At 40.6% G+C, this 111,823-nt stretch overlaps 4 protein-coding genes across 5 annotated transcripts in view; 2 read left to right on the top strand and 2 right to left on the bottom strand.

The window, feature by feature from the left end:
- Window positions 1-35,667: 35,667 nt before the first annotated feature.
- Window positions 35,668-44,812, top strand: SNRPF (small nuclear ribonucleoprotein polypeptide F). Of its 2 annotated transcripts, none has more exons than XM_024754382.1 (4): window positions 35,668-35,792; window positions 38,447-38,572; window positions 44,001-44,065; window positions 44,678-44,812. In XM_024754382.1, exons 1-4 carry the CDS (start codon window positions 35,790-35,792, stop codon window positions 44,742-44,744), a joined length of 261 nt encoding a protein of 86 aa, XP_024610150.1. In that variant the 5' UTR covers window positions 35,668-35,789; the 3' UTR covers window positions 44,745-44,812. The 2 variants fall into 2 exon arrangements, with proteins under 2 accessions (XP_024610150.1, XP_024610149.1); XM_024754381.1 differs by lacking the exon at window positions 35,668-35,792 and adding an exon at window positions 36,640-36,797.
- Window positions 44,813-45,730: 918 nt separating this feature from the next.
- On the bottom strand, window positions 45,731-86,361 carry CCDC38 (coiled-coil domain containing 38). Its single transcript, XM_024754376.1, has 14 exons — window positions 86,209-86,361; window positions 78,668-78,833; window positions 77,169-77,233; window positions 74,682-74,845; window positions 74,492-74,572; window positions 63,270-63,427; window positions 60,691-60,748; window positions 58,985-59,057; window positions 58,142-58,252; window positions 56,457-56,608; window positions 55,034-55,169; window positions 50,293-50,498; window positions 48,085-48,178; window positions 45,731-45,993 (listed from the first exon to the last, which is right to left on the bottom strand). The coding sequence occupies exons 1-14, from the start codon at window positions 86,251-86,253 to the stop codon at window positions 45,880-45,882; spliced, it is 1,623 nt and encodes a 540-aa protein (XP_024610144.1). The 5' UTR covers window positions 86,254-86,361; the 3' UTR covers window positions 45,731-45,879.
- On the top strand, window positions 86,260-103,880 carry AMDHD1 (amidohydrolase domain containing 1). Its single transcript, XM_024754399.1, has 9 exons — window positions 86,260-86,656; window positions 88,412-88,518; window positions 89,896-89,960; window positions 91,938-92,215; window positions 94,315-94,540; window positions 95,524-95,648; window positions 100,789-100,882; window positions 101,488-101,648; window positions 102,975-103,880. The coding sequence occupies exons 1-9, from the start codon at window positions 86,520-86,522 to the stop codon at window positions 103,060-103,062; spliced, it is 1,281 nt and encodes a 426-aa protein (XP_024610167.1). The 5' UTR covers window positions 86,260-86,519; the 3' UTR covers window positions 103,063-103,880.
- A 4,375-nt stretch (window positions 103,881-108,255) lies between these two features.
- The window catches only part of HAL (histidine ammonia-lyase), a 24,051-nt gene continuing 20,483 nt past the window's right edge, over window positions 108,256-111,823 (bottom strand). The window contains exon 20 of the mRNA XM_024754367.1: window positions 108,256-109,921. Coding sequence (XP_024610135.1) covers window positions 109,781-109,921 — 141 coding nt within the window. The 3' untranslated portion in view covers window positions 108,256-109,780. The remainder of the gene's footprint in view (window positions 109,922-111,823) is intronic.

Below are 111,823 nucleotides of genomic sequence, written 5' to 3'. Positions count from 1 at the left end.
TTTTTTTTGCGGTACGCGGGCCTCTCACTGTTGTGGCCTCTCCCGTTGCGGAGCACAGGCTCCCGACGCACAGGCTCAGCGGCCATGGCTCACGGGCCCAGCCGCTCCACGGCACGTGGGATCCTCCTGGACCGGGGCACGAACCCGTGTCCCCTGCATCGGCAGGCAGACTCTCAACCACAGCGCCACCAGGGAAGCCCCGTATTTATGTTTTTAGGAAATTGAATTTACATTTTTATGGGTATGGTATAACTCTCCATGTATTTAAGTCCTCTTTAAGGCATTTCAATAGAGTTTTTTTTTTTTTTTTTTTTTTTTTTTTTTTTTTTTCAATAGAGTTTTATACTTTTCTTCATAAAAATCTTGTCAATCTTTAATCAGACATTCCTAGACACTATTTTTGGTTATTTTTATAAATACCTTTTTAAAAATAATATTTTAAAAATCGTTGTTGGTATATTGGTACATAACTGATTTTTTGTGTATTGATCTTATATCTAGCAACCTTACTAAATTCATAGTTCTGATATTTTTACTTTTTGGATTTTTCTGTATAAACAATCATATCGTATGTGTATACACATGGTTTACTTCCAATCCTTAAAACTTTTGTTTTTCTTTGCTAACTACGCTGGCTAGAACACTTAGTACATTTTGAATAGTCACAATACTGGAAGACTGGTGATTTCCCTTATTATTTTGTGAGGTAAGCAATGTGTTTAAAAGATTTTTTTTTAACCCAGCACTAGGTGTTTTGTACAGAGAGAAATCAAGTTGTCTAATCTGCCCTATTGCTAGAGTCATACCCTACCTTAGTCATTTCCCATACCCTTACCTTCTTTTTCTACTAGGTGAATTGCTCTTTATACACTTTCTAAGTCCATGTTTTAAAATCACTTTTCTCATTTCCAATGGTGTATTTTTTTGAAATTGAATATTGATTGTGAAATCAATACCCTATTGAGAAATTATCTTTCTCTTTACATTCAAATTACCTCTTAATATTCATGGCTTCCAGGAAAAGCTTAATTAAAAAATGAAAGTACTTTCAATGGCAATGAGATGACCATGGGTCTGCCTAGCACATTAATGAAGCATTCTTTATATCTTCCTACAATATTTCCAGTACTTCCAAATGTGCAGCTTGCTTTGTTGCACAACATCAGAGGCACCATTCACATCATTGTCTCTGTGAATGGCGTTTCCTGAAATTTTCAGTGCACAACCTGCAAGGCTGATGTAGTGGCCTTGCCTGTGTGTTTCATTTTTCTGTCTAATTAGGACTGTGGGTTCTCTCTCAAGCAAGTAGTGATAATCTGCAAATGTCTGGCTCCAAAAATAACCCTAAATGTGTTTCAAAAAGATTCTTTGGCTGCAAGCAGAAAAATAGTATGTCTAGGAGATGGGTTACTATAATACAGCTTTAGTAGGGTAGCCTCTTCTTCCACCCCAAATCAGTGTTGATTCAGTGTTCTTTAACTTTAGTATTATGTAATTAAGTAAATTGTCACTTCCGTTTATATAAACACACAATTAGGATGAGGTAAAAAAATGGAAAGTCGGGACTTCCCTGGTGGCGCAGTGGTTGAGAGTCTGCCTGCTGATGCAGGGGACACGGGTTCGTGCCCCGGTCCGCGAAGATCCCACATGCCGCGGAGCGGCTGGGCCCGTGAGCCATGGCCGCTGAGCCTGCGCGTCTGGAGCCTGTGCTCCGCAACGGGAGAGGCCACAACAGTGAGAGGCCCGCGTACCGCACACACACACACAAAAAAACACAAGGAAAGTTGGGTGAATTGCTTGGGGGAAGAGTCAACATAAAACTAATAAATTACAAATCTCACTAGTAGTAATAATAATATTTGTGATTAGATAATGGTAAGGTGGTAATGATAATAATGAATCGTAGTTGTTTGGCTTAGTTCCCTTTTTTTTATTGAAGTTATAGTTGACTTACAATGCTGTGCCAATCTCTGCTGTACAGCAAAGTGACTCAGTCATGCACATATAGATACTTATTTTCATATTCTTATCCATTATGGTTGATCACAGGATATTGAATATAGTTCCCTGTGCTATACAGTAGGACCTTGTTGTTTATCCATCCTATATATAATAGTTTACATCTGCTAATCCCAAACTCCCAGTCTTTCCCTCCCCCAACCCCCAGCCCCCTTGGCAACCACACATCTGTTCTCTGTGTCTGTGAGTCTGTTCCTCTTTTGTAGGTAGGTTCATTTGTGCCATATTTTAGATTCCACATATAAGTGATATTATATGGTATTTGTCTTTCTCTTTCTGACTTACTTCACTTAGTATGATAATCTCTAGTTGCATCCATGTTGCTGCAAATGGCATTATTTTGTTCTTTTTCATGACTGAGTAGTATTCCATTGTATATACGTACCACATCTTCTTTATCCATTTATCTGTCGATGGACATTTAGGTTGTTCCCATGTTGTGGCTATTGTGAATAGTGCTGATATGAACATGGGGTGCATGTATCTTTTTGAATTATAGTTTTTTTCAGGTCTGTGCCTAGGAGTGGGATTGCTAGATCATATGGTAATTCTATTTTTAGTTTTCTGGGGAACATCCACACTGTTTTCCATAGTGGCTGCACTGACTTACATTCCCACCAACAGTGTAGGAGGGTTCCCTTTTCTCCACACCCTCTCCAGCATTTGTTATTTGTAGACTTTGGCTTAGTTCCAAATTTAAACTGCATTGTGGCTTAGTTTCTGCCATAAAATGTTCTTGAGAGACAGAGAAAGAGAGAGGATTATATATAGCATAGCTGCTACTTTCTCACTAAGAAATGTCAGTGTTAATGATGTATGCCAAACATACAATAATACCAGATTCTCAACTGTTTGAACTATCATCTCATGCCCAAGCAATGTCAAAGTTAATTTTATCTGACTGAACCCATAAAGTTCTCTTTAGAAAGGCAGGTCTTTAGTTATAGACTAAAAAGGGCAAAGATTATAGCCAATTCATCTTTATAGCTGTACATCCGCAGTTTTAAGTTATATATATATTTCACTCGCTCATTCATTCAGTATTGGATAGCACAGTTTTAGACCTCACAGGGGGTAATACCACAAAGGGAATAACATGTACTGGGTGCAAAGTAAGCGCATGCAACCAGCTTGCGCTATCAGAAAAAAAGCACTGGATGGAGCCAAAAGAGGAGTGTAGATCAATCATGACCTTGATAGAAAAGGATAAAGTTTGGATGCTTGGACACATTTGCAAATAATGATGCTACCATAGAAGCTAAGCAGAAGGCTAAAATAGAGACCACAGGTTATACGAGAAAGTTATGAATAGTCAAGAGTTCGAAAGCAACTTAAATGAAAAAAATAAAAACAGTCTGCCCTGGCAATGTGTAAGGTATATTAGGCTTGTCACTAATATGAGGTGGCTAGGGACATCAACTGTATTACTTCATCCTTATATCACCAGTGCCAGGCACAGAATAAGTTCTCAATAAATACTTGTTGAAAATGGAAGAAGGATGATCAATTAGATACCTATGTGACCTAATTTAAAATATTCTGGGACTTCCCTGGTGGTGCAGTGGTTAAGAATCTGCCTGCCAATCCAGGGGACACAGGTTCAAGCCCTAGTCCGGGAAGATCCCACATGCTGCAGAGCACGCACCACAACTACCAAGACTGTGCTCTAGAGCCCTCAAGCCACAACTACTGAGCCTGCATACCACAACTACTAAAGCCTGTGCGCCTAGAGCCCGTGCTCTACAACAAGAGAAGCCACCATAATGAGAAGCCAGGGCACCGCAACAAAGAGCAGCCCCTGCTCGCCACAACTAGAGAAAGCCCACGCCCAGCAACAAAGGCCAATGCAGCCAAAAATTAATAAATTAATAAAATAAAATAAAATATCCCAACTCACAAATGTCACATGTGGCTAAAGAAAATCTGTTTCTGAGTTGTTTTTATAGGTGTGGTTCAGCCAGCATTGGTGACACATCAGGAAAGATGGCAAACAGACTGAGAACAAGCTGCAAAAAAGTGATCTCACTGTAAGCAGCATGGGTGGGCCTGGTAGGTCAGTTCTCATACAAGCACATTCATTCTAGAAAGTTCTCATATGACTAAGAAGACGCTAACAGAAATTGAACAGATTTCATCATTAAATAAATAGGAAACATCAAATAGGTAATGGAAAATGTTGAATGATGATGGGAGGAGACATTTCTAGATAATTTATAACCTCCTTCCTTTCATTCCCTTTTACATGTTGACTTCTATTCCCCTTGACCTCTTCCATCCCTACCCTATGAGGCAGGGATGTTTCCCTGTAATCCACTCAAGAGCACTATCTTTGGAAGTTAAGTAACTTGCCCAAGATCACCTAAGAAGAGACAGAGCCAGGATTTGAAAAATTGGACTCCAGAGCCTGTGGCTATTACCATTCTGCTAAACTAGATTATGCAGTAGTTACATGGCAGGTAGAAAGCAAAATGCCTTAAAGTTCTCATGGGTTTTTTCCCTATTCTGTCATTAAGCAGCATTATCCTTCAACTCAATCAATGATTCCAACCTTCCTCACCAGAAAAAGCCACCTAAACATTTCTAATTACCTAACAATATAAAACAAGAGAACACCAAAGATCCAGAAATCTCCAGGAATAAAGAATAGAGGTGGGAGGGGACAGTGAGCATTTTACTGCCCACTTAACCTCATTCATAACATGGGAGTAATAATAACATGTATTTTGTAGGTTTCCATAGGATTGAATAAGTGACTTAAAGCACTGAGAATAATGCTTGGCACATAGGAAGCATTTAATAAGAGTTAACTATTATTTATTTTTTTCCTATCAGGGGCAGTGGATTGTTTTTTCTACAAAAAAAATTACAATATCACTACATATTTTCAGTTCCTGTAGCCCAAGAATGTGATTTCTAGCATGTACTCATATTTCTTAAAATCCTATAGAACTTATTTGGATATTCCATGTTGTAATACAACATACCTTAACTTACTAGTTTAGCCAGGAATTCATATTGCTTTAACAAAAATGAATTAAAAGATTATTGATCATGTTGCAAAGGCAGAATAGTGAGATGCTTAGAGACCAGACTCTGGCATTCTAACTCTAGAAGAATCCCAGATCTTCCACTCATTAGCAGAGTGACTTTGGGCAAATTATCTACGCTATGTATACCTCAGTTTCCTCATCTGTAAATTAGGATAGTAATAGTATCTACGTCATAGACTTGTTATGAGGATTAAATGAGTCATTACAAGTAAAGTTCTAGGAATATGCCTTGCACATAGTCTGCACTTACATGAGTTATTATTTCTTTTATACTTTTTCCATATAGTTGAAAAATGTATTTTGTCAATTGATTTTTAAAAATTTATCAGCAAAATGTCCATAGGAAAACATTCAAATTCCCCTACTCTAAATGCCTAAAATTTATTTAATATGTGGTTGAAATTCAAGCTTTCTATCTGTCTAATTTTAGTATATTGTAATTATTGTTTTAATTCTATTTTAATCCTCAGATACTTAATTCGGAGTAGTTGCCTTTTACTGTCTCAGCCTGTTACTTTTCCTAAAATCCATGCGTAGGTTTAAACTTGTTTATATGTTTGATAGGGATTGCATTGAATCTGTAGATAGCTTTGGGTAGTAGAGTCATTTTCAGAATGTTGATTCTTCCAGTCCAAGAATATGGTATATCTCTCCATTGTTTGTATCATCTTAATTTCTTTCATCAGTGTCTTATAGTTTTCTGCCTACAGATCTTTTGTCTCCTCAGGTAGTTTTATTGCTAGGTATTTTATTTTTTTTGCTGCAATGGTAAATGGGAGTGTTTCTTTAATTTCTCTTTCAGATTTTTCATCATCAGTGTATAGATATGCAAGAGGTTTCTGTGCATTAATTTTGTATCCTGCTACTTTACCAAATTCATTGATTAGCTCTAGTAGTTTTCTGGTAGTATCTTTAGGATTCTTTATGTATAGTATCATATCAGCTGCAAACAGTGACAACTTTACTTCTTCCTTTCCGATTTGGATTCCTTTTATTTCCTTTTCTTCTCTGATGCTGTGGCTAAAACTTACAAAACTATGTTGAATAATAGCGGTGAGAGTGGGCATCATTGTCTTGTTCCTGATCTTAGTGGAAATGGTTTCAGTTTTTCACCATTGAGGATGATGTTGGCCTTGGGTTTGTCATATACGGCCTTTATTATGTTGAGATAAGTTTCCTCTATGCCTACTTTCTGCAGGGTTTTTATCATTAATGGGTGTTGAATTTTGTCAAAAGCTTTTTCTGCATCTATTCAGATGATTATATGGTTTTTATCCTTCAATTTGTTAATATTATTTATCACATTGATTGATTTGCATATATTGAAGAATCCTTTCCTTCCTGGGATAAACCCCACTTGATGTGCTGTTGGATTCTGTTTGCTAGTATTTTGTTGAGGATTTCTGCATCTATGTTCATCAGTGATATTGGCCTATAGTTTTCTTTCTTTGTGACATCTTTGTCTGGTTTTGGTATCGGGGTGTTGGTGGCCTCATAGAATGAGTTGGGGAGTGTTCCTCCCTCTGCTCTATTTTGGAAGAGTTTGAGAAGAATTGGTATTAGTTCTCCTCTAAATGTTTGATAGAATTCGCCTGTGAAGCCATCTGGTCCTGGGCTTTTGTTTGTTGGAAGATTTTTAATCACAGTTTCAATTTCAGTGCTTCTGATTGGCCTGTTCATATTTTCTATTTCTTCCTGGTTCCATCTCGGAAGGTTGTGGTTTTCTAAGAATTTGTCCATTTCTTCCAGGTTGTCCATTTTATTGGCATATAGGTGCTTGTAGTAATCTCTCATGATCCTTTGTATTTCTTCATTGTCAGTTGTTACTTCTCCTTTTTCATTTCTAATTCTATTGATTTGAGTCTTCTCCCTTTTTTTCTTGATGAGTCTGGCTGATGGTTTATAAATTTCGTTTATCTTCTCAAAGAACCAGCTTTTAGTTTTATTGATCTTTGTTATTGTTTCCTTTATTTCTTTTCCATTTATTTATGATCTGATCTTTATGATCTCTTTCCTTCTGCTAACTTTGGGTTTTTTTAATTCTTCTTTCTCTAATTGCTTTAAGTGTAAGGTTAGGTTGTTTATTTGAGATTAAACTTGTTCATATAATTTTATAACAATTTCCCTTACTAACAAAGCAAACTGTTAAGATATAGTGAATGTGATAAGTACTTAGAATATTTTATATTTTGTACAGACTCTGCTAAACGTCGTAAGTCTTAGAGCTCAAAAATTAAGCAAAATAGGGCTTCCCTGGTGGCGCAGTGGTTGAGAGTCTGCCTGCCAGTGCAGCGGACACGGGTTCAAGCCCTGGTCTGGGAAGATCCCACATGCCACGGAGCAACTAGGTCTGTGAGCCACAACTACTGAGCCTGCACGTCTGGAGCTTGTACTCTGCAACAAGAGAGGCCGCGACAGTGAGAGGCCCGTGCACCGCGATGAAGAGTGGCCCCCGCTCGCCGCAACTAGAGAAAGCCCACGCACAGAAATGAAGACCCAACACAGCCAATAAATAAATAAAATTTAAAAAAAAAAAAAAAAATTAAGCAAAATACATGTACTTTTTTGTACATATTTTAAAATTTTATGCTTAAGTACTGTTAATGAGTATTGAAATTAACAACAGGCTCAAATCAAGAAGAGAAATATGCCAGTGACATCACATTTTTTAAAAAATAAATAAATTTATTTATTTTTGGCTGCGTTGTGTTTTTGTTGCTGCGTGCGGGCTTTCTCTAGTTGCGGAGAGTGAGGGCTACTCTTCCTTGCGGTGTGTGGTCTTCTCATTGCGGTCCCTTCTCTTGTTGCAGAGCTCGGGCTCCAGTAGTTGTGGTGCACAGGCTTAGTTGCTCCGCGGCATGTGGGATCTTCCCGCACCAGGGCTGAAACCCGTGTCCCCTGCATTAGCAGGTGGATTCTTAACCACTGCGCCACCAGGGAAGCCCCGCATCCCACTTTAATGCTGCTTAATTTTTAGGCTCCCTGTGTGAATTAGCTAAGAGATACAGCAATTTAAATAATAATGATGAAAACCTTTTCTATTTCCTGCTTAATTTCTTTCTAAAGGAAAGTATTGTTTTGAAATATTTCTCAGGCATTCTCTATAAAAAGAAAACCAGGAAATTAGAATTCTCTTAACAGGCATATCTTCTAGAGCTAAGAATTTCGGATGAAGGAGAAAGTGAATAGAGAAAAAGTATTTTTATGAGTTTAGAAAGGATAGGTCTACGTAGATCTAGAGTTTAAAAAGTCAGTCTAGGGCTTCCCTGGTGGCGCAGTGGTTGGGAGTCCGCCTGCCGATGCGGAGGACGTGGGTTCGTGCCCCGGTCTGAGAGGATCCCACATGCCGCGGAGCGGCTGGGCCCGTGAGCCATGGCCGCTGGGCCTGCGCGTCGGGAGCCTGTGCTCCGCAACGGGAGAGGCCACGGCAGTGAGAGGCCCGCGTAACACACACACACAAAAAAAAGTCAGTCTAGTGTTGTCTGTGTCATGTTAATAGAATATTATTTTGTGAATTCTCCAGTCTTGTCCCAATGTCTGGCATCATTCACATACCTGCATACCAGGTATAGGTGGCATGAAGGGAGCACACACTGATAATCTCCCCTTGGAAAAAAGATGAATAAAGAATATTTGCCATTTGGTTCACTCCTCAGAAAATATCAGAGGCATAATAGGAAAAAGAATTAAAACTACAAAAAAAATTAAAAGAAAATTAACTTATAAAGATGTCAGAGTGATCAGCTTTCATATTTATAATTATGGAAAACAATTTACTCACATTACTAACGGTATAGATAAGACTTTCTTTAACTACAGATATGTCCTTTCATAGAACTGAAGATTTTAAAATATAATTACAAAATTTAAAACCTCTACTTATCCAAAATCAATTGAGTATTCAAAAACTTGTGTCTTCCTCTGCTTCCATTTCATGATTAACAAGGAATTAGTTTCAGCACTCTTTTTAGAGCATAGGTTGAAAAGGCATTTTAATTTCCATCTCAGGGTAATTTTAAAACCACATCAATTATTTTTCATGTGCAGCTGTTTTTTATCCACAAATTATTGCTCTAGGCATTTTTACTTTACCACACATTTCAGAAGAGAAGGAATGAAGGGAAACCAGCTAATCTACAAATGTTTCACCAACAGTAGATCAGACCACAAAAAAGTGAAGGAGGAGTTATGAACCAACATTTCTTTAGGAATAAGAACTGCTTATTGGATATATATATTATATATATATATAATATATAATATAAACACTGGATATATAATCCACTTTAATTGCATTTAATTATCACTAAAGAATTGATTTCTGATTTGCTTTCCCCCTACCATTTATTCATTTAATGCATATTTATTTATGTGCTGGGAAACATAAGTGAAGCGTAAGACTGTTCTCAAGAGGCTTACATCTGATTAAGAATACAATAATTGCACGTAAAACAAACAGAGAATGATATAAAGCAATAAAACACACCAGAGACTGGTATGCCAAGAAGAGGAAGGAGAAGGGTGAAGGAAGAAGGGAGAAGGGGAAGAGGAGGAAGAGGAAGGGGAAGGAGAAGGAGATGGAGAAGAAGGAGAAGGAGAAGAAGAAGAAGAAGAAGAAGAAGAAGGGCAGCTAAGATTTGGATAAGCTAAAGAAGGGCAGGGAAGACATTCTCCAAAGGCAGGAGTGAAGGTTTAAAGTGAATAAGGAATGTTTGGGATACACTGGGTAGGCATGTCATAGGAGCAGGGTACACAGAGGTGAGTAGAATAATAGAATTTAGCCTAGAAGGGAGCTTAGATGTCATCTTTCTGAACGTGCAAAAATCTCTTTTATAACATCTCTGAATGATAGCCATTTAACATCTACTGTTACACGTTTCTTGTTTGTTTAGCAAAACACTAATTATGCTCCAGGTACTGCTCTGAAGAGTTCACAGACATTAACTAAAGTGGTCTCATAACAGCCCTATGACCAAGGTATGTTCATCATCCCTGCTTTACAGATGAGGAAGTGAGGCAAGGAGAAGATAGGTGATTCGCCTCAGGTCACGTTGCTGGTAAGTGGCTTGATCCAGGATCCTCATACAGATGGTCTGGCTGCAGAGTCCACACTCTAGCCAGGTGTTTACCCTTTTCCAGGGTAGATGACCCTTCCACTGTTGGCCAGCTCAAATGATTAGACATGAGATTGAGAAGCTTCTAAAATTTTTCTTATATTTCAGCATTATTTGTGATATAGATTCGCCTCATAAAAATTCAGATTTCAACCAAAGAACACTGTGGAACTCTAAGGATTTGAGTGCAGATCTTCCTTGACTTACGATGGGATTGTAGTCTTATAAACCCATTGTAAATTGAAGGTATCATAAGTTGAAAATGCATTTAACCTACCGAACATCATAGTATAGCCCAGCCTACATTAAACGTGCTCAGGACTTCCCTGGTGGCGCAGTGGTTGAGAGTCCGCCTGCCGATGATGTGGGTCCGTGCCCCGGTCCAGGAAGATCCCACATGCCGTGGAGTGGCTGGGCCCGTGAGCCATGGCCTCTGAGCCTGTGCTCCGCAACGGGAGAGGTCACAACAGTGAGAGGCCCGCGTACCACACAGAAAAAAAAGTGCTCAGAACACTTCCATTAGCCTACAGTTAGGCAAAATCATCTAACACAAAGCCTATTTTATAATTAAGTGTTGAATATTTCATGTACTTTACTGAATACTTGCTGAAAGTGAAAAACAGGATGGTTGTAAGTGTGTCAGTTGTTTACCCGCATTATTGTGTGGCTGACTGGGAACTGCAGCTCACTGCCACTGCTCAGCATCATGAGAAATTGTACCACATGTCACTAGCCCAGGAAAAGATCAAAATTCAAAGTACAGTTTCTACTGTATGTGAATCGCTTTTGCACTGTTGTAATGTCAAAAAATCGTAGGTCCAGCCATCATAAACCGGGGACCTTCCATACATGTGAGTTAAAGTGGTCACAAACGTTACCTAGTATTTGTTTGATACCAAAACCAATGGTGTCTATGATTTTAAAAAAGTTCTCTTAAAATATATAAAATGAATCTAATTTGACAAAATCTAGTGATTCTGTATGCAAAAATAAATGTAGTTGATTTATTAACTTGTGAAAGTCTTTAAACAACCTAGTGACTCAGGATACCAGAAAATATAAAAAGACCATTTTATCATGATCACTTCAGAGGTAGAACTTTCTCTGTGAATGGGTGTTTTTTGTTTTTGTTTTTTTTTTTTGCAGAACGCGGGCCTCTCACTGTTGTGGCCTCTCCCGTTGCAGAGCACAGGCTCCGGACACGCAGGTTCAGCGGCCATGGTTCACAGGCCCAGCCGCTCTGCGGCATGTGGGATCTTCCCGGACCGGGACACGAACCCGTGTCCCCTGCAGCGGCAGGCGGACTCCCAACCACTGCGCCACCAGGGAAGCCCTTTCTCTGTGAATTTAAAGAATGTTTAAAATTAAGAATTCTTCTTGGTAATCTTTAAAAATCATGATGGTACTTGGCGAGTGGAGACTGTGAGAACTGAGACAGGCTTCTTCTCCCAAAGCCAGAGTCACACAATCCTGAACACTGGATTCGCTCACTCATTCATTCAGTCAATACTGACAGTCCTCTCGATGTGCCGGGCATTCTTTCAGGCACTGGGGATTCTGTGGGAAATAACACAGACTAGGTTTCTGCTCTTGTGACGTTTAACATTCTTTGGGGGTGAGGGATACAGGTGGGATTTAATCAGGAGTGTAACATATTTTCTGTTTGGCCAAAATTATACTTTATTGGATTCCCATCTGTCCCCAATTACTTCTATTATGTTAATAAGAAGGAGAAAAGACTGTAAGACCTTGAGATACACTTACAATGCAAGGAAAAGGAGACATAACTTGAAACAGAAAGAAAGTCTATTTTTCCAAGGAGCAGCATGAGGAAGGAGGTGGAGCCAGCTTTTAGGAACGCCTGGGTCTGATGCTATCTCCCAACAGTCCTCACTGAACTCCCCAAACTGAGAAATTCTAAACCTTAAAACATGCTAATAATTTTTAAAGTGTCAATAATGATGGTAAACACTTAAATTTAGCACATGGTATTATCATATAAAAGCAAAATATTTTATCACAGAACCAGAAATTGACAGAATTATCAAATGTTATTCCAAGATTTTGGCTATAGAACTGGAAATACGAGTCTATTGATTAAGCCATGGCTCATATAGATGATTTCCTCCAAGGAAAATGTTGGTCTTTCAATTAAGCACTTATGCTAATAGTTTTTATGAAGATCAAATGTTTCTAAATTCTAAGGCCAGAGAGAAATAGTTAAATCAATAACTGAAAATTTAGAGATTTTATTGGGTAAATGATTAAATATTTAGCTGTGAAAATATGTTTTTCTCCATAGAGTTAAAAAGTTTATATTGATCATTTTCTTTAAGAAAACATCCTAGGGGCATTGTCAATTATAAATAAGGATCAGAATACAGGTCTTTGCTTTAAGGAAACAGAGCTCTTAATTTTTAATTGCCCAAATAAAACAGCTGCAATGCAGCCTTTTATACCTCTGATAAAGGCCATATGTTCTTTTCTATCTATTAGGATTGTGAAAGTTTTTGGTGGACAAATAATGAGAACCCAAGACAGATTCTGTTCTCTTATAGCAGGTTCCATTTTCTACATGTAATTTCACAATGGGTGCTATAACTGGATAGTTCTATACAGAGTCATTGCACCAAATCAGGACTCTAAAATACTCTTAGTTTATTTTACCATGGCCTTACACATGTAGTAGGGTTGCATAATAGGAGAAAAATAAAGTCTGGTGCAATTCTCACAGCATTAACATAATCTATTGAGTAAAACTACAATTTAAAAAAACTGGCCCAATATATCTACTGTTAACTATGGCCTAAGTTGTTTAAATAAAAAGAATTGTCATGTTAAAGAAGAATCCTGTTTGTCTTTCAACACCTGCTATTGGTAGATTGAGAATGACTAACAGAACTGAGAGTTTCTAGAAAGAGGAGAGGCCTTTTGAATAAGGGAAGAATTTGAAACAAAGAAGATAAAGAGGTTTCAGACTTATTTGAGTATCTTTACACTATATAGTGAAATTTCATTAACTTGAATTCATAAAATCAACTACTATCACCTAGTTTGGTGCTAAAGATTACTTTTGAACTATTTATTATGCAAGAAAATTAATAATAAAAAATTAAAATAGTTCATTCCATTTAGAATGCATAAAATGAAAAGAGTTGGACAAGGGGGCACAGGAAATATTTTTAATTTGTGGAGCAATTCCTGGGATTTAGTTTGCTCCACAGGGAAGAATAATCTTTCAATAAATATCTTAGCAAATAAATATATTATTACATTTTTTTCTTTTCTTAAATATTTTGATAGGAAAAAACATATATATATGTAAATACTTTGATTTGTATCTATAAGCCAGATATTTCCAAAGTAGATATTGCCCATGATTGGTTAATACCTGAATTTACGGGGTTTGTTTCTATGCCTTTCATTCACACGATCAAATCGTTAAGCCCCCATCATGTGTGCAGGCCTCAGATGCACATTCTGGTTATTGCCAGAGTGAAAGCAGCGTTTAAGAGGCTCGGGAAGAGCACCTAGGCAAGTGCTTTTGCCTATCTCAAGCAGGGGATCTCAGTCTGGGGCCCCTGCATGAGCTTTAATGAGCCGAGGTCTTCAAATCTGCAGAAACTGCATGAAAAATTTTTATGTGTTTATATGAAATTTTTCAGAGAGTGCCTTTTTTGTTTTGTTTTGTTTTGTTTGCGGTACACGGGCCTCTCACTGTTGTGGCCTCTCCCGTTGCGGAGCACAGGCTCCGGACGCACAGGCTCAGCGGCCATGGCTCACGGGCCCAGCTGCGCTGCTGCATGTGGGATCTTCCAGGACCAGGGAACGAACCCGTGTCCCCTGCATCGGCAGGCGGATTCTCAACCACTGCGCCACCAGGGAAGCCCCTCCATGATTTTCATGGTTTTCAAAGGTCATTATCCCCCTAAAAAGGTAACAATTATTGATTTATTTTTTCAGAGAGTGCCTTTTTTGTTTTGTTTTGTTTTGTTTGCGGTACACGGGCCTCTCACTGTTGTGGCCTCTCCCGTTGCGGAGCACAGGCTCCGGACGCACAGGCTCAGCGGCCATGGCTCACGGGCCCAGCTGCTCTGCTGCATGTGGGATCTTCCAGGACCAGGGAACGAACCCGTGTCCCCTGCATCGGCAGGCGGATTCTCAACCACTGCGCCACCAGGGAAGCCCCTCCATGTTTTTCATGATTATCAAAGGTCATTATCCCCCTAAAAAGGTAACAATTATTGATTTAGGGAGTCTTTGTTCATGGAAGATCCAGTGCTCCAATAAAATGCAATACAAGATTGGGATTGACATATAATCATTACTATGTATAAATAGATAACTAATGAGAACCTACTGTATAGCACAGGGAACTCTTCTCAGTGCTCTGTGGTGACCTAAATGGGAAGGAAATCTAAAAAAGAGGGATATATGTATATGTATAACTGATTCACTTTGCTGTACAGCAGAAAGTAACACAACATTGTAAAGCCATTATACTCCAATAAAAATTAATTTAAAAAAACCAAACAACAACAAAAAAACAAAACAAAAAAGCAATACAACTTCATATTAAAAGATCTGAAATGAGAATTCCCTGATGGTCCAGTGGTTAGGGCTCGGCGCTTTCACTGCCAGGGCCCAGGTTCAATCCCTGGTCAGGGAACTATGATCCTGCAAGCCTCAGGACATGGCTAAAAAAAAAGAGAAAGATTTGAAATGATGTCCCATCCCCGCTGACCACAAACTTTCCCTGGAAAACCCTTCAAATACCTAGCTACCATTTGCAAGAAAAACTGTTCTAAATGTAATGTTATAGATTTTGGTAATATTAAACATTTCTTCTGTTTAAGTCTCATATCCTTTGTTCAGTTAACAATATTTTTGCAAATGTATTATGTGCAGATGTTGAGGATAAAAACGATGAACCAAAGCAGACATATCCCTCACCTTCCAGGATGGATATATAGCAGAAGACACTCTCAGTTTTCCTTGTTCTTTATATCAACTGGAGGAAAAAAATGTATAAGACATACTCAAGTTCATCTAATTTCAGCTAAAAGCGCTCACATTAAACTAAATGAATGAAGTAAAGTGACATCTAGTGTTGGTTAAGTGGCAGTGAAATATGTATAAAGACACTGTAGCTTTAACTTATTCTTTGGAAATAATGTTAAACTTGGCTTGACCAACACTTAAAAGCATAGTTTGTTTTCATTCTTTTTTACATTTTAGAGTAATTTTGAAATAATCTGAATTTAAATGTCGATAACCTTGTTTTTACTTTCATAAAAAAAATCTCAAAGCACAGAGAGAAGTATTGCATAGAGAATAAAATAACACTCATGGATCTATCACCCAGTTTTGGCATTTTGCTGTATTTGCTTCAGATAGCTTAAAAGTAAGACATAATAAACACATTTGATGCCCTGTGAACTCTCTCCTGGTTCATTTTCATCTTTTTCTCCTCAGAAGTAACCACTATCTGGTTTACGATTTCTGTGACTTTTTAAATATTTTTTATTACATATTTATGTACCTGTAAAATTTATAATATTGCACTTTTTATGCTTGATATAAATAACACCATACTGTATAAGTCCTTGCAGCTTGCTCTTTCTGTTTCAATATTATGCTTTTCAGATTTATTCATATGGATCATTAGCTCTAGTCATTTATTTTAACTGCTGTGTGGCAGTAATCCATTGACTAAATTATAGCACAATTTATGTTACAATTGATGGACATTTGGGTTGTTTCCAGTGTCTTGCTCTTTTAAACCATGCTACAGTGAACACTCATCTTCACTCACAACACCCTTGTGCACACGTTTGAGAGTTTCTGTAGTCTGAATGCCAAGGAAGTAGTGCTTACATATATATAGATAGATATATATATATATTTTTTTTATTTTTGCAGTACGCGGGCCTCTCACTGTTGTGGCCTCTCCCATTGTGGAGCACAGGCTCCGGACGCGCAGGCTCAGTGGCCATGGCTCACGGGCCCAGCCGCTCCACGGCATGTGGGATCCTCCCGGACCGGGGCACGAACCCGTGTCCCCTGCATCGGCAGGCGGACTCTCAACCACTGCGCCACCAGGGAAGCCCTCAGGTATATACTTTTATATTCAATTTGCATCTCCCTGATTAGTAGTAAAACTGAGCTTCTTAAAAAATATGTTTTTACCACCCAAGTTTCTACTGTGAATTGCCTATACCTCACATGTGTCTATTGGATTGCTAGCACTTTCCTTACCGAATTCTTGGGGTTCTTTACATACTCTTGATATGAGTACTTTGTAGGTTTAATGCACTGCAAATATTGTTCCCCAGTTTATGGTTCGGCTTTTCACTATGTTCATAGGATCCTTTCTTTTTAATGTAATCAACTTTATCTTTCCCTTTTTATAGCTTAAGAAATCCTTTCGCAAGCTTTTCTCCTTTATTTTCTTCTCGAATGTTTAAAGTTTTGATTTACATATTTAGGCTTCCATGTTGCTAACTTTTGTGTATTGTGTGAGGTTGCGAATTTGTTTTCTTTTTTCTTATAGATAATAATTGTTCCAGCATTATTCATCGAAGAGACTATCTCTTCTTTATTGTTCACTGTAGAAATTAGTTGTGTTAAATTTCTCTTGTATGGCGCTACTTGAATAGGACCTTGAGTTTCCCTCAATTGAGTCAAGTGTATCTACTGACACATTCCACCTGTGGGCTTTTCCCTACTCACATGCTGAGCCTGATTTGCCATCTGCCTGAGAAATATTGGTCAATCTCAGCACCATTCTTCCTAATGTTCCCAGACTGTGTCTGTGTTCTCACCACTGTTTCTTTTCTTGCAGTCCATACCCTTGCCGTTTGCACTCCTATTCTGGATTCTGAGTTAGGGTGACCAACCATGCCAGTTTGCCCAGGACTGAAGGGTTTTCCCAAAACAGGACTTTAAGTGCAAAAACTGGGACAGTTCTTGGCAAACTGGAATGGGACAGTAGGTCACTTTTGTTTTTACCTCCAGTTTCATCTTCCTCCTATATTGACCCCTTGACTCTTTAATTTGGCGTTATCTCTGTGCTCACCAATCATCTTTACATTGAACTTATATTTGTTGAGCACCTACTATATCAGAGGCTGTATGAAGCATTTTCACATACAGTATCTCACTGAACACTTACAACAGCTCTGTATGTCTTCCTTTTATACACGAGGAGAGTTGCATATAACTGGCAAGGATCACAAAATTAGTGACACAAAAGATTGAAACCCAAGTCTCTTGACTAAAAGTATTTTATTTCTACTAAACTTGCTATCATTCTAGGCTGAGGAAAGCACAGTTGTAGTTGCATGCATGGGGTCCACCTCTGTACTAACTGAACTTCTGGGTGGAACCTCATTACGCCTAGCCTCTTGCTGTTCATACCTTTTTGGTTGAATGTTATTCCTGGTACATTTGACAGTGTATGAAGTCAACTTCATATATTATAAAGCAAAAGTCACAATTCCATTTGTTTTGCAACAGTACAAACATCTCAAATGTTTCATTAGGATAAAAACTAAGAATAAAGAGAAACATGAATATTATAGCATGGCACATCACACTGCCACATCAGATTGTATCCCTCCAGTCAAAACATCACTGCAGGGCTTCCCTGGTGGCGCAGTGGTTGAGAATCTGCCTGCTAATGCAGGGGACACGGGTTCGAGCCCTGGTCTGGGAGGATCCCACATGCTGCGGAGCAACTAAGCCCGTGAGCCACAACTACTGAGCCTGCGCGTCTGGAGCCTGTGCTACTCAACAAGAGAGGCTGCGATAGTGAGAGGCCCGCGCACCGTGATGAAGAGTGGCCCCAGCTTGCCACAACTGGAGATAGCCCTCGCACAGAAACGAAGACCCAACACAGCAAAAATAAATAAATTAATTAATAAACTCCTACCCCCAAAAAAAAAAAAAACATCACTGCATGGATGTGGGATCTTTTCATTTTATTGCATCTACTTTATCAATTGTTCCCTTTTTATAGCTTATTTAAGAAATCTTTCATTAAGTTTTCTCCTTTACTTTCTCCAAATCCCAACTTTTATTTGTAGATTATTAATACAAAATATTGTTTGTGTAAATATTAGTTCCCCAAATATCAACAGGAGTTAGGTAGGGGAAAAAATAATCCAATTAGTGTGGGAAACAAATTTCTTTATTATAGAACTTCTCAGTCTTTATTTTGTTAGTTTGCATTGTTATTTCCCCATACAGAGATAGTATAGTATCTTCCAAATGATTTGACCATGAAACCTTTTTGTTTTCTTTTTTCATAACTTTTCCCATTCTTTGGAATATACATAGGGAAATTCTGTTTTCATCTGTCACAGCAGAATACCCTCTAGAGGGCAGCAGATTCCCTTGGCATATGGCCAATCACCTGGTTGACAAGGGTCCTGGGACATGTTCTATTATTATTCAGTTCATGGATGTAAAATTTCTAGTTCCTATAGCGGGAATAGGCATTGAAATTTAGCTTAAGCCTGTTAATAAAATAAGTGTGTGGCACTAAGATAAATACTCAAAAATCAACTGAGTCTCTGATTGATCACAATTACATCATTGTATTATAAAGTTCAGATAACAGATCATATCTTTTCCTTCTTCCTTTTTATCTTCAATCAAACTACAAATATTAACCAAATGTTCTATAAGGAATAAAATGAAGTATTACAAACAGTTCCTTTCCCAAGGAGCTACTAAAAGATTGGGGAGATGTTTAGATAAAGCAACACATTACCTCAGTGACTGTCACACCTGCCTGTAATTTTGAATCACCTAGAGGCACTTTTAAACAATAACAATGCCCAGGTCCCACCTCAGAACAATTAAATTTGAATCCCTATGTTTGGTCTCAGGCATGTCATTAAAATAAATATTTTCAGATGACCTGATGAGCAGCCAGGGTTGAGGACCACTGTTTTATAATGATCAAATAATGTTTTAGGGAAGTAGTGTCTGACCTTTTCAAAGAGGAGCAGACATTTAGGCTTCTTATCCTAGAGGAAGTGTTTTAAATGTGGAAGAAACGAAAAGAAAATAGTCATTCTTACATCCTCTGTCCAAAGTTAACATGTGTCAACATCTTTATTCTTTCTTAGCCATCAGGATTGCATACAACAGAATCAAACAAAAACCCCACATCTTAGAGTTCCTAAACTTAAATTCAGAAAACATTTCCTAGTCTTACAGCAAAAGACATCATGTTTTTGCCTCCAAAATTTCATTATAGCTCACCTTAGTTAACAAATAGCCTGGCACATTCCAAGTAGATCCACTGGACCCATGAGGGCCTCATCTGACAAAAATAAATTCTATTCAGTTGCTACTTGAATAGAGCTAAGAGGTTTATTTGTACAAAAACTAACTGGTGAGACAGAGGAGGAGAGAGCAAGAGATCAAGAAAATATGAATGACTATATATCTTTCAGTTGCAAAGAGATATGGAACAAGAACCTGCCTGGATGGCTGGAATGAGAAGTGTAGGCTGTAATTATGGATTGGAAGTTTTCTTTATGCAAAATTAACTGGTTTACAGTGGGAAGTGAATGCATGGAAACGTGTCTCGTTAACATCACATTCTTTTTTAAAATTAATTAATTTTATTTTATTTTGGCTGTGCCGGGTTTTAGTTGCGACACGCAGGATCTTCATTGCGGGGCATGTGGGATTTTTTTTTTGGTTGCGGCATGCGGACTCTTATTTGTGGCACGTATGCAGGATCTAGTTCCCTGACCAGGGATCGAACCCGAGCCCCCTGCATTGGGAACGCAGAACCTTATCCACTGGACCGCCAGGGAAGTCCCAAAATCATGCATTTACCACGAGCTCAGTTAGTGTCAATAACCTGATAGGACAGCTGTTTTTAGGGCATCATAGAACTGGAGACCTCCTGAAGACAATGACAAGTCTTTGAACTAAAAGATAGTATTTGAAAATAAAATACAGGCAGAAATAATGGGTGCAGTTCTTCTGAGAGCTGATAGATATTTTAAGCAAAGAACCAGATCCATCTTTTGCAAAAGGCTTTAGAAATCAAACTAAAAATGCTTAGCTAGGTCTAATGAAGTGTGCTTTGAATGATCCAGGGGAAATATTATTATCCCTATTTTATCGATGAAGTATCTAAAATCAGAGAAATTAAATAACTTTCCCAGGCCTGCAAGCAAATAAGAAGCTGACTGGCTTCAAAGTCTTCATGCTTGACTACTACACTGTATTGCCTCAGAACTTACAGAAAAAACGTTCACGTTGCAATAAACACATGTATGTACGCATCACACAAATTACCTGTTCTAAGGCACATCTTTCAACATCTCTAAAATTGGGATATTACCAACCCTCAGTAGGGTCTACAATTATAATTGACACCTATATTGATACATAAATGATACCTATAATTATAACTGAAACATAACTGGTACATAAAACAAAGGTATGTCTTTGAAGTATAGTAAAATAAATCTCACAGGCACTTGCAGTTGTTCCTGCCCATAGGAAGGTGTTCGTAAAATCAGAAATCCTTTTCTTTTTTAAGAAAAGTGATGAAATAAATACAAATTTCTGTGAATGAAAGTTCATTCACTCTTTTAACTAATTTCTTGAGTTTGGTGATCAAAGTAGCAAAAACTCTGGAATCAGATGGACCTGTGTCAAATTCTGCCCAAACTATTTCCAAGTTATGTGACCTTGAATAAGGTACCTAATCTCTCTAAACCTCAGTCAAATGAAGATGTTAACAGTAACTCACAGAGTTATCATGAGGATTCAATGTAATAATTCACTGAAGGGACCAGCACAATGTTTGGCACATTTGATACATATTATCCACTATTATCACTATTAGTTTAAAAAAGTCTGTTACATACCTCCATTGTGTCACACAGAGGTCTAAGGTTTGGTAATGACCTTAAAACAATGAAATAAGGAAAAGATTTTGCTCTCATAACGCTTATATACATCCTAGGAGAAAAGGACACAATTAGTATTGTATTTACTATGTGCCCAGCACCAGGCCAATCACTTTGAGTTAAAAGGGGAGTTAAGATGACTCGCCTCTCCTTGAGTGATTTACAGTGTAGTAGCCTAGTTAACTAATATTTAAAATCTAATTGTAGAAAGCCTCTTTGAAAGTAGTTATGTCCCTAACAAGGTAATTAAGACATTTCTATTGGAGGTCTAGTAAGAGATTCAAACTAGATAATCCAAAAATATTTGTCGAATCAGATTGGGATGCATATCTCTTCTTTCTAGTTCGCTGTGAGTTGGGAAACCAAATGGGGCCTTCCCCCAGACAGTTTTTTAAAAACCAGTTTTCCTTTAAAACTCTTACTATAGAATCACAGGAAATTCAAAAACATTAAATAAATAGCATCCACCTTGCAATTACACATTCAGATGTTTCGCTCATTGCCACATGTATTATCCTCACATATTAACTAAGTTGTCCTTTATCACTACAGTGATGATCTTCTATGATAACGATGTGCTGAGTCACCAGAAAATTCAATCCACCACACAAGGTGAGTCAGGCCCCAGCGATAATTCTTCGTGATATTTTACCCACCTCTAACAAACTTCACATTTATATAAGATGAGAACAAGAGGAAGTGAGATGGTTTCGTGGCTCATCTTCTTTATATCAGATGAGAACTAGAGAAACCATGGTGGTTTCATGACTCTTATCTCATGGCTCAGGAAAAAGTAGCTGAGCCAGCAGCAATCTAAGACCATGTTCCACTTAAGTGATATTCCTGGTCTCAGTTTTCTTATTTGGAAATACAGGAATTGAAAGAGTTTTTTTCTTTAAGTATTTTTTGCAAATATGTAAGTAACATATATACGGATTTCTGAATATTTGGAAAAAACAGAAAAATATAAAAACAACCTATAATATCACCCAGAGAGAGCCAAATATTAACATTTTGACATATTTTCGAGCCACAAGTAGAGAAAGCCTGCACACAGCAACAAAGACCCAACACAGCCAAATATAAATAAAATAAATTTATTTAAAAAAAAAAAAATTAGGAATGGGATATGACCAAATGCATAGGTGAAATCAACAGACTACTTATTACGTTATGAAAGTAAATAAAAACAAGATATGAATGATTCTCAGGAAAATATAAATTACATTAATTGACTCAAGAATAGTAGAAAACCCGAATAGATCTATAACTATGAAGAAAACTGAAAACACTTGCAGAACCATACTTCCACGAGGTAGGTACCATTACAACCCCCATTTTATAGAATGAAGAGGCTACATGTCAAAGAATTAGCAGAGCTGGGACTTGTCAGTGGTTTCCATGATCGCAATCACCATACTCTAAGTAGGTCTGGACCACAATGAGAAAAGACTCATCCTATGGTAGGCAAGTTATTTAACAATCAGTAACCCAGCACCTTCTCTGTGCATTGTTCTGGGTGCCAGGGATGCAAAGATGAATAAGTATGCCATGGTCCCTGTGTTCAAGAAGCTTCTGGTTGACTCAAGACAGACAAAGAATTATACAGACTATATTGCAACATGTTAATTGCTATAACAGAGGTAGAAAAAAGAAGCATTGCCAGATCCCAGAGGAAGGAGTGATGCCATGGGGGACAGGGAAGGGATCATACTGAATGTACCATTTGGGCTGGCTCTGGAAAGGTCAGCAGAGAAGGGAGAGAAAGGCATTCCATGAAGAGGGATGTGAGGGATGTGCTGAGGCAAAATGCTATAGATAATCGATACGTTGATGTGTCATTAAATCTCTCTTTAAAAACAGTGCAAAGAGACATTATGCTGCTTTTGACAGAAGGCAGCAGTTGTCAGCAGCATCTTTTCCTTCTTCCATCATGACAAAAACTGCTGTTAGTTCACATTAAAATGGTAGTGATATTTGGCAGAAATCTACTGTATTCTTCCTTAATGAGTTGTCTGAGATTCTGCCATGCCATTTGTCTTCTAAACAAGTTATTATGAAGGCTGTCAGTAAAGAGTAAAGATGAGGATAAGCAATATATTCACCAGTCAGCAGGGGGTTGAGAGTCTGTTCAGTCAGAATCAGCAGGGGGCTGTGGGAAAATGTCTGTTCTTTAAGCAAGCCTATGAAGGACTACCATTCAAAAGAGAGGGTAGGTTTGTAAGAAGCTAAGAAAGTCTTCCTCTAATTTAAACTCCCAGGAGCTTTCTGTGGGCACTCTATCTGCTTACGGACAGAGAATGAAATAAAGAATAGCAGACATTCGGATATAAGAGTGATCTTAATTTTGACCACTCACCAAAACCTAATTTGGAGGCTGACAGATGAATCTGATACTATACAGAAGGTCATGTGTATGGGTAATTAAGTGGACGATCACATATGTCAAAATAATTCACACTCAGTCTGCAGTATAGAAATTTCGCTCTTACTTAGGCTATTAATTACATGCGGAATTCAGGATTAAGATTGATTGTGTGTGTTTGTTTTCCCTGAGTTTCTTACACTTTGGATTAGAAGTGCTAAGGAGCAAAGTTAGGAGAAAGATCCTGGCTCTGAGGCTTATTCCTTGTGGGACTTTGTGCAAATTATTTAGCAACTCTAGCTAATAATAACTGCTTAACAGAATTGCTGTAAGGATTAAATGAGATAATATATGTAAAGTGTAGGCACATAAGTGCTCAATAAATGGCAGTCATAATGATGCTGCTGCTGGCTTAAATATTATTATTATACAGATCCAAGAACAGTCTAGGATTTCCTCCAAGCATAATAAGTTCCTGTAAGGAGAAGAAAATTTTTATTGTCTAAATAATTATGGATAAGTAAATTATATTATGAATAAAAATATTTTCTGCTGACAAATTTAATATTTTGTCAGTAATAAAATCTAATTTGTTATCTATGATTGGATAGAAACAGAATCAGTTTCAGTTCCCTTTCTTAAATTATTACATTTCTGATTGCTCTATTATACGTTGAGAATCAAGATACAGATGTTAACAGCATCACTGCAAAATCTCACTTTACAGTGTATGGCTTTAAAAGAATTATATTTTACTGCCTAACATTCTCAACATACATGGAAAACTGAAAGATTTAAGCTATGAGACACTTACTGAAAAGCTATTCTTTCTTTGGGAGGATGAAGGGTTAATCTCCTGTAATTGAAGCCATAGTTACAACTCAAGGGATATTCTTTATTTTACTCTTCAGTTCATTCCAGCTATTAATTTAAACTATCAGAGAATAATAGTATATTAAAGGTGGAAAAGTCCTTAAGATGATCTATTTCAATCCCTTAATTTGACTAATGCAAAACTAAGGCCTACAGAAGTCAAGGGACTTCACGAAATATCAATGGGACCAAGGGTAATATTAAAAATTTTTTTGTTTTCAGAATTGCAGCAGCTATAAATAATATAACCTGATAATTGCTAGAAGTAAATAATAGAACTAACTTGGTATGGAATAAATCTGACTTTTTAAATCTTAACTGGTTCTCACACCTGGGGTTAAATATCAGCTATTTGGGACACTGTGAATAACATTAGGTGCTTCATTTCTACAGCTCCTTGAATAACAGCCAACACATGCACATGTTTTTCAGGGCCTTAGAAGTTAAAGTGCTAGGGCTTCCCTGGTGGCGCAGTGGTTGAGACTCTGCCTGCCGATTTAGAGGACACGGGTTCGAGGACACGGGTTCGTGCCCCAGTCCAGGAAAATCCCACATGCTGCGGAGCGGCTGGGCCCATAAGCCGTGGCCGTTGAGCTTCCGCGTCCGGAGCCTGTGCTCCGCAACGGGAGAGGCCACAGCAGTGAGAGGCCTACGTACCGCAAAAAACAAAACAAAACAAAAGTTAAAGTGCTACTCAAAGTCCATCATTTTAGACATTGGATAGAAAAGGATATAGAATCGTATTGGCTTTGGGAGATTTCACAGTTCTTGGGATATATTACTATATCACTCAAATATTTGTCTGTATTGTCTTGTTCACTGTAACTCTACTATATATTGGCTAACAAGATCAAATAAAATAATTTTTTAACAAAGATATTCTTTGTGTTTGAGAATAACACAGAATGGCTATTTTCCTGTAAGCCAGTTGATGTCACTCTATAAAATAGGCAGTAATTATGATAAAAAACTAAAATAGACTTCTTAACCTTACACTTCAACAATTTCACTCATGCATGTTCAGTCATGCATGTAAAGCTGTCATTTCAAATCTAGACTATTGCTGATTAGTCTTAGCTATTCTGAAGCAATGCCAATCAGAGTGATTATGTTATCACTCTTGTGGCGATTAAATGCTCTATTTGTTTACTACTGAAAGCATGACTGATCTGATACATAGTCAAGTTACAAATAGTTCTGTGTCTGATATTAATGAATGCCCATAATGCATTTTTCCAAAGTTATTTCTTCACAGTTAAAATGACACAATTTACAATGAAAATTTTTCCTCTTTAAATCAGTGGTTCTCAACTAGGGGCAACTTTGCCTCCTGGGGACATTTGGCAATGTCTAGGGACATTTTTATTTATTTTTATTTTTATTTATTTTTATTTTTTTTATTTTTGCGGTGTGTGGGCCTCTCACTGTTGTGGCCTCTCCCGTTGCGGAGCACAGGCTCCGGACACGCAGGCTCAGTGGCTGTGGCTCACGGGCCTAGCCACTCCGTGGCATGTGGGATCTTCCTGGACCGGGGCACGAACCCGTGTCCCCTGCATCGGCAGGCAGACTCTCAACAACTGCGCCACCAGGGAAGCCCTAGGGACATTTTTGATTGTCAAGACTCAGGGGGAGGAGGGATGCTACTGGCATCTAATGGGTAGAGGCCAAGGATGCTACTAAACATCCTGCAATATATAGGACAGACACCCCCCTTCAACCCCAACAAAGACTTATTTGATCCAGAATGTCAGTAGTGAAAAAGTTCTGGAGATTGATGGTGGTGATGGTTGTACAACAATGTGACTGTACTTAGTGCCAATAAACTATACACTTAAAAATAGTTAATGTGGTAAATTCTATGTTATGTATATTTTACCACAATAAAAAGAAATCAGTAGTGCTGAGACTGAGAGCTTTAAATCACTGAGAGTCCTTTTGTAAGGAATGTATTTCAGTACTTCTAGGAAGGCTAAAAGACTCTGCATCTGATAAAGTGACATGAATAAAGCAAACAACTTTACTTTCTTCTATTAAATCATATTTTGTTCTCTCTTGACTTGCTTCCAAGTTTCTTTTATCCACTAGTGAATGATTCCAAACAATTAGTTTCCTCACCAACATGCATACTGCTGCAACAAAAATGAAAACAGAAACTATAATTAGGGTTTTTGTTTGTTTGTTTGTTTTTGCTTAGGCTAGTTTGACCTAGGTTTCAGTTACATGCAACCAAAAGTCTTGACAAATATAATGGGCAGCAAAGAAACTTGGACACAGAAACACAGAAAATAAGAAAATTTGACACATGGGCTGTATGGAGAAGAAAGAACAAAACAATATGGAGCAACATGCTCCAAAAAACACTAAAGATAGAAGTGAAGATTTATTTTCTTTTTCTGGTGTTAGTCACAAAGGAAGCTAAATGCAGGCGTCCACTCAATAGTGTCCCATTAAGCAAGTTTATCAAGTGTAGGCTCCAGCCTCAACCTATGCTTCTTCAAATCTACCTTCCCACTACTTTAAATATCTTCCCTGTGTTCAGAGTTGAACCCAGTAGTAATTAGTCATTTCACTTTATACTATTTCAGCTCTGCAAATATTTTATCAGTATTCCCTCTTCCCCAATTTAGTCAATGGTAATTAAAACATTTCTTATTGGGACAATACATATTTTTTTTGGCGGGGGGGGGCGTTACACAGGCCTCTCACTGTTGTGGCCTCTCCCATTGTGGAGCACAGGCTCCGGACACGCAGGCTCAGCGGCCATGGCTCACGGGCCCAGCCGCTCTGCGGCATGTGAGATCTTCCCGGACCGGGGCACGAACCGGCGTCCCCTGCATCGGCAGGCGGACTCTCAACCACTGCGCCACCAGGGAAGCCCAATACATATTATTAATAGCTCTTGCTGAAGCTGGATTAGAGTATATCAGCAAAGCCATAGCCCTTCAAAAGTTTTGATATTAACACAAATGAAAATGAAGCTCTAAAACTGAAACACAACGATTAGAATCAAAAGTTTTCTCACCTATAACATAGCCACATCATAAAAATAAATATCTTATGCAACTTTTACTAAAATTACTCTTAGTTCTATAACAGCACATTAGAAAAAAGATGCTGATAATCTGTCAAAATAACAATTTTAGTCATATATGTAGAGAAATTCTTGTCACAAAATTTTAATTTACGAAAGAGATGGGGAGAAGAAAATATAGGGAAATATTTTAGTGACTTTGGGTAAAGAAAAAAAGTAAACCAAATGAAAAGCAGAAACTATAAAGAAAATGATTAGTGAACTGAAAACATTAAAATCAAAATTTTCTGTGTGGCAGAAGATACCATAGGCAAAATCAAAGTTCAGGCGACAGTCTGGGACAGTGTTTCTCAGAAGCACATAGTCACCACCTGGGGAGCTTTTAAAAGTACTGATTCATAGGTCCCATTCCCAGAGATTCTGATTTTATGTGGATGAAGATACAGCTGAGGTGCCTAGGGTTTTAAAAGCTCCCCAAGTGACTAAAATCTACAGCCAAGATGAAGAAAGTTGCAATGCATATAACCTATAAGGTATTTCTAACCAGAATTATAAAAGAATCTTATACGTCAATGAGAAAAAGTCAAAGAACCAGTGTAAAATTGGACAAGGGATTTAAACAGGCAAATAATGAAAGAGAAAACTCAGATCAGTAAACGTACAAAAGACGCTCAGTTTTCTAGTAGTCGGGGAAATCCAAATTAATACGAGATGCCTGTTCACACTAGGCAGGTTGGCAAAATTAGAAGGGTTTGTAATGCTGTGAAGCAACAAGAACTCTCAAACAGTGCTGGTAGGAGTGTAAATTGGTACAACCCTGTGATCGTTAATTTGATGTGTCATCTTGGCTAGGTTATGGTGTCTGTTTGCTTGGTCAGACAGCAGTCCAGATGTTGCTATGAAGGTATATTTTTAGATGTGATTAACCTTTAAATCAGTAGAGCTTGAGTAAAGCAGATTGCCCTCCATGATGTGGGTGGGCTTCACCCAATCAGTTGAAGGACTTAAGAGCAAAGACTGAGGTTTCTTGAAAAAAACAATTCTGCCCCAAGACTGCCCAGCCTAAAATTTCAGTTGCTGAGCTGCCCTGCAGATTTCAGGCTCAAGCCTGTAACATCAACTCTTACCTGAATCTCTAGCCTGCTGGCCTGCCCCACAAATTTTGGACTTGTCTGCCCTCACAATCTTGTGAGCCAATTCAGTAAAATCTGTCTGTCTCTGTCTGTCTCTCTCTCCACGTTATACGTATATGATATAATCTGTGTGTGTGTGTCTGTGTTTTTGTGTGTCTTGTGTCCGTGTGTGTATACACAGAACCTCCTGATCCTGTTTCTCTGAAGAACCCTAAATAATACAAATTCACTTTGAAGAACAGTTTGGCAATTTCTGGAAAAGCTGAAGTTGAACAATAGAAAAGCTAAAGATGGGCGTGGTCAATTTCAGATCTAGGTACGCAGCCTGCAGTCCCTCTCCAAGGGGCAGTACTGGCATTGTGGTCGGGAGCTGTAAAATGAGATGAAGGGATGGAACTTCTCTACGTTAAAGAGTGTGGGGTGGCGTGGGAGACAAATATGGCAAAATGTTAGAATGTGCTAAATCAGAGATGGAGTGTGTTTCATGTTGCCACGTTATTTTCTGCACTTTTTCTGTACGTTTGACATAGTCTGAAACTTTAATAAAAACAATTTTAAAGCAACTTCTGTTAAGCATGATGGCAATGGAAGTGGCCCTGACTGGTAGGCCAAATGCACTTAATCAAGCTCAAAGTAGAAAAGACAGTCTCAGCAGAGAGTAGGGATGGATGAGGAGAGGGTTGAAGGAGAAAGCAAATAACTCAAGGACCCCAAAACTTTCAGAAGTCCCTTCGCGCACAGAACTTCCTTTGGTTTCAAAGATGGTTCATTCATTGTTAACCGGCGAAGGAGAGCATACATATTTGGCAGATTAAATGAGATCCACAGACATCACTGGTCATGTTGACCTTCATTACTTAGTTAAGGCAGTGTTTGCCCAGTTTCCCTGCTGTAAAGGTACAATTTTCTCTTTTCCTAGAAGTTTTTGAGGATCATCTTGGAAAATATGATAAAATAAATGGTTAACTTGCTGTAATATCAGTAGAACCCTTTGATGATTATTGCAACTGGGATTTATGAGAAGCTGGGAGAAGACAGCACACACCAAGGAAAAACTGTATAAGGATTTGAGTAGGACCGAGGTAGGAAAAAATAAAAGATGTTGCTTAGTCCCTTGTAGTTCACTATTTTTCTACTCTGCCTTCCTTTCCTTGCCTTGAAAGTGTTTTTTCTTCTTCCTTTTGTTAACTGGGTCCAGTTAGTTCCACATGGGCAGGAACCAAGCCTCTATTTGTTAATCTTTGTATCCCCAGAGCCTGTAATAGAGTCAGTGATAAATAGATGCTTACTGAAGAAAAGGAATGAAAGGGGAGAGAAGAAAAGGGAAGAGAAAAGATGGGAATAAAAGAGGAAATAACTGACCATAAAAGATTATCAATGTATTCTTTAATATTTATTTTATGTTCCATACACAATTAATTTATTATAGGTGGAAGCAAAAGAAAAAAGAAAAACAAAGCCACATACCATTGGCGAGGTTTTCCTTCTCTGAAAGCATCAACCTAAATTAAGACTAGAAAGAGCAGCGATACCTTATGCTTAACAAATGTAGCATCTTCAGCGGAGCTCCCTGTTTGGGAGAAGAGAAACAAGCATTAAGACTGCAGTTTCAAGGCTTTATTGCTTTCCTCACCTATACTTATACTGTAGTATGCCTGTGGGATCATCTAGATCAGAGCTGAGTCTGGTCATCATTTTCTTCCATGTGTTCATTCATTCACTCAGTATCGGCAAAGTGAAACACTGCCTTGGGTGTTATCCAATTGAGTGAAGGCCAAGGTCAAACACTGCAGGCAGGAATCTGCAGGCAGAAGGGTCAGCAGCCTGTTTGGCATCCCATGGACAGATATGTGTGGGCTTGGCATGGCTAGATACTTCAAGGGTTGTGCTCCAGAAAAGCAAACTTGCCTGCCCCCTCCTTGTGAGAACAGCCTTGCATGTAGAGGAAAACTGGTCTTCGAGCTTGGTTGCCAGCTGCTCAGGGTTGTTCCATACCAGTGCTGGGAACACTAGTGGCCTAGCAGTGCTAGCACCTGGAACCCTTGCAGAGAGAGGGCAAGGAGCCACCAAGCCCAGCAGGCTTACTACCAGGCAACCCAGAGGCAGCCACAGGGATGGCCCAGCAGACACTTTTGTTTGTCTCACCACACTCAGTCCTCATTTAGCAGTAACCAAACACTGAATTTTTGTTTACCTTGCACTTAAGGAACTTATGGTAGGATGTCAAATACATGTACACGAATACCACAATACAGAACGATCTATAATATGTACTATGTGAGTAGTCCAATTATTACAAATAGAGGAGTTTTTATGCCTTCTCATATTTTTGGCCTCAGGTTAAATATCACCTCCTCAGAAAAGCCTTCTCTGACTTCCAGAAGGAAGTCAATTCACTAAACGCACAGTTGCTGAATTACTGATTGCTTTTGAAATTTTCATTACATGCAGTCATTTTGCTACAGCTGTTTTCCTCCAAGGATTTATGGGTTCAGCTCAGTTGATTATCAATTTTGCGTGCATTTCATCTGAGGATGCCTAGCACTCTTTGAGGGTAAACTTTCCATCAGAAAGGTTTTGCTGTCTTCTCTATTTTTGTAAACCGGAGCTTTGCCTCTACCCTGGCCACTCACTGACAGTGAAACCATTGCAGGGAACATTCTGAACAACCTGTTTTAGATATTTAGCAATTTTTGGCATATTCGTCATTTGGCAGACTGGTCTTTAGACAAATTTAGGCAAAATAGAACTTCCTTATCTGAGTTGGTTTCACTTTCCACCATACCGTTTCTCTATCTCCCCGCCCAGTTCACTTCCTTTCAGCACATAAGAGTTGTAATTATTTCTTTGCTTTCTGGTTGAGTTTCTCCCACAGATTGTTCCTTCCTTTTGGAACAGTTGCATCCACAGCCCCTAGAATAATGATCAGCACGTTGTGACACAATATTTATTTGCTGAATAAATGAATGAAAGTTTCAAGAAGGAAAGGATCTCTTTTAATTATTAACTAATTTAGTCATCCCAAACCTCAGGAGGTAGAGACTACCGTTGGCCCCACTATACAAATGAAGAACTCAAAGTCAGAAGGCCCATGAAGGAACTTGAACTCAAGCAGTGCCTATTCCAGAGTCCACACACTTTGCGCTAAACTACCTCTAGTAGCACAGAGGCACCCATGTTACAGAAAGACTTGTACAGAGATACATGGACATAAAGGAAAGAAATATACATACAGGGCTTCCCTGGTGGCGCAGTGGTTGAGAGTCTGCCTGCCAATGCAGGGGACGTGGGTTCGTGCCCCGTCGAAAAAAAAAAAAAAAAAAAAGAAATATACATACATAAATAGAATATTCCTAGATTGATATTTTATATAGTAACAAATCAAGAAACAACTTAAATCCCAACAATTAGGGTATATCTATATAGATGATAAATATTATGCAGCCATTAAAAATATTGACACTAAAACATTCCTAAGAAAGAGAAATTATTTTTACTATAATGTTAAGTAAAATAGGATAAAAATTTTTATATTATTCCAACTATATCAAAATACATACACTTATACATAGAGAAAACATAGAGATGATAACAAAATTTAACAGTAGTTATTTCAGCATTGGAATTATAGTTGATAAATACCCCAGGACAATGAAAGGTGATAATGAAGCTGGATAACATATTGATATACAGCCTAAAATGGAATGAGTGTAAACAGGTGGCATATAAGAGGTTAGGTAAAATTGTAAAAAGTAACCTAATTGTTAGAGTAGAATTTCTGAGGGTGGCAGAGACCACTCTGTGTTCACGTTGCCTTTTTCCTCCTGTGCACTGACAAAGCACATTTCCCAGCCTCCATTGGACTTAGGTGAGGTCATGTGACTGTGTTCTAGCCAACAGAATGTGGAAAATGATATGCATTGCATTAGGGAACGAAATGTAACAGCAACAAATGAGTTAATGGACAAAATCTTTTTTTCTCTAAAATAGAGGGTAGCTGGTGTTAAAACAGGATAGATGGTGTAGAACCATGTGACAGAATAACTAATGGCCTGGGGAAGTTTAAGAGAAGTCTTCAGACCTAAAGTGCCCATTTGAATTGGATCATGGAGATAAGAATTTTCCAGGCAAAGCAAACAGGAGAAAGGATTTCTAGATGGAGAGAGTATCATGTGTAAGTACATGGAGTTGTAAAAAAAAAACAACAAAAAAAAAACATGGCCTGTGATTCAAAGGCCAGGCTTGTGGTTTGTGGGACAGAACGGAAAGACATAAAGCTGGAAAGAAACTTTGGGAAGGAACTTGTTTTAGGCCGCTGGTACATGGGAACCAAAAAAAGGTAGCAGAGTAGTATGTCCAGATTTTCATTTTATTTTGGAGGAGGGGAGGTTAGAGATACTTCTAGCAACAAGGTGGGTAACAGATGAAAAGTAGAATAACAAGCTTATTTTTAAAAATTTGATTCACTGGAAACATTTGACGGATGAGGGGGATGGGGACTATACAGCACAGGAGACTGTGGGAGAAGTTCTATGTGGTTTTGTTCTGTTTCGTTTCTGTGGTTTTTTTTTTTACATCTTTATTGGAGTATAATTGCTTTACAATGGTGTGTTAGTTTCTGCTTTATAACAAAGTGAATCAGTAATACATATACATATGTTCCCATATCTCTTCCCTCTTGCGTCTCTCTCCCTCCCACCCTCCCTATCCCACCCCTCTAGGTGGCCACAAAGCACAAAGCTGATCTCCCTGTGCTATGCGGCTGCTTCCCACTAGCTATCTATTTTACGTTTGGTAGTGTATATATGTCCATGCCACTCTCTCACTTTGTCACAGCTTACCCTTCCCCCTCCCCATACCCCCAAGTCCATTCTCTAGTAGGTCTGTGTCTTTATTCCTGTCTTACCCCTAGGTTCTTCATGACATTTTTTTTTCTTAAATTCCATATATATGTGTTAGCATACGGTATTTGTCTTTCTCTTTCTGACTTACTTCACTCTGTATGACAGACTCTAGGTCCATCCACCTCATTACAAATAACGCAATTTCGTTTCATTTTATGGCTGAGTAATATTCCATTGTACATATGTGCCACACATCTTCTTTATCCATTCATCCAATGATGGACACTTAGGTTGTTTCCATCTCCGGGCTATTGTAAATAGAGCTGCAGTGAACATTTTGGTACATGACTCTTTTTGAATTATGGTTTTCTCAAGGTATATGCCCAGTAGTGGGTCGTTTGTGTTTTGAGAACAGTGAAGTCCCCTTTTGAACAGATTAACTTCCAAGTGCCTGTATGATTAGAAATTTTACTCAAAACTCACCACTGCCACCTTGTGGAAGTACGGCAAAGAACCGAACTGTGTTTAAAGTCAGTATTTAACACTGGTCAGCTAGCTGAGGGGTTCCCAGCTTTTTACCCGCAAAGAGTTTTATTATCTACCCTCCCCCCAAACTGAATCTATGATTTATGAAACTAAAAAACATCATTTATTGCCAATTTGCTTTCCCATTTTTATAAATGTCAATCAGAGCTTCTGATCCATGATTATCAACTAGTATTTGTATTTCGAGTTGATTTCATTCTAATCAAAAGCAGAGAAGCATCAGGTTTTCATCATTCTTATACAGTCCCTGTTAAATAAATGTACGATGTGTTAGTTGTTTTGTTTATTTTTTAATAATACAAATAGTTTGCAAAGCCTCAATACTACCTGCAAAGTGATCCAAGTCTGTGGCCTGTGTTTACAAATCATGGATCTAATCCAGTGGTTTTCAACAGGGGACGACTGTGCCCTCCAGAAGACACTGGGCAATGTCTGGAGACATTTTGGTTGTCACAACTTGGAGGGAGGGCGTCGCAACTGGCATCTACTTGGTAAAGTCTGGGGATACTGCTACAATACATCCGTTCTACAATACAAAGGGCAGTCCCCACAACAAGAATTGTCTGGCCCCAAATATCACTAGTATTGAGGTTGAAAACCCCGATCGAGTCCAATCCCTTCATTGTTATCAGCGAAGAAACTGAGACCCAGAATGGTCACATGACTTTTCAAATTAGGCAATACATTCAAGGGTTCCAGAAATAGAACATATAAAAAAGGCATACAGGACTTGAACAGACATTTCTCCAAAGATATACAAATGGCCAATAAGCACATGAAAAGTTGTTCCACATCATTAGTCATTAGGGAAATACAAATCAAACCCACAATGAGACGGCTTATTATTATTAGGATTACTAGGATGACTATGATAATATTTTTTAATGGTAAATAAGTGTTGATGAGAATGTGGGGAAATTAGAAATCTCATACATTGCTAGTGGGAATGTAAAATGGTGCAGGCATTGTGGAAAGCAGTTTGGTAGCTCCTCAAAAAGTCAAGTACAGAATTACTGTATGACCCAACAATTCCACTCTTATATTAGAAGGATCAATCCGTGATAGCGTAAACATCCTCCACCTTCTGCTATAAGTGCAGTATAAAGACTGTAGCGGGCCTCTGCTCACAACGCAAAAGAAACAGATGGAGTGGGAGCCCACCACACCATGTTCTAGACTCCATGTAACCTCATCTGAAATATATTCTGTACTTGACTTACTTCGGTGCGTTTCACGTCCCTTAGCCTATCTAGTCTTGCTTCTCCCACTTCCCCTGAAGTGGGTTGACATGAGCATTGAGCATTACAGAACAGAGAGAAGGGGACCGTGTCAGAGGAGACCTCCCAGCACAGATTCTGTGGGAAAGTGAGGAGGAAACCCGAGAGCCCCAAATTCGTTCTCCCAAGTGTACGAGGACAAAGGAACCCCCCACTAGCCAAGTTGGCAAGACATCACGTCCACTCTACAGGGTACACAGTGCATCCTCGAGTTAGGTGAGCAAACGAGAAACCAGAGCCGCCTCACGGCATTTGCAGCCTCGCAGGTATCCTCCCGTTGGCTTGGAGCAGCCGGTTTCCCGGAGGCCCGCGCACTGCCATGGACGCGCGCACTCACTCGGCGCAGCTGGTTGCTAGGAGACATGCCCAGCCACCTCCTCCAATCAGCACGCACCTCTTTGCGTCCAATCACAGAAGCCAGAAGAGTGGTAGTCGGAGGTGAAAGGTCACGCTGCTATTTGGCGGCCATTTCTCTGGAAGCTACGCGGCTGGCGTCCCTGCTGTGGCTACTCCAGTCACGAGGGTCAGACGACAGCTGGGTCGGCGGCGAGTAGCCTGCAGCGTTTGCCCACTACTGCAGCAGTAGTCGCGATGGTAAGGAGAAAGAGAGCGGCAAGTGTCCCGTGAGAGAGAGAGGGCGGGTGACCAGCCTTGCCGGGCCTGGTGGTTGGTTCGCGCGTTTCCCATTCATCCGCGTGAGGCGCGGCGCGCCGGGTGGCCAGCCCCTTTCTCCCTGCTCTGGGTGTCTGAGGCGCGCCCTCCTTCCGAAGCACTCCCCTTCCCAGGAGTGCCCCTGACCCCTTCCCCGTCTTCGTTTTGTTTCCGAGTCTGAGGTGTCCTTGCTGCCTGGGGCCACAGGGCTGGGGTAAAAATGCAGCGGTTTTTCACGTCCCACTTATCACACTCCACAATCCGCTTTCGTCCCGTGATGTTGGGGGGCCCTGCAGCCCTTTGGAATACAGAGCCCAGGCTTTGAGCATTCTCCTGTTCGTTTAGCAAAGCTTTACTGAGCGCCTGCCACCTGCCAGGGCCCGGTAACGTTCTAGGTGCTAAGAATATAGGATAAAAAATACTGATGCGAACCCTGCTCTAGGTTAACTCAGACATTAATCAAACAACGATAAATACATAATTTTGAATAACGTTAACTGCTAAGAAGGGAGCAAACGGTGCTGTGAGGGGGCGCCGTGGTACGTTAGAAGAGTGGTTACAGGTGGCATCCCTTGGAGGAGGGATTGAACCTGAAATCTAAGAGATATGGAATGCAGCCCCGTGAAGAGCAGGAGGAAGCGTGTGTACCTCAAGCTCAGGGAACAGGAGCACAGGCTGTGAGGCCGGAAGGAACACCTGACTAGCTGGAGGAATTGAGAGAAAGCCACAGCCGCCTGCAAGGATAGTGGTCATGAGATAGGGTCGGGCAAGACCTCTGAGTGGTAGTCGGAGGTGAAAGGTCACGCTGCTATTTGGCGGCCATTTCTCTGGAAGCTACGCGGCTGGCGTCCCTGCTGTGGCTACTCCAGTCACGAGGGTCAGACGACAGCTGGGTCGGCGGCGAGTAGCCTGCAGCGTTTGCCCACTACTGCAGCAGTAGTCGCGATGGTAAGGAGAAAGAGAGCGGCAAGTGTCCCGTGAGAGAGAGAGGGCGGGTGACCAGCCTTGCCGGGCCTGGTGGTTGGTTCGCGCGTTTCCCATTCATCCGCGTGAGGCGCGGCGCGCCGGGTGGCCAGCCCCTTTCTCCCTGCTCTGGGTGTCTGAGGCGCGCCCTCCTTCCGAAGCACTCCCCTTCCCAGGAGTGCCCCTGACCCCTTCCCCGTCTTCGTTTTGTTTCCGAGTCTGAGGTGTCCTTGCTGCCTGGGGCCACAGGGCTGGGGTAAAAATGCAGCGGTTTTTCACGTCCCACTTATCACACTCCACAATCCGCTTTCGTCCCGTGATGTTGGGGGGCCCTGCAGCCCTTTGGAATACAGAGCCCAGGCTTTGAGCATTCTCCTGTTCGTTTAGCAAAGCTTTACTGAGCGCCTGCCACCTGCCAGGGCCCGGTAACGTTCTAGGTGCTAAGAATATAGGATAAAAAATACTGATGCGAACCCTGCTCTAGGTTAACTCAGACATTAATCAAACAACGATAAATACATAAATTTGAATAACGTTAACTGCTAAGAAGGGAGCAAACGGTGCTGTGAGATAGGGTCGGGCAAGACCTCTTAGGCCGTTTTAGGAGGTCTGGGTTCCACTCCAAGTGCAGTTGGAAGCCATCGAAGCATTTTAAGCAGAGACATGGTATGATAAAAATAATACTTGCCATGTGGCTAATACGTTGGAGAAAGATGAGTGAAAACTGGAGATCCATTTGAGATCACTGTGAATGTGCTTATTCTAGAGGGTTTAGTAGCCAAGTTTCTTGGTTTTCTTTCTTTGGCCGATGAGTGAGCAGATGAGGAAAGGAAGAAAAGTCTGAATTCACTGGGGGTACTACCGGTTAGCTGAATAAACAAACATTAAGTGACTGCCCATATGTAGGAGGCACTGCAAAGTCAAAGAAGACCTAGTCCTAGCTCCTGGAATTCAGTTGAAGATCGTGGAGCATGATCTGTCCCTGCCTCCTTCTGTAGCCTCATACAAAACTAATTTGTGTGTCCCTGAGATCCCTTGTTCACTCTTCCCTCCTTTTACATAGGTACCCCCACCCCCACCCCACCAGATCAGCCCTTTTCCCTCTGGAAATACCTCTCATTCTTTAAAACAGAGGCATTACTTATTTCAGGCAACTCTTCCTTTTCTTTTAACCTGGATTGTTTGGTACCCTTGTACACAGCATATCTCCTCTTACTACATTGCAAAATAATTGTCTATTTGCATGTGTTTTGGCCCTCCCCCCTCCCACTGTGGGCCTGAGGACAGGGACTGTTATCTGCTTTTTTTTTTTTTCTTTTTTCTGCCTTTACCTTTGTTTCTTTATGGCCTTGGAACAGTGAGTGATGCATATTAGGTGTTCAGTGTTTCTTAAGTGAACAATGAATACTTCTACAAGTCTTGATGGATTGAAGGTGAAATTGGCTAACTGGGTATTTAAGTTTCTCTGATGTTCTTCAACAAAAGTGAAAATTATGTAATAATGTGAGGAAACAAGAGTTTTGCTTCATTTGGATACTATAAAATATTGGTGATTTGATAGAGAAGAGAGTAGGTAATGGAAGCCAAACTAAGGAAAAATAATCAATTGGGTTCTTTTTTTGTTCTTTGTGCAGAGTTTGCCCCTCAATCCCAAACCTTTCCTCAATGGATTAACAGGAAAGCCAGTAATGGTGAAGCTTAAGTGGGGAATGGAGTACAAAGGCTACCTGGTGTCTGTAGATGGCTATATGAACATGCAGGTAAGCTGAAGAGTTACAAAGATCATTAAATTGTATTTATTTTTCTTCACCTGACTCCTCAAAGGTTTAGTGTGACTTACAAAGATGTAATTAATTTAATTGACAAACACAGAGCAAAATTCAGGAATAAAGTCAAGGCCAAGGAGGGTGTTGTAACTGTGATAACTATGTATGAGACATATTAAACCAAAATTCAAGCACGGATTTGACTCCTAGCGGTTAAAAGTAAGAAGAGCTCAGACATTTGATTCACAATGCCATAAGACAAATACACTAGAGTTCGCAGAAAAAGCAAAACTTTTCCCAGCACTTAGCTCTGAGAGAAACTTTTCCAGTGAAACTCTTAAGTCTTTTGATGAATGCTAAATGTACAACATCAAAGTAATTTGATAAAAGCAATTCTTTTTTTTTTTTTTTTTTTTTGCGGTACTCGGGCCTCTCACTGTTGTGGCCTCTTCCATTGTGGAGCACAGGCTCCGGACGCGCAGGCTTAGCGGCCATGGCTCACGGGCCCAGCCGCTCCGCGGCATGTGGGATCTTCCTGGACCGGGGCACGAACCCGTGTCCCCTGCATCGGCAGGCGGACCCTCAACCACTGCACCACTAGGGAAGCCCGATAAAAGCAATTCTTGAGGGAGAAGACAGACTGACCAAAAGAATTAATGAACTGGCTACTTGTCTATTAAACTAGCTTCTGTAAATGTTTCAGCCACGTTTTGTTTTTTGTTTTTAATTGAGGTAAAATATATATAGCACAAAATTTACCACTTTAACCATTTTCAAGTGTGCAACTCAGTGGCATTAACTGCATTCACATGGTTGTGCATCCATCACCATTATCCATTTCAAGAACTTTTTCATCATCCCGAAGGGAAACTCTGTACTCATTAAACAATAACTCCCCATTCCCTTTGCCTCCTGGTAAACAATGTTCTTTTTGTCTTTATTGTAGGAACCTCATATAAGTGGAATCCTACAATATTTGTCCTTGTGTGTCTGACTTATTTCATTCAGCATGGTGTTTTCAGGGTTCATCCATGTTGTAGCATGTATCAGAATTTCATTCCTTTTTATGGTTGAAATATTCCATTGTGTGAGCGGTCCCTCAGTATCCTTGGGGGATTGGTTCCAGGACCTGCCTGGTATACTGAAATCCACAGATGCTTGAGTCCATACTTGGCCCTCCGTATCCGTGGTTCTGCATCAGCTTGTTCATGCAGTCTCAAACCTGTGTTGTTCAAGGGTCAACTCCACCTCATTTTTTTTTTTTTTTTTTTTTTTTTTTTAATTATTGATTTATTTATTGGCTGTGTTGGGTCTTCATTGCTGCGTGTGGGCTTTCTCTAGTTGCGGAGAGCGGGTGCTACTCTTCGTTGCGGTGCGTGGGCTTCTCAGAGCGCAGTCTCAGTAGTTGTGGCACACGGGCTTAGTTGCTCCGCGGCATGTGGGATCCTCCGGGACCAGGGCTCAAACCCGTGTCCCCTGCATTGGCAGGCGGGTTCTTAACCACTGTGCCACCAGGGAAGTCCCTCCACCTCATTTTAATCGTTCTTCTGTTGGTGAATATTTGAATTGTTTCCACCTTTTGACTGTTGTGAATAGTTCAGTGAACATAGGTGTACAAATATCAGTTAGAGTCTCTACTTTCATTTCTTTTGAGTCTGTATTCAGAAGTGGAATTGCTGTATCATACAGTAATTCTTTGTTTAATTTTTTGAGGAAGTGCCAGACTGTTTTCCACAGCAGCTGCACCATTTTACATTTCACCAACAATGTACAAGGGATCCAGTTTCTTAACATCCTCACCAACACTTGTTATTTTCTGGTTTTTTTTTTTAATAGTCATCCTAATGAGTGTGAAGTGGTATCTCATTGTTTCGATTTGCATTTACTTAATGATTAGTGATGTTAAGATCTTTTTATGTGCTTATTGGTCATTTACATATCTTTGGAGAAATGTCTGTTCATGTCCTTCGTGTCCTTTGTCCATTTTTAAATTGGGGTGTTTGGTTTTTTTGTTGTTTAATTCAATAGTTTTCAGCCAGGTTTTTGAAGAAAGAGTTTGAGGTTATATTTTCCTGAAGCGCAGGTATTTATGTGACTGATTAATGGCTGATGAGTGAACTTTAAAGGGTACCTAGATAGGTGGTCAAACCAATCATGACTCCAAGTATTCCAAACTGATAGTGCAGTAGACACAGTACTAATAGGAGCACTTGTAGGCCCAAAGCTGACATTTTCCTTAATTTAAGAGTTTACCACCTGAACAGACAATGCTCAGGTCCCCAAAGTTCTTATAGAGCATGGTTTTGGCCTGGAAAATTCCCTAAGCAGGAATCATTTACCAAGGCCATAGAGAAATTTGAAGACTATATCCATTGTGCTGAAAATGTTCCAGACTTAGATAGTGGTGATAATTACATAACTTTATGAATATACTAAAAACCACTGACTTGTATACTTTAAAAGAGAATTTTATAAAGAACTATATCTCATTAAAAGAAAGGAATAAAGAATACCCACCAAATATTCGATTTTAGAAGTAATATGGCTTCCTAGTGAACCTGCCAGAGTTATGAAATGTATCTCTGAGTAACTAACCGCATTGGTGATGCTTTTGAGTTTGTTCACTCAGTGAATATTTACTGCGAGCCCCTATGTGCCTGGCACTGTGAATACACCAGTGAACAAAAACAAAGTCCCTATCCTCAAGAAGTTTGTGTTTTAGTGATGGGAGATGGTAATATAATGTGATATGGTATCAGGTAATGATAGATGCTATGGAGAAAAAGAAAGCAGAAATGGAAGAGGGTGACAAGAGTGTACAGTATTAGATAGGATAGCCAGGGAAAGCCTCTCTGAGGAAGTAAATTTAGACAGAGACCAGAATTGAGTGAGCAGCTGAAGAGAGTGTTTGGGGAAGGAGCATCCCAATCTGAGGGAACAGCAAGTTGCAAAGGCTTTGCGGCAGAAACATGCTTTTTCTTTTCAAGGCACAACAAGAAGGTGAGGGCAGAGTGAGTTACAGGAAGTATGATAGAAAGATTGGAATGGTAGTCATGGAAGACCTTTTAAGGGATTGTAAGAATTTTGGATTTTATTTAAAATGTGATAATATACAAACAGCTCATACAACTCAATATCAAAAAAACAAAACAAAACCAAACAACCCAATCAAGAAATGGGCAGAAGACCTAAGTAGACATTTCTCCAAAGAAGACATACAGATGGCCAAAAGTCACATGAAAAGATGCTTAACATCACTAATTATTAGAAAAATGCAAACCAAAACTACAATGAGGTATCACCTCACACTGGTCAGAATGGCCATCATCAAAAAATCTACACACAATAAATGCTGGAGAGGGTGTGGAGAAACGGGACCCCTCCTACACTGTTGGGGGGAATGTAAATTGGTGGAGCCACTATGGAGAACAGTATGGGGGGAGTTCCTTAAAAAACTAAAAAATAGGGCTTCCCTGGTGGCGCAGTGGTTGAGAGTCCGCCTGCTGATGCAGGGGACACGGGTTCGTTACCTGGTCTGGGAAGATCCCACGTGCCGCGGAGCAGCTGGGCCCGTGAGCCATGGCTGCTGAGCCTGCGCGTCCGGAGCCACGGCCACTGAGCCTGCGCGTCCGGAGCCTGCGCGTCCAGAGCCTGTGCTCCGCAACACGAGAGGCCACAACAGTGAGAGGCCCGCGTACCGCAAAAACAAACAAAAAATAGAGTTACCATATGACCCAGCAATCCCACTCCTGGGCATATATCTGGAGAAAACACTAATTCAAAAAGATACATGCACCCCAGTGTTCATAGCAGTACTGTTTATAATAGCCAAGACGTGGATGGAAGTAACCTAAATGTCCATCGACAGATGAGTGAATAAAGAAGATGTGGTACATATGTATCACACACACACAATGGAATATTACTCAGCCATAAAAAGAATGCAGTAATGCCATTTGCAGCAACATGGATGGACCTAAAGATGATCATACTAAGTGAAGGAAGTCAGACAGAAAATGGCAAATATCATATGATATCACTTAAATGTGAAATCTAAAAAATGATACAAATGAACTTATTTATGAAACAGAAACAGACTCGGAGACAGAAAACAAACCTGTGGTTACCAAAGGGGAAGGAGTGAGGGGAGAGATAAATTAGGAGCTTGGGATTAACAGATACACACTGCTGTGTATAAAATAGATAAACAACAAGGACCCACTGTATAAAACAGGGAACTATATATTCAATATCTTATAATAACCTATAATGGAAAAGAATCTGAAAAACGGGGTAACTGAATTACTTTGCTGTGCACCTGAAACTAACACAGTATTGTAAATCAGCTATAGTTCAATTTTTTTAAAGTGTGGTAGAAGGCCTTTGGAGCATTATTATAATTTAGAAACGAGTTTAAATGTTGGTGAACATCTGCTGGAAATAATCGCTTTAAAAAAAAATTAGTTGATGTTAATACATTATTTCTGAGAGCTATTGCATACAAAACTAATTGTTGGCAACAATTTCAGACAAAACCATATCCCCTGAGTATAAGAGGTTATTTTTTGTTCTCTATAGGAGAAGGAATAATATCCAGTAGCATTATTAATTCATTAACATGTTTTAAATGCCTTACGTTATATCCTCTCTAAGACCTATTTTTCTTTCCCTTTGCCCACTTGCCTAGTTAATGAAGGAAACTTCCCTGTTTCCTTTCTATCTTGTTCATTTCTTTTGTGAGTCCCAGTAGCACTGATTGTAATTTTTTTTAATTATAAGTAAAGTTTATCTTTATGTAAAAGGAAAGCTAAACATTTTGATGTAAAATTAGAAATAATAGAGTTCTCTAAAGTAACGATAAAGGTCACTCTTAATTAAACCTCCTCTTAAGAACTTATTTTTTTCCTGTTTATTAGCACATAATTTTTAAAAATTCTTATTCAGTTCTTTAGTTTGGTTGTTGACTAATATAAGAGTACTTGGTATTTTAGCCATAGCTTTTGTACCCATTGGGTTCCTCAATATGATATAATGCTATTACTCTGAGAAAAGTTAACGTCTGTTTCTTTAGACCTGAATTATTCACAGCTTATTCATAAATTGGAGACTGTCTTCCTTGACATGTTGTTTTAATGTTTAATAGAAAGAAATAGTACATTATTGAGATATTTAAAAAATTGTGTTGAAACGAGCTTTATTATATATCAGTTCTATATCCATCAATGTTAACTTTACTGAATGTTTATATGAAACCAAAAAGTACTACAGTAGTAATAGAAAGCTAATCTTCTAATTATTGTAGGTAAATGTGAGTCATTGGTACCGAAAGGTCTCTGTTAATAAGTTCCCTCACCAATATTAGGTGTATAATACTATTTTCCTCTTGTGTGATTATACTAATATATTTTCTTTTTATTTAAAGCTTGCAAACACAGAAGAATACATAGATGGAGCATTATCTGGACATCTGGGTGAAGTTTTAATAAGGTAACAAAACATCAGTAGTTTATATTAGGAGTTACTGGTGAGCAGTAAAAATACCTGTTTAAATAAACTATTAGTGCCCCAATCTCAGAAATCCTTTTTTTTAATCACTATTAATTTTAACATAACATTCTACAACTAGACTTCAAGATTCTTGAAATTGTTAAACTTGTCAAAGCAGATTTAAATATTTGGGAATTGTTCATTCTTAAGGTTTTTCTAGTGTTGATATTAAACTTTCTAGCTCTTAACTGTACCTTTTTCAGTGGTTTTAGTTGCAAGAGCTTGGTTTTGAATTTTAGGTGGGTCTGGCTGCTGTTAGGGATTCGTATTACACTTATTTTCTAGAACTAGCTTCACATCTGCAAATTCTAGTCATTATTCCCTTTGGAAGATCATAAAGATACCATTTTTTAACAACCGCATGGTATAAAAATGAGTGTCATGTGCTCTTTAACAAACCAAAGGTAAATTTTTTTAAAAAAGAGAAAGAAATGATGTATTATAATTTTAGCATTAATATTTTTGTAATGAAAAAATCTAATAAACGTAGTAATTCAGATCTTATATGGTTTCTTGTTGGAACAACAAAATGGACTGTTTTTCTGTTTACAGGTGTAATAATGTCCTTTATATCAGGGGTGTTGAAGAAGAAGAAGAAGATGGGGAAATGAGAGAATAGCATCTTTTGGGGGGAATTTTTTTATATATATTTGTAGACAATAAAGATTTGTTTGTTTTTCAACTTGACTGTGAGCTATTCATATTCAGATATTTACATGCAGAGCTCAAATGTTGAAACAGTTGAAAAATTATTCACAGAACTAATGCTTTAAAAGCCACCCAACTTTATTCAAGTTGGTTTTCATGTAAGCCCAATGCTGTATTTTTTTTTCTATAAGGGAAATTTATTTATATGCTCTGTAAGTGTTTATGAAAGTCAATTTTAGCCCTCGTAATTGTATATTAACTGAGACCTTTTAAAAGCAACTGTTTCTTTTAGAGTTATTTTTGAGCCACTTTGGACACATATAAAGTTAAATATTTTCTTAGAGTTAATATAGACTGTATTATTTTACTTAGTAGTCAATAAATTACATGTTAATTCTATATCAATGTGAGCTAAATGATATGCACATTACAGCTAAAATTGAAACGTCACCTGAAAATTAAGATGGTTTTGAGTATAGAACACAACAGAAATTATGAACTGACATGTAGGCTGAAGACATATGGTTTGTTCACTTAAGAGAATTAAGTTTTCTGAACAGAACCCCTTAATGTGAATTAAAAATCAGTCTCATGGTTGGTTATGTCTCATTATGTTCTCATGAGAACATAATCTAGTAGTTTTCATTTAAGTTTTAAACTCCTGAAATCAGTATTTTAGAGTTGCACATTGTTAAAATGTATACTCCACAATGATAAAATTTACACTATGAACTTTCCTGTGGACTGGTTGAAAAAAAAAAGATTATTTAAAGTCTTAGGTTGTCAGAATGCCATTATTGCACTTAAATGGTCATTCACCATACAGTTACATCAGTAAGGTCACTTTGGATGTGTATCCCCACCTGGGACAACAGAAAGTATAAATGTTTAGCTGTATGGAATACTGGTTAGGATGTGGATAATAAAGGTCTTCAACAAAGGAAAATAACTCCCATTTCCAATCCTAAGAGCCTTTTAGAGTAAGGACCTGTCTTCCTGAAATTGGTTAGGCCTGTGTGTGGGGCAGAATATTGCCATTACTGAAAAGCAAAAATCTACAAAATATGCCTAAAGCATTCTGGTTATAAATGTCTTACTGCTCCTATTCAAGTGAAAAAATATTCTTGCTCCAGTGATTTTGTTCTTGTATCCTTGACTAAAAGTAGTTCACGTTTGTTACCAGATGGAGGTTTTGAGCGGTAGATAAGTTGTCTTCCCAGCTGAAACAAAAGAAAAAGTACTTAATATTTTCATATAACCATTTTCTATTGAAGTGTAACTAAAATCCTAATATTAACTTGATTTTTCTGTAGAATAATATAGTTTAAAATAGTAAATAATAATCCCAATTACAAAGGGATTGATAACCTAATGGATGTCCAAATGCAGGCAAAGTTAAGTAACGAATGGAGCACCATGGTATGCAGAAGACAGGGCAGTTAGGTTTTATGGGCAAGTGGGAGGATTTAGATAAAGTCATCAGATAGCTTGTGTTTCAGGTATGCTAAGCTTAGAGAAACTCCATGTTTGAGGCCAACACTTCATTTCTCAGTAATTGCCATAGCTAATTTCTACTCCATTGGTTCGAAGAGACCACTTTCCTCTGCTAAGCAACAGCTGACTGGCATTTAAAAATCCTGTTAAACAAAACCTTGAGAAAACCATGTACTATTTTCTTAGGCACTAGAAATCCTGTTGGCTCTTGGTCCCACCAGGAGAGGCTTAGGGATACCCCAGTTCATACCTATTTATTCTCTCTGGAGCATATACTCAAGTATATCATACTAATCTTTCTCTTTGAGTCTTTTCTCCTCCTTCTTATTCATTCATTTATTTTTTGTTTTGCCTTTATATCTGAATTTGTATAAATTAAATGGATAAGAAAACTGTTCTGTTAGACATGAAATTTGATGGGACATTTCCATTGTGCCTCAAAAGGGGCACCAACCCTGTGTGTGACTGTCCCCTGCATTGTAGAATGTTTGACATTCCTGACTCCAGAGAACTAAATAGCACTAGCAGTCCTCCCCTCATTATAACAACAAAAATATCCTTAGAGGACTGGAATCCTTGAATTCCTTTCCTAATGTCATATTTTTTCCCTCACTGGTGATGATCTCCTTTGATAACCTTTGTTATTAATTTCTGTCTGAGAAAATTGCCAGTGATGAAATGTCCTCTGAAAGAGTAAAATCTTCTTTCAGAGGTCTTCATACATTGTTGACTTATCAACATTCTTTCTCCAATTTTCTTCCAGATTTAGTTTTCATTCTCATTTTTAGTCTGTTAATTCAGTAAGCATTTATTGAGTGTCCACTATGTGCCAGGCATTGGGGATACAAAGGTCATAAAACTCATTCATGGTCTAAAAGGAAAGATGGATATATTAAAAAATAATCACTTTAATTTGGTGAGTTTAGTAAATAATAGTATATACATGTAGCAGGGTGATGAATGATTAATTCTCTCTTAGAAGAAGAGAAGTTAGAGTTGAACTTCTCAAGAGAAGCAGAGTTGAACTAGATAAGTACAGACCCTTTTAAAGATGAAATGCTTATTTAAATAAAATTAATTATCACTTTTTGACATAGTACATATTAACAGTTACCATACTTCAGAACTTTAAGTACTTACCTCAAAGGCTGGTTGTGAGGCACAGAAGCATTCACTATAGGTTAGCTGTGACTATGGTGAGAATCAATGTCCATATTAGCTTTGCAGTTAACTATGAGATTGCCTTCCTGGAATATACTTCAGACTCTAGCTCAGAGGAGGGAGAGTGGCATATAGAAACAAAAGGCCCTTCACACCTAGGGGGAGTCATAGACCACATGCACTCTGTGACTGCCCAATTCTAAACTTATTGAACAGGTAGTCTTGAAATATGAAGAACCTTGGCTTCTGGTCAGATTCTGCTGCTAAATCTGAAGTGACTCTGGGTAAATTATTTTAACTTCAACTATAAGTCTCATTATTTTTACAGTGTGAGGATTAAAAGACCCTTCCAGTAATATGTAATTCACTTACTATTATTTTTTTAATTCTCTAGTTTCATGGCACCTGAAGCTAAAGAAAAAGAGGAGAGGGGAGAGGTTTCTTTTACCAAAAAGTTAGTCTAATGGAGAACTGTAGAACCAGTAATTTGAATCATTCTAAAAGTAGCAAGGAACCAGAGAGAGATCAATTTAAGCTGTTAGCAATCTTACTGAAGTTTAACCTGGATAAATTAGATGAGTTAGGTATTTTGTTTTTGCACCACAGAAGCCCTCACACATTGATGTAGTGGAACCTATCAATAACAAAACACAAACCTTTTTCTTTGGTTGTGCTCCTGCTCTTTCCAGAGCAGTTTTTAGCCTTTCCTCCTGGTGTTTTTGTTTTTCTTTCACTTTCTCTTCACGCAACCTGTCAAGAGGGGAAGACATTGTTCTAACTATAAATCACAGAAAGTAAAAAAGACCTACATCATTACTATTTGGTAAAGAATTATCTAAATATTATAAAGTTTCCTTTAAGGTTAAATGAAAATAATACTTCATCTTCACCCAAATCTATGGGTTTTGAATATTCAGGTGAAATTTCAACAACAAATCCTGTTTGTGTTGAAATAGGAAGAAAATGCATGTCACCATTTTGGAAGAAGTAAAATCTATCCAAATCTTGGTCTAAAACAAGCACCTCAGCAAAGCTTTCTCATCACTCCATTTACAGTTCGGTACTTCGCAGTTAATCCGTGTGGCAGCCACTTGAATTAATTTCCAGCTATTTCCCCCTCTTTTTAAACCTTTTTACTGAAGTATAATGTGGAGAAAAGTACACAGATCACAAGTGTATATAGTTCAATGGATAACCACAAAAACATACTTTCCAGTAAATCTTTTTGAATGTTATCCTCAAATTAAGGCCAAGAAATAGTATTTGTCTTTGTTCTCTTTAGGGTTGTTATGAAGATAAAATTAAATGAGCTGACTTACGCAAACTGTCTAGTCCAATGCCTGGTACAGAATAACCACTGGACAAGTGATAGCTTTTGTATGGATGTATATAATTATCAATGTAACATTCACTGAACATTTTTATGCAAAATTAGGTGTTATGTTAGGTGCCTCCAAACTATGGGAAAAATCCAGTAAAATTCTCCTTTTGATAAGAATGATAAGTAATTGGAATTAGGTTCATGTATCACTACTGGAAATAGTAGTAATTACAAGATGCAAATGCTCTTAGTATAATTAGTCAAAGGTCATCTTCTGGAAGGAGTGATTTTCATTTATGATTTCTTAAAAAAATTGCTTCATATTCAATAAAATCCCATCAGGATCACCTTAATATATTCTGGACTTTGTTTTTATATGGAGGAAACCATATCCCCCCCAGCCCAGTAATGTAAGCAGTAACAAAGTATCTAATATTAATGGCTACTCTTTGAGTACTTACTATATGCCAAGCATGCTTTAGCGCTTTTACATAGCTTATTTAATTTAATCCTCACAACAACCCTGTGAGATAAGTTCCATTATTACTGCCATTTTACAGATAAGGAAACTGAAACTTAAGAGAGGTTGTGTGGCCTGCCTAAGGTCACAAAAGTTGTAAATGGCAGAACCTGGATTGAACCCAGGCAGGTCAGCTCTAATGCCCATGCTCATAGCCATAGTTCTAGTATGCCTGCCAACATGTTTTTTTGCTATAACAAGAACATTATTCCACCTATAAGCATTCTCTATATGCTACATTATACTAGGGATCATATTATATTTATAATAGTCATTGCCTCAAAGGTAGTATGTACATAAAATCCTTATTTAACTTGGTATGGAAATTTCTAAATCAGTGGATTCTCCGGGAAAGGCCCCAAGCTAGGCAAAGATGTGGGGACATGGGGGCTGGGCAGGGGTGGAGGTGAGGGTGGTGGTATGTGTTCCAGGGATGACAATCTTCATGAGATTATCTTGAGGAATAAATGAGTTAATGAGTAAATGTGATGTATTTAAGTGTTGGCAGTTAGGAACTGAGGAAAACCCTCATTACATGGCTCTAACTTTCAAACAATTCCTTCATTGATTGAGTCTCCCTGTAGTTTTCCAATGAAAGGCTCCTAATTCTAGTCTTGGGCCCTTCACCACAAGTATAGTTCTCCTTCTACATTTATAGCCCTTTGAAAATTTTCATGTAAGTAGTGAATATTCACTCTGAAAATTCACTTTTTCAGGCTAGAAGGACCCCTTGCCCATCCGAAACTATGTCATTTGCCCCTGATGAACTCTTTCCTTCACAGTGCTCGTTTTACCATTGATAACGAGATATTTATTTCGTAAGAATATGGATGTTATATGTCTCCACACTAAATAATAGCTCCATGAGGAGGGCAGGGCTGGGTTTGATTCCACTGTGTCTCTATATGGCGTATAATAGAGACTTGCCATATAATAGACTTCCTTAATGTGTGTGGAATCCAAGCAACAACAGCTTCTCATTAAGTCTTTCACTACATTTACATCATAAGACAGTGACTGTACTTTTGCCGTCGTTCTTTCTGTTTCATCCTTTCAATTGCCTCCACGTTTTCTTTGGGAATGGATTCAATGAGATCACTCAGTTCCACCAGGCGAGACTCTACTCTTACCAGCTTTTGAACTGAGTTGAGGCTGCCAACCTCAGCATCTCCAATGCAGACTTTGTATACTTGATTAATTTTTTTACTAAGAGAGTCTATCAGTTTTTCCTGAGGTTGAGAAGAAAAGGAGAGCAGAAAACATAAAATTTCATTACTATTTTATTGTTCATTCAATAAACGTAAAATTCCCTTTTACTATATTATAATGAAAAAGGCTTTTATGTTCTTCTAAGTATTTCCTTTTTTAAAAGAAAAACTTTAAAACAACATAGAACAGTAAGAAAATGCAGCATTGAATTTATGTTATAATTTATAGTCAGATCATTACTATAGTAACACCTTGGATTATTTTCTTTAAAAATATTTCAGTCTAGGTATAAAAAGTAACTTAATAGGACAGATTGTCTTTTTGCTTGAATGTTTTCTGTATCATTCCCATTCAAGTAGACACTACATAAACATTTTAAATCCTTTTTTTCCCCACTCTAACGCATTTCCTAGCAGCACAGTGTGTGAGCTCCCTTTTTTGCCCTTACTATTCTAATTTGCTAAAACTATAATCCTGTATGATAGTTATTTGCATACATGCCTTATCTCCCCTCCTAGACTGTAAGCACCTGGAAGGCAGGAGCTATTTCTTATTTTTACACTTATATCTAAAGCAGCACCTTGCACATAACTGTGCACTTAATAAATGTTTGCTGAATAAATGAATGCATTCTCTAAGGAAAAAAAAAGTTACAAGCAAACAGATTCCTAAGCTGGCCTATAAAATCTTTTGAGGAGTTTTTTCATTCTCTCCACTGGGAAGCCATTCTAGTACTCCAGTCTAAGCAGAGGCTTAGGCCAAACCTTGCTGATCCCTGTACCTGGCCACTGTGCCATTTTAACTGTTGGTAGAGATGCTCAAGCTTGTAGGTAACATGTTTCGGGACCGTAAGGAAACTTTTTGTCTCTCCACTGTGTACCCGGCATTCGCAGATAAAAGGATCTCAATAAACTGGGCAAAGTAAATCGTTCTCCAGGTAGCATCCTGCCCCCATTCCTGCTTCTGCTCAGGAAGATGAGAATCACCATAAAGCCAAGGACAAATAATCCTCAAGACAGGTGTAGCTCCAGGAGCCATGGGAGACCCCTCCTGAAACCACAGACTCATTACAGAGCCACCAACACTTAATTACAAGTCAAGATCTGTTACCAATAGTTTACTTCAAACAGCTTGTCTGTCCCACCTAGTTTAACAAGCTTTCTGATGGTCCTGTTTGCCATAAAGTCCCCCGTTTTTCTTCTAAAGTAACACTTACTGTATTCCCTATTTATATTTAAAACATGCTTCTTCTAGGAAATTTGGAGAAATACAAAATAATTTAAAAGGAAAAAGTAAAAAAAAACAAAAGTCCTATTTGCCATAAAGCTGCTTTTTTCTTTCCCTTTCTAAATAACATTTATTGTATTCCTATTTATATTAACACATTCCTTTTAGAAACTTTAGATATATAGAAAAATATAAAAGGAAAAAAGTATAACTCATCAAGGGGCTAAAATATTGTACTTGGATATGGAAAAAAATGTATATTCTGAGAAAACATCTTTAATATGAGAATGATTAGTAAGTTGATGGAAGTTTTGTGGGGAAACCTCTTGAACGCTTAGAGCTTTAGAGATGGATGGGCAGCGACCTTTCAGCATATCTTGTTTTCTTTTTAAGTTCTGCCTGTCAAACAGGAGAGGAAAAGACAAGGAGAGATATTTTATTAAGATAACAAGTTAAGAACAGTAAGAAGTAGGATTGGGGAATGAGGTTAAAGAAAATACTCATGTATGAAAAAGATTGAGGGCCTGGCCCAACAGAGCAGAAGGACAAGGAAAAAGGGAGCTCAAGGCACAGGCCTACAGATGAGCCTGTAAAGCATCAGTCCCATCCCTGGAGCTGCCACCAGATGGCGGGCCCAGCCCAGAGCACCTCGGAGGAGGGGCAGCCAAGAGAGGCTGCAAGAAGTGGGAGGAGATGCTGCTTCCTGCTGTGTAGCGGGACAGGACCGTGAAAGGCTCAGAATACTGGATACGAACTCTGGATGCCTTCAGCAGTGAATGGGAAGTGATCTGACCAGAGCAATGATCAGGAGAAATAGTTGTATCAAAACTGGATAGGCGAGGGGGTAGTGTCTAGATGACCTTTAAAGTCCTTTCCAACTCAAGGATTCTGTAATTCTAATCCATGTTATGTTCTGCTGAGTTTTGACTATAAACAACTTTTGCAATTGAACTTGATTAGCTCCCTGTGCCCAAGAACGATAAAATGAGAGATGAGGACGTTCTGCAAATTGAACAATGGAATAGCTTACATTCCATTTCATGTTCGATAAACAAACAACTGCACAAAACAACATGTATGAATCTCACAAACAATGTTGAGAGGAAGAAACCAGACAAGCCAGACATATTACATGATTCCATTTATATAAAGTTCAAAAACATGAAAGCTAATCGATGGTGAGAGAAGTCAAGATAGTGGTCATCTTGGGTGTATGGTAGAGACTGGAACGGGGCATGTGGGAGGCTTCTGGGGGTGGTAATGGTGTGTTCACCTTGAGGAAATTCCTTGAGAGATAAACTTAGGATCTGTGCATTTTTCAGTATTACATTATAATTGAGTTTAAAATTTTATTTTAAAAGTAAAATATTGAATCAAGGAAAAATGTTTTTAGGGGATTAAGTACAGTTAAAGAGTGTGGAAATTTTGAAAGAATAAAATACTCATAGCTCCAAAATACCTATGATAATTTATGAATATTAAAATTAGACACAGCTATGCTTATTCACTCATAAAGGATTATGTTTTGCACATTTCAACATATGAAAAGAATGGGAGTGGGGAAGCTGGAAAATTCTTAGAAAAGAATACTTTCCCCTGCCAATTGTCCTGCTCTGCCTCTGCTTCTCTGCCCCAACATTTCACATTTTTGGGAGACACTGTGAATTATTAGCTCCATTTTCCCAGAGTATATAATACATGGATGCCAAAATTACACTTGTGACCCAAATGTCATAGTCTTTAAAAAAGTAATTTTCAGATCAATTCTATCTTCTCCATTTAGGGCTCTGGTTGCTTCAAAGTTTGAGTATTGAAATGCCACTTTTTTTCATAGCCACCCTAAATTTGGATGAAAGGGGCTTGGTGGAGGGCACGGGGAGATACCACTGATATTTACCTGACATTTTTCATGTTAATCAATTTCAGAATTATTTAAAACAGAATTGAAGGGTGGAAACAACCCAAGTGGCTGTCAACAGATGAATGGATAGACAAACTGTGGTATAAAAATACAGCGGAATATTATTTGGCTGTAAAAAGGAATGAAATTCTGACGCATGCTACAACATGGATGAACCTTGAAAACATGCTAAGTGAAATAAGCCATAAACAGAAGTCCAGATACTGTATGCTTCCATATATATAAGGCAACTTTATAGAGACAGAAAGTAGAACAGAGGTTACCAGAAGCTGGAAGGTGGGGGAATGGGGAATTATTGTTTCATGGGTACAGAGTTTCTGTTTGGGATGATGAAAAATTCTGTAAATAGATAATGGTGATGCTTATATTGCGAATATACTTAATGCCACTGAATTGTACGCTTAAAATGGTTAACTTGTAAATTTTATGTTATGTATATTTTACCACAATTTAAAAAAAGGTTTAAAAAAAACCCCAGCATTGAAGAACTGAGAGGTGGCTGTCATCACACTTCCTGCTCTGGCAGTGCACAGTCCTATCCCCTCCTATCTCGGGGTGTTATGCCACCCTAGGAAATGTGGGCTGTGAAGGAGCCATAAACAGGTTTGTCTTTTATAACCCTGCCCACCTATGGGCAGGGGAGCATAGTCATCTTCTGATAGAGTCCCCTTAAATCTACCTCTGTTTGAAAATCAAGTTCATAACTATAATTGTGATATTAGTCTCACATATGAGTTTTGAATTTTATTCATTTGAGATTTTTACAAGAAAACCAATGTTAGCTGGAGTTTGTTATGGGTCTTAAAACTAACCTAATCATTCATTCAACAAACATTTATTGAGCACTTACTTTATGAGGACACTAAACTTAGCAGACTAGATAGGGTAAGACAATCCCTACCCTGGGGTTTGCATGGAGCTGGGAGAAACCAGCACGCAAACAGATAAGCACACGTGGATCTATGCAGACCCGAAAGAGGCCACAATCTATTACAAGCTCACTGTTGGGAAGATAATTCCTTTCAGTGCTGGTTCAGTGATTCCTCTGTTAATTATTTGCCCCTCAAATTAATACCAAAATGATCACAGGTAGTGAACTACTGCATATGTATGGTAATATGTATACTGACTAAAAGAAATGTATTTATAGGCGGGGAAATCTCGGCATCATACTTTGTAATATTTTAAGAGAACTCCAATGCCAATTTGAATGCTTTCTATCTACTGTGTAAATTAGCTATTACATATTGACAAGGTAATTATTTCCAAGCTGCTTTGTGGGCTCTATCATCAACCTGGGACTTGTGGTTTGCTTTAATTCCCCTATTCCAATGCTTAATACACAGGGAATGCAGATTATTAATATCATGAGCCAAAATAAACTTACTACAGGCAAAGAATGATTACCTGAGCATCTGAATTACATTCTCCAAAACTAAATAGCCTGGACCTTAATTCCAGTTCTGCTGCTTTTTCCTCTTCTCTTACACAGTTAGCCTTAAGCATTTCCTTGTGTTCCAAAAGAAACTCTATGTTGGTATTTCTATTGCAAAAGAAGAAAGAGACCCTTGTCTGTAATTTGTGGTTTAGTGAAATAAGCCATCAGTCAGGAGCTTCAGCACTCCCTCCAGATCGTGTGTCAACATCCTATGTCTAGCAAGCCAAATACAAGTTTATATTTTAAGACATTGACAAAGTACATGCAACTTTTCAGGTTAAAGTGAGAAAAACAAATGCACAGATGCTTTTTAACTTCCATCAGGAAGCATTTTTCTCACCCCACCCCCACTTCTGTGGTTCCCCCGAGTCCCCCAAATAGAAAGCAGCAGAGCTGAGGTATCGGGAGCCCAAGCTGTGTGACCTAGTATGTCAGCGTTCTCAAACCTGGCTGATAATCAGAATATCTGAGGAGCCACTGGGTAAAGTACAGACTCCTGACTACTCACTTAGAGATTCTGATATAGATCCCCTTTTCCTGCCCAACCATACCCACCCCATCCCCTCAAATCATATTGTCAGGGCGGGGGCCCCATACACTGAGGACTGGGAGAGAGGAGACAAGGATTAAAAGGATACAGTAGTCTACTGGGTGGTTATGAGATTATGGTTTTAGGTTCTTAACTTATGAACAAGTTAATATGTTCCAAAGTTCAATGTAGTTTGACTTAACTATTTAAAATGATTGCTGTCTTCTGATCCAGAAGACTCTTCCCAAAAAAGGTTCTACACATTTTTAGAATGAGTAGATATAAAGATCTATTCTCTGCAACTTGAAGCTATTTTCCAAAATTGTAATCATATAAAATTTTAGAGTAGAAAGGAATTTTGTGAGTCATCAAATCCAGCCTCCTTCCCAACAGAAATCCTTTTTTATAGTAGCCCTGATATATCAATATGTACATTATAAAATGATATATTTAAGTCACACACACAAAAAACTTTTGCTGAGAGTCACAGCCAAGTAAAATGCATTTATTAGCATTATCCAAAGCATGAATTGATTAGCCAGATGATAGCATGAAACTGTATTGAACAAAAATTAAGGCAGTAGGTGACATTTCAGTTCTTTTTAATCTTTTAAATTGTCTTTTATTATTGCTAGCTAGGAAAATATTTTGACAAGTGAAAGTAGGGACTAAAACTAAAGCTAGTCTATTCTGTGTAAATACAACTTCTACCTTTTCCACTCTTCAGTGTAAACTATTATTAACAAAAATCCCATCCTAAATCCAGAGAGACCACAAGGAAGGGCCATACATAAATGAGTTGGACTTTATCTCTGGTTAGAAATCGGTTAATAGAATAAGTCTACTTGTTTTTAATGACTTACATTTTATCCTGTATAAGTTTTTCTCTTTTATTTACATCTTCAAGATTTTCATCTACATCTTGGGAGTATTGTACCAAAGTAAGATTCTGCTCTTCCAGCTCTGTGAGGACCTGAAGTAACTCTTCGGGTTCTTTGAAATAAAGTTCTGGCTCCTAATCAATCAATAATGAAGAATATAATTCGCTTAAAAACGTGCTACCTGTGTACATGTGACATCTAGGAAAAAAACAGTGGGGTAAAGGAATACCGTTCTGATTATGAGGTAGACATGGGCAGAGGGTGACAAAGGAACCTATTTCCACGTGAGAGCTGGCCTTCAGGAAGAGAGCACTTTGGGTGTTGCGGGGAGATGAAGGTTATTAGAGAAGGGGAAAAGGAAGAGGGTGAGGAAAAGAGAAGGAAGAAGGGATGGAGCAGAGGAGGAGGCAAGGGCAGGAAAAAGGGAAAAGGCAAGTCTACGGAAAGGTAAGGGGAGAGGAACAGAAGAACGAGAAAGGAGGCTAAGTGAAGGTCATTTTCTCCCCACATTTTAATGATTTTCTATTTTCCAAAATTTTAAGTATAAGTTTATATTACTTTAAGTAAATTTAATTATTAGCAAGATGACTTGGATATTTGCACACCCATGTTCATCATATTTACTATAGCCAAGAGGTGGAAGTAACCTAAATGTCCATAGACGGATGGATGGGTAAAGAAAATGTGGTATATCCATTCAGCCTTAAAAAAGAAGGAAATCCTGTCATTTGCTAGAATATGGATAAACCTGGAAGACATGAGGACATGAGACTAAGCGAAATAAGCCAGTCATGAAAAGACAAATACTGCATGATTCCACTTTTACGAGGTATATAAAGTAATCAAACTCTTAGAAATGTAAAGCAGAACATGGTTGCTAGAGGGAGTGGGCATAGGGGAGTTGTTCAATTGGTGTATAGTTTCAGTTTTGCAAGGTGAAAAAGTTCTAGAGGTCTGTTACACATCAGTGTGCTTATAGCTAACGCTACAGTACCATACACTTAAAAATGGTTAAGATGGTAAGTTATGTTTTCTCTACAATTGAAAAAAAAAGACTTGGATAAGGTATGTTATACATAATACATGGATGGTGTTTTCAAGTGTTTTTCATTCGTTTTGAGTTTCTGTGGTTGTATTTAGGATGGGATTAGCTCAAAGTCAGGGTTGTAGCCATACAGGGCTGTTTTGTTGAAGGTCAGTTTATCTCACAGTCCAGCTACCCAGTATACCTCAAGCCCCAATAAAATGATAAACAGTTAGAAGGTGGTTATTTTTACAGGAAGACTGTAGATAATGTATATCTCCTAAATTGTTACCTTCTTACAGACCTTTATTTATTTATTTTTAATTTTTTTTTTATCTTTTGGCCACACCGTGTAGCATGCGGGATCTTAGTTCCCCGACCAGGGATGGAACCCATGCCCCCTGCAGTGGAAGCATGGAGTCTTAACCACTGGACCACCAGGGAAGTCCTGACATTTATTTTTCATTAAATGTCTGATGACAAAGATGAACTGTATATAACTGGAGAACAGTATCAAAATCATATTTCCTTCTGGAAAGTTGTGGAATATTTGGAATAGGACGTTTTAATTTCAAAAGAAGAAATGAGCATTTATACTTTTCACCAAACACAATTTTTAAATCAAGAAAGATAATCTGGTTACCAGATCATAGTCCATATCATCATCTAAAAAGAATTCCAAACTGTCTTCTGAACTGATACTTTCAGCTCGGCTGTAAAAGAAAAAGAAAATGCCTGATTTCTGAGCCACTTTCTGTCAACAGATTTGCTTTCATTTCTAAATTGTCTTTGGAACCTAACTGTGACATAGTTCTTTTCAATAGCCTGTTTAGCCTTTTAGGGAATTGCTGATTGCAGGAATCCATGGTTTCCATGAGTATGCAAAAGAAAATCAGATTCAGTCCCAGACAAGGGTGACATATGCAAACAGACCACAAGGAAGGGCCATGCCACGTGATACCAATTATTTGAGGTGCATCTATAAAATTTCAAATTTTAAAAAAATTTAGAAAAAGAAACACATGACAATCTACATTGCTACATCTGCTTTGTCCTTTTTAAGGCAGTCTTCTTGAGAAACTAAACATGTGCTCTAGTGCTCAAAACAAAACGTGTGTTCCAAGTAACACAATATTTGTCTTTTTAAGAGTAGATTTTACCTTTTAAAATATCTCTGATCAGGCTGAGGAAATGTTGGTTGGGGGTGGGTGGGTGATGAGGTACATCCTTAAAGAATAATTATATGGCTTGCAAGGTGGCTCTGGAAAAATCCTTTAAGAAGGACAAATTGAAAATGATTGGAATATTAAAAGGGGCAGGGACTAAGGAGAGAGTAAGGCGGCTGTTGGTGTGATCTAGGTAAGTAACACTTTCAAGTAGAGGGTAGTGAAGATGGGAAAAGTGAGTAAATGGGTGGGGCTTGGGAGGAGAATCTAGAGATGCATGAAAGAAAGAATTCATGGGAACCAAGAATAGAAAGAGCTACTGGGGCCAGAATAGAAGAGACAAAGATGACTCCAACGCTTGTAGTTTGTGAGCCTGGAATAATGGAGGTTGCACTAACAGGAAGGAAAACGGTTAAAGGATGGGGTAAGAACAAGATTAAGATCTGCTTTGTTCATGTTGAGTTTGAGGGGACAAAATAACCTACGTGGAGCTGCCCGTTAGGCAATCGGAAATAAGTTGTAGGAAAACTGAGAAAGGGCCATAGAAGTAAATGAATATTTGGGAAACATCCCCTGAGAAAGCATTTGGTACTGCTGTCCATGCCACTCTTCTTGGACTCAGTGATAGCATTTTCTAATCAATCTTCTCCCACCTCTCTGATACTCTTTTACCTTTTGGGGTTCCTTTTCTTTGGGTCTGTGGTTCCTCAGCCTTCTTGCCTCTCATTCTAACCATTCTTTTGGGCTGATCTTATCCTCTCTCACAGATTCAGCCACTGCTAATATACTGACTCTCACATCTCTCTCTCCTTCTCTTGAGCTCTGGACTTCAATGGCCAGCCTCTAACTGGACACCAATATCCACTTGGGTGTCCCCTGGGGAGCTCAAACACAAAATCCAAAATCACACTCCCTATCCTCCTGCCAGGCTTGCTCCCCTTACTGTGTTCCCAATATCATTGAATGACAATGTCATACACGCGGTTGCCACACTAGAAATTTGGGAGTTATCTGTGCACTTTCTTTTCCTCACACTTCCCCCAAAGTGTAGGGGACGCCTGTCAATACCACTTCCCTGATGTGTCCCACAGCCTTTCCTTCTTCGTTCCCGCTGCCACTGTCTGGTTGAGGCAGTCCATTATCTCCCACCTGATGAACTGTGACAACAGGCTCCTAACTGGCCTGTCAATTTAGGAGTTTCATCTCTGTCCATTTTATTCTTTAAAATACCACCGTATTCTGTATTTGATTGTATCTTGACTCTGTTGATGTCAATATCCTGGTTGTGATATCATATTACAATTTTGTAAGATGTTACTATTGGGGGAAACTGGGTGAGCCGTAGTGGGACCTCTCTGTATTTTTTTCTTACAACTGCGTGTGAATCTACAATTATCTCAAAATGAAAATTTAATTAAAAACACAGCAAAACAGTGACTCCTAAATGCCACAGAAGTGCAGTCACCCCAGGGCCCCTGGAATTCAGAGCACAGTGTCTGTGTGGCTTTTGTCGTGGATAATACAGTGCTGGCCCAGATCCTTCCTTTGGGGCTGGTGTACCCATCCTAGACATCACTATATTTTCTTAAAAGCTCCCCTGGGGTAGCTAGGGTTGAGAACTACCAATTTATGAAATAATGAGTATAAATGAGTCAATAATCAAATAAGGGAAGAAACAAAAAATGCTTTATAGTCTCATTGCAGCAATTTTGAATGACATGGTAAAATTGCAAACACACAAGTCAGCAGTGGATTCAAACAACTGGGCAGTGAATTCTGAGAGGCAAAGACCCAAGATGCAGGGCGCAGGCGGTTTCTGCAGATAGCGGTTGTAGGCCCTCATCAAAGGATGCAGGGAGGCCTATGAGAGCTTGCTCACCTCAGGAGCACATGGAACCACTACCTCCGGCATCTGTTAACGGTGAGTGTGGATACATGGTACGTATGTTAAAGAGAGGCTAAAAGAAATATTTGCTTAAAAAAAAAATTCACAGTTTTCAAGAGAGTTAATCAATATGTACTGTACTTTGATAAGGATGGTTTCTTTTGCTCTAGGGTGGGAGTGGTCGTCTTGCACGGTTTTGCTGTTCAAAATGTCCAGGCAAAGTCCATGTCATTGGTGATGGTGGAAGTGAAAAAAAAAACGTAATTAGAAGTGAGTCCTTGCTATTTGGTACAAGATATTCATTTTTTCTGCACTGATATGCCCATTACTTTTTAAAAATTATTATTAGAATAATAATCGTATAGGAAATAGAGCTCTTTTATTCTACTACTTTTGGTTCCAAGCATAAAGTCAAAGGCACTGTTTGGGGTGGGGGGGGGTGCATTTTGTCAAAAACGTGGCACAACTATTAAAGGTCACAAATCAGGGACATAGATGGTGAAATATAAACCATGGTTCTATTTTTACCTAATCATACATATTTCTAATCACAGATTTTAAAAGATCAATATATAAAATAAAAATGATGGACTTCAATTATTACATCTTGTGGAGAGACCTACCACAGGCCCATACAAGTCGCCCATGCACTCATTCCCCTGACACCAGTGTCTGGGCCTGACCCTGGTCTGAAACTGAGAAGTGGGCAAAACTGGTCTTGGGTCTCTGCATCCACTGACCCCCAGGTCCCCCCCACAGCCAGGCCACACTTCCTCATGCCTGTGCTCTCGTGACTTCCAATCACCCTTTCTGCTATTCTGTCTTAAAACCACAGCAGGTCCCAGTCTCCCACCCTCTACTTGGGAAGTTCCTACTTATTCTTCAAAATCCAGCTCAAACATCACCTCCTCTTAAAGTCTCTTCTGGGACTTCCCTGGTGGCACAGTGGTTAAGAATCCGCCTGCCAAGGCAGGGGGGTCCGGGAAGATCCCACACGCCATGGAGCAACTAAGCCCATGCGCCACAACTACTGAGCCCATGCACCACAACTACTGAGCCCGCACGCCACAACTACTGAAGGCCGCATGCCTAGAGCCCGAGCTCCGCAACAAGAGAAGCCCCCGCTCACTGCAACTAGAGAAAGCCCATGTGCAGCAATGAAGACCCAACACAGCCAAAAATAAATAAATAAATTTATATATATATAAAAAAAGACTGTTCTAAATGCCTCAGGCATAGATCACATTTTTTGCTTTTGCTCCCAGACCCCTCACTATCACTGCTGTATCGTTTGCCCTATTGTATTGTATTGTATAGTATAGGTCCAGGGTGCAGAACTATGTCCTGTTGGTCTTTGTGTACTCAGAGTCTTAAAAAGAACCTGATACATTGTATGCCTCCAATATATACATGGTGAGTGGGGGAAGAAAAGAAAATGGATGAAGAACCAGTGGGTTCTACCACCGCCATAAATTACCATCTTAAGCTTTTAAACTGATACTGGAACACATATTACTAAAACGTCTTGTTGAGGGATGTTATTTAAACTGAGTGACTTCTATATTCAAGATTTTAAAGAGAAGAAGACATTGACCCCACCACCTACTTCCTCCACCCCCCTCCCCTACACTCTACTCCAGATCCTCTAACAGGCACTCTACTCCAGATCCTCTAACCTTAATTGTGTGACCAGGAGATTTGACAAATGAGAAATGTGTCATGTTTTTAGATAGGAAGGTTGATTTTGTAAAGCTGCCCATTTTTCTGAATGCTCATGGGCCCAGCCGCTCCGCGGCATGTGGGATCTTCCCAGACCGGGGCACGAACCCGTGTCCCCTGCATCAGCAGGCAGACTCCCAACCACTGCACCACCAGGGAAGCCCCATAAATTACCATCTTAATCTTTTAAACTGATACTGGAACACATATTACTAAAACGTCTTGTTGAGGGATGTTATTTAAACTGAGTGACTTCTATATTCAAGATTTTAAAGAGAAGAAGACATTGACCCCACCACCTACTTCCTCCACCCCCCTCCCCTACACTCTACTCCAGATCCTCTAACAGGCACTCTACTCCAGATCCTCTAACCATAATTGTGTGACCAGGAGATTTGACAAATGAGAAATGTGTCATGTTTTTAGATAGGAAGGTTGATTTTGTAAAGCTGCCCATTTTTCTGAAATTAATTATGTTTTATGGAATTATAATAAAAATGTTACAAAAAAATTGGTCAGGGAGTTGGGTGTTGGGTTAGTAGAACTTTGCATAATGATTCTGAGGTTCATCTAGAAAGATAAACAAATACTTTTTTTTTTTTTTTTTTTTTGCGGTCCGCGGGCCTCTAATGGCTGTGCCCTCTCCCATTGCGGAGCACAGGCTCCGGACGCGCAGGCTCAGCGGCCATGGCTTACGGGCCCAGCCGCTCCGTGGCATGTGGGATCTTCCCGGACCGGGGCACGAACCCACGTCCCCTGCATCGGCAGGCGGACTCTCAACCACTGCGCCACCAGGGAAGCCCTCCATGTATATATTTTTATTGCTTCATATCTGAAATTAACCTGAATTTCCAAATTAATAATTTATAATATCAGAGATAGTGGGATTGTTCAGGTTCTGCTTAAAATAAAAATTCTGACTATTTAATAACAAACATTGAGGCAGAATATTTTAGAATTAGGGATATTTACTTAATTGAATTTAAGAATATGGGACTTACTTGTCATTATACTTGGAAGCTTGACATTCACATTTTCTTTATTCTTTGACACCCTTTTCATTGCTTGCTGGATTTGCCATTGTTTTGGAGACAATTTCAGCAGAAAAAATCCATAGTTCATGTACTCTTTAAGGAGGAATTCTGTTTTTGCTATTTCACTACTCAAAAGAAATAAAGATATGATTAGATATACCTGTGTGAAAGCATGTTCATTTTTTAAAAAACGTTTTACAAAAGTCATTTTCTTGGTCATGTATTTGAATAATAATTTGCTTAACAAATATTGTAAATATGGCCATAAAAATATGGGCTTCGGGCTTCCCTGGTGGCGCAGTGGTTGAGCGTCCACCTGCCGATGCAGGGGACATGGGTTCGTGCCCCGGTCTGGGAAGATCCCACATGCCGCGGAGCGGCTGGGCCCGTGAGCCATGGCCGCTAAGCCTGCGCGTCCGGAGCCTGTGCTCCACAACGGGAGAGGCCACAACAGTGAGAGGCCCGTGTACCGCAAAAAAAATAAAAATAAAAAAATTTTAAAAATATGGGCCTCAATAAGATATGAGACAAGAGGCAAGAAACCTGTAGGACGGCTTCCCTCGTGACACAGTGGTTAAGAATCCGCTTGCCAATGCAGGGGACATGGGTTCAAGCCCTGGTCCGGGCAGATCCCACGTGCCGCGGAGCAACTAAACCCGTGCGCCACAACTACTGAGCCCGCACTCTAGAGCCTGCGAGCCACAACTACTGAGCCCATGTGCCACGTCCACTGAAGCCCGCGTGCCTAGAGCCCATGCTCTGCAACAAAAGAAGCCACCGCAATGAGAAGGCTGCATATTGCAACGAAGAGTAGCCCCCGCTCACCACAACTAGAGAAAGCCCCTAAGAAGCAACCAATGCAGCCATAAATAAATAAATTTATAAAAAGAAACCTGTAGGAATGTTACTTGAATAAAACATGCCCGAGGATATGCACACATAGAATAGACTGATGATCGTGTTACTGGGCAAGGGCTCACTGCCCAGTGTGCATAGATGCCAATACTATGGCACCGGCTTTTGAGAAAAGAAAGAGCTTTACTGAGAGGTTGAGCGGCAAGACGACAGGAGGCAAGGCTCTCAAATCTGTCTCCTTGCCTGTCAACCTCTCAATAAAGCTCTTTCTTTTCTCAAAAGCCGGTGCCATAGTATTGGCTTCTATGCGCATCGGGCAGCGAGCCCTTGCCTGGAACAATTTTGGCGACCACAAAGGGACATAGGTCTTCTGAGTGCCTGCCAGAGGCACTGTGGCCCTTAGTGGAGTGTGTGCCTTGCCACCAATCCAGAGTGGTTACCTAGACTGAATCTGTCTGGAGGGTCACCTGTCAGGTTCCTGCTTCCCCAGCCTGGAACTCCAGCTTCCTTGGTGCTACTTTCACTTTTGAGAAAAGAAGCAACTCCTGGATCAGAGGTCTTTTGGGTGAGTAAGCTCATTAAAATGCACCTGTGCCTGTCTAATAACCTTGTTGGGATTATAGTTTAGAGCGCCAACCTGGGGAGATTTTTGTTGGGTTAGATTCCCGAACCTTGGGTTAGAGTCCCAAGGCTAAGATCATGGGTTAGAGTCCCATACTAAGGGAGACAATATAAAAGGTTCTAGCCACTGAGGTACTCAAAGGATGGGGTTAGAGTCCCAAACCCTGGGTTAGAGTCCCAGGCCTTTGGTTTCATTGTTTATTTATGTTTGTCTATGTCTGACTGTTTTATTTGTTAGGATTGGCTGATAGCGGTTGGCTCTTGTATGACTGTACCAAAACTTTATTAAACCAGATATGAATGAGGGCCCTCTGACTCAGGAGACCAAAGACATTGCTCCCTGACTAGAAACCTTGCCTTATGGAGGTGTGGGGTTTTTTTTCTCACTTGTCCCTAATATGATTGCCCAAAGGTATTGATACAGGGGTGTATTCTTAATGGAACCAGCCCTGATTACCTTGTTGGGGTGAGAGGGTAAAGGAGAAATGAGGGTGTGTAAAGCAGGAAAATCCTCCATCCCAGAGGAACATACCCTGTTCTTGGGTTAAAGGAATTCTATATAATTGGACACATTTTGGTTTTCCCTTACTGAGAATTTTAACCCTATTTTGCATGAGCCAAACTAACAGGGAGTTAGCATTGAACTGCTTTTAAGTCTCTATGTAAAAGGAAAGTTTGCTTGGAGGAACAAACATTGGTGGTGGTGCTTAAGGCCATGGACTACATACATGGAGGCCTTGGGCTGAATGCATTCCACCTAGAAATAGCCCAGACGTCTAGATTAGCTCGTCTGTGATCTCTGCTTGGGAGGTAAAATGTTTTGGTCATCTACCAGGAAGATTAAACACCAACATGCTCAGAAGGGAAGTGAGGGCTTGTATCTTCCTGAATTCCTCTCTCAAATTCAGCTCTAACTGAGTCTAAGACAGCCTCCTCACTTCACTTTCTTCAAGGTGGTCCAGTCACCTCTTTCACCCTCCTCCTCATCGAGTAAGTTTTCTGAGCTGGCGAGGGAGACAGTCTGGACTTTCACAGGCCCCTCTGCAATAGGCAAGCCTGCCCTTAGCACACAGGGGAAAATTATTAGGAGCCTCTGGCCAAATTGACTACAGTCTTGGAGCTGCCAGGCAGCTTCCTCAGCAGCTGGTAGCATGCGTGACTTTCAAGCCACAGGTCTTAGCAATCACCTCTAATGGAAAGTTTCCAGTGTTCCCTAAGTGAACCCTCACATCCATGCTGGCCATCTTTGACTCCTCATTGGATTCTTGGGGGAATTCATACAGCCAAGTTGTGAATAGTCACTACTTCATATGCTTGCTTCTTTCCAGAAACCAACTAGGAGATGAAATTGGTTCCCAAATTGTACGGTTCTTGCTTTCTCCCTCACACCTCTTGAGGCTGTCTGCTGTTCTGGGAGGGGTGGGGTCGGTAGGAGTCAGGGAAGGCCATTTTCTAGAGGTTTGCAATCCGTAGACTGTTCTCAGCTCTTGGGTTTGAAACCCGGGGCACTGGCTAACTGTTGACTTATGAGTTGCTTGTTTGCACACTCTCTCCAAACGTCCATTCTCAGGGGGGCCAGCTAACCCCTCAGAATCAGCACTAAGGTGGAATCATTGAGGGGGCAAGCCCTGAGTGTGCCCAGGTGCTTCCTACAAAGGAACAAAGTATGCCCTGAGCCCCAGAGTGGCAAACCCTGGTGCTTTCCTTCATCTCCCATGAACGCAAGGGTTTTCCAGGTGCAGCCAGCATTGCATCCCACGGACGTCGAGTCTCTGATAAGACTGACGTCGGGCCCAGTCCATGGAGGCTGGGAAGAGGCAGCAGGCATTTGCTAACGGCAGTTGTTCCAGGCTCTTCCGTGTTTTTGCTGGCCAAGAAGTAAAGTACTTGGAGCACAACGATGGAGGCAGCCCGGTCAGCCAACAACAGAGCTCCTGCTTCACGAAGGGGCTTTTTTTTCCTCCAGAGGATGGACTTCCACATGGAGAAATCTTGGCTGTCCTACCATCAGCTCTGCTTGGCACTGTGAATATCAACTTTCCTCAGATCAAGAGGAAGCAGGTACAAGTCATTTGACTGTTTTCTTCTAACTTATTTTGCAATTTTTTCAGCAGCGTAACCAAATTAGGTCTTTATATCAGAATAAGAATTTGCAGAATAGATGTAAAGTCATGGTTCAGAGGCAAGACCCTCAGGAAAAGCCTGTCTTGCCTGCAGTCAGAGCCTAATGATGATCTCGACTTACTGCATTTGGCTTCGCCTTGGGCGCCCTGTGGCCCTCCCGCCATACGAAGGGGGAAGTCCTGCGTGGCGTGCCAAGACTTCTACCAGCGATCCTCCTACAGCCACAGCCAGCCCTACCCTCATACCCTCCTTACCAGAGAGTCAGAAGGGATCGACTCCCCTCCCAGTACCTGCCAGCGTATTCGATTCAGTCCACGTGGTCCTCTGCCTCAGGCAGGGCAATATCCCTTAAGACAAGTTCCTGCCCATCTAGATGACCAAGGTCAACCCAGAGGGTTGGTATCTGTGCACTCCCCCCTTTTCTACCTCTGATCTATATCACTGGAAAAAAACCATATTTAAAGCCCAGCTTTCTGTACATGCCTGATGCCCCCGTTCCCTTGTTGGGGCAAGATCTACTAACAAAATTAAATGATTTTCTCACCAGACATTAAAGTACTCCCAGATCAAACCTGTGCCCTCTGAGCTGCACTATTACAACTGGGAGACACGTCCTTGAGGAAATTCCACAAAAGGTAAGAGCGGATGTTTGGGCTGCAGGAAGGCCAGGGGGAGTCAAGATGTCTGACTCAATAGTAGTAAAACTCCATCCAGGCACCAAGGCTCCCAATTTAAAGCAATACACTTTAAACAGGCATTCAAAGAAAGGTATAAACCCTCTGATAACCACCTTTCTTAAATGCCAATTAATCGGACCTCGTCAATCCCCGTATAACACTCCAGTCCTGCTGGTACAAAAACCCGGGGCCAGAGATTATCATTTTGTACAGAATTTGAAAGCCATTAACCAAACTGTAGGAGATATACATCCCGTGATGCCAAATCCTTATACTTTGCTTCTAGTAAAACTAAGGAAGCTTCAGACCAAAATGCAACCCTCACTTTAAACTTTCTGGCAGACTGGGGACAAAGTCTCCAGGGGAAAAGCGCAAATTTCTCAACCAACTGTAAAATACCTAGGATTTGAGTTATCAAAAGGAAAAGATCCCTTATTGCTGGATCGAAGGGAAGTGTTAGCTAGGGTAGCTGTACCCACTACCAGAAGGCGATTGCTAGGATTCTTAGGAATGGCTGGGTTTTGTAATATTTGGATTCCTAACTTTGGACTCATGGCCAAACCCCTATATGAGGCTCTTAAAGGAAATGACAATGAGCCATTAAGTGCACTGTGGAATGCCATAAGGCATCTCACACCATACAAATGACTGAAGAAGTCTGTTCTAGCAGTCCTAACCTAACCGATCAGCCTTTAGAAAGTGCAGATATGGATATGTTTATGATCGGGAGCAGCTTCGTGGACTGGGGACTCCAGAAGGCGGGGTACACAGTAGTAACTCCTCAGGAATCTTAGAAGCAGAAGCCCTCCCTCCAGGTACGTCTGCCCAGAAGGCAGAGCTCATGGCCCTCGTAAGAGCCCTGTGCCTCAGAGCTAAGAAAAAGGTAACCATTTATACTGAGTATGGCTTCTCTGTCATGCATGCCCATGGGGCCATGTGGAAAGAGAGACATCTACTAACATCAGGAAGGGAAGAAATTAAACACACATACATTGCCCGGGCCACCAAAAGACTGATATTAATACAGCTAAAGGAAATATTCTGGCTGATCAGGCTACAAAATGGGCAGCCAGAACCCCAAACCCAGGTCCTAAGGCCCTAGCACTCATTCTACTTACTCCTGTTTAAGCTCAGTATTTAGAAATGGATTCAGAGAGAACAGAGTAAGGGGGATTTCATGCTGATTCTCAAGACTTAGAGGGTGATCAGTACCAAACAACCAAACAAGGCTGGATTTATACTGAATAGGGACTAGTGCTCATTTAATGGAAAGAATTACTACTCATCTACATCAAGGAATGCATCATAGGGAGGCAACCTATCATTGTCTGCGACAGTTTATTGTTGGTCCACAGATGCAAAGGACCATTTAAAAGGTAATACAGAATTGCAGGATCTGCGCCAGAAAAATACTAAACCGGGCCACCCACAGTAATAAAAGGGGTGCAAACCCGACAGACAGAACCAGGAAATGACTGGCAAATAGACTTTAATATATGCTGGTATTTGTGGACACCTTCACAGGATGGGTCGAAGCTTTTCCATGTTGGACAGACAAAGCGTCCAAGGTAACAGAGGCCTTACTGAAAGAAATTATCCCTCGTTTGGGGTTGCTTCATTCAATTAAATGACAACAGAGGAGCTTTCATAGCCAAGGTAACTCAAGGGGTGTCTGTGACCCTCGGAATACCATGGAAGTTACATGCTTCACGGAGACCTCAGTCTACGGGAAAGACTGAAAAGATGAATCGTACCTTTAAAGACAATTGCCGAAATATGTAAGGAAATCCACTTAACTTGGGATAAGGTCTTATACCAGTTTCCCTGCTTACGGTAAGGGTAGCCCCTAGAAGTAAGTTCCAGTTGAGCCCTTATGAAATGTTATATGGGAGACACTTCCTGAAGACTAAGTATTATTGTAGTCTTGAAAATGATCATACTATAAAAGAATTAGATACTATAGAATGTGTACAGTCTCTAGGTGTTACTTTATCTGCTATATATAAATATGTTTCTAGTCCATAAATGTTTCCCACAGACATTCCCCTGCACTGTATAATCTCAGGGGATTGGGCCCTCCTTAAAACTTGGAAAAATCAACACCCTGAGAATCAGCTGCAACCTGAGTGGAATGGACAATTCCCAAACAGGGCACACTCTGCATGGACTGAGGAAACAGGAGGACCCAACCATCCTAACACAGGAGGGAAACCCACTACTGATTTTCCCATGCTCATTACACTTGTGAACCCTTAACTGACCTTAAATTACTTCTCCAAAAGAAACAGGAGAAAGAAAAAAAAAAAAAAGAAACAGGAGAGCTAAGGCTCCACCTGGCCGGGAAAAGAAATGCAGACATCTTCAATCTGAGCCCAGATCAGGCCTATATAAATCCAAATTCAATCACTAAAAATGTTAAAAAATAACATATTTTCTTGCATTCCCAAAGACATAAGGTCCATTTTTGAAGGACTGTTAAAATTAGGAGCTATAGTTCTGTGTATCTTAGAGTTAATCCTTTTACTCATCAAATTTTGTACTTGTCTGCATTTTGTTTTAAAAAGGCCTCCCCAGCTCGCATGATGATTGCCAAGACGTAAGAGTTCAAGGTGGGACTCATAAATAGTTACATTTAAGTGCAAAACAATTTCATTCCTCTTATAAAAATCCAAGCCCTTTAATCAGCAGGGAGCAGGTAGGGCGGTCTTGCCCTCTTTCCCTCAAGACTGAGGAGATGTACAAAGAAAAAGGAAACTGAAACAGCATGTAAAACATTGACCAGGCGCTTCCCTGGTGACGCAGTGGTTAAAAACCCGCCTGCCAATGCAGGGGACACGGGTTCGAGCCCTGGTCCGGGAAGATCCCACATGCCGCGGAGCAACTAAGCCCGTGCACCACAACTACTGAGCCTGCGCTCTAGAGCCTGTGAGCCACAACTACTGAGCCCGCGTGCCACAACTACTGAAGCCCACCCACCTAGAGCCCATGCTCCGCCACAAGAGAAGCCACCGCAATGAGAAGCCCATGCACCACAATGAAGAGTAGCCCCCGCTCAACCCAACTAGAGAAAGCAGCAAAGACCCAACGCAGCCAAAAATAAATAAATAAATGTTAAAAAAAAACAACAACAACAACATTGACCAACTTAAACTGGTTTGCCTCAAATAGGTTGTTGATTCATCAGACTTTGAGTTATTTTAAAGACGGCACCGCACATGAGCTAGACAGGAACCCATGTCTCCAGGATGACCCCAGAACAAAGAATCTTCAGTCTACAAACTTAAAGAATAGAAATGTTGCCACCAGAGCCCTTTACAAAGAGAAGAGTCCTTAAATGAGGAAAATCTGGCTTCTAGCAGCTCGAGTAGCTTACGTGGACTGACTTAAGACTAGCCAATCAGCTTATTCCCCCAACCCCTCATATTTCTCCCCAAACCCTGGATCAGGGAGACAGATTTTAGCCCTGCCTCCTGCCTCCTTGTTAGTCAACCTCGAAGTAAAGCTCTTTCATTTCTCAAAAGCCCGTGCCATAGTATTGGGTGCCATGTGCTTCAGGCAGTGAGCCCTTGCTTGGTAACAATAGATTTACTCTCCTTATTTCTGAGGGAAATATTGTATTAAGTTTCAGACATAGGGAGAAATTAGAAGACAGCAAAAGATGGCACTTATGTAAGAAGAAGAAGGGAAACTAACACCCAGCAAGCATCAGGTAATATGCAGGGCACATTGCATGTATGATTTCATCCTCAGTACAGGGTAATACTGATGATAATAATACATATTGTTATTCCTATCTTTTGGAAAAAGAAATAAATGACTTGCAAAGTCATCTGTGTGGTAAATGAGCAAAGTCAGCACACAAACCTGGGTCTGACTCAGATGCTCACACTCTCAACAATACCCGGTGACTTGGACAGAAAGCCTTCCCCCAGCCTCACATTGCTTTCCCATAAAATCATGTTACAAAACGGACCCAGAAGGAATGTTGAAAATAACAATGGCAGTCCTTGTGAAAGGGAGCTCCACGCTTATCCTTCAGAGCCTGCCTTATCCATACCCTTGTCAATACCCTTATCAATATTACTCCTCTATCTTCAGCCTCAGTACTTCTTTTGCTCAGAACCTCCCTTAAGCCCTGCTGGGAGTGATATTGAAGAGTCAATAAATGGCGGGCTCATGTATCAGCCATCAAAAGATGTTGGGAACCCCTCATTCTACCACCACAGTATTTTTAGACTGAAAGCCTCTCTGATGTTCTACGAAGAACAGGATTAAAATGGCTACAACTGCACAGCTTCCAAGCAAAAGCTTCAGAATAAGCTCCCTTTCTCTGTGTAAACAGATGTCCAGCCCTCCCTTCAGCAAAGGACCTTTGTGGGTCATCCTGAGCCCAAAAGAGACGAGGAAATAAATAGCAGATGCTTGTAGCCCTTTGCTCTGTTAGTAGCCTGTTTTTCATGACGCTTTGCACCTTTTTAGGGTGACAAGACACATAAACGACAAGCAAGTTCTCTATGGCCAGGCTGTTTGGAAGGTTTAACTGGGTGGCAATTGTGTATAGTTTACTGTACTTTATGCAAACATAGAGGCTGGTACTCTAGTTCTATAAAGAGAATCTTCTAATTACATCATGGAGGGAAGGAAGGTCAGACAGGATTCTTCAACTTGGAGCACTTTCAACCTTAGGCTCCTGACGAAAGAGGCTGCTGAAGCCAGAATGCGTTTGAAACACACATTTTGTTAGTAGCAATAGTTTCCAAGAAACTGTCATCCAGTTCATTTGCTGTGTTTCAGACAAGCTATTGTCTTCCTCCCAAAAAAGTCTGGGATGTAAGTCTAGGACTTAGTTTTAGAAAAGAGAGAAACACTGAGTCCTCAAAAAGAAAAAACAAGTTTTAGCATGACTCGATACCAAGACCAAGTGTCTCCTGGATCGTGAAATTTCTGTTTAAGGATGTGACAGAAGGAAGCTTCTTGAGATATTTAAAATTAGATCAAGTTGACATCCACTTGACCATAGAAGAAAATATCCAGGTTTTAAAAAGAGTAGCTGGTATTAGAATAATTTTATCCCAACTCCTGCTCCTGTAATTTTTGTCATTATAATCCCAGTTTTTTACTCTTTTTTGAAAAATTTTATTTTATTGAAGTATAGTTTACAATTTGTTAATTTCTACTGTACAGCAAAGTGATTTGATTATATATATACAGATACATTCTTTTTCATATTCTTTTCCATTATGTTTTATCACAGGATATTGAATATAGTTCCCTGTGCTATACAGTAGGACCTTGTTGTTTATCCATTCTATACAGAATAGTTTGCATCTGCTAATCCCAAATTTCCAATCCTTCCCTCCTCCTCCCCCTCCCCCTTGGCAACCACAAACCTGTTCTCTATGTCTGTTAGTCTGTTTCTGTTTTGTAGATAAGTTCATTCATGTCATATTTTAGATTCCACATATAAGTGATATGTGGTATTTGTCTTTCTCGTTCTGACTTGCTCCACTTAGTATGATAATCTCTAGGTCCATCCATGCCGCCGCAAATGGCATTATTTCATTCCTTTTTATGGCTGAGTGGTATTCCATTGTGTATATGTACCACAGCTTCTTTATCCAGTCATCTGTCAATGGACATTTAGGTTGTTGCCATGTCTTGGCTACTGTCAATAGTGCTGCAATGAACATTGGGTGTGTGTATCTTTTCGAATTATGGTTTTCTCTGGATTTATGCCCAGGAGTAGGATTACTGTATCATATGGTAACTCTATTTTTAGTTTTTTGAGGAACCTCCATACTGTTTTCCATTGTGGCTACACCAATTTACCTTCCTATCAACCGTGTTGGAGGGTTCCTTTTTCTCCTCATCCTCTTCAGCATTTGTTACTTGTAGGCTGTTTTTACTTGTAGACTTTTTAATGATGGCCATTATGACCATTGTGAGATGGTACCTCACTGTAGTTTTGATTTGCATTTCTCTAAGAATTAGAGATGTTGAGCATCTTTTCATATGCCTGTTGGCCATCTGTATGTTTTGTTTTGTTTTGTTTTTAGGCTACGCCGGGCAGCATGTGGGATCTTAGCTCCCCAACCAGGGATCAAACCCACGCCCCCTGCATTGGGAAACGCAGAGTCTTAACCACTGGACCGCCAGGGAAGTCCCCATCTGTATGTCTTTTTTGGAGAAATGTCTCTTTAGATCTTCAGCCCATTTTTCGATTGGGTTGTTTTTTGGTTATTGTCTTATTCGAGCTGTTTGTATTTTTTGGAAATTTAGCCCTTGTCAGTTGCATCATTTGCAAATATTTTCTCCCAGTCTGTAGGCTGTCTTTTCATCTTGTCTATTGTTTCCTTTGGCTGTACAAAAGCTTGTAAGTTTGCCTATGTCCAATTTGTTTATTGTTTGCTTTTATTTCTACTGCCTTGGGAGATTGACTTAAGAAAAATTGGTACATAAATCCAGTTTTTAATATCAACCAAGTTAGTTTCAACCAAGTGTAAGTATAAATATAAAAAATACTCCCAATTATAATTGTAAGATGACTGTAAAAATATAAAAGCACCCCAATTTCAGAGATGTTAAAATGGGGGAAGAACAGTGCCTTAGAATGAAGATAAAAGGACACTTAGAAAATAATTTATCGTTCACCCCTAACATTGCTTTACTTCTTTCCAACTAATTTCTAGGTTTCTGTAACGACAAGTTAGAGAAATGTTTCAGCCAGAGGTCACTGTCCTGGCACCCAGGTAGAGATAATCCTTGATCGACAGATTACTTATTTTTAAAATGTGATAAAACTTATGAAGTCATCAACTGATCAGGATTAGTCCCACTGAGGTCTTGCCAGGCACAAGTAGGTTTCAGTGGGGCAAGGACACTTGATGAGGAGAAGACAGTGCCCGGCCTCACCTTTTCATCAACTGTATCTCCATACTCGCCTTCTTCAGCTCTGCTGTCATTTGGAGTTTGCTTATAGTTTCTTGCGCTGCACTGAAAAGAAAAATTTGTTAGTTTGCTTTGTATTGGGCTGTGATCTGAGAAACTAAAAAGAAGAAAGAAGGAGGGAAAAAGGCAATCTGGCCAGAGTGAAAAAACGAACATTTTAAGAGCATCTACAGATCTCTGGTCGTTTTCTCGAAGGAACTCTTCAAAGGCCATTGCGTCTTCTTCAAGCTTTTTTTCTGCTTTCATGAGTTGTCTTTCCTTCATTGTTGTGTGTTTTTCAAACTTTTGAATTGTGTTTCTTTTGGTTGACAGAGCATACTAGGGATATTGAAAACAGAAGTGCATCAAGAACATGATTCCACATTTCTAGCACATTTCAATGGTCTCACAACAAAGGGAAAAATAACTGGCCTGGTCTGTGATCACTTGTATTAGAAATAACAGTATGCCCAGTCTTGGGGCTACAGCCTTCATTGCATGTAGGGGTTTTATTTTCAGGAGAGTTAGAACGGAGACTCATGCCTTTCTTTCACTTTTATAAAGAGGTTCAATGTTGTTCCAAAATGGTTCTGCAGATCAAAATAGCTACGTATCCCCTCAGGCTCTATCCTAAAAAAAGGCGGGGGGGGGTTCCATATCCCTCCAAAGAGCAAGTCTACTTAGTATTATTCAGTGTCCCTCCAATACTTTCTGGGCCTGGGGAAATTGGGCTGTCTGTAGCCACAAAAGCTTTCCTGTAGGAAGTACCATGGGAGAGTCAGGTTCCAGTGATTCCTCCAAGGGGGTAGGGGGGTGGGGGGGTGTTTAACCAGCCTCAGAGCATCCTGTTTAGATCCCCAAATACAACTTTGATAGCTAGCTGCTTTTTTTTTTTTTAGTACATAATATAAGAATCCACTTGGGTTTTTAATGCCATGCATGAAAAATAAAGTATAAACAAAGCCACATATATTATAATATAAATGGATTAGAATATGGAAATGAGATAACTTTAAAGAAACAACAACCAAAAATTAGGTACTCCAAGTTTACAACCCCAAAATATTTTATTTATTACTTTGTTTGCCAAGTAGTTACTGAGTGCCTAGTGTGTGCCAGGTCTGTTTTTTTTTTGCGGTACGCGGGCCTCTCACTGTTGTGGAGCACAGGCTCAGCAGCCATGGCTCATGGGCGCAGCCACTCGGCGGCATGTGGGATCTTCCCGGACCAGGGCACGCACCCGTGTGCCCTGCATCGGCAGGTGGATTCTCAACCACTGCGCCACCAGGGAAGCCCCCTAGGTCTGTTTTAAGTGGTACTGATAGAGCAGTGACCAAAATAAACAGCATTGCTTTTACGAAGTATTCATTCTAGTAGAGCAAGCATGTTGATTAAAGGAGAACAAGTGGTCCAGTGGGCAAGGGCAGGGGGTTAGCCCAGGAAAGCCTCACTGATATGGTGAACGTTAAACAGAGACTGGAAGGAAGTAGGACGCAAAGCATGCAGATATGTGAGGGAGAAGTGTTCCTCCCAGAAGGAAAAGCCTCCTGTGCAAAAGTCCTGAGGCAAGAGCATGATTGGTGTGTCCCAGGAACAGCAAGGAGGCCAGTGTGGCTGGAGCAGAGTGACAGAGTAGAGAGTGGTAGGAATGAGGTCAGAGAGCGAGTGAGCTGGGGACCAGAAAAGTCACCAGAGGTTTTCAGCAAAGGAGGGGCAGGTGTGGAGGACAGGCTGAGTTCAGAGAGCAAACGTGTGAGACCTGTGTTCAGAAGGTCTAACGTAATTCATGCGAGAGCTACTGGCAACACGGACCACAGTGGCAGCAGAGGAGGTCGTGAAAAGTAGTGTGATTACAGATATAGTTGGAAAAAAATATATTCCAAAGGATATTTGGGTGTGGGCTGTAAGAAGGAGGAGTTGAGGATAACTCCAATATTTTGGGCATAAACAACTGGAAAAATGGAATTGCTGTTTACAGAGATAGGGAGCACTGCCTGAGATTCCAATCTGCAGGGGCAGGAAGGGTATAGCAGGGGCAGCTTTGGCAATGCAAAGTTTGAGATACCTATGGAGCATCTAAGTAGAGATGTTAAGAACTACGATTACAGTTTTTGAGTCTGGAGTTGCGTTTGTGAGTCTGGAGTTCGGGAAAGAAGATCAGGCTAGAGAAGTAAACTTGGAAGCTGTTAACAGGGCAGTAGAATTTAAAGCCTCCAGCCTGGAGAAGGGTAGATAGAGCATGGGGTGAGGTGTGAGCCCTGGGCATTCCAGCATTTGGAGATCAGGGTGAAGAGGAACAAGAAAATTATGAAGGAGTGAGCTGCCAGTGCCGTGGAAGAACCAAGACATAGAGAGGCCCAGAAACCAGCTGAAGAAAGTGTTTCAAGGGAGGGTGATCACCTGGGCCAATACCTGCTGGAAGTGAGTAGAGGGAAGACTGTGAAACGACCATTTGAATTTGGCAATGGAAGTGGTGTTGATGGAATGATGAGAACAAAAGCCCTGAATGAAGTGGGTTTAGAAGAGGCTAGATCTTCAAGGTAGGAAAGGCAATGTATCTGGGGCATGAAATAGAAAAATAAAATGTCCAGGTGAAAATTTGGCAGGTATGTGCAGGAAGTCTTCTATTTGGCTAATGGGAGAAAGAAATTATTTTGACTACCTCGAGCATAAATCTGTCTCTCTGGTCATTAATAAATTCATGGACAGTCCTTTTTGTGTCTGCACCTTTAAAGAAAATTGAAATAGACTTAGGTTTGATTCATTATCCCTCAAAGATATTGTATAAAATAAAAGGTATGTAATTAAATTATTGCATACAGTATGTATCTGACTTAAAAAAAAAATACCTTCAGAGAAACCTTTTCCTAACCACTGAAAAATTACTTTAATAATATTAGCTACCATTTATTTTATGCCCATATTCCAGGAACTTCACTAGACTTTTAAAATATATAATTTAATTCTATTAATAACCCCAGTAAGGTTCTTATTACTATCCCCATTCTGTATGTGAGGTCCTGAAGCTCAGAGATGTCAAGATGCTTGCCCAAGACTGCACAGCTAACAAGTGGCAGAAAGGTATCGTCCCTGGCATCACCGTGTTGCCCAGCATTTGCCTGTTTTTCATACAAGTACAGTGCAGAATATGCACCTCCAAGAGCTTCTAAATAAGTTAACATGGCTTCCTTCTTCTACATTAATTATTGAATTCAAAGTCCTTTCCTAAGTGATTTTCTTGTTCTCCGAAGATTTTTTTGTTTTCCACAATTTGGGAAAGTACATGGATTCTGGGAGCCAAAGAAATTTTTTTTTTTAGTTACCACAGCAAATGCTGGGCACTCCATGTGTGTTCATCCTTCCTTCCTTTTAATTTTCAATTTAAAAATTTGGACAAGACACATTTTGGGGAAGATTTTGTGACTCCATCATCGTACCATTAACCACTTTAACCTCATTAGCTTCAAACTGCTATCAATCTCATTTATAGACACTTCTTGATCTGATGAGTAAGAAACGCCCATGACATTTTGATGACCAGATTGCCCTCATTCATAGAGCAATAATGAATAGCTTGTACTATTTTAACAGGTTGACTTCAAAGAACATTAAAACAGGTTATGGTTTTTTCAACAACAGGCAAACTTGCTTAATTCTATGAGCTTCCCGATTCTGGATGTAAGAGTTTCACGGCCTGAACAGTCAAGGCTCCACTTTAGAAAGTTTCTGTATTTCTACATCTGAAATGAGATGAGTGTAAAAGGTAGAACTGAGTGTAAAAGGCAGAGCTAATAGCTCTAATACTGTATCATTTTGGCCATGACCTTCCTCCTTAGAGCCACGAAAATGAGTCATAGTCTATTTCTTTTCGCAGCTGCTGAACTTCCCTGACCAGGGATGGAACCCGCGTCCCCTGCAGTGGAAGCATGGAGTCTTAACCACTGGACCACCAGGGAAGCCCAAGTCTACTTCTTGGAAAAGGTATGTTTTCTTATTTAAAATAGATTTTCTCCCAACTCTCAACCCCCATTTACAAAGACCCCCTACCATATTATGAGACTGCATAGTTTGTTTTTCTCACCTCCAGAAAAGCCCCCAAACCTAACATTAACAGTAAATATTCAAAACAATATTCTTAATCAAACAGTAATTTAACCTTACCTTCTGTTAATCTGAGAATAAGAGTGAGATCTAGCCCCAGTTTTTCAGTTGAGGTACCACCTGTGTCAGCGAAGATTCCTATTTTGCCCAGGTATGAACGATTCTTCATCCGGGATGAAAAAGTAGACTTTTGGTACATTTTCATGCTGCGGTTCATAAATTTTTCCTGCCCAAGCGAAAAAGTTTAACAGAATTTCTAATATACGAAAATAATGTTGTGTTAAAATAGTGATCGTATATAAAATTATCATCTGCAGCAAGCCCTTTTCTCATTACTAATTCCTTAAACAAGCAACTTCAAGTTCTTTTGTCTGAAGGATTGTGCCAGTTTTCAATTCCTTCTCATATGAAGCTGAGCACAAAGATAGGAACATTCAACCTTGATTAAACATAAACTTCACAAACAGGAGACTGGAAAGTGTTCTGGTTTTATTTTCACGATCTCGTCTTGCTCAAAATGCAGGTCTCTTGGAGATTCCACCGATTTGAAAGGATTGGTTCTGTGGAACTGAAAACTTGAGAGCAAATGGATCTCCCCAGTAGACATTAAAAAAAATATCAGGCTTCCCACTTCTTGAATCTTTTCTCAATATCGGATACTTTCAAACTATAGAACACGTGCAGAAATCCATGACCTCACAGCTGAATTGGTTAGTAAGCATTTCTAGATTTTTTCCCCTCATTCTAATTAGGATTTAAAAAATTTTTTGTAATCAACCTTTACTTCTAGTGATAAGCAAAGCAAACCTCATGAAATCCGAACCATGGATCTGCTTCTGTACTTGTATGACCCTGAGAGTGAGTGCCTTACTTGCCACACCTTCGTCCCAGCCCACTGATCTTGTCTTTATTTAAAATTTTGATATTTTATTCATCATGGATTTTTTTGCATTAATTTTAATTTCTTACAATAGTGAATTAAAATGTTGCTTATTCTGATTGCTGAGTTTTTGCCTCCCCCTTAAATTTTGCACCCAAGGCAAGTACCTCACTTGCCTCACGCTAATCCTTGTCCAGACTTTTATATATATTTTTTGTATCATTCAAATTTCTCAATGAGCTTATGTAATTTTTACAATGAAAAAAATAGCAATGATGTTTTCATTTGAGGGAAAAAGGGTATTCAGGAGTTTATATAAAAGGGTGTGCTCACAACAGGAACAATGGGACAAAACATCCTATCTCAGGCTGCCCGTTTAAATATTTTTGTTTTAATTAATTAATTAATTTTTGGCTGTGTTGTGTCTTCGTTGCTGCACACGGGCTTTCTCTAATTGCAGTGAGTGGGGGCTACTCTTCGTTTCGGTGCGCGGGCTTCTCGTTGCGGTGGCTTCTCTTGTTGTGGGGCATGGGCTCTAGGTGAGTGGGCTTAAGTAGTTGTGGCACATGGGCTCAGTAGTTGTGGCTCCGGGGCTCCAGAGCACAGGCTCAGTAGTTGTGGCACACGGGCTTAATTGCTCCGTGGCATGTGGGATCTTCCTGGACCAGGGCTTGAACCCGTGTCCCCTGCATTGGCAGGCGGATTCTTAACCACTGAGCCACCAGGGAAGTCCTGCCCATTTAAATATTGACATAAGCCTCCGTAATCTCAACGAGTCACATTTAAGACCAAATGTCCCAGCAGCACTGTAGCAGATGATCAGGAATGCAGACTTTGGAGTGGACAAATCTGATTTTGAATCTTGATTTGGTATTTACAGATATGTAAGCAAGTTCATTTAACATTCAAAATATATTTCTGCCTACAGTGTGTCATTCACGGTTCTAGGTGCTGGAGAGAGGGCAATTTTTTTTAAAAAGAACAACAACAAAAAAAGACAAAAACCATTGTTTTCATGGAGCCTACATTTTAATCCCTTAGCATCTCTGAGCCTCAGTGTCCTTCCATAAAATGGGAATAACAGTTCCACCTCTTAAGGCTTTCATGAGGATTCAATGAGGTTGTACATAAACAACCAAGCAGGATGCCTAGAATACGGATGAATTCAGTAGATGGGAGCTACCAGGTGCAAATCATTACTGCAGATGATCAGGAATGCAGACTTTGGAGTAGACAAATCTGATTTTGAATCTTGATTTGGTACTTACAGATATGTAAGCAAGTTCATTTAACATTCAAAATATATTTCTGCCTACAGTGTGTCATTCACGGTTCTAGGTGCTGGAGAGAGGGCAATTTTTTTTAAAAAGAACAACAACAAAAAAAGACAAAAACCATTGTTTTCATGGAGCCTACATTTTAATCCCTTAGCATCTCTGAGCCTCAGTGTCCTTCCATAAAATGGGAATAACAGTTCCACCTCTTAAGGCTTTCATGAGGATTCAATGAGGTTGTACATAAACAACCAAGCAGGATGCCTAGAATACGGGATGAATTCAGTAAATGGGAGCTACCAGGTGCAAATCATTAGTTATTAGCCTGTGATTTTACTTCTAGTGACTATAAACACAAAGATGAGCAGGAGGAAAAAAAATATGTTAAAGCGTATAAAAGAGAAAATATTAATAAAAACCTACAACATTGATACTATACTTTTCCAGATTACTGAAGTTTTTTCACAGGCATTAGGTTCATTCTGACAGGTAGAAAAGCAAGCTTGGTGAAAAATTGATAACACTCTGTTGGGTTGATGTATTTGGAATTTGGATGGCTAATACTAAAGATTTGCAGGAGATTTTCTTAAATTTATGCTCAGCACTCATCCCCACCCTTAAGATTCTGCTCACCTCTTTCTTGTCACATTTCCCCCTCTTCAATCCTTCTATTTAAATTCACTCCCTTCCTCATCCCTACTCTCATTCCCTTTATCCTCAAAGTCTGTCTGCAATAAACACCTTTATCCATAGGTTCTGGCACTTTTTCACTCATAGAAAAACTGGAAGTTCTCATTCCTCTAAGCCAACTGCTAATAGCAGATGTCTGCTCTTACTTCATCTCTTGAGTAATTCATAGCACACGTAAAGAGAATCAGTGGTCTCTAGAAGTTGTTATACTTCTATATTTCCATATGTATTAATCCCCCTATTGATTAATGAAGGGCTGGTGATGACCATAAAGGAGAAGAAGAGAACCAGCTATGCTTAGGAAGGGATTATAAAGTTCCCGAACTAAACCAATATGGTGTACCAACAAGGAAAAATAAGTAGAAGCTGATGAATGTCTTCGTTGTGCAAAATAAAAATAGCAGAATGACTAAACAAAGGCTCTGTACCCAAATGAGAGGGAAACTGTTGTTGGATTGCAAAGCAAATGCGTGCAAATTCACATCTAAAATACATGTACAAATCCAACTTCTGATGGATGAAAAAGATAAAGAGCTCAGAAAACCAGGGATTGAAAATGGTGGTGTGTGATTGCAAGCCATCAGTTTTATAGGCTTGTGATTAGAGAGCATGGACTCTCTTTATGCTCCTTCATCCTCACCCCTCAATTTCCCCATCTTTCAAAAGAGATGGTAAGAACAGTACCTACCTTGTGGGATTGTTAGGGGAGTTAGTTAGCATATGTCCCACCCTTTGGACAGCGTCAGGAGCACAGTAAGTGTTATGTAAGTGTAAGCTCATGGAGAAAGCGCTCTAAGGAGGGAAGATACTTGGTGTGTTTGAGAAACAGCAAAGAAACTAGTGGAGCTTAAGCACAGTGAACGGAGGGGAGTGACAGCCTAGGTCAAAGAGACAACAAGGGCCCTGTAGGTCATTTACTCAGTGGAATAAAGATCATTAAATGAATCACTCTGACTGCTGAGCTGAGAAGAGACTATAGAAGAGGTTGAGGGTCAAGTCGGGAGACCTGTTGGGAGGTTACAGCCATTGAGAGGCAAGAGCTTATGGGGTCTCGGGATAGTAGTGGAAGTGGTGAGAGGCGCTCAAATTCTAGATATATCTGGAAAGTAGAGACTACATGACTGGCTGATGGTTTGGATGTGGGGTATGAGATAAAGAGCCCAGGAAATAAAGAATGGAGGTGCCATCAACAGAGACAGAGAAGGCTGTCTCTGGGGAAAGGGGTGGGTGGGAAGAGCAAAGTTTCAGTTTAGAACATGGTAAGTTTGAGATATCTATCAATATTAGACATCTAAGGGGATGTGGGTATAAAATATACTGTTCAAAAAAGAATACTGTTCTTCCAAGTGAACACCATGCTGGTTGGTTTAATTCTCGCATTATTCTAACATTATGCAATCACACATGGTCACCACATTATATAAAAGACTGAGTTGGGTCCTTTGATGCGTGTCATCGTAGGGGCAGCACGAATGGCACTGTGGAAAGACCCTGGCCTTTGGGAACAGGCAGGTTTGAATCCTGCCTCTGACTCCACCCAGCTCTTTCTCTTACGCCTACCCAAGTAAACTCAGCGCACCTTAGCTGCTGCTTCTATCAAGTATGGATACTCATACCTTTCTTACAGCCTTGTTGCAATTTCCAAGCACAGATAATGTATGGGAAGTGCCTACTGATGATAGACTGATAGGGAAATAATTGCTTATACTTTCTTCAGAGTAGATATCCAGATCTATCCTCTTTCTGGTCCACTTTGTCTTGTGAATAACCACAGCACTTGAAAAGAATAGGAGAGGTAAGTGACAACTAGCTTTCCTAAGGAACCCTGAATTAAAGTTACTGGAACCCAGTCGTTTGAGAGGAATTGACCACCAATATCCATACAAATTTGGGGAATCTGACTCACCTTAGGGCTGATTCTTATTATTCCAATCTTTGTGGAAGTGGAGAAAGAGGAATTTTTTTTTTTTTTGCGGTACACGGGCCTCTCACTGCTGTGGCCTCTCCTGTTGCGGAGCACAGGCTCCAGACGCGCAGGCTCAGTGGCCATGGCTCACGGGCCTAGCCACTCTGGGGCACGTGGGATCTTCCCAGACCGGGGCACGAACCCGTGTCCCCTGCATCGGCAGGCGGACTCTCAACCACTGCGCCACCAGGGAAGCCCTAGGAATGGGGTTTTATAATGTCCAAACCTAAAGTCCTAGACCAATTCTAAATGAATTCACAATAACAATATCTAGCACATGTTATCTGAAGCAGTTTGTGTTTGATTTTCTCGACAACTCTCTCTACAATTCAATGAAAATGGATTTGCAGATTCTCTTATTAGGAGAGAGAACGCTCTGTTTGTCCCCCACATGCAAATGAAGATTTAGACAGATTCTCTCAGACTCAATGCCTTTCAAGTTTTTCCCACCTCATTCCGGCCCAGTTGGACAAATACTAGGAGAAAGGGCTGTGAACTGTGTCCTGGGACACAGTTTGTGGAGACCAGCACTAGCAATTTTTTATTTACAGGAAAGCCGGGAGCCACTAGGTCCTTGGCCTGCTCTGGGACCCGCCTCTTTTCATTAGGTCAGAAGCAGAGCGTGATAGTGAGGAAATTACCTTCAGCTTGACCTTTAAGGACCTGCTGGCGTCAAGCTAGCTATTTGGTATGGGCTTTTCTGTTGACATTTCTGACTGCACCTTTTGCAAACTGAAAATATTACTGGAGTTCAAGAGGAAGGAAGAGTAGGGGAAAGAAATCAGCCAATTTGAGTCCCATGATGTGAAAAGTACTTTGTGAACCAAAAACTGCTACAGGGATGCTGGTTATTTCTGAGGAAAAATGTGTTATCCTCACCCCTCCCTCTATAATTATTTAACAATGACCGGAAGAGAGAAGTCCACTCTTAACCTTCCTGCTTCTGCAAACTTCTTGTGTGCAGGAGCTTTTTGGGGAATGCTGTCTATCTGGACTGTAATTGGATACACTCAGTTCACCCACAGATATAAATTCCCATGAAGAAAAAGTATGATTTCTTTTAGACTTACCAAGAGCTTGTAAGCTTTAAGAACACGGTACATTCTTTGAAGGACTGTTGGTTGAAATCAAATCTTTAACTTAATTGACCAGCAAGACAAATAGCAGGATTAAAATAAACTAACAGTAATAATAATACTTCTTTAGAGCTAGGCACTGGGCCGAGTGATTTACACTTCATCTTATTTAAAGCTCAAACAAGTCCATAAAGTAGAATCAATTATTCCCATGATATGGATGAGGAAAATGAGGCTTAGAGAAATTAAGTAAATTGCCCAAGGTCAAATAGCTCATAAGTTACAGAAGTGGGATTACAAGTTTACTGAACCCCACAGCCTTCTATGTGCCTATAATTTCACCCCATGCTTAGTTTATACCTCTAATTGCAACATCTGCAAATATGCCTATAATTGTAAAATGTAGCAGATTCAAGTCTTTAGCATAAATTTTATAAACAAAATGTTAATATTTCTCTATGAATTAGTGACTTTATGTGTTTCTATTTTCCACTATTTCTATGGTTGTTCAAGAAATTCCGTTTGGATTTTATACTTCTTATAGTATTATATTTCTGTATATATTATACCTTTCTTTTTAAAACTGTGAAAGACACACATCTGTTTCTGATTGTGTGTCTGAGCTGTGAGTAATCTATGAATTTTTTTCCCCTTTAGGGTCTCTTTTATTCACATTATCTATTTAATTCTCCCTCCCTCTTCTTTTTCTCTCTTTCCTACCTGTCTGATCTGTCTCTTTCATGGCCATAATATGAAGCTTAAGTATATTCGTATTTATTGTGTTCATTTAAAGGCGTTTTTGCTTTCTGTTCTTCGTTTTTAAATGGCTTTATAGTGACAAAAAATGGACTTTTAGATTTTGTGGTAGGTTTGCTGGCCGCAGCTTTCTTTTATCGTATGTTATTTGCGTCCATAAAGTGTCTTCCTTTTGATTGTAAAGTTTTTGTTTTCCTATCTTTGAATGTCCTGCAAGGCCTAACAAAGAGTTTCTAATAAAAGTGTATAAACAAAATAAAATATTTGAGAAACTCAAAACCCAGTGCCTGCCAGTGTATTCACAGCAACTGACAGGCAGGAAGAGATGTGGCTAAGAATTACAGACCATCTTCCTTAAACAAACTTAATTCGGTCTCCAACCTCGGTGAGGGCAGGCCCCACCGGATACAGTTGCGGTGGGCGACACTGAGCTGAAATCAATCTTACCTCGACGAGTTTGCATTCAGGAGCCGTTCCAACCTATCCTTCAGGAAGGCGGAAGGATAGGGGAAGATGGGCGAAGGCGCCAATCGATTTTTTAGTCTCGGCTCTATCCTCCCCTGCCCTGCTCCCCCTTCATCTCGGGGACCGTGTAGTAGTGGATCCGGGAGCGGAGGGGGCCAACCGCAAAGTGCGCGGCACCCGCGGTACTCGCGGTCGCGCGGCCCCTGGAGCGCCCCCCCCCACCGACTCCCTCTCCTCCCCATCCCCGGGTTCCCTCTGCGGGCGGCCCCCCGAGTCCCAGGCTGCCGCGAGTTTCCGGTCAGAGGTTTCTCCCCACTCTGTCCCCTCCCGGGACTCTGTCTCAGGTTCCGGCCCCTGCCCCTACCCAGGTCCCCCTCCTCCCCCATTCTGCGCACAACTGGCCCCCTCGCCCTCGGTGACTCCTTTCCGCCAGGTCACGTGATCGTCGCAGCCCGCCTTTCTCTCTCCCCTACGCAGAGCCGCAGTTTCCTTACCTGTAAAGTAGGGACAGGACTCTCTACCACATTTACCCAGAGCATGACAAAGCGAACAGGAAAGAGAAGATTCCACTATAACGTTTATTACTAATCATCATTCTCGTTGCTGGTACTCTTATTGCCGGTTCGTAGTGGGGGGAGGCGCGCATCCCCGGCGGTCTGGACTGGCAGCTGCTACGAGCGCCCGCCCCCGCCCCGCCCCTCCTTGCTGGCCCCGGGCGGCGCCGCCTGCGGACCTGTCCCCTCTAACGCTGGCCGCCAGCGGCGGGAGCCGCACAGCTTCTGCTAGACCTGCGGTGCGCAGCGACATGGCGGACGGCCACCGCCTCCTGCTGGAGAACGCGCGGCAAGTGGTGCTGGTGTGCGCCCGCGGCGAGCGCTTCCTGGCGCGGGACGCGCTGCGCAGCCTGGCGGTGCTGGAGGGCGCCAGCCTGGTGGTGGGCACGTAAGTGGCCGCGCGCTCTGGAGCTGCGGGCGCCCCGGGTCGTGTGCTGGGGGGCACCGGTCAGCCAAGGCCCAGCTTGGTGCTCTTTCTGTAACTTGTGCGCTGTGGAGGGGAACGCGGTAACAGCCTTTTCGCACCCAGGGAGTCATTGGCACGCCTGCCTTTTAGGCGCCTGTTGCTAATGTATTTGGCCGCCTCCGGTTGTCATTCAGTTGAAGAAACCTCTCTCAAGCTGCACATCCCACTGGGGAGCGTCAAGATCCCGCTTCTGCTGATAAAATATAATTGCAGCAATCTGAAGGCGTAGGGGTTCTCTCCAATGCTTCTTGAAGTGCGGACGGGGGACCACCTGACTCAGACGGCCTGAGATTTTTCTTTTTAAAGACAGACTTCTGATGCCGCCCCCCCATCCCCAGATCTTTTTTCTTTTTTTCAAGTTTTATTGAGATATAATTGGCATACAGCACTGTATAGATTTAAGGTGAACAGCACGATTTGACTTACATACATCATGAAATGATTACCAGTAAGTATAGTGAACATCCATCCTCTCATATAGATACAAATTCAAAGAAGTAGAAAAAAATTTTTTCCTTGTGACCAGAACTCCTAGGACGTATTCTTTGAACAACTTTCATAAGTAACATACAGCAGTGTTCATCATATTTATCATGCTGTACAGTACATCCCTAGTACTTATTTATCTTATAATTGGAAGTTTGTACATTTTGACTACCTTCATCCAATCCCCTCCACCCAGTCCCCACCTATCCCCAGGTCTTTTGAATCAGGATCTCTATGGGTGGAGTTCTGAGATCTGAATTTTTACAAAGCACGTCTCCCACCCACTTCGTCTGCACCCCAAAGCTTGAGAACCACAGAAAATGTTCAGATGGCGATGGTTTGGGGTGATAGATAATTAGGATTCAGCCACCAGAAAGAGAGGACATTTTCAGTTACTTTCATTTACACTTCTGAGAATAAAAGAACAGCCAGAGTTTGGAAGGGTGGACTTGGAGTGGTAATGGGGGTTGGGTGCCCATCTGAATTGGAGAGCCCATGGCACTGCGATTACACAAGTCTCATCCCTTATCTGAATCTGCTTAGGGTTGTGTAAGAGCCCAGCTTTTAGGGACTCTGTGTGTGTTTGTTTTTAATTAACAAAGAAATACAAACATTCCCAGTGTTACTGTCAAAAACTTGTTAAAATGAGTTAACAGAATTGCATGGATGTAGGAACCTAGGGCTAGTTGATGGCCGTACTCCACGGAGGATCCAGACCCGATGCCTACTGTCTTGCTCAGCTGAGCACTGCCCTCTTGCTCACAGGCACTCCAACATCCAGGATTGCTGTGCCATCTCTCATTATGGTGTCTACATTCCAGCCAGTAGGAAGTAGGCAGAGAAGACGATCCTATTGGCTAGAACTTAGTCACATGGCCACACCTGGCTGATGGGAGAAACGGAAAGGTGGTCTTTATTCTGGGTGGTCATGCCTCCAGCTAAAATTTAGGAATCTAGCACTGTGGGAAAAGGGAACATTGATCTTGGGGAACAATTAGCAATCTCTGCTACACCTGATTTGACTTTTTGCCTTGCATGTGGCTAGAGTCAATTTCCAAAGACACACACTCAAGAAGGAAATACAATAAATATTGACTGACACCAAAAGGCATCAATAATGTGATCATTGGTCAAAATTTTCACAATATTTCCCCCAAAGTTAGTAATAATTTCTTGATTTTTTTTTTTCAGAGATGGGTTCATAAAAGCCATCGGTCCTGCTGATGCTATCCAAAAACAGTTTTCAGAAGAAACATTTCAAGAAAGAATTGACTGTTCCGGGAAATGCATCTTGCCAGGTATTAACCTCTTTTTCAGTAAAGCCCTGAAAGCAGTTTTAGTAGTGTAAAGAGGAAGAGTAGTAGCTTGTTTTAAACAAGGTTTCACAATATTATGAAAATATAATAGCTACCATTTATTGAATTTCTACTAGTAAATGTCTAGCTGCTTTACAAACACACTTTCATGTTGAATGAAACCGAACTGCCCTGGAAGGTAAGTATCATTATCTACACATTGCAGATTAGAACACTGATGTTTAGGGGTGAAATATCTTACCCAAGATCTCTAAACAGGTGAAGGGCAAACTGGGAGTCCCACCCATTCATTCACTCCACTTCTTCCCACTCATATGTTGAAGAGAACCAGCTGTGCTGGGCTTGGGTTCAAAAGCTGTTGGAAGAATTTTATTAATCCATGGCATAGGGGAGGCAAAGACAGCAAGTTGCTCTCTGTAATTCCAGAATATACTCTAAATTTGTATAGAGTATGAAACAAAGGACCCATCTCCAGGCGAAAAAACATAAACCAAGAAACCCTAGAGGTTTCATTGAAGTTCATTTGTATCTTCAGTGATTGATAACAGAATCAATTTATTAACCATTATCTCCTACATTTTCTATGTTCTATGTAATCCTCTGAAACAAATTTCACAAATTTTGAGTTCTGCGCAAACACAGAGGCTAGGATTTATACTTGTGTGCTGTGTGCGTGTGACAGAGCTTCTGCTATCTGGTCCTTGGGGGTCAGGAGAGAAAGTCAGGGTGAAACCTCATGAGAAAGAGCAGAATATGGTAGAGAATATATGGTGGGGACTTTTGATTTTACTCCGATCGGAACCACTAATGAGCCATTTAATCTATGAGGCACTTTGAATGTTCTGGAAGGACGGACTTTACCAAATTGTACTGGGATAAACAAAAGTTTCAAGTGACCATTTTATAGTTTCTCTTTAATTAAAATATTTTTCTTTCTTAAAGAAAGATTCATCTTTCTGATTTTATACTTTTCCTGCTCAAAGTTGAGGGTAGGGATAGTATTATTCTTTTTCTCACCCAGATTCTTCCTTGGTCATACAGTCCTTGGTTTTGCTCAGCTAATAGATTTGACATCCTGTTTTAAAAGGTTGCTTGGTGAGCATGGATTTATTGGGCAAAAGGAGCTGTATTTCTTTAGGGGATATTTTCATCATGTTAAGTCACCCTCCTCCATTAGAGCCTTCTAGACCAACCATGCAGGGAGTCTTCTTGGAACCATGCAGACAAATTCTCCCTTCTCCCCCCTCCTCCAAGATGGCTGACCACCATCCTGCTTTCCTAAGAACTGTATAGTAGAGTCTGCCTGCTAAGTGCTTTCTGTTTCTTAACTTTAAACGTGATTTGATTTATTGATTACAGGTTTAGTGGATGCACACACACATCCAGTATGGGCTGGTGAAAGAGTTCATGAGTTTGCGATGAAGGTAACTGCAATAAACAATAGCAAATCAAAATAAAGCACAAATATAGACATGGTTTTCTAGAGTTTGTAGGCTGTTAGGCTTTACAACAAATGTTTACATGTCTTTTTAACGGATATTTTTACTGGCTTGGACTATGGAAATCAATTACAACAAAATTAACCAATTTATAACTTGGTACCAAACCTTTATACTGTGCCCAGGGCTGTCAGTCATTTCAAGTATAATAGTTTTCAAGCTGTTTTAGCTGCCGAATCCTCCTTTTAAAATAGAGCTGACCTGCTTTGCTCACTAATTTCTCCTCTCTTTTCTTTTCCTCATTCCATCCCTTGGTAGCCTTTGAAGGGACTCCAGGAAACAGTTTGAAAATCACCATTCATTGGGGTCAAACTTGGAAAAACATATTATTAATCACAAAAATAAAATGTCTTATATAGTTCCCACTTTTTTTCCAGAAAAATGAAGCTTATTAAGAAACATAAATTGTAGTCTTTGTCAGTCATTAATTAGCTGCAGTCAACCCTCAAATCCCTGGTTTGAGTCATTTTCACATTGTTTATTTCCTGGTTTTTAGTAGACTTTATTTTTTAGAGTAGTTTTAGGTTCACAGAACAATTGAATGAAAGGTACAGAGATTTCCCATATACCACTGCTCCCTGCCCCCTGCCCAAAGCACAGCCTTTTCCATTTTCAACATCCCTGACCAGAGTGGTACATTTGTTACCATGGATGAACCTACATTGACACATCATCATCACCCAGAGTTCATAGCCTTCATGACTGTTGACTCTTGTTGTGCATCCTTTAGGTTTGGGCAAATGTGTAATGACATGCCCCCACCACTGTAGTATCATACAGAGTAATTTTACTGCCCCCAAAATCTTCTCTGCTCTGCCGCTTCATCCCTGTCTCCCCCCAGTCCCTGGCAACCACTGATCTTTCTACTGTCTCCATAGTTTTGCCTTTTCCAGAATGTCATAGACTTGGAATCCTACAGTACGTAGCCTTTTCAGGTTGTTCCCTCCGTGTCTTTTCTTCACACTGTTTTTTAAAAACCTGTGCAGCCTAACAGCTAAATTGGATTATTTCAGAAAAAGAAAAAATTTCTTCAAAAATGGTCTACCTTTCTCAACAATCTAGAACTGTTTTTAAGACTTTCGTAAATCATTGAATTTCAGAGCCGAAAATCAACCTTAGATTTACGGTCTAATTCTCTCATTCAATGATGCAGAAAGTGATGCAAAAAGGGCCAAACCCATCAGGTGTTGGTTTTTTTTTTTAACACGAAATGAACGAAGATCATTTATTATAAAACCACTGAAACTTTCCTTAAAAGCTTGAGTTTGCAATAACTTGAACGTGACAGAATTAAGAACAGAAGGGAAGGGTGTGACTAAGGGAGCCCCGCAGGCGGGGACACTTTGTTTGCACCACACTCCCTGCTGCCCAGAGTAACAGGGGTCCAGTGGGATCCCAGAAAGAGCCTCTTTATTTGCTTGAGTGACAGAGGTCAGGCCCGAAACTCTAGGTGGCCAAATACTGAGGGGTGGAAATGCTCTGGGTCTCTTAGTGGGGACTTGAATAAACCACAGTGAGGTCCCTAATCGCCTAAGCTTTGCTTTCTCATAGGTACCGAGACTAGCTGGTACACACCGAGACTGACTGACTTGTTAAAATACCGAAATACTTTTGTACCTGTTGGTAAACTGTCGCTAGCCTGAGGCCCCAAGTCCTCCCCACATCTCCCATTTCTGCCATCCCAGTCCCTTCCTGAAACACCTCTGACCCCTGCAACTCCCCACCACCCTGGCAGAGTAGGGACTTCCAGAAGGATGGTGCCCCACCATCCTTCCTGATCGGTTGGTGCCTGTGCCATATCGATTGTCAGTCATGTCGAATATCACCCCTGTACGTAGGTTCTGTAGAGCTGCCTGCAACCTCCCTGCATTTTGCAGACCTAAGGGTGAACCGTGTGTTCAGTTGGCAGGAGCCACATACATGGATATCCACCAGGCTGGAGGAGGGATCAACTTCACGGTGGAGCGCACGCGCCAGGCCTCGGAGGAGGAGCTGTTCAGTTCCTTCCAGCAGCGGCTTGGGTGCATGATGAGGGCGGGGACAACGCTGGTGGAGTGCAAGAGCGGATACGGCCTCAGCCTGGAGACGGAGCTCAAGATGCTACGCGTGATTGAGCGCGCCCGGCGGGAGCTGGACATCAGCATCTCAGCCACTTACTGCGGGGCTCACTCGGTGCCAAAGTAACCTCAGCCGAAGGGACCGGGGTTTAACTCAGGGTACTGAGAACGCAGAAGGGCTCACGTGGTGCCTAAGTGGGGCTGCGTTCTCCAGGGAGTGAAGGTGCACCAGCACATTAGCTCTTGCAGAGGGACCAGTGGAACCTTTGGAAAGGTGTTCTGATTCCAACCTTCAGGCGTCTCACACACATGGGTTTAGGAAGGCGGGCCCCACCAGACCCATTCGTTTGCAAGTCCCTTAATAGTGAAGGAAGAGGAGATGTTCAAAACTCTTGGTTAACAAAAAGAAATTCCCCTGATAGGTCCTTTAAAATGACAGATATTAATTTAAATAGTTTCCCATGACAGTGAGCCCTGAGCCCAAAGGCACTTCAGGAATTGAGTAACACCCCGTGGGAGGTAGATCAAATCTTGACGTCAAGATGACGTAGGGAGGTTTTTATTTTTGTTCATCTGTTTGCTTGTTTAGCAGCAAACATTTTTGTTTTAATGCTGTAAATGTTTTTTTCAACTTTCCTCTTTACCTAGAAAGTTCCTACTGTATGGATTTGCTGTAGAGAATTCTCTCCCCTTCTGCATCTGCATCTCATCCATCCCGGAATTACTAGATCAGAAGGCCTGCAGTCCTAGAACCAAACGATCCAAAAGAAATCCAGGACTTGAAAATTCACAGACGTCTCCAAAGTCTTAGTGCAGTTTTAAGTGGTGATAACTAACTTAGATAATAAATGCTGCAGGCTTACAAAAATGGTTTAATCACATAAATAGCCCATTTAATTAAGTCATATTCATAAGTTAATTAAATCTTTTAAGGTTAATCATTAAAAAATGTGTACATTTCTTTAGTTCTGTGAACTTTGACAAAGAAAATTTTAATGTTAATATTTCATTTACCATCTTTAATCAAAGGAACTAAAAAAATTAACATTGAAATTATTATGAAAAATTTACAGAACTAAGTAGAAAAGAAATAGAAATACTTAATATTTCCAATGATGTCTGTTGTATGTTTTTAGCATTTATACTTCTGAAATTATTATGGCTTGAAACTGCACTAAGACTTTGGGGATATCCTGTCTATTATAGTCTGTTTTTTTTGTTTTTTTTTTTTTTTAGTAGGAAAGACAATGTGACATGGCAGAAAAGTCTCAGGCTTTGGAGGGACACCAGACCTGGGTTTGAGTCTAGCTTAGCTACTTCCAGCTGGGTGATTTTGAGTTAAGTTTTGATCACTTAACTTTTCTGAACATGAATTGCTTATCTGTAAACCAGCTAAATAACACGCTTATCCTGTATGGTTGTCTCGAGAATTAGAAACAGCATATATAAGTACGTGTCTCCTTAGAGCCCACCTCTATCTACCCACCCAGATGGTTTTTGCTGAGAGCCTTCTGTGTCCCAAACACAAGGCTAAAGTTTTACAGAAAATTTCTCCATCTGCCAGTGAGCCTCTGAGGTCTGATCTTGATCCCCGAAGATAAAGCCTGAGGCCCAGAGGATGCCAAATGACGTCTACATTATGTGTCCAAAGTTATACGGCTAGCAAGTGGCGCAGCTCTGTGTCTGACTTCAAAAGCCCAGACCTTTCTCATGTATAACTACCCCAGAATCTTAGAAAGAATTTCAGGGCCTCCTACTGTCTTCTTCCCCTATGTCTGATGAGACAGAAAGCCTTAGGCAGATGCTCCTAGAAACAGTGTGGAGGAAGAAAAAGTCAGGGAAACAGCTTGGCCCAGGTAAGGGGCTCACGGTTGGGTTGTCAGGGAAGCATCCAGGATGTCCTCTACGTGTCCTTGACAAGAAGATTCAGTTTTTCAGCCAGGCATTCCCAAAGGCAACCCAGATGTGCCAGAATGGATGAACCATCTGAGTCTCTGCCTATAGGGTCAGTGTATACAGAAGTCTTATCAATACCTCTGCTATGTAGGCTCATCCCGATTGCTAAGAGTCCTGAGTTATAGCTTTGATCTTCTCTTTACCTTTCTGGGGCTTGGGGTCATTCACCTACAATTTCTCAGGTTCTCCAAGTGCCAAAAAAACCCTCTCTCCAATTAAAAAAAAAAAAACTTGCCCACGGTAATCTCACTTTCTTCTTCCCTCAGAGGAAAAACTGCTACTGAAGCCGCTGATGACATCATCAATAACCACCTCCCAAAGCTGAAGGAACTTGGCAGAAATGGGGAAATACACGTTGACAATATAGATGTGTTCTGTGAGAAGGGCGTCTTTGATCTCGATTCCACCAGAAGGATTCTTCAAAGTGGGAAAGATATAGGGTTACAGATTAACTTCCATGGGGATGAACTCCACCCAATGAAGGCTGCTGAGGTATGGGTGACCTTTTGCTTTTCCTTTGTCGACACTCGTGCTGTGGAAAACTTAATGAGTTTGTTCCAAGGAAGGAGTAACCATCTGAAAAGATAGAGAACGGGGAAATTGGTTTGAAATATGTGCAGGTTGGTGTGGTTGAGCCTTGGAATCCCAGACTTTTTTGCTGATCATTTACTTTTATTATTTCCTCCTGGTGATACTAGTAGAAAAAAGAAGTACCTCTGTGATCTCATTCAGTAAATTCACAACCTATTTTGACTGGCACGCAAAGCCACCCTAGCTCAGTCTGTTAATGTCACAGGTAGCTTCTAGGGCCTTTCTGTGACAGCATCCAGAGGGCTTTTAGTGGAGCATACCATTAATAACCACAGGATGACTTTCAAATCTATGTGTCTTCTCCAGATTAATGTATTCATGCTTTCTACAAATAGTTGAGTATCTGCCGTGTGCCGGGCATTGTTCTAGGCACTGAGAATTCAGCAGTAAGACGCACCAAACCCCTGCAGTTGGGGGTCTAGCTCTTTCCTCTAAGCCCTGGAGCTACATAAACAACTGCCCCTGGGGCATAAATACAGATGTAGATAGTCTACATGTGTCTCGACCACCACGCGTTCAATATGATCTCTTAATATCACGTCCAAATCTTGTCCTGTGTTTCCTGCCCCAGTGAATGACATCATTATCCATCTGTTGCCTAAATCGAGACCCTGGATGTCATTCTGACTCCTCCCTCCCCCTCACCTACTGCATTTCAGCCAACCAGCAAGTCCTCCCAATTCTCCTCCTAAATATCTCTGGATCCACTTCACCACACTGCCCACTTCAGATCACCGAGCTTGTGCTCGTGAGAGGTAGTTGGCAAGAAATCTTAATAATAGAGTGCTGTTTATTTTTGCAGGAAAAAACATTTGCTGGCACGTTATTGATTTGTTGTTGCTGTTGGTGAAACTTCTCTCTGTCTCTCTGCCCATTTTGTTTAGCTCGGGGTGGAACTGGGAGCCCAGGCAATCAGTCACCTGGAAGAAGTGAGTGATGAAGGCATTGCTGCCATGGCAGCGGCCAGGTGCTCTGCTGTCCTCCTGCCCACCACGGCCTACATGCTGAGGTGAGGTTGTTTCTCCCCCCAACATGAGAGCTGCAAGTATAAGCTGTGGACACACAGACTTCCAAGATGCCCCAAATATTCATCACCCTTACAAATCCCTTAAAAATGCAGATCAAGGGCTTCCCTGGTGGCGCAGTGGTTGAGAGTCTGCCTGCCGATGCAGGGGACATGGGTTCGTGCCCCGGTCTCCAAAAAAAAAAAAAAAAAAAAATGCAGATCAGGAAAACTTAGCTCATGGAAGATGCTAATACTGGTATGATATTTGTAATGAATTACCCCGAGGAAGGAGCTTAGACCCAAATTGTGTTTGAGTGGTGGGATTACTGGGGAGAGTGGCGCTTTCTTTTTCTTTCTTCCTCATTTTTGGAATTTTCCAATTAAAAATCAATATGCATTACTTTTATAATTAGAAAATAGTGATATAGGCTTTATACTTTAAAAAAACATGCATAAGGTATTAGGGATATTTCACAGTATTCTGAATCTGAATGAGCTGCTTTCTAAGAGGATACAAGTGGGGACCATAATCCTCATAAATCCTGGGAGTGGGAGGAAAGAGGAGATGTCTAAGTATATTTTGTGGCACCTCCCCGGGGATTTGGCTGTGTGCCCTCAATGGATTGAGTCCGTGTAGTCCATCTTTTATCACGGCCATTGCTCCAGTTCAAATATGAGACCTGAGGTCTCCTGACTCATTGAACCACTTCCATGACAGCCACCGAATTTGTGGTCAGAAGGTCCAGCATTCAAGAGGCAGTTGATTTCCTCTTAGGACTGGGTGCCTTCTCTGCGGCTGTGATACATGTTTTTTTGTGGGGAGGGGCGTGATTCCGCAGTTACGGCCTTAGGACAGCGGTTCTCAAACGTGGAGTGATTTTGCTCCTTGGGATATTTGACAGTATCTGGAGACATTTTTGGTTGTCACAACTAGGGGGTGTCACTGGCATCTAGTGGGTAGAGGCCAGAGATGTTGCTAAACATCCTACAGTGCACGGAAAAACCTTCTACAACAAAGAATCATCCAGTCCAAGACATTAATTGTGCTGTGATTGAGAAACTCTGTATCTTCCCGGACCGGGGCACGAACCTGTGTCCCCTGCATCGGCAGGCGGACTCTCAACCACTGCGCCACCAGGGAAGCCCATCAAGTAACTTTTATAAGGGAGAAGAAAGGAATATTGCAGTGCTTTTTTCAAATTTATTATGATTTTATACACACATATATATATAAAATATTATACATTTCTCTTATTACTATTCTCTTAAAGAGTAGACATAAGGTAGGTTACCGTCAGGAAATATCCATCAATAACTATTCTCAGTATGATCAGCTGCTTTTCTTGCAAATCTCAATAGTCATCAGAGTCATCAATCAAGACTTAATCTGGTTAATTTTCCACCACCCAAGCAATAAGTTTTTACAAAAGAAAAGGATTCCTTTAACTCACCTTGAATCTCTTAAGACAGAGCAAAAATCTGAGACCTGCGGTGCTGGAGGGCAGTTCAGCATTAAAAGTCTGCACTTTGTCCCTATGCCAGTGGCAGCTGCCACGTGCCATCACCACAAGATGGGTTTAACATTCTGTTTGGATGACAGGGGCAACCAAAGGGAAAGCCACGCTCTTCTCTGGCTTCTCTGTTTCTGTATTTCTCTGATCTCTCCATCAGGAGGAACCTGCAGGTTTCCCCGCTGCGCCCTGAACTCTCTTGACTCTCATTTCCGGAATAACCATTGCCTTATGCCACTCAAGGGCTTCTTTTAATCATTATTTTATGCATCTTTGTATATAATATTTAAATTTATTCAGGACACATTCACCTTAGCTTATCTGGAGCCCCCTTTATAATTTTACTGCCTTGTACATACATATATTTTTCCTCCTTAAGTAGTTCGGGAAAGGGAGGGGAGGCCGTCAGAGTGACCAGCAGGGAATTTTTAACGTCTACCCTTTCCTCACTCTGTATCTCTGCTTCACTCACCTCACTCACGCATTGTCCTAGCAGAGAAACACTATTTTAAGTGGTCCTGGAAACTGCCTGTTGTAGACTGGGAATGCTTCAAGGGCAAGTGTCACCTTTGTACCCCCAATCCTTGATTAATTTCTGTATTCAACATGTGTGTTGGGGGCCCATTACTTGTCAGGCACTGTTCTAGGCACTGTGGATCCAGCCACAAGTAAAACAGAGTCTTGTCCTCAAGGAGCTTACATTCTAATGGGGAGAGACAGACAATGTGCAAACCGACCAACGAACATAGAAAATGTCAGGTGATGCTTGGTGCTGTGAAGACAATCCAGGTGAGGCAAGAGGATAGAGAGTGTTTGAGGGGAGGGTGCTGTGTTTTTAGGATGGTCAGGGCAGGCTTTTGGAGGAGGGGACATTTGGGCAGAGACCTCCAGGAAGTGAGGGAGCAAGCCATATCTGGGGGAAGGAGCCGGGATAACTAGAAGAGTCTTCTGAGTGGAGATGGATGGTGAGTGCAGCGGTAGAAATGCACTGAGAGTATTTGAGGAACAGCAAGAGTGAGGCCAGAGAGGCACAAGCCAGGCAGGGAGAGATAGGAGACGAGGCCAGAAAGAGGGGCAGTTCTTGAAGGGCTGAGTTCATGGTGCAGACAGCAAGCCCACGGGAAGCCACTGAGAGTGGTTCAAAGCACGGCGACATGATCTAACTTATTTTTCTAAAAAATCCCTCTGGCTGCTAGGAAGAGAATATATTTTAAGGGCTTGAGGGTAGAAGCAGGAAAGCCAGTTAGGATGGTCTTAACAAATATCCTAGCAAGCAATGATGGTGACTTGGATGCAGGGTGGTAGCAGAGGGATATAAAAATGAGTTGGATTCTGGATATAGTTTTAAGGGGGAGCCAACAAGATTTTCCGATGGGTTGGATGTGGACTGTGAGAAATGACTCAAGGATGACTCTGAGGCTTTAGTACCTGGCACAGAGTTTTCACTAATGGGATGGTTTTAGAATGACTGGCTGAGTTAATGACCAGGCAAGTTTTATTGGTCTCCATGTGTTAGATACCATATGCTTTTCATTGAAGCTGCTAAGAAGTCCCTGTATTTTGGGGAGAAAATAAAACTGAGGTGCAATGAAAACACAATAATAAAAAATTAAAGAATTCCTTTAACAAAAGATAATCAATCAGCTATTAATACCAGGCACTGTACTGGTACTAGAGACACAACGGTGAATAAGACACACATGGTCCTTCACGGAATTTGCAGTCTAAGCATATGAAACATGATAAATGAATAGACAGTAATACCTATAGAGGTAATGAAAAGGATAATCACTTCTGGCTGAGTGACCAGGGAAAGTGAGCATGGGTGGGTGAGAGGTGAGCTGGGCCTGGGAATATGAATGCATTTCAGGGAGGGGTGGATATTCTAGGCAAGGAGAACGGCAGACTCAGAAATGTACAAATAGAAAACCCCAGTGGTTCGAGTGCAGTATTGGGTAGGACAGGGATGAGAAAGGAGGCCCTGAAAGAAGTGTGGGCTCAGTTTGTGGGGAGCCTCGAATGCCAAACTTAGGTGGACTTTGTATAAAACATAAATAGAACCTATTCTGAGCACAGAATTATTATTAATTATTAATAATTGATATATTAATTATTAATAATAAAGTTATTCTATTTTTTGCCATATTTAGTACACTCCTAGAATATAACAGTATCATTCATTCATTCAATCAAAAATATTCATTAGCCAGAGACAGGACTGGGTGCTGGGACAAATTATAAGAAAAAGAAATAATCCTTTCAGTGATCCTTAGCCCCTGCTGGACTTGCCAGCAGAGGGGCAGGTGTAATAGTCTCAATACTTTACAACCAACCGATCAATCAAATTGAACTTAAGTCTAGAGTAGGGTCTCAAAGGAGGGGTCAGGGTTACCCTCAGCAGCTTTATTTAAAGACAGCTCCTGGGCAGTACAGGTTCATAATGGCTGAGTACCAGTCCACTATCATTGTCACGAAACAATAGCTATTGTTTCTAAAATGGAGGGGTGTGGGGCGCTGGGGAAGCCAGAGGAAATGAGGGCCAACAAGGTGACTGGGAAGGCTTTCCAGCGGAGGTCTCTCCTTGACCAAACTTCATTCAGGCTCCTCTGAGCCCCTCTTTCCACTAAACCTCAATCTTGCCTATAAACCTACAGGCTCTTAGCACAAATGATTTTATTCACCCACCCTCCCCAACATTATGAGACTTGAACAAACACTGGAATAGTTTCTAACAGCTCCAGGATGCCTCCCTAGAATGAGCCCAGGCCCCCTTAGAATACCTGTCTGAGAAAGCCCAACCTGCCAGGAAAATTAACTGTTTTTTCCAGTAAAACCTGGTGATAGGCAGATAGGCCTCTGAACTTCCTCTTAGAGCAGTTACTTTAAAAAGCTTGCAAGGGCTTCCCTGGTGGCGCAGTGGTTGAGAGTCCGCCTACCGTTGCAGGGGACACGGTTCATGCCCCGGTCCGGAAAGATCCCACATACCGCAGAGCGGCTGGGCCTGTGAGCCATGGCCGCTGAGCCTGTGCGTCCGGAGCCTGTGCTCCGCAGCGGGAGAGGCCACAACAGTGAGAGGCCCACGTACCGCAAAAACAGAAAAAAAAAGCTTGCAAGGAGGTCAGGGAGATACCCAATCCAGGAAGAAGCACAGATATGTTACATATTAGTTTCTTGGGCCTTCAAAAATTTAAAGGACCTATAATAATGTTTGAGACCCTCTCCCTCCCTCCCAAAAAAAGGAGAGGGAGAGATATGAACAAAAAATTGTAAAATATTAATTTAAAAAGCATTATTTAAACCTCATTGTTTATATTTGGGAGTCAAAAAAAGTTTATTACATTTGAAAACAATTTTAAGTTTTCTTCCTTTGCAAGAATCTCTGAATATATATAAAGATTGTCATGATAATCCCAAATTTAAAAGGTTAGCCATAGCCAAGTGATTTCAAAAGCAGGCTGATACAAATCAGGAGTCCTGCTGGACGCCACCACTAATCACTTAAGCTTGAGTTTCTGTTTCTTCTTCCAGAACACGAAAGGGTTGGATATCTTTAAGTCTGCTTCAACTCTGAACATCTGTTCTTCAAAAGTTCCACTTCTAGAGACTGACATCATTTTTTTCCCTCTCCTTAGACTGAAGCAACCTCGAGCCAGAAAAATGTTAGATGAAGGGGTAATAGTCGCTCTGGGCAGCGATTTCAACCCTAATGCGTATTGTTTTTCAATGGTAATTATTTTTAATGTGCCTTTCATAGTCTATGAAACTTCTACCAAGCATATAAATAATTTAAAAATATTTCACTAACTGTTAAAATGTTTCAAAGATCTGAAAAGATTTTCCTGTGAAACAAGAAAAGAGTGTGGACAGCAGTGTAATTGGATATTTCTGTGCCACTTGAATGCCTCCAGGCTGAGAGAGAAGAGAGAAGGTTCTATTGATACTATGCTTTGATGCAGCCTCTGGGCACTGTGGTTTTACAGTAACCTATTTCCCCTCTCAGAATTGCATAAGCTCAAGGAAGTTTAGTAAGTTTTAGTAAGTAAATATGGAGGTGAGCTTCATCTTACACAGTAAGTGGCCTTGAAAAGTAATAAATAAATATTAAATACATATAGGGGGTGGGTGGGTAAGTAATCTCTATAATAAACGAATCTTTCCCAAAGCATAAGGAGCTTTACGAGTAAATGTAAATTTAACTTTTCTCATACTAATTTAGCCAGCTCCACTTATACATTTAACTATCATTATTTGTTGTGCTGTGTTGAGAAATGTCCTAGGTGGCAGCTGCCGTTTTGTTGCTTTTCTCCAATGCTTTTCTTTTCCCGTCTTAGCCGATGGTCATGCATCTGGCCTGTGTGAACATGAGAATGTCCATGCCCGAGGCCTTGGCCGCTGCCACCATCAATGCCGCTTATGCCCTGGGAAAATCTCACACTCATGGATCTTTGGAAGTAGGCAAACGGGGAGACCTCATTATCATCAATTCATCCAGGTGAGTGTTCTCCCAGCTGAGCCATTTTATTGTATGCCCACTGTAATATGGAGACTTGGTTTAAATCCCTTTTCCACTGATTATTAGTGTCAGGCTCTGTATAAGCTCAGCAGCTACCCAGTCTTCTTAGTGTCACCCCTTTCTAAGCAAAAACTCTCCCTCCAGGTCCTAAACTGCAGGGTAGACCAACTTTTCTGGTCTCTTCATCCATCTTATATCTTTCATGGATCTCCAGGTTTCTGTTCTGTTTACCTGGACTTTGGACTTGTGCCCCCTGGCCTGTGTTTGTTTTTCTTCTTGGGTTCTGACCTTTTCTGCTTGTGTTGGGCCACGCAGGTCCCAGCTCTGGCTTGTCATCCTGGTTCTGATTCATTACCTCTCTGACTTCTCATTCCTGCTGGATCCCAAAAGCCTTGCTTCAGTTTTCCTGCCTCATGTTTTGTATTACTCACTCACAGCCTGCTGCCTCCTGGGCCTCCAGTGTAACAAGCTGAGCTTTATTGTTCTAAATCTTAAAGTTGTGAATCCTATGGTGTCTGGACCCTAGCAAGCCTCTGCCAGGCCTTGGACCTCATGTTCAACAGAAGAGAGTGGCTCCACCATAATTCTGCTCTCAAGGGTCATAAGCCATTGTCTCTATCGAGAGTGATGCTGGTGTTACCACTCATGCATCATTTAACTGAAGCAAATTTTTTTTTTTTTTACTGTTCCAATAACACTTTATTTATGGACATTGAAATTTGAATTTTATATAATTTTTATGTCACAGAATATTATTGTCTTTGTTTTCCATTTTAAGTCCTAATTTAGAAAACCCCAAACAAGACTATCTTAGCTCAAGAGCAATAAAAAGCAAGCAGCAGGCCAGATTTGGCCCACAGACCACAGTTTGCCAACTGCTAGTCCAGAACAGTGGTTCTCAAAGTGCAGTCCCAGCAGCAAGGGCATCCTCTGAGAATTTGTTGGAAATGCAACTTCTCAGGCCTCTTGGACCGTCTACCAAACCAGAAACTCCAGGAGTGGGCCTAGCATCTCTGTCTTAAAAAGTCTTCTAGGTGAAAAAGATACATGCTAAAGTTTGAGAAGCACTGATCTAGAGTCATTGTTCTAATGTGAATCAAATATTTTAAGATCAAATACTTAATATCATTAAACAATATTGGATTTATCATAGACTAATTATCATAGTACTCTACCATTTTTTAAAAAGCCCAAATATTAACTACTAAGTGTAAAAAAATTTTTAGAGAATGTATTTTGACATTAGCATTTATTGACAGAGTGATGATTTTGACTTGTATCCGTTTATGTTTGATTTCTTTCTAGATGGGAGCATTTGATTTACCAGTTTGGAGGCCATCACGAATTAATTGATTATGTTATAGCTAAAGGAAAAGTCATCTATAAAAAATGATTGATCTGTAAGGAAAGAGCACACTGTCCTACTGTTTAAGTCAATACAGTTATATTAAAAGTTAAAATACCTTAGTAGGTTACCAGAATGATGTCACTTAAATCTATTTCTGTATTTTGTTTATCCACTTGAAAAACCCAGGGGATTCACTTATTTTAACATGTGCACCTGGACGTATAAGCAAGTAAACCATTGGTGATGATAATCTCAAAGGATTAAATTACTTCACAAAGATTTTCTATACATATTCTGCAGGTTAATATGGTGGAGTATCACAGAAATGCCTTTGTGGGGAAATGCAGATTGGCAAATAGGTAGACATGGCTTAAAATTCCCATTTTGCTTCTACTTTTCAAATTTCAATTCTTAAACTATATTTACTGAAAATTGCGGGGGGTGGGGGAGTGGGAAATCCAAGTCAAATGCCACAGACTAAGCTAAAATGTAGCCATCTGTAATAAGCAAATAGTTTTTCTTTTCCCCACACAGTGTGTCTTTCTAGGTGCTCTTCGAATGCATTAGGGTCCTCTGAGGGAGGGTGTTCTGTTTTCTTCTCAACCCTTGCAATAGAGCTTCACAGCAGAGCTCAGGACTTGTCATTTTGTACACAAGTATAGGGACCTTCTTGTAATGGATGCATTTTGACCAAATCCAATAATGTAATTTTTTAAAAAGTTTTAGATTCTTCACATTACAAATGTATAAAAAAATCTATAGCTTTCAATAAATATTTGCTGTCACTATTACTGTTGTTGTTTACAGCCCTGGAAGCCAGTCAGTGGTGTCTATTAGAACCTTTTAGGAAATGAACAAATTACAGAAGAAAGTGGATTACATAAAGAAAAAGTGGATGATTATATAAACGAGTGTTTCTAAAGCCATGTGTTTACTTGAAATGTTTTTAAACGCTTTGATCATTCTTACAATCACAGCTGCATGATAAAACTTTGTCCTATTTATGAAGAAATGACTAGAGAAGTAAATATTAAGTACCCAAATTATCACCTATTTGAAGTTAATAGAGCCTGAACCAATGAGGCTTTACTGTATTCAACATAGATCAACTCAAGATACCCCTTGTCAGAAGGTTAAGGGTAACAGGACACATCGCTATCACGGGCTAGTAGCGTGGGGTACCTGGAGCTCTGCCCCTCACATGCTTGGCAAAGAAGCCGTGAGGGGGTGTGGGAAGCACGAGTTGCTGTGGGAGACGCCTCCCCTATGACCAGTTTCCTAGTCGATGGTGGGAGTTTGGGATGCAGGAGATACATATAAAGGCCCAAACTAAAGATTAGGTCTGTCCTGGAACCCAAGCCACATAGAAGTATATCCTTATAACTACGGAATAAAAAGGTGAAGCACTTCCTATTTTCTTTCTAGGAGATATTCACTCTACACAAGGAGTGTTCATGTCTTTTTTGAATGAAAGCAGAAGATACCGACCTGGAACTGCTTTAGTCCTCCCAGGCCAGTGTCCTGTAAGCTCTTGCAACTCATAGGAGCTGGCTGGAAATGCAGAACTTCAGTTCTACTCCAGACCTGCTGAAACAGAATCTGGTCTTGACAAGCCCACAGGTATTTGTATGCCCGTTCAAGTCTGAGAAGGGCTGTGGTCTAGACCCTAGCCACACGGACTTTCACACTGTGCCTCAAAATCGCCATTTGTTTTTGCTGCTCCAGGCCTTGCAGCACTGTTCCCTCTGCCTGGAGTGCTTGCCCTCTCTTCTCTAAGTGGGAAGTCAGAGCTAGCCACTGCCCCCCACACCAAGCTCCCATCCCTCTATGATAGCCTCTATAGCATTGCAATCAAACTGTCTTTCCCTTTAGATTGTGTGTTAGTAGAGGGCAGTGGCCTGGTCATGTCCCCAGGATCTAGTGTAGTGACTGGTTCATAGTAGGCGATCAGTGAATGAATTAATGAATGGCTGCACAAGCATACAGACGGTCCTAGGGAAAACTGCTTATTAAAACACACTCAGCAGGCCAACCCAGGAATGCAGTGTTAAGGAAAATACTTGTTATGTATATTGGAAAAAGCATATGAATTCCGGAATATAATGGATGATGCTTACGGGGGGAGTAAAGTGGAAAAGTGAAACCCAGCGAGAAACAATTCCATGGCTGGTGGAAAAGGGCATGGCCATCCTCAGCTTGAGAGATTGGAAAGATTTTGATGTGAGGGAAAGGCTCCGGAGATGGAGCATCATGGGGTGTACAGAAGGGGGGGGTGCCTGAGTCTTCCTAGAGTGGAGGGTTCAGCGGGGGTGGGGAAGGTCAGATCGACTCAGGTTGGGTCTTCGTTGCTGCACAAGGGCTTTCTCTAGTTGCGGCGAGTGGGGACTACTCTTTGTTGTGGTGCACGGGCTTCTCATTGCGGTGGCTTCTTTTGTTGTAGAGCACGGTCTGTAGGCACGCGGGCTTCAGTAGTTGTGGCTCGCGGGCTCCAGAGCACAGGCTCAGTAGTTGTGGCGCATGGGCTTAGTTGCTCCGCGGCATGTGGGATCTTCCCGGACCAGGGCTTGAACCCGTGTCCCCCGCACTAGCAGGCGAATTCTTAACCACTGTGCCACCAGGGAAGTCCTGGAACTTCATTCTTAAAGTCAGGGGAAGCCACTGCAAGTTTCTGAACAGGTTAGGCCCAGTACAAGAGTGTTGTGGCAGAAAGATTAATCTGGTTTTAGTGAACAGAGTAGGCACTCAGGTATGTGCTGTGTGAGTGGACTCTGGCAAGACACCTTAACCAAGTCCTCTGGTGGAGACAGTAGGAGGTATCAGGTGCTAGAAATCTGGGTGGAAAGCTCTGGAAATGGCACAGTGAGATGTGAACGCACTGACTAAATTTGGTTTGAAAAATAAGGAAGTTCCTCTATGACATACATCACAGCAAGACCCTTTTTGACCCGCCTCCTAGAGTAATGGAAACAAAAACAAAGACAAACAAATGGGACCTAATGAAACTTAAAAGCTTTTGCACAGCAAAGGAAAACATAAACAAGATGAAAAGACAGCCCTCAAAATCCGAGAAAATATTTGCAAACGAAGCAAGTGACAAAGGATTAGTCTCCAGAATTTATAAGCAGCTCATGCAGCTCAATATCAAAAAAACAAACAACCCAGTCCAAAAATGGGCAGAAGACCTAAACAGACATTTCTCCAAAGAAGATATACAGATTGCCAACAAACACATGAAAGGATGCTCAACATCACTAATCATTAGAGAAATGCAAACCAGAACTACAATGAGTTATCATCTCACACTGGTCAGAATGGCCATCATCAAAAAATCTACAAACAATAAATGCTGGAGAGGGTGTGGAGAAAAGGGAACCCTCTTGCACTGTTGGTCGGAATGTAAATTGATACAGCCACTGTGGAGAACAGTATGGAGGTTCCTTAAAAAACTACAAATAGAACTACCATATGACCCAGCAATCCCACTACTGGGCATATACCCTGAGAAAATCATAATTCAAAAAGAGTCATGTACCACAATGTTCATTGCAGCTCTATTTACAATAGACAGGACATGGAAGCAACCTAAGTGTCCATCGACAGATGAATGGATAAAGAAGATGTGGCACATACATACAATGGAATATTACTCAGCCATAAAATGGAACGAAACTGAGTTATTTGTAGTGAGGTGGATGGACCTAGAGTCTGTCATACAGAGTGAAGTAAATATTCTCAGAAAGAGAAGAACAAATACATATGCTAACGCGTATATATGGAATCTAAAAAAAAAAGATGGTTCTGAAGAACCTAGGGGCAGGACAGGAATAAAGATGCAGACGTAGAGAATGGACTTGAGGACATGGGGAGGGGGAAGGGTAAGATGGGACGAAGTGAGAGAGAGGCATGGACATATATACACTACCAAATGTAAACTAGATGGCTAGTGGGAAGCAGCCGCATAGCACAGGGAGATCAGCTCCGTGCTTTGGTGCTTTGTGACCACCTAGAGGGGTGGGATAGGGAGGGTGAGAGGGAGACGCAAGAGGGAGGGGATATGAGGATATATGTATATGTATAGCTGATTCACTTTGTTATACAGCAGAAACTAACACACCATTGTAAAGCAATTATACTCCAATAAAGTTGTTTAAAAAAAAAAATAAGGAAGCTCATTAGCTCCCCCTCGGAATTTCACAGGAAGGACAGGCTTCAGGAGTGGTTTACCCAGCCGCTCAGTAATCCTGAAGACCCAGATCCCCTCCCTCCCTCTGTTCTGTCCTCCAGTGTTGGTGGCGCCCCAAGGCCAGGTTCCCCCAGGTGTGGCTGACTCTCAGCAGCCAGAGGGGCTTTGTGCTTTCTCACTGGGGTCAAGCAGAAGAGGGAGAAAGCCTGGCTGTCACGGCTCTCAGGAGAGAAAGCGTTTTCTCAAGCCTGCAGTAAAATTCTTCTGTCTCATTGGCCCAAATTTCAACCTCCGCTGTCTCTTGAACTAATCACCCAGTAAAGGGAATGCGACCCCCTTGAGACGAACCAGGCCTGTGCCCTGAGCTGAAACGAATTTCCTCCAACTCTTTTTGTGGTTTTGTTTTTTGGTATAATTTCAGTGTTTCCATTTCATAAGTTAATACCTTCAACCAAAGTAAACCCCCAAATGCAAAATGATCATGCTATTCATGAGATAATTAGAAGGTTTAATAAAAAAGCTAATCATCCAGGGACCAGATTCAGAAAGGAGACGCAAGTTTAAAGTAGTAATGAAAAGTAGCTTCCTGGGAAGTTTTCAGGTTATGTGTGGAATTTCACGTATGCAGCAGACCGTGACAGCTATAGCCCCCAAACCACACGCCCACGCCCTTGTGTGTTACTCTCCCAAACTCACTTGGGCTTGATGCGTGACTTGCTTTGGGCAACAGGACATTAGCAAATGTGGCACAAAAGAAGCTTGAAAATCCCTTGCGCTTTGGGGTTTGCTCTGTGGCTGCCCCGAGAGAACAGGTGAAGAAGCCCAGGTGAGCTCGCTGGGGCAGAAATCGTGATGCCTCCAGCTCTTCTGGGCTGCTCAAGGGGGAAGAGAGAGAATGTACACCGAATCAATCACATTTTCTAAAGACACTTTGTACCGTGTGAACATTCACTGACGAAATCTTTCAGAAATGTAATTAACTGCAGTTAGAATAACCTTTCCCTGACAAGGTGTTAAACTTTGTTATAAAAAAATCTAAGAATACAGCAATGACATAAGACAATTGAGACTTAGTTTATTCCACATTTACCTTGAAACTCCCTTGATGGCACAGTACAGAGCTGTGTAGAAAACTCAATGACAGAGGGCCCCGGAGGACCGCGCGGGCCTGTGGGAAACCAACCCGTCCCGTACCAGTGACGAACAGCCATCAAACCACTGGGTTTACTGACTCCACTGCAGCTCGTGGATAAGAATGAATAAACTTCATTTGTGTGTTTACATTTCAGCAAAGAACAGCATCAAGAACCACCTTTCGGCGAACAGTTTCCTCAACACATTTTGCTTCACTGAATTTTGGTTTGCACTCCTGTCTCTACCTTTCCTGTGGACAGGCTGCAACCTAAGAGGAGACTCTACCGTGAAAAGGCTGTAATCAGGTAGGCAAGCTGGCAGGTGTGCCTGTCCTTTCCTTGACCAGCTGCCGTTGTTAGAGCCCTGGGGTCACATTCCGGCACTTGGAAAGCGCCTTGCTTATGTTTGCACAGAAGGGTGCAAAGTCACAGCTTCGGGAAGCCAAGAAGTCACGTGACCCATCCTTCATCGGGACAATCACACTTAAGCCTTTCCAGCAGGTTCTTTATCTTCTTTGGGGGGAGGGGAGGGAACAGATTGGGTAACATCCTAGGGCGCATCTGACCTTTGTCAATGGGGCCTTGTTTTAATGATTACTCTTATAGAGAGGGGGTTGGTTAACTTCTGAACATCAGATTCCATAGCTGTGAAATGAGGAGGCGCCTTAAGCTGGGTTATTACAAGAATGTGAATAGAGTACTAACACATGGTAAATTTAATAGCAATAACACTGACCTCCTACTCCAGTTTAAGCATCTGAATCCTTTTTCTGATATGTGTGGTGACATCTGATAAATATGAAATGCACGATTCATTGAGAACCACTCCCACAGCAATCTTTATATTCATTCCTTAACTCCTTTACACGGAACCTCTTCTTGACCTATTGACTATTCTTTAGTATGATTCCATGAGTGAAAGAAAAAGCAGCTTAAGAACTAATTATGACTTAAAAAGTGTTGTTTACAAAGACATATTAAGGAACATTCATCATAGCATGGTACAATCAGCCAAAGTTAACTAGCGGAGAGTTTGACAAAGCAAAAAAAATACCCAAACAAACCCAAAACAAAACAAAAAGATTCACAAAAGTCTAACGTTTCTGGAAAACAATGCCCTCAATCTGTCTCAAGATTTGAGTTCATCTAATATTGAGTCAAAGGTCCATGCAGTTGTGGTCAGTCTTCTCACCCTTAGAGTGAGCGGCCTGTAGATTTCATTAAGAAACAAGAAAACTCCTATAATCTGGAAACACCAGCTGCATCTGTAACCAGTGCTAGATTTAGTAAATGTAATACTGTCACCAGCCTAACCAGAGCAGGTATTAGAACCGAACTAGATAATTGATTGATCCACCTGAGAAAGTTCTCAGGCCTCTCCTTCAGCATAATACTGTTTGCTGTTAAACTAAGTACCATCTGATCTGCTAATGCGTGACAAAGAGCATTAAACATCCTCAGACTCTGGGATTTTGGTCGATTTCTTGTGCAGAAATTCCAGTGAAAATGCTGTTGGAGAAACAGGTCTTGATTCCGGAACATGCTCCATTCTGTATTTTTCGATGTATGGTGCAGCCACTTCCCAAACCTGAAAGTCAAAGCGTTGACAACGTTGTTTTCACATGCCATTAAACATCAACTTCACGTGAGGTCAAAACATTATCTCTGACTGGATAACACAGCAGCTGCTTGCTTGCTTTTATTATAAGCCATTTGACACATGATCTGTCAATGAGTCTTTGGTGGCTTTAACAGCTTTAAAAATACAAAGTCCAAAATGTTTCTAAAGTTACCATGAAGGTTTTCAGCTGCTTTACTCTTCTAAAGCAAAACAAGCCAGGAAACAAACGAAGCCTAGGGAATTCAGTGTGGATGGAATTAAGGAAAGTCGCTCAAGGATGGGACTGTGTGTTTTCTAAGGCAAGCCTTAAATGATAAGAGGCAGTGGATTTTCTCTTTGCTCTCTTTCCATGCCACACGCCCTCTGTTCTTTGGACCCTTGCTACTCAGAACGTGGCCCCTGGACTAGCAGCGTCAGCATCGCTTGGGACAAGTCAGAATGTCAGCCCCACTGCAGACCTACTGAGTCCGAGCCTGCACTTTAACAAGATCCCCTAGAAATTCATGTGCACTTAACAGTTTGAAAAGCACTGTTTCACAGCTTTGTTTAGTGTTTACCTCCACCCACGAACCTATTTCCTTTCAAGCATAACATCTTCTCAAACTAAAGTCCGGCTTTTCGTTTATATTATAGCTGCTTTTTATCTGGTTGGCCGCTGACAGGGAAGGAGCATTTCCTATTCTTTTGTATTACCTTAGAAAAGGTATTCTTTCAAAAGCTAGCCTCCTTGAAAAGATATCTGCCCCCTCAGGTTCACTGCACTATTTACAATAGCCAAGGCACGGAAGAAACCTAAGTGTCCATCAATGGATGAATGATACAGAAATTGTGAGACACACACACACACACTGGAATTTTATTCAGCCCTAAAAAAAGAAGGAACTCTTGCCATTTGCAACAACACGGATGGATCCTGAGGGCATCATGTTAAGTGAAATAAGTCAGACAGAGAAAGACAAATATCGTACGATCTCACTTATATGTGGAATCTAAAAAAAAAAAAAAAATGAGCTCATAGATGCAGAGAACAGATCGGTGGTTGCCAGAGCGGGGGTTTGGGGGAGTGGGTGGAGGGGGTCAAAAGGTACAAAATTCCACTTATAACGTAGACAAATCCTGGAGATGTCATGTACAGCTTGGTGACTATAGTTAATAATACTGCACTGTATATTTGAAAGTTGCTAAGAGAATAGGTCTTAAAAGTTCTTACCACGAGAAGAAAACGGTAACTATGTGTGGTAGTGCATGGTAACTAGACGTACTGTGGTGACCATTTTGCAATATATGCAAATGTCAAATCATTATATTGCAAACTAATATAATGATACATGTCAATGATATTTCAATTAAAAAAAAGGCTGAGCTCTCACACACCTCTCTTCTAGCACCAAAGTTGGCAGCAAGCAAGGGAATTCCCCTCAAAGGGTACAGGGAACACTTTGAAATGACAGGGGTGAAGGTCAAAGGAAAACAATTGTTCCCCAAGAGCAGCGCAATGGTTCCAGGGGAAAATCAAGCAATTCTAGGGAACATGATACCTACAAATGAAAGGCTTAAAGAACTTTAAAACTACATTTTAAAAATGAGTCCGCATTCTAGGCATCTGTCCCTATCAGATGCGTCTGCAGTCAGTGTAGCCAGAGGGAAGAAGCAATAAAGAGACCCTGTATCTCACCCAGTGTGATGGGGCAGGACACACCAGTGCACTAGACACATCCAGATCCCTTTGAATAAAAACTCGGGAAATTTGTTTTCTCTTCAGGTCTATGCAGTCACTGAACCAGGTGGTGGTGGTGGCAATAGCATTACAGAAAGAGAATGTACTTTTTTTTTTTTTTTTTTTTTTTTTTTACCGGGGCCTCTCCCTGC

The sequence above is a fragment of the Neophocaena asiaeorientalis genome, unplaced genomic scaffold (assembly GCF_003031525.2).
Source record: "Neophocaena asiaeorientalis asiaeorientalis breed wild unplaced genomic scaffold, Neophocaena_asiaeorientalis_V1.1 scaffold92, whole genome shotgun sequence".
In the NCBI taxonomy this organism is placed as follows: Eukaryota; Metazoa; Chordata; class Mammalia; order Artiodactyla; family Phocoenidae; genus Neophocaena; species Neophocaena asiaeorientalis.
Note: the sequence above shows the minus strand (reverse complement) of the source record. Positions and strands in the feature narration are given on the sequence as shown.

Bases quoted from the DNA above. Each gene is read 5' to 3' on its own strand.
- SNRPF (XM_024754382.1), top strand. The intron at 38,573-44,000 runs GTAAGCTGAAGA...TTTTATTTAAAG, and splicing joins ATGGCTATATGAACATGCAG to CTTGCAAACACAGAAGAATA. The intron at 44,066-44,677 runs GTAACAAAACAT...TTCTGTTTACAG, and splicing joins CTGGGTGAAGTTTTAATAAG to GTGTAATAATGTCCTTTATA.
- CCDC38 (XM_024754376.1), bottom strand. From the start codon at position 86,253: ATGCTCTGGGTAAATGTGGTAGAGAGTCCTGTCCCTACTTTACAG. The intron at 74,846-77,168 runs GTAGTCAAAATA...CAATATCCCTAG, and splicing joins GAGACAGATTTATGCTCGAG to TATGCTCTGTCAACCAAAAG. The intron at 50,499-55,033 runs GTAATCATTCTT...TCTCAACCTCAG, and splicing joins AATGTAATTCAGATGCTCAG to GAAAAACTGATAGACTCTCT.
- AMDHD1 (XM_024754399.1), top strand. From the start codon at position 86,520: ATGGCGGACGGCCACCGCCTCCTGCTGGAGAACGCGCGGCAAGTGGTG. The intron at 88,519-89,895 runs GTATTAACCTCT...TATTGATTACAG, and splicing joins CGGGAAATGCATCTTGCCAG to GTTTAGTGGATGCACACACA. The intron at 101,649-102,974 runs GTGAGTGTTCTC...ATTTCTTTCTAG, and splicing joins ATTATCATCAATTCATCCAG to ATGGGAGCATTTGATTTACC.